This window comes from Camelus ferus, chromosome 23 (assembly GCF_009834535.1).
Source record: "Camelus ferus isolate YT-003-E chromosome 23, BCGSAC_Cfer_1.0, whole genome shotgun sequence".
Lineage (NCBI taxonomy): Eukaryota > Metazoa > Chordata > Mammalia > Artiodactyla > Camelidae > Camelus > Camelus ferus.
Window position 1 is genome coordinate 27,539,117 of NC_045718.1, and position 144,179 is coordinate 27,683,295.

General features: G+C 39.2%; 2 protein-coding genes, 1 long non-coding RNA gene and 2 other non-coding genes across 7 annotated transcripts in view; 3 read left to right on the top strand and 2 right to left on the bottom strand.

Moving 5' to 3' along the window:
* The first annotated feature begins 24,929 nt into the window (after positions 1-24,929).
* EFCAB2 (EF-hand calcium binding domain 2) lies at positions 24,930-96,768 on the top strand. 2 transcript variants are annotated; one of them, XM_032466559.1, is made up of 7 exons: positions 24,930-25,087; positions 39,060-39,144; positions 64,757-64,829; positions 86,047-86,126; positions 86,741-86,783; positions 86,892-86,958; positions 91,676-96,768. In XM_032466559.1, the coding sequence occupies exons 1-7, from the start codon at positions 25,057-25,059 to the stop codon at positions 91,789-91,791; spliced, it is 495 nt and encodes a 164-aa protein (XP_032322450.1). In that variant the 5' UTR covers positions 24,930-25,056; the 3' UTR covers positions 91,792-96,768. The 2 variants fall into 2 exon arrangements, with proteins under 2 accessions (XP_032322450.1, XP_032322451.1); XM_032466560.1 differs by lacking the exon at positions 86,892-86,958 and having other exon boundaries at positions 24,949-25,087.
* LOC116659437 lies at positions 62,226-62,328 on the top strand. The gene has a single exon (XR_004314831.1). It is a non-coding gene; the product is annotated as a U6 spliceosomal RNA (small nuclear RNA).
* LOC116659257 lies at positions 68,893-87,863 on the bottom strand. Its single transcript, XR_004314499.1, has 3 exons — positions 87,853-87,863; positions 83,972-83,976; positions 68,893-69,169 (listed from the first exon to the last, which is right to left on the bottom strand). It is a non-coding gene; the product is annotated as an uncharacterized LOC116659257 (long non-coding RNA).
* LOC116659443 lies at positions 89,710-89,841 on the bottom strand. Its single transcript, XR_004314836.1, has one exon. It is a non-coding gene; the product is annotated as a small nucleolar RNA SNORA18 (small nucleolar RNA).
* Positions 96,769-116,388: 19,620 nt separating the features above from the next.
* Positions 116,389-144,179, top strand: part of KIF26B (kinesin family member 26B) — a 428,353-nt gene continuing 400,562 nt past the window's right edge. For both annotated transcript variants that reach the window (XM_032466561.1, XM_032466562.1), the window contains exons 1-2: positions 116,389-118,114; positions 118,939-119,340. In XM_032466561.1, coding sequence (XP_032322452.1) covers positions 118,052-118,114; positions 118,939-119,340 — 465 coding nt within the window. In that variant the 5' untranslated portion in view covers positions 116,389-118,051. The remainder of the gene's footprint in view (positions 118,115-118,938; positions 119,341-144,179) is intronic.

Consider the following 144,179-nt stretch of genomic DNA (forward strand, 5'->3'; position numbering starts at 1 on the left):
ATCAATTTAGTACTTAATTACATACAAACCTCAATTTTTACCTAACCATTTTACTGTGTATATCTTGCCTCTTTGCTTCAATTGTAGATATTTGAAAGACAGAGATTAGGTCTTATACTTCATTGATATTCTCCCAACAAGCCCCAAGCAATGGAGTGGGCGTTCACTCAATATAATTTAATGAATAAATTACCTTTATAACAATACAGTGTATGTTAGATGGCAATAAGCAAAGAATGGTTAAGAGCACAGGGTCTTTCTTTTATCAGTTTTGTGCCCTAAGGCAAATTATTTACATATTTTATGCCTTAGTTTTCCTATCTATAAAATGGAGATAGACAGTATAGTTTCTATTTCATGTGTGTAGAGCACTTAGCATAGTGCCTGGCACATCAGAAGTGTTTAATATGTTAGCAGCTGGTATTTTTACTATTATTGCTACCTGCCTAGCAAAGGAAGGTTTTATTGATCAACTAGAGCATTTTTTTTCCTACACGTGAAGTCAAATTAAATCAGAGGCTGCTTGGTAGGCATGATTTAGTAGGCTGGGGAGGCTGTGGGGTGTAGTGGAAGAGGAATGGGCCCTGAGTTCCTCTTGGAATTGAATCAGAAATCAAATCTCTCCTCTGACACTGGGTGTAAAACCTTGGCTTTTACGAGCCTCAGTTTATTCATTGGAAAAATGGAATTAATAATAGGTATTATTATAACCCCCTGGGCTGCTGTAGGGTTCTGAAAAGTGAATATAAAGCACCCAGTCCAGAGCTTGACACAAAATAGATCTTAAACAAACCATTCTCTTCATATCATCAAGCCTGTAGCAAATCTCTCTACAGAGATTATGTCTACTAAGCAGAGATGAGACTTTGATGGTTGTTTATTGGCCCCTCTTTTCTAGAAAGATCTAGCCCTCTAGACTAACTGTAATACCTCTGTCCCTCTGAATTCTTGGCATCTAACCATGCCACTTGCTGTTATTTACTCCCAGGAGTACATACTTGGTACATGCTTAGCACTTAATGAATTTATATTGAAAGATTCAGTAACCTACTTCTTATAGATGCATAGAGACCATCCCTCTTCTGTTAACGCATTCCTCCTCGGTTTATCAACCTCTCAGTCTACTGTTGACTGATCTCCTCTATTACATTTTGATGCTTCTTAATGTTGGTGAGAGGATAACCTTCACTCTAGGGCTTCTTTGTTCCACCCAGCAGTTAGATTTTAGATCAGACTGGAGAGACAACATCCCAGGCTGAGTGAATGATGTTTTTGAAGGGATTGTTTTGAAGGGAATAGGGCTTGAGGGAACCCAAAAGTACAACATGGAAAAAAAAATTCAGAGATAAGATAAACAAGGAGGGTGGAGACAGATTACGGAGAGACTTTATGGTCTGAAGAATTTGACTTGACATGTCAGGCAATGGGAAAAGCCAGAGGATTGTTGACGTAAGTTACAATGATTTTTAAATTTAATTTTATACATTAAAGAGTCAAGACTGCTATTAGACATTTTTTTAATTGAAGTATAGTCAGTTACAATGTGTCAGTTTCTGGTACACAGCATAATGTTTCAGTCATACATATATATACATGTATTTGTTTTCATATTCTTTTTCATTATTAAGTTATACTTAAAACAGCAGTCTCCTGTTTCACCTTTCCTAACCCCCTGTTCCCACTCCCCACAGGTAACCATACTGGGTTCCTTTAACTGTTTCTTCTGGTTATTTGAATCTACTTGTTCTCTTTTATGCAGGGAGATTCCCAACTCTTGCACCACTACCTTCCCTACATCTTTCCCATCATAATTTTTGCTAAATCAAAATTTAGCATTTAAATTATTATGACTGTATAAAATATCATTCACTGCTAATGAAATTCTTTCCTGCACAGTGTTTTTCCAAGTGTTAATTATTGCCTTATTGTTTTATCTACTTAATTTTCTGTGTACTTACCACTAACTGAAAACTAAATGCTTCAATAGATATAAGCCGATCAAATACATGAAATAACCTATTGCATTTTTCTCAGCCTGTCATGTGGAACTAAGATCACAGAAGTTAATATTGTGTCATTTTTATCATAGTATTCTCTCGAGGTTTTCTCTTCATCCAATACAGAAAAAAATAACCAAAAGGTGAAATGATTTAATGAACCATCACTAAGGGGTATTGATTAGGGCAAATCCTCAGCTAATTAAGTTGGTAAACAAGCTAGGATGGTGAATATAGGAACCTGTAGAAAGAAGACATGAAAGTTGTGACTGGTGGGGCAGTTCTCCAAATAATGCTAACATTAAATTATGTTCCCCTAATACAGTGGATTCATTTCTACAGTTTACTGTTCTTATTCATCCCTGTATCCCCAGTACATGGGCCACTATTTGATTCCTAATAGGCAATAGATATAGAGTCCTTGGTGATGTCCTTGACACAAAATAACTCGTAAATATTATCTCGGTATATGTGTAACACACATCATCTATTTAGAAACTCTGTTTTCATTCTAGTTTTCTACTGACCTTTGTTATGGAAAGAATTTGTATGCAATTGCTAATTTCCCCCAAATATTTTCATATTTGTTATTTCCATTTGATCCTCAAAGTGGCCAAAGAATTAGACTCATTTTAAAACCTGGCTCTAGTGCTTACTGGCTGTGTGCAAATGATCTGATCTCTTTTCTCATTTTTCTCAAAGAAACTGGGGGTAGTTGTAAGGAATAAATAATATAATCTCCAATACACATGTTAGATATTGTTTTTGAGGTAAAGCATTATTAACCTGTTTGCTGATTAGACAAGCCAGAATAAAGAAGCTAAGTGACTTTATTGTTTGCACAGCGTGTTAGGGCAGACCTGGGCTTAAAGATCAGCTCGGACTGAACCACAGTGCCTCTGTCAGGGAAGAGTTTGACTTGTACTCTTGTTGTCTGCCGCACCCATGCCTAAAGTCATATCTGGTAAATAATAGGTACTATATATGTGATGAGTAAATCAATGTAAACACAAAGTTTAGGCCTGGAAGTGGTCTCCAACAGTTGGCTAAAGGAATTGATTTTTCAAATAAGGAAATTGATGCCCAGATACTCTTAAGTGAGCCTTGGGCATGTTTTGTGTTTGTTTCTTTTCTGTTTCTCTGTGTCTGCTTGGTGCTTTTGAAAAAATTAGTTGCCAACTTAGGCTTGGCCATGTATGAATGGAAAACCCAAATTAGTGGCTTAAATAGGATAGAGGTTTATTTATCTCTCATGTAAAAGAAAAGCTAATGGTAGGGTGGTAACTTCAGAGTCAGCAGAATCCTGGGCACTTATCTTTCCACTCTACCATTCTTAACATAGAGCTTCCATCTTCCATATTGTGTTATGGTAAAAAGTGGCTGCTGGGGCTCCAGCCATTGCATTCTGTCAGAAAAGAGAAAGGTGGCAAGGAAAAAAAGGGCACTTCCCAGCTGAGCTAGCCCAGGAGATTACCTGGCCTTCCCACACAGCTTCCCCTTTTATCTCATTATCCATCCAAAGTTCAAAGGAGAATAGAAAATGTATTTTTTTTGAATGGGAAACTTGTTGCCTGGGTTAAGCAGAATTCTGTTATAAAAGAAAAAGGGGGAAATTACTATTGGGTAGGAATTTCTTTTTGTCAGAGTTGTCAACATTTTAAAAATTAGAAAATGTACATAGAAACTTGGGTTTCTCTTATTTAAAAAATCAGAAGATGGAGCTGAGTTTTGGGCCAAGGAGAAAACCAGTGTGTATTTTGCACTTATGGCACATCTCAATTCAGATGCTAAATTTTCATTAGAAATATTTGATCTATATTCAAATTGCACAAAACTTATGGCCGAAAAAGTACATTCACATACCCAAGTTATCCCAAATATACATATATTGACAATTTTTCTAATAAATGAATTGAGTATCTAGTTTCAAAGTTAAGCTAATTAAAATATAAACGAAGTTAAAAATTCAGTTCCTTGATCACACCTCATTTTAGGTGCTCAATAGCCACGTGTGAGCAGTGACTTCTATGTCAGATGGCACATTCCAGACAGGGTGTGAAGACATAGAAAAAGGACCCAGTGGAGACACTTGGCTCATCAGAGATGCTCATCGGATGGACCCCTTCTGACCAGACCCGTATTGACTCTGTCTTACAAAAGCACTAAACTTACCATTTTGCACATTCCCCACACTTACCAGATCATTTTAATCTCCTGTCCCTTCACCCAAAATGTTTTTCCCTTCTTTTTTGATCTGAAAAATGCCTACCTATCTTTCAAGTCTCCATTCAGAGGCCACCTCTGTGAAATCTACCCCAGGTCCCTCATGTCTAATCAGTTGTGCCATCTTATTCCACGCTTTCATAGATCTGTAATATTTTTAAGGTAGAGAATCGTTTTAATTGTCTTTGAATCCCTAGTAACGTAGGCCTCAAAGGTTCTTAATAAATGTTATTGAATGAAAACGACCTTCAGCTGAGCCTAGACCTTACTTCTCCCACAGCACTTTAGTTGGCTAGCTACATTTTAAAAGGATATGTTCAGCTTTCTTAATTCAATCCTTGCTTTGTCTGTTTGAATATCATTGGACATGTCCTTTCCAAATAGCACAGTTCAAGGATGGCTTCTGACTTTACGCCTCCATACATAAAATCTGCCTGGTGCAGGTTTGTATAAGGCTTTCATCTTTTTCAGACTTAACATCAGTTCACACTGCTGCACTAAACAATACATTTGAAATTAATGTGTGTCTTTTTGATTGTTGCCTTTTATGAGGACAAACCTCAGCATAGAACAGTTTTTGAATGACAATCACAAGAACATCTCAAAATGTACAAGGTGCTCATTCCAGTGTAACCTACTTGAGCAAGGTGCCAGAAAACAGACTGACAGCGTGATGAGACACACCTGCACTTCCCAGGTGACAAGGGATAGATTCCATTAGGTATCATTAACTTGGGCACAATCAACTTCACTGTGATGGAGTGACTGACCTTTAGTGCGGCCAAATCCACACTGCTCACACATTGCCATTCTTTAAATGGTGAGAAACAGAGTGAGCCTTAGATGATCTCAACTGGTAGGGAGGTGGTTTGGCAACATCTGTTAAAATTTTAAGTGTGCATTCCCTTGACTCCCCAAATTCTACTTTTAAGAATTTACTTAATAGAAATATTTACATAAATATATAAACATGTGTGGGAAAAGACTTTTGTATTTGTATTGTTAGTTGTTATTTTGAAAATTTGAAATAGCCCCCACAGCCATTGGTATTAAATTGCTGTGGTTAATAAAATAAGTAGAATATAGCGTATCCATACAATGGAATACAATGCAGCTGTTGCAAAAAAATAAGATCTAGATACACAGATAGATAGATACTTTTTTTTAACATGGAAACTTACCCATGATTTATTGCTGAATTAAGAAAGCAAGTTACAGTACATAATATGTTAAAATAAATGTGCAAAACTTTTAATAGTAGTTATCTTTGGGATATTAAAATGGGGAAAGCGTGGGTTTTCATTTTCACCAACATAAATTTCTTCATTGTTTGAAGTTTATTCAATGTATCAAATTATTTTAAAAGGCGTTTTTAATCATATAAGAATACCAGGAAAGTAAAGAAACAAGAAAATGTCTTAGCAGCAAAAAATCCAAGCTTCATAGAAAACAGTAATTGTGAGCAATGCCTGTAGGAAACAGTGGCAGCTCTAAAGATGTGGTCATCTTACGCTCTCCTCTGAAGTAGAAGCATTTTGTACCCTGCTTTAGTGACATGTCCATACTATTAACTCATTTTCTCAGATTCAGTTTCTAATGCCTTCTCTCTGGTTCATGTTCAAAGTTCCCCAAGACAGATGGCCTGATTAGGTTGGCCAGTCACTCTTCAATCTGGATCACTCCTATTGGCTAGGGTTCTTATACCAGGCCACTTTATGGGTCTGTATTCTCCCTTTATCACTCACTGGCTTTGGCTAGAGCTGTCTCATGGTCAGTGGGGCCAATGTTACAGGGTTATATGACACAAAACAAGGTGGACAAAGAACATCCACATCTTAGAAGAAGAACATGGGCAAGACATACACGTAGCATCACAGGGACCATCCACTATGCTCTCTGGTTTTATACAACTAAAGAGAGGCTAAGCGGAATTAACAGTCATCTAACAGTTGTTGTTCTGCCATTACCCAAATCAGCCAAGAACCCCTTTAAAGACAGTCTTCTCAGTTTGTCTTCATCGTGTTTCCAGGTGGGTCAGTTTGTGTTCCCTGGCCACTAGTTTACACCATGCATGCTTAAAATCAACAGAGTAGATTCCAGAAGCAACCTTCTTGCACTACTTGAAGTCTTCATCTCATTGAAAGATTAATTGATTAATGAAAGGAAAGCAAAAAAAAAATCACTGCTAGTGCTTTTGAAGGCATGACAAAATTCACTGTATTTGTAGGGATGAAAATGTAGCTAAAATTTTTATGTAATGTAGGATACATGTAGTTCTGTATTCTTGAAATATTTCAAAGCCCAGTCTGGACACCTATTTTTAAACCTTAAAAGGCAGGTCATTCAAACCCTCCAGAATAAGGGAAAGAAAGCAAAAGAATAGGTGTACCCCAAAAGAATGTAGAGATGAACACTTCCTTCAACCCCTTTAACTTAAAAGTAGACTCAGCCTTAAAAAGGAAGGAAATCATGTCACATGCCTTAACGTGGATGAACTTTGAGGACATTACACTAAGCGAAATATGCCCAATCTCAAAAAGACAGGTACTATATGACTCCACTTAAAGTAGTCAAATTCATAGGAACATAAAGTAGAATGGTGGTTACCTGGTGCTGGAAGGAGGGGGAAATGGGGAATTATTTCTTAATGGGTATAGTTTCAGTTTTGCAAAATGAAAAATTTCTGGAGATCTGTTTCATAACAACGTGAAAATTCTTAGCACTATTGAACGGTACACTTAAAATGGGTAAGATGGTAAATTTCTTAAAAAAGAAAGATGTAGTCTAGCTCTCTTCCTTCCTTCCTTTCTTTTTTTTCCTTAGCTCTCTTCCTTTCTTAATGCACCTGTGGTTCATTAAGACACACATTCTCCGTGAACAATGTTACTGTCTATTCAAGCAGTGGAGTTATACACAACCATCAATTCATGGTCTTGATCTGAGGTTTTTTGAAGCACAATCTGTTTATAGGTTGGAAGACAGGCTGGTGCCTTTTAAATTTGTTTTCATTCATTATCCATCTAATGTCTTTTTTGGTAACCTAATCTCTGAAGTGACACCACACTCAAAGCGGGGAATTTCACAGGGTGTGAATACCAGGGGCAAGAGATCATTGAGGGCCAGTTTAGAGACTGCATAAACAGACTATTGTTTTAAAGCTTCTGTTCTGTAGTGTCTGTGCTTACCATGTTCTTTACCATAGCTTTTATTATGGACTCTAACTGACCATTTCATGACCGTTTGACAGCTGAGTGTGTCATATAATTTGTTTGGGGGTCACAGAGCAATAACCATAATGAGGTCTTACAGGTTTGAAACTATTAATTGTTCTATCCCACAGGATGTCTTTTTATTACTATTACATGCAAATCATCCTCTTATGTAACATTTATGGAAAATCAAAGGTGTGCTTTATAGTAGTATGTAAATAATGGGTTTTGGAGAAATTGCTTTCTTTTCACTTGTTACCTATAAATTTACTCTTCTTCGTATGTAACAACTAATTTATTTGAATCAGAATTCAAACAAGATGTACCCATTACATTTGGTTGTTACAGCTCCTAATTTTCTTTTCTTCTAGAGTGATCTTCTTCCCTCCTTCCCACCTGATTTTTTTTAATGTCACTGACTTATGGAAGATACTTATGGTTTAGTTGTCCTATATGATGTCGCATATTTTGGATTTGCCTGTTTCCTTCCTCCTGGTGTCACTTAACTCATTCTTTCATCATCTCCTTGATTTCCTGTGAATGAAAGTTAGCTCAAGAAGCTTGATTAGATTCAGGTTCGATTTCTTTGGTGAAGGTTTTAGAGGTTTTTAAGTTTCTACAAAATCCAGCAATGTTGGAGGATTTCAGGAAGCGTCTGGAATCTTTCCTAAAGATTCGCTGTGATAGGGCATAAAAAGTCACCAAATCCAACTATTAGGTCAACCTTTTTTTCCTGCTCCTTGCTAATGTTGGCCAGCATTGGTTATCTATTTTTGTCTCTGTCAATAGCAGGTAACAATCTGAAGGCCTAGCAGACTATAGAATGTGTGCTAACAAGGAGCAGGTGTGTATCCTTCTTTTTTTTGGTTGCAAGCAACAGAGATGAACTCTGACTAACTTATTAAAAGTACTGTATTAAAAGAATATAGGATTGGGGGAGTGGGTATAGCTCATTGGTAGAGTATATGGTTAGCAAGCATGAGATCCAGGGCTCAATCCCCAGTACCTCTATTAAAAAAATAACATGAAATAAAATATGATTAATTTAAAAAAAGATACTGGATGAATTATAGACTCTGTAGGAAGGCTGGAGAACCAGGCTCAGAAAAGGGCCAGAAACCCCAGAAAGTGGGGCAGAAGCACCCAAAACCAAGGTCACATCACAGAAACCTGTTGGATGGGAAGCTGTTGCTCTGCTTCCACCACCAGCATCAGACACCTTGCCATTGCTGCCCCTAGACCTTGCTTGAGGAATGAATTCTAAACCATCCCTTCATCTTTGTGCTACTTGCTCAAGGTTAGGAGTTCCAGGCAAGAGCAACTAATTTGCCATATTGGTTCCTGTGTCTACACCCTTCTCCCCAAGAGTTGCAAGAGGGCATATCTAGACCCTTTGGCATCCACAGTGGGAAACCTTGTCTACCCTTAAGACACATAAAATGGAATATTAATCCTAACAGAAAGCGGGCTTAGAAGCTGTGTAGCCAAAACTTGACAAATATCCACTGCACAGGATGAATTGGACTGATGGTTGGATGTGTTCAAAGGAGACATAAATAGGAATCATTGAGGGGAAGGCAGGTTTTCAAATAAAACTGCAAGATTTAAGGCTAAACACCAGCATCAGATGATCTATTATGGTTCTCAAATACTGTCATGCATCAGAATCACCTAGAGACCTTGTTAACATACAGCACATTGGGGCCCACGTCCAGATTTTCTGATTCTGTAGGTCTGGGATGAGGTACAAGAGTTTTATTTCTGACAGGATCCCAGGTAATGCTGGGTCTTGGGTCCACAGTCTGAGAACCACTAATTTAGGTTCCAGGTCAACAACTCTGTTATGTTCCCATTGAGATATGTGTAAAAGTTATAATCCGTGATTCAAGGTGAGAATGGATAGATGAGATAACTGCTGAGGAGTCTTCAAATGCTGTGAGTCTATGGTCCAGTAACATCCCGTAGATATAATTTCTTTTCCACATATCATTCAAGTTCTCAAAGACAGTGATCATGCTTCCTCAACTAATTTTTCTCTAGGCTAAAATCTCTGATACTATCACTATTCTTCCTGTATCACAGATTTAACTCAGTTCATCACCCTACTTGCTTTCCTAATCACTTTTTCAGATGGCTATTGTTCCCATTAAGAAGAGGGACCTGGGGGAGGGGATAGCTCAGTGGTAGAGTGCCTGCCTAGCATACACAAGGTCCTGGGTTCTAATCCCCAGAACCTCCAGTTAAAAAAAAAAAAAAAGCAAAAAACCGAAGAGGGACCTAGAGTTTGCAACATATTCTGGATATTCTGACTGTCGCACGAGAAATCTATTGCAAGCACAAGAAATCTCCTCCTTTATTTTGTTCCCTGTCTATACATTTCACCAAGTAGCTGTATCATATTACTAGCCTCATTTTGAGGTTCTTCTCCATGAAAAGTACAGACCTTTCTCCTCTCTCTTCCTTCCTTCACTTTCTACTCTTTCTTCCTTTTTCCACACTTCAAGCCTTCATTCCCATACCTTCTCATTGTAAAATTGATCGTAGAATAAGTTTAAGTTTAGGATTTAATATTTAATATTGACCTATCACATTTGCCTATTATGATATCCTGATTTTAAATTTCCTGTTTGATATAATTATTGTGACCTGAAATTTTGCGGCAGCTAAAGATATGATTAGCACATTACATATGTCCTTGTTCACTCATTCATTTATTCAATAGGTATTTATAGGTCCTTCCATACTATAGTGACTACTCTGGTCCCAAGCATTAATAAAATGTTCATCAGAACATGGCCAAGGGTGGAGACCCATTGCAGTACTCCCACGAATACACTGGTTGCTAATCAACACTTGAAGGATATGGTCATTTTATTCATTTTCACTTCACCTAAATCTATTTTCACCTAATTTCCCTGACTATATTTTGTGTACAAATGTGTCTTCAGGCTTCCGGCATATGCTTTGATGAAATGAGATCCACACTGTTCTTTTCCTAGACCAGGAAATTCTGTTTCAAACAACACTGTGGGTCATGTCTTAGTCATCAGAACTAGGTGTCCATCCCAGCTTTGCACTTACTACTTGACCCTGGGCAAATCACTTCAATTCTTGGAGTACCAGTTTCTTCATCTCCAAAGAGGGCAACAAATTCAATCTTTAAAGGTTGTTATGAGAATTAGATAAAATATACTTAAAATGTCCAGCATTTCCTACTTTTTGAACTTGGCATACGAAAGAAATCATAGGAAGACAAGGATTCCCAGTGAGGTGAAATTAGACATTTTCAAACCCTATATAAATTAATAAAAAGCTTTGATTCAGGAATTTGAAAATCAGAGAATTAAACAGTATATATAAACATGATTACCAAATAATTTTAAAATATTTTATTATGATCTCTAACTTCAATGCAATTTAATTAAAATATTCAGTATGGTCACTTTGGTTATTTCCTTCATAATCTGTAGCAGAGTTTACTTTATCATTATTGTACTAATGTATAATAGAAGACTTTCCCAAGGTTCAGGAAAAATAAGCAATTTTTATGTAGATTCATCTGCAGAATAAGGACTTCGTATAGGATTCTGGAAGGAGTATATGCTATGACATCTTTGGGGTTATCTAAAAAAGAAGGTAAAAAGACATTAATAAATAAATAAATATATATATATATATATATGCACTTATGTATTTGCAGGTAGGTTTTTAAAAGTAGAGAGAAACAAAAAAGCTGGTAACTGTCACTAGGGAGAGATAGGCAGATGGAGGACAAGGAGTAAGGGAGACTGCTTTTTCATATAAAGCCTTTGTACTTTTTGAATTTTGTTCCATGTACCTGTGTTACTGATTCAAAAAATAGTTAATCCTTTTTAAGCAATGGGAAAAAATCTTAATTACATTATCCTTTTCATTGAGCTTCTTTTTATAAAATTCCAAAGCTTTGATAACAAAAAAGCCAAACTAAATTCCCTGAAAAGTCCCATTCAAGTCTGATAATATATATGAGTTGAAATAGTTAAATGAACTACATTTAAATAGATTTACTTTATAACAACTCAGTGAACAATACACTGTTTCTGCAAAGATGCCTGATCCATTGCAAAAACTCTACTGAGAATATCGAATTTTTAAACATGGACACTTCTAAAATATAACAAACTCGACTTAGGTGTTAAAATATCAAAATCTATTTTTTCTAAATATTTTGAGTAACTTTATTACTTTTACATATAAAACTTTTTTGTGGTTATATATTTGATTTTTGCTGACAAAACTGTATCATAAGAACAATCAACAATTTACATAAATCCTGACTGCCTATTTAAGGCAAATGAAACAAGAGTTTTCCAAACAAGATTGTACACAAGAGAGACATTTAAAACATTAACCATCTCCAAGGACCACTCAGATCATTTAGTTTAATGAAACAAAATGAGAGTCCTTCAGCTTGTAAAATTTCATGCAAAAATACTTGGCTAGAAAATGTCTGTCTTGAGGTAAATCAATGGAATTTTCATTGCCTCAGCAACTGAGATGTAGCAGACACTGCGACAGAGATCTGTTTTAGATGATTTGGGAAATGCTGGAAAAATGAAAGCCAAAATCCTTGCACTAGAGAAGTAAATAAATACCTGAGGATACAAAAACTGCTTGAGAAAGTCTGTAAGAACCTGCAAAATATCAGAACCTGCCTATCAAAATTATATTCTACAAATAATTCTCGTAAGTATATTACATAGTAGAAGACATGGCTTATCAGTGGACATTCAGTGCAAGATGACTCATAATGCTTTTTTCATGTTGGTCAGATAATCAGAAGAAACTGACTTGTTTCTTTACAAAACAATTTGCTTTTAAACTACGTATGAGATTTCACGCTAAGCAAACATAGGGGAAAGTCTTCCCCTTGATTTACTGGTTGCAATGCTGTTCCCTCCATTGAGAATTTCCTGGCACAGCAGTAGATATTCAGTAAATGTAAGACATCTCGTCTTCTGTCTCATCAACTGCAGCAGCCCAGGTCTCCCAACACCTGTCCCCAAACGAAAGGAACTATATTCAGTTCCCCTAAGAGGACAGTTCAATAGCAGACAGTAGAGAAGACCATACGGAGGGTCTGCATGAGCAGGAATAGGGGAACCAAACCTGTTCTCTCTGTTGGCTTTCAGGGAAAACTCAAAGTCACAAGGTGTGAACTCAAAGCACCCAGAAAAGCTCCAGAGGCCCTGCATCCAGAAAGCTTCTAGCAGGTCCCTCAGAGAACATTTCAGGGAATGTGAAATCTTCACCAGGTGCTGACAACCCACATGCAATTGGATGTAGACATGCGAGCCAACGGCTTCCCCCCAAAGTGTGCATTGTTGCTCTTCATAAGCTCTGTTGAGACCAAGCAGGCAAAGACACACCCCCTCAGAGCTGATATTCTGTTAAACAATAACCAGGACTCACTCATGAGGTTCCAGAAGGTGTCTGAGGACTCCCAGGGGCAAAAGGCTCTAACCAAAATGCCTGGCAGTTGTTCAAATGCTACATCGAGTTACTGCAGCAACTTCCAGCCACTCAAATTGAAACTGTTCAGGTCAAGTAGTTCCAGGATCAGCATAGTGATCCTTACAGTAGCGCGTGTCTTCCAAGTTCTTTGATCTTTTCTCTTCCAGGACATGAAGAAATCCAGAATATTAAAAAATAATGATAAGTACCTTTTACTGGGTTGCTTTGTGCCAGACATTCTATAGGGCCTCGTATCCTACACCAACCCAATACTCCTTCACAACGACTTACAAGGAATTATTATTCCCATTTTGCAAATGAAAGAGCTGAAGCTAAAAGAGGCTAGGTGATTTGTCCAAGTTCATATAGGTAACAAGTGGCAAAGCCAAGATTTGAACTCAGGACTGAATGGCATCAATACCCATGTTCATTCTACTCAGTACACAGCTTGCTTTTTCTTTTTTTAAATCAGGATTGATTGATTGATTGATTTCTATTATTTTTTAATGGAGGTACTGGAGACTGAATGCAGGACCTTGTGCATGCTAGGCATGCGTTCTACCACTGAGCTAAATCCTCCCTCTCATTACACCACTTTATAATTATATTTGGAGTTACAGTATGCTTGCTAAGACAGTCTCTAGCAACACATGATTTTTTTTTATTATTAAATGAGAAAACATATGAAAGCACACAGCCTGTTGCCTGACATACAGTAGGAACTCAGTAATAGTTTATTATTAAAAAATCATTATCTGACGTCTTGGAACATGTGCAGTGGAGTGAGCTAGGCACACAATGGTCTTCTAGAGGCCTTTAGATGGGTCCTAGGGATGACTATTACATATTTAAAAATAGCAACAGTCACATGATTCCATAGGAAGTCAGTTGGCCAAGTTAAAAATAGTTTCTAAACATAGCAAGGGCAGAAATTCAATCTAAGATACCAAGTCATGGAAAGCAGTAACAGCGGTTGCAACAAAAAAAGAAGAACATGCATAAACTGATTATGCATTTGTATAAAATTATCCATCCTCCATTTCAGATTCAGTCTATCCCTTCTCTACAGGAGAAAATACATATCAACATGCATATATACAGCAAATAAACTCAGATGACATATTCTTATTAATTTGTCTGCAATAATTATTTTTTCAATTATTTTTATTTGTCTACAAAACCTGTAAATGTTGTGGCTTCAGTACGTATTAACACATACTAGATTTACTACAATAATGTACATTTTCTTAAAGTCTGTAAGAGAGAGAGACAGTTTGAGATCTTTGAGAGAGGACAGTTAATGTTTAAAATGTTTGGGTGCAGATGCACACATGGCTAGACTGGTAGATAACTAGAAAGCATGAGGGGCAGAAATTATATTCATAACTATTCTCTCTGCACCCAGGAAATTTACAGTGGCAGACTTAGAAAGTTGGGTTAACACTGTCATTCTGTCATTAGAAACCATGGGAGCTGGTATGCCAGATAAAAACTCCTTTCACTGTGCCCAGGACTTGTTTCCCAGCACCACAGCGGCTTTCAGGAGAAGGGATGAAGCTTAGGGCCTCCTTTAATCGCCTATCTTTTAAATGTTGTCTGGAGCACACAATTAGTTGCTAGGGTGCCCCTGCTGTGGGCATGATTATTTAGGGAAGAAGGCATGTAATATGTGTCCGTAAATCATATAATCTTACTCCACGAACATCAAGAAGAGAATGACAGGCAGGTGGGTACTATAACTTGAAGTAATGGCACATCACATCAAGCAAACATTTCTATAAAAATACAAACATAGATACATTTGAGGAATGAATGAATTTTTTGAGTACCATATAAAGGATTAAAAAAAAAACACCTCACAGACATTCTCCCTATAAAATTGATTTATACATTTAGGAATATTAAACTTTTTCCTTTAAAAAAATTTCGAAAGAAGTTTTTTATGAAACATAACACAGAATGGAGAATTATGGACAAAAAAAGAGCAGTTATTAGCACAGGTTTTGGGGTCAGGCTACCTGAGTTCATGTCTCAGTTTGGGCAATACAAAATGTGGGTCTTGAGACAAGGAATCTCACTTCTCTGGGCCACTGTTTTCTAAAATGTCAGGTGGAAATAATCATGGTATATATCTCATAGGATCACTGGGTTAAAGTCCTGTGTGCTAGTTGTGGGCCTAGTACCATGGGATTGAAATACTAGCTATTGTCATTTTGTAAAAGTAACAGAGGCAATGCATATCACTAAGTACCTGAGAAAGGGGGATTACTATAATTGAGACTGATTCTTCCCAAGAGTGAAGGAGAGAAAAAAAACACATTCTACTTTCTGGTAAAGAAACAATAAACATTCATCAATGAGGACCATCCAAACTTAAACAGGAGCTTATAAAATGAACCTTTAAACTCAGGACATTGCATGGAATAGCAGATAATTTTAATGGCAGCTTTGCATACCACAGAAATAATTATTCATGTGAGGCACCTTTTATCTGCTCTCTAAAAGGGCTGAGGTGGTCGAGCACTATATTACAACTTATGCTGGGAAACTGAGGCAAGATCCAAATTCTTTGCCTTCTGACTTCCATGAGTAGGGCATGGGAAATCCAGAAAAATGGACAGATGAAAACTTTTCAAATGACTGATGTTTTAAGTGTATCTTTAGCAGAACAGAATCATGGTTTATGCCTAATTAACTTATTTAAATTTTTGGCTCAGTAATTGTTTCAGGCTTTGGGCAAAGGTCTATGGGTTATGGAGATGAATAAGATGTATTGCTCTTTTTGGCCTTATGGTTCTAGCCAAATGCTTTAGATACTTGAGGTGACAGAAGGAAACCTTATGTCAAAACGAGAGTCAGCTGTCTTCTGTCCTATCAGATAAAAAGCCAGTTCAGTTGGTGCCATGCAGAATGGGGTTGCCTGCTGAGAGAATCATAACAGCATTTTCCTTGAGAAAGAGCTTTGAGTGAATTCAAGTACTAGATACGCTCATGGCTAATATGTGAAGTTACATGCCATATAATATGAAGAAGTTCTTACAGCCTGAAAAACTTTTAGATTTAATCAGGCCTTTATTCAAAAATTGGCTCTGTAGCTTTTGTCTAATTTCCAGAAATATTGAAGGTATTTTGGCATTAGATTTAATTGCTCCGCTCCGTGCTCCCTCACCTCAGGCTTTTCTCTAAAATAGCACTTTTCTTACTGCATTGTCTTCCTCCTGTAAATTCTGAGGTTCATTAGTTGAGCCAAATTATTTAGAATATAGGTTCCAAAATAGAGTTCTGGGACACCCATTTGAAGCAATTTCTCAAATAGATTCGTACATTAATTAATCAGTGTCTCCCAAACTTTATTCAGTTACTCTTCACCTCTGGTTTTTGTTACTTATATTATTAGATACTTAATTTTTTCTTTAATTTGACATAAATTGACTGATTTTAAAAACTAACCTTGTCTTAAGCAGTGATTTTGTGAAATTATCGAGGTACTAGACTTTTTAGTACACATTAAAATAAAAACAGAACAATCTAAATAAAAAATACATGTATATATGTGTATGTGTATGTATATACATATACATACATACATATATATATACACATATATACATATACATACATATATATATACACACATATATACATATACATACATATACATATATATATATATATATATATATATATATATATATGCGCCACCTAAAATAATCCTCTACTCACTTTGGGAACAAGAGATGAATAAATTAATGAAAGAACAGGAAGGTCTTCTTCTAGCTGTACTAACCCAACCCAGAGTTTCACAGATGTTATGAGATCCAGCCAAAGTCACCAACCAAGGAAGTCAGGAGCAGAACCTCAGTCTCTAGTTTAATGTTACAAGTTTAGTGCTTTCCTTATCATGTTTAGTTGCAAACTGTGCCCCCCAACTAGCTGAGCAGCTATTTAAATATGGGAATTCCTACCAAATAAAATAACTTTAGTCTGTATGTAAATGGTGCCAAAGAACTTCTGTTAGTAGCCACCGAGTCCAACTGCTTAAGATCACTAGACTACTTATTTTCTTATTCACCAAAGCAATAGCTGTCTTCACTTATTTACATGTAATAGATTAAAAAGAATAGGATTGCACTAATGCAAGACATTAATAATAGGGGAAACTGTGTAGAGGGGCCTGAAAAGAGGTATATGGAAACTCTACTTTTTGCTTAATTTTCCTGAAAATGTAAAACTGTTCTAAAAAACAAAGTCTATTGATAAAAACACACCAGCAAAGACTGGTATTGAGGTCAGTCTTGATTAAAACTGGGATTATATCTAGCTGAGATCTTTCTCATTCACTTTACTTTCACAGTAGTGTTTTACTATGGAATATGAAGAAGCATTCATTGCCAGGAGAGCTCAAGGTCGGACAGAGATGAGGGTACAACAGACTTAGATGGAAATGTGCCTTTAACATTATCAAGGTAAGTTAGTGATCCTATTTAACATGTTTGGTCTTCAAATTATATTCCTGTTGTTACCAGGTAAGTGATACTTAATGGAAGAGATCATAATTCTTATCTAAAGATTTGAAAGCATATTATCAAGCGGTAATAATATTATACCCATCTTAAAGAAATGGAGGCATTGAAGCCTAATAAATACTCCACAGAAATTCCAGCAGTAGATATTTATAAATAACATTAGAGAAAAATAGACATAAAATTCAGGATTCTAGGGCCATCATGCTGTTCTTTGTTGAAGTGATCATTCTTTTAAAAAAAAAAAAAAGTAAAAAATGAACAGTCTTTTGGACCCTCACATCACTCACATTTTAAAAAGAAGAGCATTAAAAAAACAGATACACTTAAAACCTTATTTCTGTATAGGCACAGTTATGGAGGATCATTCAGGAAGGGTTTTGTGTTTGTGGGCATTAATTTTTAAAGTTTTATTACATTCTTGGTTTTGTATATTTCTTTCTATGAAAAAAATTGTTGTATGATTACAATATATACTCACCTATGAGAAAAGCCATAGTTAGTACTAAATTTCTAGTTAATATTCTGTTTAGCTAAAGGTCTATGAATTCAAAAGTCTTGGGACCCTCTCAAGGCTCTGAAATAAAACAACCTAGTGAACAGACACAGTGAAATTACTTAAATTTGCAATTTCCTACTCTTCATAAATAGGTATCACCTACGACTTATGTTTTATCAGGAAAAAGACATCATTAATCCAATCAAACGACACTTCCATGGTGTCCTGGAGAACTGATAATTGATCATATATTGTAGATACAAACTATTGTTAGGTATGCCGTGGCTATGGTAAGGGTGCAGAATATCATTTGAAGGAGAAAGTAGCTGTGGTGGCTGGGTATTTCAGTTTTGTGGGCCAATAATTTAGTAAGCCTGGGGACAAAAAGATTGGATGACCAAAACCCCCATCAAAATAAACAAACAAACAAATAAATAAATAAATAAAACCCCTAAAAAACCCAAACCCTCAAAATTGCTAATTTAAATTGTATTTCAGCAAATGGAAAGCAGTTATCAGCTATCATGTTTGTGTACTCCCTGCTGTGCCTAACAGACTGTCCTGCACACAGGACATTAAATATTCATGAATATTTTCTGATTTCTGAGTGAATCTTTCTCCCCCAAGAATGGAGAAGGTGGCTAAAATGAACAAGATAGTGCCTCCCGCCTGGGAGTTTGTAGCTGCCCTCCTTTTACTACCTGATGAGAAAGGATTGTGAACATATAGGAAGAAATAAGAGAGACCAGAGAACTAGGTAAACCCTTACAGAGTTAACCAGCTTTCCCTCCACTTAGCTGCCCTGCCCCCAATCCCTGTGTATAATTGACTTTCCCTTCCCATCCAAGCCTTTCCTAAAAATAACTTCCTTTCTAAACTCTCTCTCCTGTCACCACTATTCACTTCCAATCTCACACCTTCCCTTACCTTCTTGAAAACAGAGCTGACTTGAAAAAGAAAAAAAAAAGTATAAAGAAAACCCCAGCAAAATCCAGAAGATTTAAAAATCCTTTTATGTTTGTATTGTCTTGCTTAGTGATGATCTGTCTTGGGGATGGGGTGGTAGTTCCAGGGCAGTTACTAGGTAATGTGGAACTTTATCAAGGAGTTAGCTTCCAATTCACAAGAGTGGGGAGTCTCAACTCATTGCTATACACAGGCATTTTATTAAGTGTAAGTGTCCATAATCACAGGCCAGGCCTACATAGTCAAGGTGAGGAACAGCACTGAGCCACTTTCTGCTCAATTCTAGAGCTACAAACAGTATTGGAATTATCTATAATACAGAATAATAATACAAATTTACCTTTCAGTATCTGAAATTTAAAAATCCACATATACATATATCTACAACTGTCTATTTATTTATCCCGTAGGCTATTTTGTTCGTTTGCTTGGTCCTTTAAGAGTCACATGGACTATCATTAATCTGTGTGAACTCTGGGAAGGAAAATTAACTATAGCAGTGTCAGTATTAGAATGGCAGGCTGAAGGAAGAGCCACACCTTCTTACTATCTCAGAGCAAGTTGAGAAATTTATGAATCAGAGACCACGTGTGTAAGAATTTTCTGTTTCTAGGATATTTGTCATATCCCCATTTGTTAATTTTATTTTCCTATTTCTTTCCCCGTAGGTCAGTAGTGAAACCCTTAAAATTAAACGAATGTCCATATATTGTACTCAAGGGTAGCAAGAAAGGTGGAGCTGAAGAGATTGGGATGCTCTAGCCTCCTTCATAGCTCCCCGTCTTCACCTCATTGGATGGACGATGCTTCCTCCCAGAGGCAGGAGGGCAGTCAAGTCCTTGGGGCTTGATACAGGGAAGATATGAGAAGTCTTGAGTAAGATTCTAAGGCAGAACCTCAGAGAGGCTTCGGGGCTCAGCAGCAGAAAAGTCACTTTTCCTTCAGAGAAGCAATTTTGGGATCTTAACTCTTGTTTTCTTCATCTTGAAAAGAGAACCGTTATCAGTATCCTTCTGATAGGGCTATTTTGATGACTAAATGAGACAGTCCAGGTAAAATGCTCGGCATAGTTCCTGGAACATAGAAAATGCTCCAAATGCTATCACTAGTGGCCCCAGAGTCATTGGATGGTCACAAGGCCAGCAGTCAAGGGAGAAGGAGGGGTGCTTCCATGTCCCACTGCTCAAGCATCTCCTTATCTCTGTGTAACCTCAGATGGGGAAACTGAGATTACACAGGAGAAGTAACATGTCCAAAGTCATACACCTAATGAGCAGTGGGTTGAGGCTCCATCCCAGGTTCATTCACCTCCTACAACTATTTGCTTGATTCTTCTATACAGTACTATCTCCTAATGGAAACATGAAGAAATAAAAGTTAATTTCAAAGATTTATTTTTGAGGCTGGAATTTTAAAAAAGTGATTCCAAAGTCAATTCCCTGTATAATTCTACATTTTTCCTTTATTTTCATACTTAAGGAGGAAGATGTATGAGAGATCATAAATATTTACTGAATCTCTGGGTCAGTTTCCACCCTTCCCCTTTCAGGTCTGATTTTCAATGAATAAAGAACAAAGACCCATCAAAAGTTGCTTAGCAATGAGTGTCCCTGAAAAGTGTTTTTTAGAACAGGAAATGCTTAAGTAATGAATTAAACAGTGACTTCTTGTGTCAATGTGTGTCTTCAGGGAAAGAGAGAGAAACATGTGCTTTTGAGAGAAAGAGGGCCAGGAGTGTTATTTTCCCAAATGCTCTAAGAGTTGTGGTTTCATGTAAGATTTACTTTCAAGCTGCCCCCAATGCTGCATCCCCAGCTTCCTGCCCTGGGTCTCCCTGAAAAGCCCGAAGCAGCTCTGGCATTGGAAATGCTCTTGCCCAGAGCCAAGAATTTAACACAATTCTCCTTCATTACACAGAGGCCTGAAGCCTCAATCTGCAGGAAGGTAGGAAGGAAAGAAAAGAAGGGGGACAGACCCCTGGGACATGGTGGAAGAGTGGGTTTCACCTCCTTGCCCGCCATTCAAAAGCTAGGTCTGTAGTTTAATACTTTGTCCAGACAAGGACAACATGCATGCCATTGTCTGGTTCCTTTAAAGTCCCTATGAGTCTCTGCCAGTTACTTTGGCTGATGTTTTGAAGCAGTTTAAAAAAAAAAAAGTGGAGGAGGAAGGTGACTAATTCTGCCCCGAATTTTTGCCCTAAACATTCTTCTTTAAATATTCAGGTTACTAAACAGAATATAACAATGGTATCTTACATTTATAAAGAAGCATTTTAGCACAGTGGCTCTGGAATCAGAATTAGATTCCTAGCCAGCTCTTACCCACTAGCTTTGAGAATTTAAACAGGTCATTCATGTGAAGATGTAGCTTTTTCATCTGTAAAACCAGGATACTATTAGCTCTTAAGGATTAAAAAACATAATGTATACGAAGTATTTATAGTTATTTTTATTATTATAACTGTAGCCTCACCATACCCTTATTCTTTTGTATTCTGATACGGTTTTCCTTTTGAGATTACAGGGTAAGACTTATGGGTAAGGTTTGGGTTGTAGTGTCTTCCTTGAAGGCTGGACACTCTTGATGTTCATCATCCAAAGATGGAGGTATTTTCCATTAGAAAACTAGAATTAGACCAGAGAATTAACTCCTCATCTCTCATTTTCCTGGGTCTGGAGCCCAAGGAATCTAGAGATGCTTAAGGCCACTCATGCTTGGTGAGATTTAAAAATGGCAAGGTGGAAACCAGAAAGGGGCCACAAACTGGAGATAAAGCTCTATCCTTTAAGCGAGAACACGCCGGGCAGGCAGCACAGTCCAGTCGTAAACAGTGTAAAGCCTGGAGTCAAACCACCTCCTGTTGTGCAGCTGCAGTATTGGAAAAGCAACCTCTCCAAAAGGAAGCTGAATCTCAGGAAAGAAGTTGGGGTTTCACCTCTAAGTGCTCCTTCCTACGTGGAAGTGGGGATTTATTTCACTTGAGTGGATTTTCTTGCGAGTTCTTTAAACCACTCAAAGCTTTTAAGTTACATCTATTGAATCTCACAAAAACTCTAAGACAGGGAGTTAGGACATAGCTATTTCTATTTTTCTAAGTTAACTGAGTTTTAAAGAGATTACGTGTCTTGCCTGGGATCATGAGGTCAGTACATGGCAATGGCTGAGGAAAATCCAGTTTTTGTTTTTTTTTAATTATTCCTAGTCAAAGCAGATTTCAGTGATCTCCATACTAGGAAAGTGAAGGTGCTGTGAAGATCTTTTTTTGACTGTCATTTTGTATTTTTCACACCACTTACCCTTTCCACTTCATCCACATCTTAAGTAACTGAGTCAATTGTATGCAGAAGAAATATTTTCTGTGTCCCTCATGGGCTTAGAACTGATGCTTGTGTGAACAGATTTAACACACTATAAATTCAAACATGCAAAAGGACATAACCTGTACATATCCCACTGGCCCCACTGAGTAATTAATCAAATAAGTGTCATTGTCTGAAACTATGCCCACGCTTTTCTGATTTAGATCAAAGGTTTTATAGTATTCATGAGTGAGATCAAAAATAATTTTCCAACTCTTAAATTTCTGAAAAAACCACTGAGATTCTAAGTGAAAGAATTCTTTAGCATCATCATCATGTTACAAAGTTTAGTAATAATATTACAAACCTACACAATCTATAGTTCATAAACTAAATATATTCTAAGGAAAAAGAAATGGTTCTAGTTAGTTTGCTATTGTTTAAAGTAAGCTAATATGACTTAAAAAGAAAGTGTAATCTAATCAGAGGTCAGATTCCCCAAACCAAAGAAAAGTGGAAAGTCCAGTCAAATATCAGCGTAATGCCTGATACAATAATTACTCATTGGCATCGTGGGTTTTATTTTGTCACCTGGAAAACCTCTTTTCTCATTGTGGAACGTTTTCCAGAATAATTACATACTTTTACGTCTAATCAGCTAATTAGTCAATTGAAAGTACATATTAAGCCCCTAGTGTGTGCCCTAATTTGCGATAGGTACTGTAGGTGTATAAAAGCTGTATGTATTAGGCTCCAGTCTTCAAACCTAATTAGGGGTAGGGGTTAATTAACATACATTCAATATTTTTTTACTCATTCAAATTTAGAGAAAGTGTTGTCTTAAATAATGCTACAGGAGTTCAGAGAAGTAGAGATTAATATGGCTTGAAATAGTCTAAATAATAAAAAGCTTTGCTTCTCAAGTCACTGAGAAGACTAAGTCCTGTCCTAATTTTTTAAAATATACATTTTTTTCAGACATAAAAATTGAAAAAGTGTTCTATGCACTGGGGCTATATGGACAAATAAAGCACTTCCTGTACTCAAGAGCTGACAATTTGGTAGGAGGAAACATGTAAATAAACAAAGTCACTGTAAATCAAGGTGAGAGGCCCTATGAGTATGAGACCACAGAGGAAGAGGTTGACAGGGAACGCTTCAAGAAGTACGTGACCTTCAAGGAGGTCATTGACAACAGGGAGGGGACAAATGTGTGTGGAGGACGGTGAATGTTGGGGCAGAGAGAGAGGAGGGAACACTTCCAAAAAAAGGAAACTGAAAATAGCACATGAAAACAGCATGGTGAGTAGTAAGCCTGAAGACTGAAGCTGGGGTTTCCCACATTTAGTTCAAAGGCCTTCATCATCTATATGAAAAGAGGGGTCCTTAAAAACAAGTAGACCACAATGACTATGAAATTTAAATATGCATGAATGCTAATGATCACTTTCTTCTATTTTGGGGCATTTAGTTAGAACTTCCTGTTCACGATTGTATTCATTTTATATAAGTATTTATCTTCTAATGTGAGCCACTTTGTGATGATTCAATTGTTTATAGTCAATTTAAAAGAGAATGCTGATCACGGTATTACTTAAGTATCTTCTAAAGAAAAAATACTTATTTTAAAAAAGAAGAGTATCAGTCAGTTTCCTTTAGGGTTTACTGAAGAGATTATAGAACCAGAATAAAGACCAAAAAGACTCAGTTAATAAAACCATTAAATACCTTGTATTTTGAACTCCTCTTAATATTTAGTTTATAAATTATTTTTATATACAATCAAGTAAATTAGTACACACATGCCTTTAAAAATCACCTAAGATTCGTTTTAAAATAGATATTTGCTTGAATCACATTAGGCATTTTATTCAAAAATCATTTTTAAAAGAAATATTCTAGAATAGTGGCCTTTCCCCTAAAATGTGACAAAAATTCTTAACATGCCACAGCTTCAGAAAGCGAGATTTAAAACTTTCCCTCAGTAACTGCAGCTGGAGGAAATGTCAAATTTCACATTTTCATGTACGTAAAAATGAGCAAAACATGGGCACGTTTTTGTTGCTATGAAATCCTTCTATTTTGTATCAAAATCGCAACCTTGACAACGCAGTGTTTGCGCCTTTTACACATGTTTTTCTACCGCGACCCCTCGGCTCCAGTAGTAACAGTCTAATGGCTCTGGTTTCCTCCCGCGCCGGCCCGGTTCCCGCCCGCCGCGCAGTCGCCGTCCCTGGGAGCGGGCGGCCAGCACTGGACGGGAGAAAACCGGGGACAGGAGGTGGGGCGGGTCGGGCCCGTCCGCGGCTGCCGCTGGCTGTGGATGCGAAAGGGAGGAGGCGGGACTGCGGGTTGGTTCTGTCACCCTTCGAGAGCCAAGCTCCTCACCCAGCTCTCCAGCTGCGGCTTCAAATCTGCAGTTAAAAAAAAAAAACAAAAAAAAAAACGAGCAACGCCACATCCTACAAATAAAAGGGGAGGGGGAGAGCAGTGTGTCCGTGATGTCCCCAAATGGATCAGAGATTCGGGACTTATTATTATTAAATACTTCCTCCACGCCAGAAAAACGAGAGTCCGGGCCTCGGTTCTGGAGGGAATAGGCTGAAGCCGCGGACGCGGTGCAGGGGTCGCGCTTCCGGTCTCCCGGGCGCCAGAGGGTCGTGGCGGGAAGGGGGAGGGCGCGCGTTCCGAGACCCCCACCCCCACCACGCCCAAGGGTCTTCTTCCGTCGGGACTCGGAGCCACCCATCCTCCAGGCCCGACTCGCCGCGGGGCTGGAGGAGGCTAGGACGCTGCCACCTAGCCTAACGACAGGGATCTCCCCTGCGACGGCCCCGCAACAAGATGGCGGACGAGAGAGACAGGGAAAGCACAGGTAAGAGGCGCCGCGGGACCATGACCCCGGGCCGCCCGGGGAAGCTCCGGGCGGGGTGGGTCACCCTACCGCTGGAGCCCCACCCGCAGGGAGCGGGCAGACTGAGCCGCGGCCCTCCGCCCGCCCTGCAGGGGAGGCCCCCTCCCCGGATCCCGGCGCCGCCTCGCCCCGCCCCGCCCGCCTCCCCCTCCCTGCCTCTCCCGGCCGTCCCTCATCCCTCCCTTCTTCCTCGTCCCTCCTTCCGAGCCTCGAGCCTCGCTTCCAGCGCGTGTTGCGGCCGCGGCGCCGGTAGGGGACGGCAATAATGGCGCCCTTGTTCACGGTCGCGGGGACGCCGCCTCCAAGCCCTCGCCCGGGGTCTCGTTGCCGCGGGCGCCACGCCGGCAGCTGCCCAGGCTGTGGGCCCCCGAGGCGGCCTGGGTGAGGACAGATCCGGCCGTCAGAGTCTGGCGGGCTCCAACCTGGCCGCGCCGAAACCCCGCCCGGCCTGGCCGGCTCTAGTTCACTGCCACCATTTTGCCGCCTTAGTGGGGACGTGGGAGCACGGTCTCGAGGTCACCTCCGCTCCATCCGCGCCTCAGGCGCCGAAGTGCCTGCTCGGGGCGCCACCCGCCTGGTGTCTGGTCTTAAACAACAAAAAACAAAACACAACTTCAATAAAGACGAAAAAGCAAACTCCAGAGGAAATGCGTAGATCCCCGTGCGCCCGCCCGGCCTCCGCGGCGGCCCCGGCGCGCGCGGTCGCTGCGGGCAGGGGCGGGTCTGTGCCGCGAGGCGGCGGGGTCGCCAGACTTGGGGGATTGGTGTGCTTCATGTTGGGAAGCGAAAACCCGGTTATCCCATGTTTATTTGCAAGACCGTTAGGTTGTCTTAGTTTATTGCTTAAAAACCCGATTCTTGCTTACCATCCCGTTAGTTACTCAAAAAATAATAGTCTGTTTATTTTGGTAATTGGCAAACTCTTCACAAAAACATCAAAAAAGCCACGTAACTTTTTTGAGGCAAACATCTTAGAAATGACAATAATACTCTACCTTTGTCCTTTTCTTGAGTGTTTAAAACACCGTATCAACATTTTTCTCAGCGTGGAACAAAATGTAATCAGATTAACAAGTAATACAAATGTAGAAGCCAGCCCTAAGATACTTAGTCACTTGTCATGGTGATCACAGAAAAAAAGCGCAGAAACATGAAACTGTGCCAGAGACCTACTTGCTGATAGCAGTAACACTATTTGATTTTTTTTTTTATGGTACCGTTAGTCTAAAAAGTCAGGGACTTAAGGTGTCCTTATGATTTTATTGTGCTGTTAAAAAATACAAGATACATTCTAAGAAAATGATTACTTTTTAATGTTAGTTTTAAAACATTAAATTTGTATTTGCAAAAAATGGAAGACTCATTAGCAAATAAATTAACAAGTTATTATGGATTTTTAAAAAATTGTATTAGATTGGCCTGAGAAACAAAATGCACTGGATTATGTCGCAAATACAGTTTTCTTCTTTACTTAAAAAAATAGAAATCTTTTCTGGTTTCTCAGTTTTCAAAAATACTTTTCTAAATTAATTCAAAGGAAGAAGCAGTTCTGTCTATAACCATAGAAGAGTGGACTTAAAAGCTGAATGTCATTCATTCAGTTGACATGTGTTTAATGCCTATCATGGAATGCATTCTGATTAGGTTAGAACTTAAGAGGATACAAAGATTGAAAAACCATCATTTATTTCATTCAAGAAAGGTGAGATCAGGAAAGATAATAAGACATCCACAAATGGGAGGGAATAGTCAGCTAGGATAAGCAGCCTGTGTGCCAGCAGCTGTGCCAGGTGTGTTACATCCCCTCCTGGTACCCTGCTGTGGGCAGCAGTCTGGGCATCACTGGGAACTTATAGGAAAGGAAGAATCGCAGTCCTTGCCCCTGACCTACTGAATCAGAGTCTGCATTTAAGCATATCTACAGGTAATATATCCACATGCATATTAAAGTTTGAGAAGCAATGTTATATGGAATATATTTATTTTTTTTAAAGTGGCAGTTTCTATTTAATTTTGGTAGGGGAGAATGAGGCTTATTTATTTATTTGTTTGTTTGTTTGTTTATAATGAAGTTACTGGTGATTGAACCCAGGACCTCGTGCCACTCTACCACTGTGCTATACCCTCTCCCCTGGAATATCATATTTACTCTTTACAGCAGTTTTATGAGTTAACTATATTTGCAGTTTGAAGGGCATGATGAAATAAATGTATGTTGTTTGAAGATAAACTAGAGACTCAATTGGTAATCATCTTTGTATACACATATTCTACTCCTATATTTGATTCTCAGCTCTAAAGTTTCAGAAATAACATCTAACCAGTTAATCAGGTGATTACTCAAGCTTTGGGGATTCATTCAAGCTAACTAAACTCATGAAAAGTGATGTGCAAACCTGAATGATGATTTATTAATTTAAAAATGGGTATGTTGATACATTGACCAGAAAGCTAACCCCCGCAATGTAATATTTTATGTGTATTAAACTTTTGGGGAGGACATACAGTTGCTTGATGATCATGAAATTGTGCAAAAGGATAGTTTTGAAGTATATATCCGTTACCTTATAAACTCTAAGGTATGGATCATTTCTTTATACTCAGTATCTCCCAGAGTGCCCAGCACATGGTAGGAACTCAATAAATATTGTATTCGGGTCATTTGAATTAATTAAAGATGTTTATATTTTAACCATTAAACATTACTTGCTGTTTCCTCAAAAGTCTACACCTAAAAACACATACAACTATTTATAGGGATTTTTTTCTTCCTTTCAGGTAAGCTATACGCTTCTATGTCATCTGGCTCAGCAAACATTTTTTGAGAGCCAAGGTACTTGTTGGTATGTCTTTAGAAAATAACAATCCTTTGTGGAAACATACATATGTTTTAAGTTGTTCATCTTTAATCTTGTTTTTTTTTTAAGTTGTAAAGGAGGATTAAGTTTCTGGGTAGCCATCATATCCAGCTCGTCTTCAACAATTAGGGATAATTTTGATACAAGTGGTGAGAATATTGGTAAGAAAGCTAAACTAGGGGGAGGGTATAGCTCAAAGTGCTAGAGCACGTGCACAAGGTCCTGGGTTCAATCCCCAGTACTTCCTCTAAAACAAACAACCAAACCAACCAACAGACAAACCTAATTACCTCCTTCTCCCCTACCCCACCTCCCTAAAAAAAGAAAGATTAAAAAGAAACATAAACTAAATCTATGACAGGGACTATTTTGCTCTATTTATAAAATTTTTCTGTAAGATTATGTACATTGAAATCATGCTTATTTGTAGCATTTTGGTTCCTTAATATAGTATAATTTATCTTTTTTCTGAGATTAAGAAATGTTATGTTAGCTAAAAAAGAATTTAATTTTTAGAGTCAAATTGATTTATAAAAACTACTTAATTTTTTTTGTTTTACTGAAAGAATGTTTGAAATGGGATAGGAAAAAATTTTTTTTTGAATTCTGTCATTTCTCTGAAAGTTTCCTCAGCCAGAGCATTGTTTTTTTCTTTCTTTGCCTCTGTTTGGTTTTGTTTAGATGGAGAATCAATGAAGTTGTTGATTCTTTGAGTCTTTAAATCTTATTTTAATTTTTCTGTCTCTAAAGAATTTTATATAGGACTGGAAGGATCTTCTACTTGTAACTAAAATCATGTCTAGGAAATAAACTGCTTAGGAATAACATTCTAATTTTTGGCAGGCTAGTGAGCCTTGAAAGGTATGTCAGTTTTTTAAATAAGCCTCAGACTCTCACAAAGTTATCTCCAGGATTTACTATTTTTGTTTACATTAAAATTTTCCCTTTTACTTTGCATGCTTTGATAATAGTGCCTGATAAAGTGATTCCAATTCAGTTTATCAACTCCTAGATGGAAGTTTTACAAGTTTTTTGTTTGCTTGTTTGTTTGTTTCCCTATATTGTGCCATTCTTCTCAAAACCCAACATTTGGAAATCTAACGTGAAAAATAGAAATTACAGGTGAATATTACTTTTTAAAACTGTTGATAGTACAGAGTATAGTATAGAATAGTAGAAAATATGAGCTTTGGAGTAAGATACAACTTCCTCAAGCTCTGTCTGATCTTAGTCAAGATGCTAAACCTAAGGATCTTCAGGTTCCTCAAATGTAAAGTGGGAGTAATTATATCTGTTTCATAATGTTGTAATACAGTGTCTTCTTACTCATTCTTATATCCTCATCACTCACCACAGTGTCTGGCATTAAAGGAATGCTGAATAGGTAAGAAGGAAAATGTTTGGTACATTCTAGGGAATTAGTCGCTGTTGTATATGCATAACATGGAATCCAAGGGTTAAGAAAAACTTAAAGTCTTACCGATTATTGATTACACACCATACATTCATGTGTACTTTGGAGGCCATTTAATGAGTTTTCTCCCTATTTTAGATTGATAAACATCCAGGTGGAGACCAACTGAAGAAGAAAACGAACTCATTGAAACCTAATTTGCTTCCTCAAATTCAGAATTAATAAGTTTGGAGAAAAACTGGACTGAAATTTATCTTTGTACTAATCTATAAAAAATTTTCAAGAAAATTCATAATAAAAAAAATCAAATGGACAATGGGATACCATTTCACCCATTAGGATGGCTACTGTTAAAAACATAATAATATATTGGTAAGGATGTGGAGGAATTGAACCCCTTGTGAACATTTAACTGGGAATGTAAAATGGTGCAGCTGCTATGGAAAATAGTACAGTGGTTCCTCAAAAAATTAGAAATTGCATTACCATATGATCTATCCCACATCTGGGGATATATCCAAAATAATTGAAAGCAGGAGCTCAGACAGGTATTTGTACACCTATGTTCATAGCAGTATTATTCACAACAGCCAAAAGGTGGAAGCAACTCAAGTGTTCATATCAATGGATGAATAGATAAGCAAAATGTGGTATTTACATGAAATTAGATATTATTCAGCCTTAAATAGAGACATTCTGGCATATGCACCACATGGATGAACTTTGAGGACATTCTAAGTAAGCTTATCTAGTCACAAAGAGACAAGTACTGTACGATTTCACTTTTGTGAGGTACTTAGTGGAGTCAGAATCAAGAACAGAAAGTAGAATGGTGGTTGCCAGGGGAAGGAGAAAAGGGAGGTGGTGGTTTAATGGGTATAGTGTTTCAGTTTTGCAAGATAAAAATTCTGGAGATTTGGTTGCACAACAGTCTGAATGTACTTAATACTGAATTATATACTTAAAAATGATTAAGATGGTTAATTTTTTTGTTATGTCTATTTTACTGCACTTTTAAAAATTAATAGACTTAGTTTTTTAGAGCAGTTTCAGGTTCACAGCAGAATTGAGCAGAATATACAGAGAGGTTCGCACGTAGCCCTCCCCACCCATACATATATACTCCCCTATCCTCAACTTCCCTCATCAGTGTGGTATATTTGGTACAGTTAATGAACCAACATGGACACATTATTATCAACCAAAGTTCATAGTTTACATTAGGGTTCAATCTTGATGTTGTACGTTCTATGGGTTTTCACAAATGCATAATGACATGTAGCCACTACTATAGCATCATACAGAATAATTTCATTGCCTGAAAAATCCCTTGTGCTCCATCTATTCATCCCTCCCTCTCTCCTTCTCCCCAAACCCCTGGAAACCATGATCTTTTTATTTTTTTCTCTAGCTGTACCTTTTCCAGAATGTCATTTGGTTGGAATCATACAGTTTGTAGCCTTTTCAGACTGGCTTCTTTCATTTGGTAATATGTCTTTTAAGTTTCTTCCATGTCTTTCATGGCTTGATAGCTCATTTCTTTTTTTTACTGCACATATTATTTTTTAATTTACATATATGTACTGTTCATTGTTTCTAAGAAGGTTTAGAGCTTTTGTTTCTTAAACTTACATAATTATCAAAGGAATAAAGCCAACCACAAAATAAGAATTCAAAAAGATACATACACCCTGCTATTAACAGTAACATTATTTATAATTGCCAAGATACGGAAGCATCCCAAGTGCATATCAATAGTTGAATAGATAATGAAGATGCAGCATATTTGTATGTATAATGGAATACAACTCACTCATGAAGAAGGATATTTTGCCATTTGTGGCCCTTCGTTCACTTTTTTTTTTTCACTTCAAAAACCAGAATTTTATAACTGGCATAAACATTTCCATCACATCAAAAACAACAAAATACCCAGAAATAAACCTAAGCAAGGAGGTTACCTATACTCTGAAAATTGAAATGACACAAAGAAGTGGAAAGATTTCTTGTGCTTTCAGATTGGAAGAATCAACACTATCAGAATGGCTACACCACCCAAAGCAATCCGCAGATCCAATGCCACCCCCGTGAAAATGCCCACGACATTCCTCACAGAACTAGAACAAGCAATTCCAGAATTCACAAGGAACCACAAAAGACCCCGAACAGCCAAAGCAATCTTTTGTAGGTCTTTTTTTTTTTTCTCTTCTTTTTGTTTTCTTTTCTTATGGTTTGATGACTAGAGAAGGTCCTTTAACATTTGTTGTAAAGCTGGTTTGGTGGTGCTGAAATCTTTTAGCTTTTGTTTACTTGTGAAGCTTTAAACTTTTCCATCAAGTCTGAATGAGAGCCTTGCTGGATAGAGTTTTCTTGGTTGTAAGTTTTCCCTTTGCATCACTTTAAATATATTGTGTCACTACCTTCTGGCCTGTAGAGTTTCTGCTGAAAAATCAGCTGATAACCTTATGGGAATTCCCTTGTATGTTATTTGTTGCTTTTCTCTTGCTGACTTTAATATTTTCTCCTTATCCTTAATTTTTGTCAATTTGATTACTGTGTGCCTTGGCGTGTTCCTCTTTGGGTTGATCCTGTGTAGTACTAGTACTCTCTGCACTTCCTGGACTTGTGTGACTTTCTTTTCCCAAGTTAGGGAAGTTTTCAGTTATTTCTTCAAAAATTTTCTTAGGTCCTTTCTCTCTCTCTTCTCTTTCTGGGACCCCATAATGCAAATACTAGTGTGCTTCATGTTCTCTTAAACTATCCTTATTTCTTTTCATTCTTTTTTCTTTTTTCTGTTCTGGAGTAGTGATTTCCAGTTATCTGTCTTCTAGCTCACTGATCATTGTGGTTTTGATTTGCATTTCCCTAATGATTAGTAATGTTGAGCATTTTTTCAGGTACTTATTAGCCATTTGTATAACTTATTTTGAGAAATATCAATTCAAAATTTTTCTTATTTTTTAATTGGGTTAGTTTATTGTTGTTTCGTTGCAGTAGTTCTTTATATGTTCTGGATATGAACCTCTTATCAGATATATGCTTTGCAAGTGTTTTCTCCCGTTCTGTGGATTGTCTTTTCACTCTCTTGATAGTGTCCTTTGATTCACAAAAGTTTTAGTTTTGATGACGTTCAGCTTATGTATTTTTTGGTTGTTACCTATGCTTTTGGTGTCATATCTAAGAAATCATTGCCAAATCCAGTGCCATGAACATTTCCCCCTATGTTTTCCCCTAAAATTTTCATTATATTACATGCAGACTGCTGGTTGCAGTCTGTTTGATGTAACATTATAATGGATATATTCATGGATCCTACCTGATTACATAGAAGGATACTTAATTCAAAAAGAGGATTAGGGTAGCCTTCAAAGTGTGTGTTGCTTTTAAAATGCCTTGAATGTTGAGTAGGAATTAGCCAGGAAAAAGGAGAAGAATCTTCCATACAGAAAGACTGTCAATCACTATGACACTGAGAAAGCATAATAATTGAGAAACTACAAAGATTTCCAAGGTGGAGAATATGTATGGGAAAGTGTTAAGAAATGACATTTTTGAGATTGGTAGGGGCCCAGTCTGTAAAGGGATTTTTGTACCCGGTTAAGGAGACTGATTTTTTTTTTTTTTTTTTTGAAAAACCTTGGGAACCATTGAAGGATTTTAAACCAGAGAGTCATATTAGCAAATTTTTGTTTTAGAAGAATCATCCTAGCAAAATGTGGACTGTGGTTTGAAGAATGGAATAGAAATGGAGGGAACAGAGACTAAAGACAAAAAGACAGGAAGTGACTGTATTAATCCAGGCCAGAGTGATGTCTAAATTTAAGCAGTGGCTGTGGAAATGGAAGGAGGGAGACAGATTTCAAAAGTATTTATTGACCGAATCAAAAGGTGTTGATGAATAAATAGAACTGTGAAGATGGGTTGTTGGAAACTAAATTAGTTGGGATGATAAATTTGGAGGACAGTGATCAAAGAATCAGAAGAAGACAGCAATGAGAAGGAGTAGTAGGTGATATGTCCTAAAGGGATGAAACTTAATGGAGTAGTAGTTTTTAACTTGAAGGTTAAACAAGGAAGCTATTAGACAAGTCCAGAATGTAGGACATTTTGTAAAACAGTGCATATCCTGGTCTCGTCCACAAGCTAATTTCGTAGCGGGATAAGAGGCTAGGGAAGGATGGGGGACTGTTGTAGTTTAAAAGAGACCAAGAAATATGAAAACCGAATGTAGTACATAAAATTTAATTAGGATTGAGGTTAAAAAATAACTATTAAAAGAAAGTATGGTACAATTTGAGAAATTTGCATATTGAATAGATATTAGATGATCTTAGTGAATTTTTGTTAATTTTAAAGGATGTCATAATTACATTTAGATTATGTAGGAGAATGTCCTCATTTTTAGGACATGCATGCTGAAGTATTTAGGGATGAATAATCATGATGACTGCAGTTTACTTAGAGACAGAAGCAGAGGGAAGAAGCAAAAAATAGCAAAACATTAACAGTAGTTTGGTATAGGTGGTAGGTATAGAGTTGTTTACAGTACTAAGCTTTCAACTGCGAACTCAAACTGGGATTTGACATGTGCCCAGCAACTATTTATTTAGCATTTAAATTCTACTAGACATTATAAGTAATCTAGAGTTGATTTAAAGTGTACAGGAGGATGCGTGTAGGTTATATGCAAATACTACACCATTTTATATAGAGTATTTGAGCATCCTTGGATTTAAGTATCCACAAGTCCTGGAACCAATCTCCTCATGGATATTGAGGGACCACTTTTTTCAATTTCTGATCAGATTTTTAAGTATAAGCTTCTCAATTTTTGATAGTTTATTACCAATGAGAAATTTTGTTTATGTAAAAATGTAAAACATTTTCCTCAACCTTTAAAAAATTTAAAAATAGTTGAAGTTATATTAAAACTCATCCTTTTTTATTGAAGTATAGTTGATTTAAAATGTTATGTTAGTTTCAGGTGTACAACATAGTGATTCAATATATTTATAGATTATACTCTGTTTTAAGGTATTATAAAATAATGGCTAAATTTCCCTGTGCTTGTTACTAATTTATATTATACATAGTAGTTTGTATCTTTCAATCCTATTCCCCTATCTCAACTCTCCTTCCTTCCATCTCCCCACTGGTAAGCACTAGTTTGTTCTCTGTATCTGTGAGTCTGTTTCTGTCAAAAACTCATCCTTTAATTGACAAATATAACTTAGAAAATTTTGTGATATAAGTGTTTTTTAACCCAATTGAACTTTCTCATATGAGTTATTTTAAAATAATGGTGAAGATTTAATTTATATAATATGTATGTGTTATTAGAGCCATGCAGCAAGCTTGGCTGCTACTAAAAGGGCATAGCTGCAGAGGAACAGCATTAGCCAATATATGCGAAGGTAAAAATTTGGGGCTGTTTCTTAGAGCCATAAGCCCCCTCAATCCCAGCTGGTCACACGCTGAGTTGCATACTATATTCTTTGGGCACAGAACATGAAACTACTCCAGTAGCTCCATGGGTTCCTTGTCCATGGTGAGCAGTGGTGCATTTGATATCTGACTTCTGAAATAGGAGTCCATGTAGTAGATCACATTTATGGTGACATGGAGCAGTGGGTGCATGATAGCATTTCTTGTGCTTGCCGCCTGTGCAGGCCAAGGAACATGCCATCAGATCCAGATCCTGTAGTGCTTTGAGCCTCCTTTTAGGAGCCCTGGAATAGATGCTTTCAGCTGCCTAACCTGAATCTGGCCACACTGAGAGATGGGAGGATCAGTATTTTTAGATGCTCCTGTAATCTATTTACATCATACGTGTGTCCAGTACATGAGGATGCCTGAGTTAGGGAAGTTCCAAATCTCAACTAAAGCATTATTTATTCCTGATGGATGATAACTGGAAAAAGGAGATTCCATGATCAAGTAAATTTGGAAAAAGCTGCATTAAAGGTAGTAAGTTTCTTTACTGTAGAACATCCCAAAGACTTTAATATACTGATATACATTTATAAATCCCCAAGAGAACATAATATTCAGAGTTCCTAGACATTTTTGATCATTGAAGCCTTTTATTGAGAAGCACCTTGAGCAATGAGTGTGAAACAGAACACATTTTAGAAAATTTAGGAAATATTGTTAAAAGGTTGTTAAAAGTTAGTAACTGTTGTTAATGTAAAAACAGAGCCATAGGAGTGGAAGAATACTGTCTTACATTTATTTGTAACACCTGTTTCAGAACACAGGTCAGCATTATATTTACTGGTGAAAGACTAAAATATTCTAATCTATTAAATAATAATGCTTTTAAAAAGCAAAGATTTTGATTATCATTTTATGCATTAAAGTTGTTCTGGTAGTTCTGCCCAGTGTCTTAAGTTGAAGGAAAAATGAGAATTATACATTTTGGAAACAAGAGACCAAATGTATTATCAGAAAATATAAAATAATCAACTGAAAAGAGATGATAAAAATAAAAAGTTTCTGGAAATATATGTATTTAAGATCAATAGCATATTTTAAGAAATCAATATTTACCTCAACTTCCAGAAATTCTAAGATCTACAAAAAGATTCCTTCACAATAGAATACTAAGGCATAATCTTCTTGGAGAATTGTGTGTGACCTATATGAGGAAAACCATAATATGTAACATTTAATTTAGAGATATAAAAAGGGCTATATATCTGATATAATGTCTTAGATGTGAAAACTATTTTTGAAATGTTAATTCTTTTAGTGTATAGCTTCACTGCAATAGCAGTAAAACTCTTAATGGTGTTTAACTTAGAATTTCTAAATTTTATTTGGATTTCTGAATTTCATTTGAAAGAATACATTGGTGAGAATATTAATAAAAATTGGTGAGAATATTAATAAACATTCCTAAAAAGAAGATCAGTAATAGTGGTAATAAATAAAATAAGATGGTAATAACTTACGACTAGAAATGCAATTCAGAAAGGAATTGATGGGATAGACAATTGATAGAAATAGCCTCCATCACATAAAAGACTATAACACATCATAAAAGAGGAGGAAAGAACTCAAGTGCTTAATAAATTAGGAATTATAGAATAAGATTAGAAATTAACCTTTCACTTTGAATCATGCGAAAATAAGTTTCAGATGGATTAAAGAGTAAATATATTTTTAGATTATAGAAAAAAATAGAATTGAGTATTCACCAAATCTGTACAAAAAGGCTGATACTCTCCCTCCTTTCGTCCTTTCAAAGGATATGTTTCTAAACTTCAAAGGATAAGAAGAAATCTTAACAGATGTGACTACCTAAAAATAAGTGCTAATATACTTTATCAGTTGGGAGTTTGGGATTGGCTGATACAAATGTACAGAATAGATAAACAACAAGGTCCTACTGTATAGCACAGGGAACTATATTCAGTGGCTTGTATAACCTATAATAAAAAAGAATATGAGAAAGAATATGTGTATATATATATATACATTCAGTTATATTCAGTTATATATACATATATCACTGACTCACTATGCCTTACACCAGAAACTAATACATTATAAATTTAAAAAATCAAAAAAAAAAGGAAAAAATAATAAAATAAAATACCTTGTCAAGAAAATAATGTAATTTAAAAATAATCTTAAATTTAAAAAAGCATTTATCAGTTTTGTGCAGTGGCAGTGTTATATCAGTGAGATTTTCCCAAGGTGCTTTTGGGACTAATAAGAACCTTCCCAATACCCAGCACATTTCAGCTGCATTCAACTTATTGTGTGTCAGTGAGACAGTAAGACAAATGCACAAAGATGAGTTAGGCAGGATGGTTCACTGGAGAATTATTGTAACAGTGAAAAATTGGAAACTACCTAAATTAGGAGGTTGGTTTAATAAATTATGGTAAAGTTCTATAGTGGAATATCAAGCAGTCACTAAAAATGATAATATAGTAAACATTTTTTGAGACTGAAAGATATTCACAATTTACTGTTGAGTGAACAACTAGATTAGAGGACAACATTAAGAGTAGTTAACTGCATGGTAGGATTTGAAGTGATTTTTACTTAGTCTAAACTTCTTACATTTTTTTCTTCAGTAATCATGTGTGATTTTGATGATCATAAAGGAGATGGAACAGTTTTCATTTTAGGAAAAGAAATGCAAACAACTGACCAGGAAAATTATTTTCTGTAATTAAGACATAGGGTTAAGTCTTTACGGTTTAAAGAGCTCATACAAATTGTTAAGAAAAAATGGAAGATCCCTGTAGGGATAAGCAGAGACCATGAATAGACAATTCGTAACACGGAAAATAAAGGTGGTAAACAAGCACTAAGAATCACTATTCAGACTCACCTATTAACAAGAAATGTAAATTTAAGTAATGAGATAACATTGTTTATTAAATTAGTAGAAGTTTGCTGCCATGTTATTTATTATAATAAAGAAAAATTAGTAAGATCAATAAATTGTTACATACCTTTGGTACTGTTAAAAATTGAAGGTTATATAGATTATGTTGCAACCTGGAAAAATAGAATATTTGAATGAAGTAGTTAGGAGTTACAATTTTTAAACTATGAGTACTAGCAATTATTTAGGTGGGGTAAAGGATGCAGGAGAGCAGGATCCCTTAAGTGAGAAAGATCTGGGTTCAGTCCGCCTCTGCCACTTAGTCTGTGATCTTGGGCCATTTGCTTAATCTCTCCCAGCTTCGATGTCTTTTTTTCCAAAAATGAGATACCCTTTCTGGTTGTAAGTGTAGGTGAGCACATGCCACAGAACTTGGTACATAGCATTCATCCAGTACATTTTTGTTGAATGAATAGTAGTTATTAAATGCTATATATAAAAGGTTGTGTAGGAAGGAAGGAAAATATAGCAAAATGATTAGTAGTTATGTTAGGGTAAGAGGAATATGAGTGATTAAAAATTTTCCTGCTTTCTACAGTTTCTACCATTATATTTATAATTAATTATCTAAACTGATGCTTAATCTCTCCCTTTCCAGTTTTTCTAGAAAAACTATCTGTTTTTCAAATAGTAAGTACAATATTATCTCACGTAGAATATTGCAATAGCCTCCTAAACTGGTCTCTTTGTATTCTTAACATTATAGCCAAAGTCAATAGAAGCCAGACCATGTCATTTCACTGCTTAGAACCCTCCAGTGGTTCTCATTGAAAGTATAAGACACCATTTTTAAAGTAGCCTTCAGACCCTTTATACAATCTGTCCCCCACCCCCAAACTCACACTCTACCACTGAGCTATACCCTCCCTCCTCTAGAGGAAGTGAAGCATGCTAAGTGATACATTAAGAATATTAGGAAGGCGTGGGGAGGGTATAGCTCAGTGGTAGAGTGTGTGCTTAGCATGCATGAAGTCCTGGGTTCAATCCCCAGTACCTCTGTTAAATCAATCAATCAATCAATCAATCAATCAAATTACCTCCCTGCTATTAAAAAAAAGGGTATTAGGAAGAAACTCTGCATGTTCTTCCTTATTAAGAATTTCTACCTGTAACATACAATATTGTACATCAACTATACTTCAATTTAAAAAAATTATATTGTAAAATAAATAAATTTAAAAAAAGAATTTCTGGTTATTGACATTTTTGTTTTGAATTTTAAATTAAAATAATTTTTATTTTCTTTTTCTTTTGCAGAAATAGCAGTAGCAGAATTGCACAAAAAAATCAAAGAAGCTTTTGAAGTGTTTGACCAAGAGTCAAATAATACAGTGGATGTTAGGTTTGGAAATGTTTTCTTCTAATTCTAAATTGCTGATTCAACTCATAAAGTAGAAAATGGTTCATTTCTCCTCTTTTTACATTCCTTGGATTTATTATGCTATTTAATTTATTTTCCTGTGCCCTGTAAAAGGTCTTTTCTCACTGTTGCTTCAGATCTGTTTCTTATTCTTCGTAATCTGGTGGAAAGAATATATACCACATCGCATATTCTAACCTATAGACTAAATTCTGTGAATGAGATGAGCTCTACTGTAGCTTTAGTGCTAGACACATGGTTGGCACTCAGTAGATATGTGTTGACTGAATGAATAGAATTTGCTTTTAAAATACATAGGTATGCATTATCAAGCCATGAATGGGATATTACAAAAAAGGATGAATAATGTTTAAACAATGATACACTTCCCAAGTAAAATAACAAGAACCAAAACAAAAGAACATAGAAAGATGAGGAAAAGACATAAATACTGGTAGATCTAGAATGGAAGACTGGAGACAAAGAATAGTTTGAGAGAAAAAGAGGCAAAAGGTAGAGGAGATTATTCATGAGTATAATAGAAGTTGTAGAATCAGTGAAACCATTCTTCCAGGAGGCCATGCTGAATGAGGAATATTTGATAGGATCACAATCTCAAGACTTAGAACATAGTACAGAGGCCCAAGAAGCAGTGGGAAGTTATTTTTAAATGGTACTGGCAAGAACTTTTATAAACCAGTGCCACCACTTCCAGACTATTCAAGGGACTAAGTGCTTTAAATTTGAGCTAAACTGAATGAACAATGCGAGATTTCATGTATGGCAAATTCTAACTATAGTCGTCCCTCAATATCCACAAGGGATTGGTTCCAGGACTCGCCCTTCTACTCCCATCCATTTCTCCCCCATACCCTACCCTCTGAGGATTTCAAAATCTACAGATGTTCAAATCCCTTATATAAAATGGCATGATATTTGTATATAATGTACACACCTCCTCTTGTGTACTTTAAATCATCTCTAGATTACTTATAATACCTAATACAGTGTAAATGCTATATAAATAGTTGTAAATATAGTGTAAATGTTATGTACATAGTTGCCTGTGGCATGTGGCAAATTCAAGTTTTGCTTTTGGAACTTTCTGGAATTTTTTTCCCCTAATATTTTAGATCCATGGATGGTTGAATCTTCAAATGCGGAACCCATGGATATACTGTTCATGTATTCCTTAGTCTCTCACACCTGAAGGTACAAGGTGTGATTGCAGGAAAGGAAAGTAATAAGTGCAGTCAGTTTCATTACTTTATGGTAACACCTTACAGAGTTTCTTTTGGTGCCTCGACTATGTTTATGGGCTTTACTGAAGTGGGTGAGGTAGAGAGTGGAGTTAAGTTCCAGCACTGCAACTGTAGTCAGCCTTGTAGGAGCCTTGACGCAGCCATTGTCAAGGAAGCATGAGGGTAACTGCAGGCTGAGCACTGCATAGCTCCGAGTGGCGCTGGTCACACTGCATGCAGTGCGAATGATACTTCATGGAGCAGCTTAGCCTTAGTGTGAGTGTCCCAGCAGGAAAATGATCGGGTGGGATGGTGGTGGTGATAGGGTTTGAGATGCGGTGGGGAGCTTGCAGCTCTTGCCTGCGATTTGAATGACTCAACGTGTGAATGGCACATGCTGTTACTACAGACTTTTCACTGGGGAAGGGGAGAGAGGTATTGTTAAAGAAGTCAGGGAAAGTGGAAGAAAGACCAGGATAGCTTTATGAAAGAGAAGGGGAACAGAGAAGAGAAACCAGCATTTACTCAAGACTTGCTGTCTCATGTCTGCATGTAGTTGGGTGCTAGGGGCTTCATGTACATTACCTCGTTTCCGTCTTTTTACTCGCGTGGTAAAGGTTGGCATCTCCAGGTTTTGGAGACTAGGGGAAGATAAATAGTTTGCTCAAGGTCACGTCAGCGTTTTTCTAGTTCAGAGTCTTTTGCTGTGGTGTATTTTCTCCCTCCCTCTTGCCTCCCCTCCAACCCACCTCTCATGGGCTTCATGGGCTCATCTCCTGCTTTTAGGCTTCCTGAAAGTAGCTGTGAAAAGAAAATCTGCCAAATTCCTTACAGCAGTGATGTCAGGCCTTTTTTAGTAAAAGGGCCAATTCAGGGAAAATAAACATATTTATAGGATGCATCTTTTTCCCATTCAGAATTAAAATAATTGTACTGATGCCCTGAGGAAAACTGTGTGTTCTTACAACTTAATATGTCTACTTTATAAGATAAAGAAAGTTACTCAGAAATTAATGCTGAAATATTAATGCTTAGCATATTTGAGTGGTAGCAACATGGTTGAATGCAGTTTCTAATCTTTATTCCTTCAGCTAATTTGTATAGCACTTTAAAGTTTGTAATGAGTGTTCTCATGCTGCTAGTATCATTACTATCCGTTCTTTATAAATCAGAAATTAAGGACAAAGAAGCAAAATGACTTCCCCAAGATCTAATAATGGACTAGCAGCAGCGTTGGGACTCAAATTAGTTCCTTCTGTTTGGGCAGCTGTGCCGCAGCCCTAGAAGAGGCTGGGAATGCAGTGCTGAGTAAGGTCTGGTCCTGCCTTCCCAGCCTCAGCACGCTATATGTAAAAACGATTCATCTAGCTAGGATTTATTTTGGCATGTGATTAAAAGTGAAAGTCTAAATAGACTTCTAATAAAAATTACTAAACAGCTTATTTTTTTCTTGAATTATTAGGTTTACTTTATGATATACTGCATTTTCTGTAATTGGGTCTAATTTGGGCTATGTATTCTGATCTATTGCTTTACCTTTCAATCTTATACTGGGACAATCCTGTATTAACTGCTATCAATTTATAGTATGCTTTTCTCTTTGTTAGAACTAGTCTCTTTATTAGTCTTCTTTTTGACTATTTTAATTAAGAATTGAAGGCAGTATTCTGTGTAAAGGTTGAGTGGTGTAAAGAAGATCTGAATGAGTGAGAGTTCCAGACAGATCTAAGAGCTCGGTTTGGAAGAGAGAGCTGTTCCTTGAGAGGCTTCCAGGGCATTTGGCTGTTCCTGCCCTAATGTGCCTTATCCCTCAGTGGAGCTATGATGCCATATTCCTTGAAGGGCAGCCGATCACGCCCTCAGAGGTGAGCTTTTGTGGTGGCTACTCCCCACCCCCATCCCCTTACCTCTGCTTTGCATGAATTGGAAGATTTAATTTGAAATTTTATCACATTAGCCGGAGTGAAGGTCTGGTACTGTGACTGCCAGGCAGCCAGTGGGGTTTTCATCACTGTGTAAAACATTATGAAATGGGCCCCTGCTGCTTTCCTCCTGGCTCTGAGGGGCAATCCTGCGGTCTGGAATCAGACTTTCTGGGTTCATTCCTAGCTTTGTGACCATAATTTATATATTCTCTCTATGCCTCAATTTTTACATTTGCTGCATAGGATTGGTGTTAGTAAGTAGTTCTTAAAAATTTTTGGAGACTTGTGTGCATCTCCAGGACCCTTTTAGGGGCCTGTGAAATCAAAACTCTTTTCATAATAAATCTAAGACAGTGTGTGCTATTTTCATTCTCATTTTTCACAAAGTTTTTCAAAAGCTACATAATGTGTGATATTGCAACAGATTGAATGCAAAACCAGATATGAGAATCCAGCAGTCTTCTGTTAAGCCAGACATTAAAGAGATTTGCAAACATGTAAAACAGTGTCATTCTTATAATTAAATTTATTTTTTGTTTTGGAAAATATAGTTATTTTTCATAAAAATTATATTATTTACATAAACATATAGTGGGTTTATTATGTCTAAATAATAAACAACGTTTTAAAATTTGAGGTTCAATTTCTAATATGGTAAATATAGATTAATATAACTCAGATAAACAAAAGTTCTTTATGGGTCTGAATAATTTTTAAGAGTGTAAAAGGGATTCTGAGACCAAAAAGTTTGAGAACCACTATTATCAGTGGACATTTTTAAAGCTCTTAAAACAATATTAACTCAAATTTAAGCTTAGAACAATATTCGTTAGGATTATTATTCTACTTTATATTCTTGAAGTAAGACTTGCTTTTCCTCTATTTAATCTGGATTAGCAATATTATATTGTACTTGTAAGAACTTTTTATTTGTATCTATATGTTCTGTTTGATCTTTTAAGTTCTGAAGCACTTCATTTTCTTTTTCATTTTCCTTGTCAAATAGTTTTTGAAAGTTGCGTCTTGGAAAACATCGAGGCAGGTTTTCAGTATCATTAAGGACATTTTTATTTTGCCACATACAAAATGTAGAACATTTTTACTTACATACATTTTCCTGCTCTTTGTTCAGATTTCAGTCAATAAGAGTGAAAATTATATTTTTGAATAGATAATATATACACATGGGATAAAATTCTAAAGGTACAAAGAATATATAGTGATAGGTAAATCTCTTCAACTGGCTCTCCAGTTCCCTTTCTAAAGGCAAGATTTGTTATAAATTTCTCTAATTCTTCCAGAGATGGTCCATGCAAATACAAGTAAGTGTGTGTGTGTGTGTTTTTATTGTGGTAAGTAAACACTTTAACCACTTTAAAATACATAGTTCAGAAGCACTAGTTACATTTACATTACTGCCGACCATCTCCGGAACTTCATCTTCCCAAACTGAATCTCTGTACCCTTTAAACAATAACTCCCCGATCTCCCCTCTCCCCAGCTCCTGGCAACCACTCTTCTACTTTCTGTCTCTTCTGTATGAGTTTGACTACACTAGGTTCCTCATGTAAGTGGAATCATATAATATTTGTCTTTTTGTGTCTGGCTTATTTCATTTAGTCTAATGTCTTCACAATTCATCCATGTTGCAGCATATGTCAGAATGCTAGTCCTTAAGGCTGAATAATGTTTCACTGTGTGTATATAGCACATTTTGTTTATCCATCCATCTGTCCATGGACATTTGAGTTGTTTCTACCTTTTGCCTGTTTGAATAGTGTTGCCATGAACATTGATGTACCACTGCCTTTTCAAGTCCCTGCTTTTAATTCTTTTGGTTGTATAACCAGAAATAGGATTGAGATCATGTCGTAATTCTATTTTTAATTTTTTGAGAAACCACCGTACTATTTTCCATTGTGGCTGTACCATTTTACATTCTTACCAGCAAAATGCAAGGTTCCAGTTTTCCACAACCTTGCTAACACTTATTTTATTTTTTTTAAATAACTATCCCAGTAGGTATAAAAAGGAATCTTGTGATTTTGATTTGCATTTCTCTAATGATTAGTGATGTTGAGCATATTTTCATATACTTAATGGCCATTTGTACATCTTCTTTGGAGAAATGTCTATTCAAGTCCTTTTCCCATTTTTAAATTGGATTGTTTGGTTGTTATTGTTGTTGTTTTTGATGTTGAATTGCAGGATGTATGTGTACTTTTGCCATAACTGGTGAGATAGCATATGAACCATTATGCACTTTGCTTTTTTTTTTTTACTTATAAATGTATCTTGGTGATTATTCTCTATTAGTATATAAGGAGCTTCCTCATTTCATTGTATGGATAAACCATGATATATTGAATTAACCTCCCATTGGTGGATATTTAGGTTGTCTCTAGGCTTTTGCTATAATAGTCCATGTTGCAGAGAATATTTGAGTATGCATGTCATTTTGCAAAATTGAGTCTTTTTCTCTGGGATACATTCTTGGAAATATGTCAAAGTGCATGAATATTTTTGGTAGGTGTTAACAATATATTCTCTCATGTCATTATGAGTGTTCCTGTTCCCTCACTCCCTCTTAAACCAAGTTTAATTATCAAACTTTAGGACTTTTGGCGAATGTGATATGTGAAAATTAGAAACTCAGAGTTAATTTTCATTTCCCTAATGTTGGACATCTTGTGGTATGTCTAAAGACAATTTGTGTATCCTTTTGTTCAAACTGGCAGTTAATGACTTTTCCCCATTTTTTCCATTGAGTTATTTATCTTTTTGAATCTTAAAGATCTTAGCCTCAGTCTGTGAAATGTATGCCAAATGTTTTCTGACTATTTTTACTTTCTGACATTCTGAAATTTAAAAAAATCAATCAAATGACACAGCTTTTGAGTATGGATTTCACTTTGGAAAGCAAACTAGAGTCATTAGAGTAGCTTTAATAGAGTAAATTTAAATTACCCTGAATAAAGCTAGTTTGGTAACAAAATAACACACACCCTGCAAGGAATGCCTCTGAAATAAGGAAGCTAATTTTGCTATGTAGCTGATAAATTTAATTTGAAAGTAACTCTAATCTTATTCATAAACATACCTAGTTTTTTTGTAATCTCTGTTCTTTCATCTTTGATTCTAACAATGAAAGTACACTAGAAGTCGGTGGAGTCAGTTGCTGGCTCTATCAGTGATTTTTTTTTTTTTTTCTTAATAGGCCACCTCATTTTTCTTATTTATAAAACTTAAATAATAATACCTGTACCACTTAAGCCACAAGAGTATTAAGAGTATCAAATGAAAAAAATGAATGAATTTTGAAAAGTATATAAGGTTAGATCTTTATATATTTTTAAATACTCCATTGTTATCAATTCCTGAACAGACTGATACTCAAGAATTTGGTGAGCTAAGATGGCCCAGGGGTCAATCCTGGTATAAAAGTGCTAGTCTTTCCCTGTTCTTCAGCCACATCCATCTGTGCCATTCCTAAGCTTCAGTGCCTTTGCAGAGTGGCCTTATTATTAGTATTTTAGACTATTCTGTGTTTACTTTATATCTGCCTCATCTATAAGGGACATTTCCTGTTGTTTTCTTAGTCTTTAGGCATACTTTGTGCAGTCCAGCACCCCCAGGTATCCTCCTGCTAATGTGGCAGGTCTCTTTTTCACTGCTTCCGTCTGAACTCAGCGTGAGTCTCTGGGGCACATAACAGCCTATGTTCATCTGTTTTATTGATAAGGAGACCTAAGTTTCTCAAGCAGTTGGCAAGAACCTTGAGTGTATTAGGTCTTGTCTAAAATTCAGTAAGAAGTAGGTAGTAAGAACTTTTTTGTAACGGATTAGAAATAACTCTTCCTAAAGGGCTATATAGTATACTACTATACTAGCAGTATAAACACTCTTCTACTTCTTCACATTTAATGCTGTTTTTAAAGAGAAGTTAATACAACATTTCACACTCCATTTTTATCAGATAGTAAAAAGTGTGAGCATTGTGGAGAAATTGCATAGACAGTCTCCCCAAACGATTATTATCCAAGAAAGCTTGAGGCCACTCAAAGAATTTTTGAGAAACTGGGCCTGCGTTTGTGGAATGGAAAAGTATATTATAAAAGAGGGATGGGATTGTTGGCCCTACAGACCCCTTGATAGGGACTGAATTATAAAACCTAGGGTTTACTCATACAGTGATAGTTCACACATATGAATGAAATAATTGATAGACTAAGACTATGTCTGTAACTTGGATAAATTTCAAAAATAATGCTGAGTTTAAAATATTACATAAGAAAGTAAACATTATGATACCACATATGTAAATTTTAAACACACAGAGTGACACTGTATTTTTTATGAAGACAAAGACATGTGTGGGAATGATAAATATCCTCAGGATAGCAGTTGCATCTCTGAAGATGGAGGAAGAAAGGATGGACAGTGGGATTTAGCTGTTTTTACAATGTTTTATAGTTGGGGAACAAAATCTGAAGCAAATGTTACAAAATACTAACTTCTGTTACATCTTGGTATTAGATATATGGCTGTGTATAATTTTTTTTTTCTGTCCTATTCTCTGAAATAGTTCACAATTACACATAAAAATAAGTATTTTTGAAGACTGGTTTATACTTTTTTATTTTACTATCTCACTTTCAAGTTTCTTTGTAAAAAAAATGGTTGGCTTGTAATGACCTCTTGATGAAACGTGATTAAAGAATCACTTAAAGAAAATTTTAAAAAATTATTCCAAATCCTACCTCCTGAAATAATAATTGTTATTGTCGGATAATTATCATTTTAGGCCTCTTTTTGTCCATGTGTAATAGGATAAATGGATAGGAGGGTGGGAAGTTAATAAGAAAGAAGAAATGAAAGGGAAGGAAGGAAAAAGAAAGAAATTATGGAAGAAAAAAAAATCTAGAATATAATCTCTACAAGGGCAGGGATTTCTGTGTGTTTTATTTACGTCAGTACCTAAAACTATACTTGGCACATAGTAGACAACCAATACATACTTACTAAAGGTATAAAAGAAGAGGACTATACCTATAAAAATAAGATCACAGTAATAATACTTTTAACAAATATAAGTATTAACTTAATTTTAATTGAATGTAACACAAGAAAAAAATTAATTTAAATTGAAGAAATTGTGGGATCTCAAATGTTTGTTGGCCATGAGAGACATTATTTATTTTAAATTCAGAAAAGATAACAAGAAAAAGATTAAGGTTGTAGTCATTGTGCCTGTTTTTTAAACAACTGCCCAATTCAGATGTAATAGTATCAGTCGAATTCCTGCTGTAAAAGATGAGAATGTTAGCACTTTAAAAATTCCTTCCACTTTTTACAACTCTCTCAACCCCGCCCAGTTTATCTTGGGTATATTATTTTTGCACTGACAAGGTAGAATATTCATACTTTGTTGAGTGTTCATGCAGTCTTTTAGTATGTTTTTTCTGTGTTTGAATGAAATTACTGCTAACCACCATTTCCCCCTCCATCCTGGAATTCCTTATTGATTTATTTCTGTTGTCTAGACTCTACTGTCAACTTTTTTTCCAAAAATACTCATGGATATTCTCCCCTGAGTTCTTTTGTCTTTAAAATGTTTGTTTACACTTGAATACTTTGTACTTGAATGATATTTTATAAATGTATATCATTATTTTTAATGGCTACAAGGCATTCCATTGTGTGACTGCACCATAATTTGACATATCTTCTAATTTTGGAAATTTGAGTTATTTGTAATTTGATGTTACCATTGCCTCAGGGCTAGAATTATTCACGTGGAATTGTTCAGAGACTTTATCCCTTTCCTAGAATGCCAAAAAATAAATCCTGTAAGCCCAAGTTCTTTTCTACCTTTTCCTGAAGAGGAAGACTTTTGTTATTGGGAGATAGGGTATCTCAATCTACATAATTAATTCTGGCAGTAGGACAGTGGGGGAGATAAGAAACTGCTATGGTCTGAATGTTTGTGTACCCCCCAATTTTACATATTGAAACCCTAACCCCCAATGTGATGGTATTTGGACGTGGGGCCTTGGGAGGTGATTAGGTCATGAGGGTGGGGCCCTCTTGATTGTGATCAGAGCCCTTATGAAAATGAGACTGGAGAGCTGTCTCATCCCTTCCACCATGTGGGGTTACAGCAAAAAGATGGCTCTCTAGGGGGCAGGTTCTCACCAGACACCAAATCTGCCTGTGCCACGATCTTGAACTTCCTAACCTTCAACTGTGAGAAATAAATATATGTTGTTTTTAAGCACTCAGTTTGTGGTATTTTGTTATAGCAGCCTGAACAAAGACAGAAACTCACTCTGAAATTGGAAGAAAAGCTTGATGAAGATATTAAAGGGGAAACTAAGATTTGAGAGAGAGTACTGGATCTTAAACAGTTACAGGATATGAGGAAAATAATCAGGAAAGGCAATTAAATTTTTTAGAAAATACTTTTGAATAGATGATATATTCACATGGTTAAAAAATTCAAAGACAACAAAATACAGAGAAGAGTCCCTCTAAGCCCTTTCCACCAGCCATTCAAAACCCCTCCAAAATATTAGCAACTAAATTAGTACTAGTTTCTAGGGATCATTCCAGAAATACGCTATGAATGTACAAAGAAATGCATGCATGTTATTTTCCTACCCCTCCCCGCCTTTTTTTAAACTCAAATGATTACATACTTTCATAGTGTAATACTGTTCTCATGGGATGAGATGAAAACTGTGATGAAGTTCATTTTTATGGCTTCTTGGTAGCCTTCAGGAGTTTGGAATGCATGTAGTTCTCCAGGTGATCTTAGGCTAAGTCCATAAATGTGTTGGTTTTAATGTATTGGATGGTATCACAAAGGGTGTGGGGCCCTAGGTATCCCAGTAAACTGTGTCTCAGTCTTTATAGATGGAAGTTGATTAGTAGGATGGCATTGTGACAGAAAAATAACACTGGGGTTCAGGCTACCCTCTTCACTTAATTGCCTGTTTTGATGAAGACCTTTCTATTTGATATCTTTGGAGGTCAAGTTTGCTTGACTCTGGATTGTAGGTACCTTTCTGTTGTACTTATTGTACTGTCTAGATCAGGTCCAAATTTTGCTGTTATGTCTGCAAAAAGTAGGAGCAAGAGGCTCTCTGAGTATTGGTGGTCTCAGGGAGTGTACTTCCTGGGGCCTCTGGGCATATAATTCCTGTGGCCTCTGAGTGTGTACCCGCTGTGGCTTCCAAGTTCGTACTCCTGTAGCCTCAACCTGTTCTCCTTAACATAGGAAATAAAACATTGGATTCATATGAAAACTATCAGCATTATTAAACATGGAAGACTCAGTGCAAATGCATAACAGAATATTTCATGGCAGTATCTTCATTAGTTTTAAAAGTTAAGAGGGGACACTAATCCAAGAAGCATTACCATGTACTCAGATGGCCACAGGCATGTTTGGAAATCTGGCTCCCTCTCTTCAAATCTGCTGGTTGCAATCTTTCAGGTTGCATGGGACCAAATAATCTTTAAGTTTTCTCAGTTAATGCAAGTATATTGTAAGGATGTATTTGGAAATTAGTGATATAAGGAGTAGTTATTTCTAATATAAGGAATAAGCAAAAAACTTGCTGCAGTGACATTCAAGCCTCTTAGCGCACTGAACAGCACTTGTTGCCGTTAAGGGGATACAGGGCTCTGTATTTCAGCCATCACTCTGTGACTCCACTTCAACTCTAGCAGTCTAACATGCTGGTGATTTTACTCTTACATTTCTATTCCCTCTCTTCCAGATTCTTCTTCCTATTGACTTGCTAGTGACTGATTTAACCTCCAGTGTGTGTCCCCTATCCATTTGCTTCTACTTACTTATGGCTTCTGATGACTTATGATTCTGCTTACTGCTTTCCCTCTGTGTTATCCCTCTTCCATCTCATCTGCATCCCTCTATGTCTTCCTTTAAAACTCCCAAGGAAGAGAAAAGTCTGCTTTGGTTATTTGTCAATATTGAGTAGAGAGTGCTCTTCTTGAGCAGAGCTCTTATGATAGAGAAGATAGGCCTCTCTTTTGCAGGCCTATAGAGAGAGATTGTTTTTTGGTTGAGTAGCCATCTCTGGTTAAAGTAGCTACGCTTGGCGAGGCGGATCAATTTGTACAAAGCATAATAATCGATACATTAAGAAACTCTCAGAAGTACTGGATTTGTCAATTACCTTACCGCCTATCTGGTATGGTTACCCCTAAATCCTGATCAGGTTGTATAAGCCTAATATTAGGCCATTCCAACCCAGTTTCTAAGCCAGTTGGAAGGAACCCTGTGATAAACTTACTGGTTTCTTAACAATCCCCATCCCCCTTCCTTGGTAGTGCTCGTGATTCATGTCGTGGTGGTTGACTGGTCGAGGCTGGGTGGTCTAGATGTTTTCCTCTCTTCTCCAGCACACAGCTAACCTGTACTTCCTAGACTGCCTTGCAGATAGAGGGAGGCTGGGAATTATGACTGAGTTTTAGCCAGTGGAGTGTAGATGAAAGTGACATGTGCTTCTAGGCCTGATCCATCAAGACCTCCGTGTGTGATCCTCCAGGCCTTTTTCTCCTTCTAGTTTGATACATGAGGGTGACTTGGATTGCAAGTCACGTATTGAAAATATGGAACCACAAGATGAAAGGAGCTGGGCCCCTGATGATTTTCTTGGAGGAAAGCCACCTAGTGATCAGGAAAACTCATTTTAAATTTAATATAAGACATTAGGTGACAATAGTATTATGCCACTGGATGTTGGAGTTATAACAAGTGACCATTATCCTCACAGATTGTCATTACTGAATTTTCCTCACAGGAACTCAAGGAAGGGTTTGGGGCCCCTAGATATTTTACTAAGCTATGTCCTAGGCTGATGACGTCAAGAAGAGGAGTCATCATTGTTTTGCTGCTCTGATCAAGCATGACATGAAGCACACCTCCCTTTAAGACTTCCTCTGCAAATCACACAGGCTATGGATATCAGATACATTGTTTGAAATTGCCCCAAGTTTAGTTGGAGGGGAGTGAGAAGGGCATTAGGGGTAACTAGTGGCCCCACCTTGTACACAGAGCTAGTAACTTTGTCTTCACCACAGTCAGTTGTAGCAGTGGAATTCAGTGTTCTGTATGTTCTAGATAGAGTGAGTGACAGAAACTTCATCCTTTCATCTATGGAGATAATAAGGCAAGGTGTCTAAATCTGTTCTTCCCCTGGGAGGAGGTGAGAAAGGACTGGTATGGGTTCTATTCAAGTGGCTTGAAAGAGAGAAGATTTGGTTACAGTAGCAGGGTCCCAAGGAGCATGGGAATTCACTGTTTTCATCTGGGAAGGGTTCAGAAACAAGTGTTTAGAGGTGCCACTGTATAATGCAGTAATGAAACCAGTCCAGAAGCCAGGCCGTAAGCACTGTAATTTATACCAGCTTTTGGTTTATTTAAAGGTATGGTGGCCCACCAGCCCCTAACCCATCGTCTTCTTCTGTTTCTTTTTGAATTACTGAGAAGTGACACTCAGATGTCTACTTTTTTCTGAAAACTGCTGAGGCATTTTGTGATAGTTTCCAATCTCCCCCCTGAGAGTCATTTTAAGCTTTCCTTTGCTAACTTAACTCTAAGAATATTTATGTTTTTAACTGAAAGCTTGTATTTCTTGTCTTCTCTAAGTTATAAACTTACTTAAGACAACTTGGTGCCTGCCATATATATTTAATGTTTGGGTTTTGCAATATGTACAACATTGTCTGTATACAGTATCAATAATATTAGCAAAAGGTATATATCTAGCTGTGAGGAGTTATTAGGAAATGAAAGTGTAAAGGAGGGTTGGGACCAGACAGTGAGTGAGTGAGTGCTGCCCGAGGAAGCCTGGATTTGGCTATGTGGGCAATACAAAGCCATAAGCGTAGAGAAGTGGTGAGGCTAGACTTGGGTTTTTAGAAAGGAAACCAGCTGCAGGATGGTGGCTAGGTTGGCATGTGGACTGAAGCAGTGGTTCCTACTGCTGGGTGCACATTAGAATCACCTGGGGAGCTAGAAATCATACCCACACAGAAAATGAGCAAAGACCTGAACAAGGACTTGAAGAACACACTTCAATGGCACAAAGTCTCACAGTAGCAGGTACAGACTAGGGTATGTAGAGCAAGAGGGATTCCCATACTCTGTTCGAGGGGATCTTAATTAGAGCTTGGGAAAAACCCTGGATAACTGTGTCTGTGTGGTGTGGAGCTGCCCACAGGCTCAGATTGTTGGGACCGCAAGCGGAAGAGCAACATAGAGCTGGCAGCGAGAGCTCTCCAACCTAACAGGGCTTAGTACTTTCCTGAGCCCACAGCCCAAAGCCAGGCAGGAAGGAGGATGTCTCCACGGGGCAGGCGGGGATAGCATAGCATAAGTGCTTTAGCCACACCCTCACAAGTAACAATCCCTTTTGATAACTAAGCTTTCCTTGGCATTCACCCTGATGTCGGTATTCTGCTGAGTTTATCCTCTCCCTGAGGCAGTGAACAAGGAATGCTCTAGCCACCTAGGTTGGGGGAAGGGTATAAAGAATTATGGATGCAAAAGTCCCATTATTATTCCAAACTATACCACTACACAGATGTTTTACATGTACAACAAGCAAAAACAGCAACAAAAGTTTCTGCCCAATAAACCCCACCTCCAAATATTCTATCATTGTCCTTTTCTTCATAGCTAAGACTCTTAATAAGGAGTGTGCTTTTTTTTTTTAAACGTAAGGAGTTTGCTTTTATTGATAACCTTCACTTTGTTCATTCTTCAACATGCAATTTGTAATTTGACTACTATCTCCAACCCCATAACCTATCCAGACTGTTTCCTGAGGTCACTAGTTGTCTCTTCCCTTGTTTTCCATGACATCACCTTTTGTTTTCACCCAACATCTCCGACTCTTATCTCTCAGCTCCTTTTTGGGACAACTGTCCCTCTTTGGCTTATTAATAATTACCAGAGTTTCATCTTCATCCCTCTTTTCACTTTGCACCTTTTCCTGGGAAATCTCATTCATACCCAAATTTGGAGCTCAAGCTAGAAAAATTTTAAAGTCTATACACAACTCTTAGGTCAAAGGGGAAATTTGAAGACAATGAAATTGAAAACTCCTAGAAAATAACCGTAATGGAAATGAGATATGAACACAACATTGTAAAATGACTATTACTCAATTAAAAAATGTTAAAAAAAAAATAAAAGCATCAATACAAAAAAAAGAAAGATGAGATATGAAAATGGAAATGACATCAGAATCTGAGATATAATGAAATCAAAACTCATTAAAAGCCTGTATCAAGAAAAATAAAAGCATAAAAATGAATAGAACCTTCAACTCAAAAACCTAGGGGAAAATGGTAAACTGAGAGAAAGCAGAAAGAAGCATTAGAGAAGATAAAAAAAGAATGGGACTGGAAAGCAGGGAAATAGTAGGAACTAATAAATAACATAAAGAGCTGTTTTTTTGTAAAAGGCTAAAAAAGATAAACCTCTGGCAATTTTTTTTTTTTTAAGGAAGGACAAATGCACAAATGACTTGAGGAAAATAACCATCAAAACAGAGGAAATTTTAAAATATAAGAGAGTAGTTTGTACAATTTTATAAGTAAATTTGAAAATCTAGCTGAAGAAAGCAACTTTCTAGTTCAATATAATTTGTCAAAGCTTATCCTAGCCTTGTGTACCTGGATTGGAACACTTAATATTATTGAGATGGCAATACTCCCCAAATTAATCACCACATTCAGTACAATCCCTATCAAAATCCCAGTTGCTCCTTTTTTTTTTTTTTTAAGTAATTGACAGGCTGATCCTAAAATCATGTGGAATTGCAACGGACCAAGAATAGCCAAAAACAATCTTGAAAAAAAAGAACAAAGTTGAACTCAACACTTACTGATTTCAGAATTTACTACAAAGCTATAATAATCAAAACTCTGTGATACTGAAATAATGGCATATGGCTAGACATTGTAGATAAATGGAATAGAGTTGAGAATCTAGAAATAAACCCTTACATTTAGGATCAGCTGATATTCAACAAAGTTGGCAAGTCAATTCAACGGAGAAAGAAAAGTCTTTCCAACAAATGGTGCTGGTACAAGTGATTATCCACATGCAAATGAATGAAGTTGGACTCTACAGCATACCATATACAAAAATTAACTCAAAATAGAGGTAAAAAAAACTAAATGTAAGAGCTAAAAGTATAAAATTTTTGGAAAAAAAACATTGGTGTAAATCTTTGTGACCAAGGATTAGGGCGTCATTTCTTAGATATATGACACCTAAAGCACAAACAACCAAGGGGGAAAAAATTGATAAATTGGACTTCATCAAAATCAAAAGCTTCAATGGACACCATAAAGAAAATAAAAAGACAGCCACAGAATGGGAGAGAATATTTGCAAATCATATATCTGATAAGGGCCCAGCATCCAATATACAGGAAATCTTATAACTCAATAATAAAAATACAAATAACTCATTTAAAAAATGGGAAAGGATTTAAATAGATACTTCTCCAAAGAACACATTTAACAGCTATACACAGGTGAAAATATGCCAAACATCGTTAGTTGTTAGGGAAATGGAAATCATCCCCACAATGAAATACTACTTCAGATCCACCAAGATAATTTTTAAAATGTAAAATAGCAAATGCTGGTGAGGATGTGGAGAAATTAGAACCCTCATACTCTGCTGGTGGGAATCTAAAATGGTACAGCCACTTTAGAAAACAGTTTTGTAGTTCTTCAAAAAGTTAAACATAGAGTTAACATATGACCCAGGAATTTCATTTCTAAGTATATACTCAAGAGAAATGAAAAAAATATGTCCATACAAAAACTTGTATATGAATGTCCAAAGCAGCATTATTCGTAATACCCAAAAAGTAGAAACAGCTCAAATGTCCATCAGCTGATGAATGGATAAACAAATAGAGTATATCCATATATTGGATATTATTCAACCATAAAAAGGGAATGAAGTACTGATTCATGCTACAACATGGAAGAAACTTGAAACCATTATTCTAAGTGAAAGAAGCCAGACAACGAAGGCCATATATGATACTTACATGAAATGTCTGTAATAGGCAGATCCATAGAAACAGATAATAGATTAACGACTTGAAGAGGTAGAGAGGAGAATGCAAAGTGACTGCTAACAGGTATGGGGATACTTTTGGGATGATGAAGATGTTCTAGGATTAGATAGTAGTAATGGCTGCTCGTCATTGTGAATATACTAAAAACCACTAAATTATATACATTAAGAAAAAATCAATTGCCAAAAAGAAAAAGAAAAAAAAAAAACAAATAAAAACCTGATCCCAGTAAAGACAGAAAATCTAAACATACTAATTTCCGTAGAATCAATAGGTAAGTTTTCAAATAACTCTCTCATGAAAAGGCTTCAGTTCAGACAGTTTCATGGGAAAATTCTGTCAAACCTAAAAAAAAAAAAAAAAAAAAAAAAATCCCAATAGGACTTAATCTCTCCTGGAAAATAAGGAAAAAAGGAAAACTTCCAAATTCTCTTTCAGAAGTGAGTATAATGTTGATAAAGATTACATTAAGAAACCCTGCAGAAGAATTTTATTTATGAACATCTATACAAAAATTATAAATAAAATACTAACAACAAAATGCAATAGCACATTAAAGCAAAATGGGATTCATTTCAGGAATGAAACAATAGTTTTATGTTAGGAAATGAATTAATATATTTCATCATATTAGTAGATCTGAGAAGAAATAGCATAGGATCATGTTTATAGACACTTAAGAAGCTTTGACAGAATTCACACATTCATAATTTTAAACATATATTGCAGGAGAGAGAGAAGATATTTATCATAGAAATTAGCTCATGTAATTATGTAGGCCAAGAAGTCCCATGATCTGCCATCTGCAAGCCAGAGAATCAAAAAGTCCATGGTGTAATTCATTCTGAGTCTGAAGGCCTGAGAAATAGGGGAGCTGATGGTGTAAGTCTGAGTCCAAAGGCTCAAGAATCTGGGGGCCAATGGTGTAAATCCTGGTCTGAGTCTGAAGGCCCAAGAATCAGGAGCATGAATGTCCAAGGACAGAAGATGCATGTTTCAGCTCAAGCAAAGAGAACAAATTTGTCCTTCCTCCACTTTTTATTCTCTTCAGTCTCCCAACAGAATGAATGATGTGCACCCAAAACGGCAAGGGCAGTCTTCTTTACCAAGTCTACTAATTCAAGTGCTAGATTCTGGAGACACACTCACAGACACACTCAGAAATAGTTCTACCATCCAACTGGGCATCCCTTAAGCCCAATCAAGTTGACACATAAAATTAACCATCACACTCAATAAAGTAGTCTTGAGAAAATATTTCCTTAACATGAAATATGTGTTGCATATTCAGTTTCTTACTTAAAGAGGAGCACAATCAGCATTTCCGCTAAAGTCAGGAACAAGAAAAGAATATCTGTATTTGTCTTTATTGTTTAGTATTAACTAGAAGCTTTAGCCAACACAATTAGACAAGTAATAACAGAGGCATAAATATTGGGTACAAAATGGTAGAATGTAGAAAAGATAGAAGAAAGGAGAACCATCTCTATTTGCACATATGAAGTCAGAAATATCTAGAAAACAAAAAAATCAATGGAAAAATTATTGCAAAGAAAAAGTTTAATAAGGTTGCAGGAAATAAAGTTAATACACAAAAATCAAAAGCCTTCAATTATACAAATAATGACCAGTTAGGTGATGTAGTGGAAGATAAGACCCACTTACAATAGCAACAAAAAGGCTTACATTTGTAGACATAAATATAACCAAAAAAATACAAATACCACATTAGGAAAACCTGAAAGATACGAAAATAGACTTGAACAAATGGAAAGACATGCCATGTTTTTGAATAGGAAGACTTGAAATCATGAAGACGTCTAGTAATCCTAAATTAACTTGTAAACTTAACACAAACAGTCAAAATATCAACAAATCTTTTCTGGGGCTAGACAAGTGAATTTAATGTTCATATGAAAAAATAAAAATGCTGATTAAGGAGAGTAAGGAGATGAGTTTGACTTTATTTGATACTAAAACATATTACAGGTAAGAGATTAGGAGTTTGGGATTAATAGATACACATATATAAAGCAGATAAACAACAAGGACCTATATATAGCACAGGGAGCTATATTTCAATTTCTTGTAATGGAAAAGAATCTGGAAAAAATACATATGTGTATTATATGTATAACTGAATCTCTTTTGTTGTACATACACATGAAATTAACATTGTAAATCAACTACATTTCAATAAAAAATAAGAATTAAAACCAAAAAATATTATAAATCCTTTACAATTAAATAAAAGAGTATGGCAAAACAGACCAATGAAATAGAACAGAAAATCCAGAAATTGTCCCAAGTGATGTGGAAAGTTAATAAATACATGATATAGATGACATCTCTAGTGAATAGGAAAAGATAAACTCAACAACTGGGTACCCACTTGAAAAAATATAAAATTACATCTGTACTCCAGGTTGTATACCAAGATAAAGTCTATATGCAACAGAAATCTAAGTGTAAAACATAAAATCTTATAAGTATTAAAATACATATGGGTGAATTCATTTATGAACTTGGAATGCAGAAAATGACTCAAAACAAAATCCAGAAGTAAAAGGAGTGACACATTCATCCACATAAATTTTTTCAAGCTAAAAAAATCATTAAAAATCAAAAGATAAATGACAACTGGAGAAAATGTTATATTTTGGCTAATATCCCTAATATGTAAAAGTGGTACCTCTTTAAAAATATCTCATTAACCAGAAATCTCCATTCTTTGCTCATAGGGAAAAAAGGAACTTGGTATGCTATTATTTTAAAATTTAATCTTTTCAGTTTTAAAAAGCATATTATTTTGAAATTAATTTTAGAGTTACAGAAATGCAAAAATAGTATAGAGTGTTCCTGTGTATCCCTCAACCAGCTTCTCCTAATGGTCACATCTTATATAACCATAGTACAATGATCAGAATCAAGAAATTAACATTTATTTAAAACCATGAACTAAACTGTAGATCTGACTGATTTTCACTGGGTTTTCCACTTATCTCCCTTCTCTGTTCCAGGATCTAGTGCAGAATCAATCCTGTGTTACATTTAGTTACAGTATCTTTAAGTCCTCCAATCTGTGTTAGTTCCTCAATCTTTCTGTCTTTCATGACCTTGATACTTGCGAAAAGCCCAGCTCAGTGATTTTGTAGAACGTCCCTCAGTTTGGGTTTGTCAGATGTTTTCTCATGCATAGCTGAGGTAATGCATTTTAGGCGAGAATACCATAGAAGTGATTTGTATTCTTCTCAGAGCATCACATCAGGGGATACTTGATGTTGATATGTCTTGTTGCTGATGTTAACCTTGCTCTCTTGGTTAAGCTAGTGTCTGCCAGGTTTCCCCCATAAAAAGAAATTATTATTTTTCCCTTTGTAATGGGTAAATGTCTTGGGAGATACTTCACTACTGTGCAAACATCCTATTTCTCCTCAAACGTTGCCCACTAATTTTAGCATCCATTGGTTGATCTTACTGGAAACAATGATTTACTGTAGTGTTTGTCAAATGCTGTTTCAGTGTTGTTTCTTAAATAGAGAATTCCAGGACAGTGAGCTTTTTGTTTATTTGTTTGTTTTGTTTGGGCAGTGAGCAGCCATTTGGCCACGTTGAATTTGGAATTACTTAGACTTTTGCAACAATGAAGTATTTTAGTCAATTAATTTAGCAAACATTTATTAAATCCTTGTTATAACCAAAATATCTGTGAGAAATACGAAAAAGGCATAGTGATTCTGGTCTGCATCTAAGTCTTTTTCTCTTTCACTACTTTTCGTCCCAAATTACTCTAACCACCATGATTTGTTCTGAGAAGATGTTATTGCAAGAGTGCTGAGAGACAGAGGCTCAGGAGTCAGAGGATGGGGACTAGCTTCTGGTTCTGCTCCATCCTAGTTATGTTCCAAAGGGTGGGTCAAATGACTTCTCCAAGTTCCAGTTTCCTTATTTTTGAAATGGGGATTATAATATGGATTGATGTGACAATTAAATGGGTGAATTTATAGAAAACTATTCATTCATTATTCAACAAATATTTATGGAGTCCTCAATAGGTGTAAGCTCCTTTTCGGTGTTGGAACACAGCAGTGAAAGGCCTCTGTCCTTATGGAGCTTGTATTTTAGAAGGAACAGACAGGCAATATACAGGTAAACATACACAATTTCAGATGGCAGTAAGTGCTATAAAGTAAATAAAACAGGATGTGGTCATAAAATGTGCTATAAAGAAAATAAAATAGGGTGATGTATTAGAGAATGATGGCTGGTTAGGTGGAATTAAACAGTTTAAGCATTCTGGTTGGGGAAGGTTTCTCTGGAGATAATTTTTGAGTTAAGATCTTTAGGATTAGGGGCCAGCTGTGTCATGAACTGGAGGAGAGCAGCTATAAAGGCGCTATGAAAGGAAGAGGTTTCGTGTGTCAGAGAAGAGCAAAAAGGACTGTGTAGCTGGGAGGAGAGTGGTATAAGGTCAAGTCAGAAAGGTCAGCAGGGGCCAAGTTATGTAGAGCCTTATAGGTCATGCAGAGGAGTTTAGATGATCAGTGCAGTTGGGAGCCCCTGAAGGGTTTTAAGAAGGGGAATTATATGCTATGATTTTCACTTTTGAAGGATTGTTCTGGCTGCTGGGAGGAGAATGGGTTGAGGTGGTTGGTCATAGCAGAAGCAGAATGACTACAGTGAGGACTGTTGCAGTGGTCCAGGCCAGAAGGAACGGTGGGCAGAGAGAAAGGTGGTGGTAGGAGGCATATCATCATAATTATTATTATTGTTTTGGGCCGAATTGCATTCCCCTCGAAGTCCTGGCTCTAATGCCTAGTACCTCAGAATATAATTATTTGAGGCTAAGGTCTTTAAAGAGATGATTAAATTAACACGAGTGCCTCAGGGCCGGCCCTAATCTAATCTGGTTTATGGCCTTAACTAGAAGAGAAAATTTGGACACACAGAGAGACACCAGAGATGCATTCATGCAGAGGAAAGACCATGTGAGGACACAGCAAGAGGGGAGCCATGTGCAAGCCAAGGAGAGGGGCCTCAGAGGAAACTCAACCTGCCAGCACCTTGATCTTGGATTTGTAGCCTCCAGAAAATAAAACCTAGTCTGTGGTGTTTTGTTATGGCAGCCCTAGCAAGCTAGTTCAGTTATGATGATGATGATAATGATGGCGGTGGTGATTTCTTCATAGTATTTATCACTGCCTGAAATTATCTCCTGCGTGTGTGTGTGTGTACTTTCTCCCACCTGATTGTGAGTTCCATGATCAGAGCAGAGACCTCGTCTGTCTAATTCTTGACAGTAACTACACTGCTTAGGGCAGTGCCCGGGCCACAGCAAATGAAAAGTAAAGCTGTCATTAAATTACTTATTTATTATATCTCTCTATGTAATATCCAACATTTTATAGAACCTTTTTCTCTGTGATACACAGGAGATCCAGAGTTCCTCATTTGAAGGCTGCAAACTAGCACATGGGGATATATAAGAAATAATACTGTAACAAGTTAGAACCAAAAGGTTTTCAGAAAGCATATTTTAGCAGTATAAAAGTGATTCTTACTTGATTACAGGGACCTTTGGAAAAAGAGGCTCTCTTTTTTGAATGGAGTAGGTCTGTTGAATAAGATTAGCTATTATTTCAGCTTCATTTCCTGGCTTTTGCAAAAATAAGGTTAGTCTGTGAAAAATGCCTTCCACAAGGGCAGCGTCTTCATTTTGCTTTCTGTTGTACCTGGCACATAGTAGTGTTTAATACATATTTATTAAATAAAATCATTTTCAAATCCTGCTGTGTTCCTTCTTAGAAACTTTTGTACTGCTCTAAACCTTCTCTCATACACAGCCAAGTGTCACCTGTTTCATAGAGGAGGTACAATGTTTTGCCTGTTCTTCCCTCCATTAGAATTACCATTGTCCTGAACTTTGTGATCTTTTTGACCTTAGACTGCCCTTAGACTGAAGACTCACAACCCAGCTCAATGCTACTGGCTCCACCTTGTGTCAGGAACATGATACTGCATCCACTGAATGCCAGCTTACCAAGAACCAGGCTGGTCCTGGCCAAATGTTTTAAGTGGTCCGATGGCTGCATACAAATTAAATGATGATGCCACTATTGGACAACTTTATTGTGACTCATTTGTTATGATATGATTTTGCCTCCATGTCTACTACTCTGTATATGGTGCAGGTACAGAGACAAATTCTTAGTATTAGCCATAATACTCCTTTTGGAGTTACTTTGTAGTCCTAACAACGTAAGGGAAAATCTACTCTGACAAAAGAAATCTCTCTGCAGATTTTAAGGACTTTAAATCAAACAGTTGGTTTTAATTTTCTCTGGAAGTACTACCAAAATTGAGGTGTTGGTAATTTTTTAAAAATCCCATGACATTGATTTAAAAGGAAGAAAGAAATTTCCAAAGGAAGAAAGATTAAAAAAATTTTTTTCACTGAAGTTGTATTCGATTTCTGCTTTGTGTATGTATTATAACACTAAATGAGTTAGTCCTAAGCATGCTGCTTGTATAGGAGATGCACCTGTCTAGAGATGCAGGGCAGAAGTCACTTGACCTGTCTGAATGAAGTCACTGGGGCTCACTGGATCAGTGGTGTGCTGGAGCGAAATCATGGTGACTTGTAGCAGCTCACAAGAGCTGATGGGCAAGTTTTTAGGAAATTTGCAAGCCACTATTAAACCTAATTTATATAAAAATAAATTTTACAAACTTACAAGTAAATTATATCAAAAACAAATATGCTCGCTTGGGCAGCACTTATACTAAAATTGGAATGGTGCAGAGAAATTATGGCCCCCGCACAAGGGTGATACATGAACTCAGGTAACGTTCTATACTTTTTCAGGTGGTTCTGTATAAAATGCAAAATAAATATTTTTATTAATAGTGGAAAAATAACAAAGGTAATAAATACTGAAAACTTACCACTTTCTAAATTATTATGGTTTAGTCTTATTTATGCTCTGGAGATGATTTTTGTCCCCTGTATGGTGAGTGTACCATGTGGTGATGGCGCATTTGTGCATCTCTTCCCAACTCTGCCTTGAGTAACGTTAGATTGGTGCCTTGAAATGGGCTGTGGTGGGGATATTTGCACAGTGGCTCCTCTGAGCGCTTCCTGGGTCACTGTGTCTTCCAGCCAGGACACTCTTCTTAACAGGAGCTCTTCACTTCTTTGGTTTGATTTTACTCTACTTACAAGCTAGTAAGTTAGCCTGTTACTGTCTCATGGATGTTGGCGCAGATGTGAGACTCCTGGGTCAGCAACAAAGGACCTTATTTAAATACGGTTAAAAATTTCTCAGAGTGGCTCAAGGGGGAATTATGTTGCTGACACAACACAATGTAATTCTAATTTTCTCTTTAGGTGTATTTCTTCTCAGTCTGACTCATTGTGGCACCTATTCCCTAGAGAAGTCTTACCCAAAAGGAGTATTACACATACAGTTAAACATTTTCTAGTAACCGTATTTTTAAAAAGTAAAAGATAAACAGGTAAAATTAATTTTAACAATATGTTTTATTTAACCCAATATATCTGAAATATTATGATTTCAACATGTAATCAATTTTAGAATTATTAATGAGATATTTTACACTTTTTTCATACTAAGTTTTTGAAACCTGTGTGTTTTTCACTTACAGCCCATTTCAATCTAGACTAGTCACATTTCCAGTGCTCCATAGCCAGATAGAGGTAGTGGCTGCTATATTGCACAGCACAGGCCTGAAATTTCTCTTTTTTCCCCCATCTCACCACCTCCCTGAAATTTCTAACCTGCAAGGGCTTTCAGTCTCTTCCCCTCCTCCCTTTCTGACCTTCCCTTTGTTTCTGTGAGGTAAGGCAGTCTTTATTCTTGTTCTTCTGAGCCTAGAGTTGAAGCACTTCTCTGATTTGCATAACAGAAGGCCTGGAAGGTTACAGAGGAGAAAAATCTGTGAATACTTGCCAAATCATATTTTTTGTCCCTGCCTCATTAACTCTTTGTTCTAATGTATGCAATAGCCAGTCTAGTTACATTAATGTATTACTACATTGATGTTAGCCAGTTTCATGGGTCATCTTTAGAGGCTTCTTGAAAGTATAATCTCTTAAAATGTTTTTAGTTTCTAGTAACAGCACCATGTTCAGATCCTGCCCCAGTGAGGGATATGGGCATGAAACACAGTGCAGATGTGTGGACACTAAGGTGCTCAGGGAGGTATGAAATAGAACTGACATGAGGACATTACATGTTTAGTGGGCCTTCAGATCAATCAGTGAACATTAAGAATTCTATCTGCCTTAGTTATGGACTTTAGGTTTTCCTCTTAAGTTGATACTCATCCTGCAGCCTCTTTAAGTGAAGAACTTAAGAATCCTTATTTAAAATGATTTCTCAGTAAAATAGGGAGTAAATACAACACCACCAATAATATCTAGAATGGTGTAAAAAAAAGTTAAATGTTCTATTTAAGTGAATATTTGTGAAATTAGCATTCAAAATATTACAAATTTTTAATCATTTTAAGTGGAAATATTTAATTATCTATTACCAATCCTTGTCTTAGTATCCAGAGAGTACTGAATATCATTTATACTTTTTTTAGGTTATTTGTTGAATTGAATTACATTACTAAGTTGCATTACATTACATATTTATTGAGTGGCTACTCGGCCAAGAGCTGTGCTTGGCAGAGATCATATTATTTGACCTTTAGAGTGCTTCCAGCCCAGTTCTAAGTGTTTCAAGGAAGACACTGTGTTTTACCTACCAGGTAGGCTCATGCACACGGAGGTTAACCTGCCCAGTCTAGCAAGTTGGAGGGCTGGGATTTGAACCCTAGCAGTCTGACACTAGAAGTCCGACTTTTAGGTACTCTGCCACTAATGTAGACTCCATAAGCCTATAAGGTGGACTTTACCATCCACATTTTACAGATGTGGAAACTGAAAAACTCAAAAGAGTTAACTAGCACTTAAAATCAGTAAGTGGATGGCATTTCTTTTTCTTACTCCCCCTCATTTCTTTTCCTTTTTTAGAACTTTTTGATTTTGGCCCAGGCAAGTCTTGCACTTGCCAGTCAGTGCAAACACTTCTTTCTTCTCTCTTTGGTTCACTTCTCTGCCTTTTCCTTTCCTCAGAAAGTATCTTCCATCCTCATGAGGCAATACTTATTGAGTGACTTTGTTTGCTATGCTGCACCTGCTCTGAAATAGTTTAGAGAAACATAGCATTTGCCTTTTCAGAGTTTATATTCTAAAACTATTGACTGCTTTTCTCCCCAGAGAGATCGGGACAATTATCAGGTCATTAGGATGCTGCCCTAGTGAAGGAGAGCTACACGATCTGATTGCAGAGGTAAGTAGGGCTAAGAAAGTTTCATTCAGCAGACTCTTTGTTTAGCTCCAGCTTCTTGTAATTAAAAAAGAAATCCTTACCAAAAACAAAAAATGCCTTAAACTACTAAATGTGCTCAGTGAAGACATTAGGACAGCTATGCGAATTAGCCAATCAAAAGGATCTGCAAGGATTAATATCAGATCTTTAAGAAATGGCTGTGACCAAGTAATGTAATGGATCAAGGAAGAACTTCACTTTAGATGTATAATCTTTATAATTAGTTGAAGAAAGGCCGTAGACACGGGACTGACTGACAAATAAGGATTTTTAAGTTCTTCACTTAAGGAGGCTGCAAAATGAGTATCAATTTAAGAGAATGCAGAAAGAGCATTGTGCAGAAAGAATATTGACAGATGAAAAGTAACTGATAAAACAGCTACATAAAATATCAGCAAAGTTATAAAGATATAAACCACACCATCAACTACTTCGACCTAACTGGTATTTGTAGAACACCACATCCAACAACCACAAAATACATGTTCTTTCCAAGTGTACATGGAATGTTCAGTAAGAGATTAAGTGCTGGGCTTTAAAACAAGTCTCAGTAGATTTTTTAAAATTGAAATTATACAGGATATATTCTCTGATAAAAAAAAATGAATTAAATTAGAGATCAGTTGAGAATAAGATCACTAGGAAATCTTCAAATACTTGAAATTAAGAAAATACTTCTAAATAATTCATGAATTGAAGAAGAAATCACAGGGGGAATCAGAAAATATTTTACCCTGAATGTTAATAAAGATACATGTGAAACTGTATGGAATGCAGGTAAAGCAGCATTTAGAGAAAAATTTACTATTTTAAATGTTTATATTAGGAAAGGCAAAAGATCTAAAATTAATTACCTAAATGCTCATATTAAGAAGCTAGAAAAAGAAGAGCAACATAAACCCAATATAAATAGAAGGAAGAAAATTATAAAGAGCAGAAATCAGCAAAATAGAAAATGGACAGTAAAACCAAAATACTAAACCAAAATACTGGTCTAAAACCAAAATACTGGTCTTTTCAAATATAAATGGTAAACTTCTAGCTAAGGAGATCAACACAAATTACCAATATCAAGATTAAAGGAGGGGTTATCATTATCCTTCAGACATTTTAAAAGGATAATAAAGAAACATTATGAACAATACTATGCCAATAAATCTGGCAACTTAGATGAAATGGATAAATTCCCCGAGAGAAGGAAACTACCAAAACTGACCCAGGAAAAACTAGAGAATTTGAGTAGCCCCGTATCAATTACCAAAATTAAATCTATAATTTAAAAATCTCCCACAAAGAAAACTAGAGATTCATATGACTTTGCTGGTTAATTTTCTCAAACATTTATGGAGGAAGTAGTACCAATTCTGTACAAAAATCTTTCTGAAAATATAGGAAAGAACACTTTGCAAATCATTTTTTTTTTATTGAAGTATAGGTGATTTACAATGTTGTGTTAGTTTCTGGTGTACAGCAAAGTGATCTAGAATATATATATATATATTCCTTTTCATTATAGTTTATTACAAGATTTTGAATATTAGTCCCTGTGCTATACAATAGGACCTTGTTGTTTATCTATTTTATATATAGTAGTTTGTATCTGCTAATCCCAAACTTCTAACTTTTTTCTCCCCTACCCCTTTGGTAACCATAAATATGTTTTCAATGTCTGAATCTGTTTCTGTTTTGTAAAGAAGTTTATTTGTATCATTATTTTAGATACCACATGTAAGTGATATCATATGATATTTGTCTTTCTCTGTCTGATTTCATTTAGTGTGATAATCTCTAGGTCCATCCATGGTGCTGCAAATGGCATTATTTCATTCTTTTTTATGGCTGAGTAGTATTCCATTGTGTATATATACCACAATCATCTTTATCCAGTCATCTGTTGATGGACATTTAGGTTGCTTCAATGTCTTAGCTATTGTACATAGTGCTGCTATGAACATTGGGGTGCACATATCTTTTCAAATTGGAGTTTTCTCTGGATATATGTCCAGGAGTGGGATTGCTAGATCATATGGTAACTCTAATTTTTAGGTGTTTTTTTTTTTAACACCTTGATTGTGGTATAATTCCTGTACAGTAAACTATACATATTTCAGATGTACAATTTGATGAATTTGGATAGATGTCTATTTTTAGTTTTTTAAGGAATCTCCATGCTGGTCTCCATAGTGGCTGCACCAGTTTATATTCCCACCAACAATATAGGAGTGTTCCCTTTTCTCCACAGCCTCTCCAGCATTTATTATTTGTAAACTTTTTGATCATGGCCATGGTATGAGGTGATACTTCACTGTAGTTTTAAGTTGCATTTCTCTAGTAATGAGTGATACTGAGCATCTTTTCATGTGCCTAATGTACATCTGTATGTCTTCATTGGAGAAATGTCTGTTTAAGTCTTCTGCCCATTTTTTGATTGGGTTGGTTTTTTTGTTGTTGTTATTGAGTTGTATGAGCTGTTTGTATATTCTGAAAACTAAGCGCTTGTCAGTTGCATCATTTGCAAATATTTTCTCCCATTCCATAGGTTGTCTTTTCATTTTGTTTATAGTTTCCATTGCTGGCAAAAGCTTATAAGTTAAATTACAAGCCTTATAAGTCCCATTTTGTTTATTTTTGCCTTTTTTCTATTGTCTTTCTATTGTAGACTGACCTAGAAGAACATTGCTACAATTCATGTCAGAGAATAGTTTCCCTATGTTCTCTTCTAGATTTATAGTATCCTGTCTTATGTTTAAGCCTTTAAGCCATTTTGAGTTTATTTTTGTGTATGGTGTGAAGGAGTGTTCTAACTTCACTGATCTACGTGCAGCTTTCCAGTTTTCCCAGCACAACTTGCTGAAGAGGCTATCTTTTCTCCATTGTATATTCTTGCCTCCTTTGCTGAAGATCAATTGACCATAGGTGTGTGGATTCCAACTCATTTTTTGAGGCTAGTATTACTCTGATACTGAAATAAGACAATTATATTACAAAGAAAAGAAACTATGGATCTTGTTAACGTAGATGTGGAAAATCCTTAATAAAATTTTACCAAATCCCTTTCAACAATATGTTAAAAAGGATAATATATCATGAGCAAATGGGGTTTATCCCAGGAATTTAAGGTTGGCTTTATATCAATCAATAGTACTTTACTGTATTAACAGAACAAAGGAGATAAACCATATGATCATTTCAATAAATGTAGAAAAAGCATTGAAAAAAGTAAATACTCACTAAAGATTAAAATATCCAACAAACTAAGAATAAAAGGAAACTTCTCAACTTGACTAAGTGTATCTACAAAAAACCTAAGGCTAACATCTTACTCCATGGTGAAAGCTCAGTGCTTTCTACCTGAAATCATGAATGCCTGTGTTTATCACTCCTATTCATCATTGTATTCGAAGTCCTAGCCAGTGCAGTGAGGCAAGAAACAATAATAAAAGATACACTGTCTGGAAAAGAAAAAGTAAAACTCTCTGTATGTTAAACAACATGATTGTTCATGTAGAAAATCGTAAGAAATTTACCAAAAAGCTATTAGAACCAGTACATGAATTTAGCCTGGTCATAGGCTATAAGGTCAACATACAAAATTAATTGTATTTCTATAAACTAGAAATTAACAATTAGAAAAATGAAATTGAGTAAACAGTTCTATATACAGTAGCATAAAAAGTGAACTAATGAATAAATTTAACAAAAGATAAGTGATACATACTTTAAAAATAGCGAACATTGTATAGGGAAATTAAGATCTAAATAAAAGGTAGATATACATGTTTGTGAATTGGAAAGCTCAATATTTTTAAGATGGCACTTTTTCTCAGATTGATCTATAGATTCAATACATTTTCAACCGAATCATAGCAAGCTTTTTTGAAGAAATTTACAAGCTGATTCTAAAATTTGAATGGAAAAGTAAAGGACCTAGAACAAATGAAATAATTTTGACAAGAACGGGCAAAGTTGGCTTTATACCACCTGATTGCAAGATTTACTATGAAGCTGCAATGATCAAGACAGTGTGATATTTGTGTACAGATACATGTATAGATCAATGAAATGGTCTAGAGAATCCAGAAGTAGAACCACACTTACATCTTTGACAAAAGTGCCAAGGTAGTTCAATGAAGAAAGGATAATCATTTCAGTAAATAATGTTGGAGCAAAGGGGCATCTGAATAGAAAGAAAACAAACTTCAACACTCTTACTCCATACACAGAAGTTAACTTGAAATGGGTCATAGAGCTGAAAATGAGAACTAAAACTATAAAACTTCTAGGAGAAAACATAGAGAAGACTAGGACATTCAGTTAGCAAAGATTTCTTAGATCAGACACAAAAAAGTGTGAACCATAAAGGAAAAACAGTGATTAATTTCATCAGAATTAAAAATTTTTGCCCTTCAAGTGACAGAGTAAAAAAACAAAACAAAAAAGTACAAGTCACAGATTGGGGGAAAATATTTAAAAAGTAATTTATTTGATATTGTATCCAGAATATATGAATGTCTGTTTCAACTAATATTAAGAAAGCAATCAACCTAATTTTTAAAATAGCCAAAGATTGAAGTAGACATTTCATAAAAGATAATGTATGAATGGCCAGTAAGCACATAAAAGATAATGAACATCTCTAGTTGTTGGGGACAATGAGATGCCACTACACATCCACATTCTAGGCTAAAATTTGAAAGTATGAACATGTTAAATGCTGGCAAACTTAAACTCTTACACATTGCTGGTAGAAATACAAAATGTTACAATCACTTTGGAAAACAGCTTGTCAGTGTCTTAAATAATATACACTTATTATACAACCTAGCAATCCCAACTGTAATTATTTACCCCAGAAAAATGAAAATACATGTCCACACAAAGACTTACAAACAAATGTTCATGATGGCACTAATCATAGTAGCCAAAAAACTGAAAACAACTTAAACGTCCATCAACTGGGGAATGGATAAATAAAAAGTACTATGGACTACTGCTTTACTCAGCAATAAAAAGGTACAAAATAGTGATACACACACAACAGGGATAAACCTCAACAAGAGTATGTTTAGTGAAGGAAGTCAAGCAAAAGACTGTATTGTGTGATTTCACGTACGTGAAATTGTAGGAAAGGCAAAACTCTGGTGTCAGAATGACTAGTTGTTGCCAGGAGTTAGAGGAGAGAATGCATCTAAGTGCAAAGGAGTTAACTTTATAATCAAAGACATCTTCTGTATCTTGATTGTGGTAGGGGTGGTGATGATCTGATGATAATATTGCCAAAACTAATTCAAACCAACACTTTGAAATGAGTAAACTTTATTGCATGTAAATTATACCTCAGTAACACAGGTAGAAAACATAAGAAAGGAATATTATGAACGACTTTTTGCTACTTCTTCAGTCAGTGGGTTCTGGGTATGAAAAGTAACTGAGGTTTAGGAATTAAGCAGAGGTCATGACTTTTGAGGGGGGTGACCATCCTTAGTCCTCTGTTCCTCCATTCTTGCCTTATTTTGATTTTTTTAAACATTTTTTATTGAGTTATAGTCATTTTACAATGTTGTGTCAAATTCCAGTGTAGAGCACAATTTTTCAGTTATATGGGAACATACATATTTTCATTGTAACATTTTTTTTTTGCTGTCCTATTTTGATTTTAGTTGTTAAACAGAATCCTTATTAGCTACTGGTCTGTTTTGCCCCTAAGCATATCATGTACTCTGTTTATCTCTGTAATTTCTCTTGCCTCCCTCTTTAACCTTACTGGTCATTATATGTGGCCTCTTAGATTCTGTGCTTAAACAGCTCTGCCTGACTCCTATTACTTGGGCATAAGGGTGGTTCCATGGTTATTAATAAGTCCAAATCCTTGTGTGCCTGTTCTAGTCAGCCATGGCACGCAGAGGAGGACCATCACAGAACTCCTTAGTGATGCCACTACCTTTCTCATAGCACATTCTTGATGTCCTTGGTGAGCAGTGCATCCTCTGAGCCTGCCCGTGGGACATAATCCTCTAGTTGGTGTTTTGATTCATAATCTGTCCATTCCAGCCCTCCCCTTTTATCAGTTTGGCTTTTTCACTCCACTCAGTGCTGATTATTAACTTGTTCCAGGTATCTAACAACCACCATAGCAGCAAGTGTGCCCCATCTTCTGTTGTCTTTGCCAAGGTATTTGATTCTGCGTCCTGAGAAAGTACCCAAAGTCAATGATTTTTTGCATATTCTGTCACATAATGCAGCCTCCTTCATCCAGCACTCTGACCAGTCTCAGGGTCCCTCCCCTTGCACCTTCTCGTTCATGCTGGCTAATTCCTTTTGCTGTTTCAGAATAGAGTCTCTTTCCCCCCTTATCAGACCAGCACTTCCCCAGCCAGGTTATTCTAGAATTTAACCCAAGTGTTCAGTTTCCTTGCTAGGCGAGGAGGTGAGGGCAGTTCCTGGGGGGGCACTGTTGCTGTGTTGTCAGGGAGAGTGTTCTGCGGGACAGCACAGGAGCTGTGTCCTGCTAGGTATGGGTGCGTCCAGCCCACAGTGTCCAGAGCATCTGACCAGCCAGTGCCCTCAGGGACCCCACCTGAGTGCCTCCACCCCGTGCTTCAGTGTGCTGGGTTGTTGCACTTAAATACTCGGCTGTGCAGTCAGTCCTGATGTTCATAGCTTCTATCTGAAGGACGTCAAACTATGTCCTACAGACCAGGTCCTCCCCACAGCCTGTTTTTTACTGCCTGTGAGCTAAGGATGGTTTTTACATTTTTAAAGGGTTATAAAAATAAACAAAGAAGAATGTACAATGAAGATTTTATATGCCCTTCAGAGCCTAAAATATTTACTACCTCAGCCTTTATAGAATTTTGTCACGCCAGTTTTACATGTTACCTAAGCGAGTCTGCTCTTTTACTGAAGTTGATAGGGGCTTCTTTGTAAGCTATCAAAGAGGCCCTCTGGCTCCCACATCTGGTGCTGCTTGACAACAGGCCCTCAGTTTCTCATGATTCCTCTTCAGGGCATCAACACCACTTAAAGCCAAATTTGCTGCTTTGGAGGCATTACTTCCCCCCACCCCCCATCTTTCAAATGCTTGAATCATAGCACCTGCAAGGGCATTCCTTTTCACTAGGATTTTCCCAGATCACCTCCAGTTAAATCTTTAGCAGGGGACTGCCAGAGACTATCTGTGTCCCAAATACTGCTTAGCACGAGCATCCTTTTTGCCTCCTTGACAGGGAGTGAACCTGTCTCAGAACTCCATCTTACTACCTGTTGTCTCAGATCACTCCTGACACCACTTGTGATATGCTTTGGGTACTCTGAGAAGCAAACACTAGGCATTAGATGTTGAAGAGATTTATTGGGGAAAACACCTGTGAAGGGAAATCAGTCGGGAGGCTTGGAGAGCCATCAGAATGCAACGCAGGTTTGACCCCTGTCAAAGAGTGAGAGGAAGAAAGGAAGGAAGGAAGGTTGGGTGGGAAAAGCCTTGGACTGCAGCACTTCTAGAAGGAAAGGCAGTGGGGAGGTCTCACTCCAGATCTGCCCATCGGAGGAGCCCCCTTCTTGGAATGGGACTTACTTAGTATCCCTTCCACACTCTGATACTGGCTGGGAGCAGCCCATGAGAAGTGTGGCTTGGCTCGAACACAGTGGTTAGGGTCATCATTCAGTTATGGTTACTGCAGCCGGGGATCGAAGAGGCACATTTTCATAGCTGCCATCACTGTCATCAGAAAAGCTGTAATGTGAACCGTGTTAAATGTCCAGTAGAATGCATCAAAGAGACTTGGCTGCTTCGCGTTTTCTGTCTCTAAGCTCGTCAGGGCCTATGTCTAACTTTGAGGATTATATCAAAGAAGAAAACTACTTAGGGATGAAATGAAGGTCCTCGTCAGGTCCAAGCAGTGGGTCATGGAAGAGTGAGGAGAAACTTTGCCAGTAAGATAGGTCAGTGATAGGTCAGAACTGGGCCAGGCTTATCCTAGAATTCAGTCCTTGGGTAAAAAGATGATACAGTGGCAGGGGAGATCGTGCTAATGTAGTCCTCAACATATCTATCTCTGCAGTCAAACAGCCTTGGTGTAGAACCGGTGACCTCTGTCTGGTGCACAGCTGTCATTCTGGGATCTCTGTGATATTCCTGGGAACCTTTGTTTTCCCTCTTCTGAGTTAGATTTCTTTGTGTCCCAAGTTTTCCTGCTTCCGGTTCCTTTAGGATTTTGGCACATTATTCAGTGGCTTCCTGAAAAAGAGTGCCTTGGAGGTAAAATGTTTGAGACCTTGGATGTCTGAAGTTAACTATGGTAGTCTTTGGCTGGGTAGAGAATTCTACATTCAAGTCTTTAAGAATTTTGAAGATATCTCTCCTTGTTATTTCGCTCTGGGTATGCTACTGAGATAGTGCAGTTCCATTCTGATTTCCATCCTTTGTATGTAAACTCTCCCTCCCCCGCCCCCTGCTCTCTGGAAGTCTGGAGAATCTTCTTTTGTCTTCAGTGTTTGAAATGTCACAGTGATTTACCTTGGTGTGGATCCATTTTCATCAAAGTGTTAGGTACTTAGTGAGACTTTCAGATTGGCAGCTTACATCCTTTGGTTCCAAGAAATTTAATGATTTCTAACTGTCCACTCTTTTTCTTTGCTTTGTCTTTCAAGCACCACTTATTCATTGTATGCCTCCAGACTACTAGTTTTCTTATTTTTCACTCTTCTATTTTCCATCTCTGTTTTTTTGTTTTGGTTCTATTCTCTGGCAGATTTCTTAAACTTTCTCTTACGATGTATTTATCGAGTTTATCATTTATGTTCTGTTTTTAGTTTCTAGCTTGTTTTTGTTCTTTGTTTCTTTCTGAATAGCATCCTGTTCTTGTTTCCTACATCTAAAGATATTAATGATAGTTTGACATTTTCTTATCTTTGCATAATCCTATGTTGAATAAACCTTGAGTGTCAAGCTCATAACAAACACATGTGTGGAGCTTGTCAGCTTTAAACTACATCTTTGGGTAATGTGGGAATCACTAACATCAGAGTCTTTGAGAATTTTCTTTTGTGCGGGTTTGATTCCCCAGGAATGAGTCTTCCCATCTGCCTGGGAGACAGAAGCATCCAACTTCTGGTTTAGACACCTTCTGTTTATTCTCTGCAAAATAGAAATCTCTAGACTCTTGCAGAGATGGGGAGAGACAGTCACCCTATGGGAGAAACTGAGAGGTGATTTAATGCTTTAGTTTTCAAACAGCTTGCCCTAGAGCCCCTAATTTTAGTTCCTTTTCCCTTCACCTCAATTTCCAGAAGTAACTGGTGCTTGAGAATTTCTTACCCACTGCTGGCTTGGGGTTCAGTTTTTTGGGTCTAATAGATCATTGTCACTTATTCATCTGCTTTCCAGCTTCCAAACTTTTATTGTTCTTGAATCCTTTCTTTTTCTCCCTACCTCTCAGTAGGTTTATGATTATTTAAAAAATAATTCCTTTAGTGCAATTTTAATGAGGTTTGAAAGAGAAAGTGAAATTAGATGCATATGTGCAATTTACTTTCTTAACCCATAATTCCACTGGTATTTGATAACCATTCAATAGAAAATAGCAGCAATAATCCAGAGAAAAGTAGCATACATCCAGATCATTAAATAATCTTTTGAAAGAGATCATTATGAAATGTTAGGACTAGAACACTGGACAATTGTAGCATGTATGATATAATACAAACTTTGGATTGTAGTAAGTAAGCACCTTTAAATATTAAGGGTAACTACAAAAAGAATACCCTAACTCTGAGGTTGCCAACTCACTTAGAAGAAAAATCCAAAGTACTTTTACTTTTTATAGCTTAAAAGACCCTAGGTGCCGCATGCTGATGATTTCCTACCATTGCTCTTGCTTACATACTGGTTTCCTTGCTGTTGTGGGTGATGTTAAATATACTTATAGTCATTCTTTGTTCTTGCTCTTACTTCTACTCTGGGATGCTCTATATCCAAGTACACACAGTACTTAGTGACCTTGTGTGTTAGATCTGGGCCAGAGTGAGTCTTCATGTGGCAAGAAAGGATCTTGGAGATGATGTTGGCATTCTAAACTGCCCCGTGTTTCATGTATGTCTGGTGAATCTGTTCCTGAAAGTTTGATACTAGGTAAGATCTCTGATTCTGGTAAGTCTGATTTGAGAATCCATCCCTTTGTGTTTTTTTCAGTAGTATTCAACACAGTCTAAAATTAATCTACTTATCTATCTGTCTCTCCTCTCTAAAACATAAGCTTCTTGAAGGCACAAGGTGTATCTGTTTTGTTCACCATTGCATCCTTAGCACCTAGAATGATCTGACATACTGGTTCAAGAACCTTCTCTACTGTTTCCTATAGGCCTGAGAATATTCTGGTTGTAATTATGTTTTTTACACTTTTCTCTTCTGCCTCTTATACTTAACATAGCTTAACACAATTATTAGACTCTACTTGCAGGACCTAGTACCAGAATAATAGCAAATGTGGAAATTTAGACTTCCAAAGAACTAAAGAGCTACTTGAGTGAAGAGTTTTATAATAGGTCTGATTCATGTGCTCAAAAATTCCAAGGTTACAGTAATAAAAGTTACTAAAAACTATTGTGAGCTGGTACTCATTCATTCAACAAATAGTAATTGAGCATTGGTACTGTGTGTCAGGTACCAAGGTTAGCGGCATAGGAAAACTGAAAAAGTCCCATCTTAATTTGGCTTAAGATAGTTTTGAATACTTTAACAATTGTGAACATCAAAATTTTAAGTACATGGACATTTAAGTATTTGAGATTGTATTTGGTTCTATTCATTTAGCTGAATGGAGAGACTCACCCACAAATAAATGTCCAGTAGTATTTTATATATCTGTGGTCAGTGATTTAATGTTAAATTAATACTGGTGAGAAGACTTTATGATGTCAAAGTGTGATAGATACTCCCCAGTAACCAGTTAAAATAATGTGATGCAATGTGATGATCCTGCTTAGTCATTTTCTACGTTTTTCATCTTGGATGAAAATATCATACCATACCTGACATACCACAAGCCCCCGAGATCCCAAATCACAGTTTCTCATTATTTTTAATTGGTTAAGTATCTTCAGAATTTTTTTCTCTTTGAAACTTTAGAAGTGGCTCTTTAGTTAGTGGAACGGGATCTGCATAATCCACATACTTGTGAAGTGTGGATTTCTGTCCGTCTAGACCTGATCTACACCATTCTCATCAGATGAGCCCCGAGATGTCACATCATTCAGAATCTGACTGTACCAAGCTTCTCAGAGATTGAGAAAGGGTAGGGGTAATTGTTTTTTATTTTGAAGTTCTTGGGGATGTGAAATATTTTTGTCTGTTATTTTTCCTACAAATCCTTGAATTGCGGAAGGTGGGAGAATGGATTAGATCGGCTTTAATTTGTGTTAATGTTCAATGATGGAGTTAAAGAATTGTAGACCTGGAGGTACTTTGGCGATTCATGGCCACCAGCCATTACTTGTGAATGGAAAAAGGTATATTTGAAGGTTGGGGAGAGTTGAGGGGAATGTTTTATACAAAGACTACACTGAAAGTATTGCTTATTTGTAGTTGGAAGAAAAATAGCAAATGGTACTAAAGCAGTGATCAACAGCATGAAAATGACCCAGGGAAATCTGTAATTTAATATTTATAAATAAATATGTTTCATAACTTTATGTAGAACACAACCATGACAATAGACTAATAAGTTTTTATTTCAAAAATTTTATTGTATAAGTAATATTCACATTACAGAAAAATTTTAAATAAACATAAAAAATTCTTTCTGATAATCCATCACTTTTTAAATTTGAATGTTGACCAATGTTTTGTAACCATATCCCTGTATATTTCTGTCCTTTTTAAAAAACATTGAAATGTAGTTGATGTACAATATTATGTTAGTTTCAAGTGTACTACGTAATGATAAGACATTTGCATACATTGTGAAATGGTCACCATGATAGGTCTAATGACCATCTGTCCCTGCACAAAGTTACTACAATATAATTATAATAACCATATTCCATAATATTCCATAAATACCATATTCATTATGCTGTATATTACATCCCCATGGCTTATTTATTTTATAGTTGGACCTAAGGTTCAGAACTCTCACTCCTATGGGAGCACTTCTGCAATATAATTATTCTTGTTTCTGGGTTGCCTACTTGGCGATATGGGACTTGATTATAGTGTGAGTCTGCCTCACCTTCCCGTCTCATTGTGATTCCTTCTTTATGTTTTTAGCTGTAGAAGATCTTTTCTGGGTAGGTTCCAGCCTTTTTCATCAATGGTTGTTCTGCAGATAGTTTTCTATTTCTTCCTGATTCAGTCTTGGGAGATTGTATATTTCTAGGAATTTATCCATTTTTTTTCTAGATGGTCTATTTTATTGATGTGTAATTGGAATCTCTTATGAGCCTTTGTATTTCTGTGTTGTCAGTTGTAACTGCTTTTCATTTCTGATTTTCTTACTTTGGGCCTTCTCTTTTTTTCTTGATGAGTCTGGCGAAAGGTTTATTAATTTAGTGTATCTTTTCAAAGAACCAGTTCCTAGTTTTATTTATCTTTTCTATTTTTTTTTAGTCTCTGTTTCATTTATTTCTGCTCTGATCTTTATGGTTTATTTCCTTCTGCTAACTTTGTGTTTTGTTGTTCTTCTTTTTCTAGTTCCTCTAGGTGTAAGGTTAGATTGAGATTTTTCTTCTTTTCCTGAAAGTAGGCTTGTATTGATGTAAACTTCCCTCTTAGAACTGCTTTTGCCCATAGGTTTTGGATTGTTGTGTTTCCTTCTTCATTTGTCTCCAGGTATTTTTTGGTTTCCTCTGACTTCTTCAAGGAAATTGGTTGTCTAGTAGCATATGTTTAGCTTTCAAATGTTTGTGTTTTTTACAGTTTTTTTCTTGTGGTTGATATCTAGTCTCATATTGTTACGATTGGAAAAGATGCTTGATAGGATTTCAGTCTTCTTAAATTTATTGAGAACTGTTTTGTGGCCTGTCGTGTGATCTGTCTCGGAGAATGTTCCACGTGTGCTTGAAAGGAGTGTGTATTCTGCTGCTTTTGGATGGAGTGCTCTATATATATCAATTAAGTCCATTTGCTCTAATGTTTCATTTAAGGCCAGTGTTTCCTTATTGATTTTCTGTCTACATGATCTGTACATTGATGTAAGTGTGATGTTAGAGTCCCCTACTGTTACTGTGTTACTGTCGATTTCTCCCTTTATGTCCGTTAATATTTGCTTTATGTATTTAAGTGCTCCTATATTGGGTGCATATTTATTTACAGTTTTTACATCTTCTTGTTGGGTTGATCCTATCATTATGTAATGTCTTTCTTTGTCTCTTGTTACAATATCTTCATTTAGCCTAATTCTTTTTGTTTATTTCTATGTATTGGGTAGGTCAGTGTTACTTCCTGATCTTGGAGAAGTAGACTTATGTAGGAGCCAGCAGCACACTCCCCTCTGGTCACCAGAGCTATATGCCCCCTATGTGGACTGCGTTTACCCTTCTGTAGTGGAAGGGCTGACTACTGTGGGCATGCTGATAGGCATGGCTGGTCCCCAGCCCAGGTGGTGCCCTGCCTTGTACAGTGGCTATGGTCCTGGGAGGGTGGGGTAAACTTCCTTTGTGGTTGGCTGCACAGCCTGGTGAAGGGAGGCAACTGCTTTGGGTCCACAGGATGGCAAGACTGGGTCCACCTGCAGCTGTCTGTATGGCCACCTGCAGCTGTCTGTATGGCCTGGGTGGGCAGGGGCTGCTGCCAGCTGACTGGTGGGTAGATAAGCCCCCAGCACTAATATGCTAGGGGGAGGATTCCAGAATGATGCTTGCCAGTGCTGGTGTCATTGTGATGGAAGAAGCTCCCCAAAATGGCTACCACCAGTGTCTTCATCCCTGGGAGATGCAGTTGCCTTCTGCCTCTCTGGGAGTTTCTCCCAAGATTAGCAAGTGGGTCTGACACAGGCTCCTTTTACACTACTGCCTCTCTGCTAGGACTCAGAGCAAGTGAGATTTTGTCTGTGCCCTTTAGGAATTGGAGTCTCTCTTTCCTGCAGCCCTCCAACTCTCCTATACACTTGTCAGATGTTCTGGGGACTTATCTTCCAGTGCAGAACCACTGAGCTGGGGAGCCTGATGTGGGGCTCTGCCCCCTTACTCCCTGGGGAGAACCTCTGCAATTGTGATTATCCTTCTGTTTGTGGGCTGCCTGTCTGGGGGTGTGAGCCCTGACAATACCACATCTCTGCCCCTCCTACCTGTCTTGCTGTGGTTCCTTCTTTTTATCTATAGTTGTAGAAAATCTTTTCTGCTAGTCTTCAGGTCATTTTCATAGTGAGTTGCTTTGTAAGTAGTTGTAATTTTGGTGTGCCTGTGGGAAGATGTGAGCTAAGGGTCTTCCTACTCTGCTATGTTGGCCATGCCCACAATCCATCACCTTAATATAATCATCATTGTGTTTTAGTGCACTTCCTTCTGTATTATTTTCCTGTACATGTTTTTAACATGACAGTAATCTTATGGTTCAATTCAGTATGTATAATTCTGAACTTTGCTTTTTCCCCCCTAATTATACCACAAACATTTTCCATGTTATTACAAAGATTTCATTATTTCAAAAATACATGCTGATTAAAATTGGACAAGAAAATGGTAGGGGAGTGATCTCTCTTGTATCCATCAATCACTCAAACACAACCAGAATATTTTACCTTTTTCAATATTCCATCAAAATAATTTTTCCATACTGTTATCTAATATTTAAAAACTAACATTTTAAGAAGAAGATTCTGTCACACTGCAACATGGATGAACCTTGAATATATTATGCTATGTGAAAATGGTAGTCACAAGAAAGATAAATACTTCATGTGTCCACTTACACGAAGCATCTAAAATAGTCAAACTCTTAGAAATTGAAAGTGTGTTGTTGAAGATACACTGAGAGTTTGAATAAAATTACTTTATAAAATATAAAAATAGTGATAGTTTTTAAATTAACATGTTGTTATAAGTGTGATTTAAAACATATCAGTGGATCTAATAAATGTTATACAATATTCAGATATTTATTGTGCTAACCAAATCTTAACCAAATCTCAACCCAGGATAGACCTTTTCCTCCAGACTTATTGCAACATAGTTTTATGCTATTGCTTTTGGTATAAATGGGAATAAGAGTACCTTAGTGGGGACCATTGCTTCAACACTTACTGCCTCTGTCAAATAGGAGAGGGCTGTACTGGAGTTAGGGAGGAACACTCAGTGCCTAGGCGGAGAGAAACTGAAACTGAAGGGTGTGAAACAATTAGTGCAGCTGGAGCCCCTTACCCGCCACCCCCATCCCAGAGGATAAAGGGGAAGTTAACGGCTTAACAGCCACTGACTCCCCCATCACTTCAAGTTGTAGAAAGTCACAGTTGGAAGGGACTCTTTTTGATTACATGGTTTAGTCACTTGTTGATTCTTAGACTCTCCCATGGTCCAGCCAAAAGGTGATTCATTCTTTTTTTGATACTTCCAGTAGTAAGAAAGGGACTTATAACCCCAAAGAATTATATAGCCTAATTTTTCACAAGCACATCTAGAATGTTTGGAGTAAAACTTTTTCTTAAGTAGGTAGGTCTAAGATTTTTCCTTTGTAAAGATAATATTTTTGGGAAATGCCAGTGAATTTTTTTGTTTTATTCTACCCAAAGTAGAGAAATATTTTTAAAAATTGTATTCATGTTTCAGTTTTGAAACATGATTTATGTCAGTTTGTATGTGTGGTGTTCAATTCTAACTTGAAATATCTCATGGTTTTTATATTTTTTACTACAAGTAGTTTAAAAAATTCATATGTATATCTTGTTTGGTGACCTGGAACTAGATGAAATGTAGGTGCTTTATAAACCATCTTAACTACTGGTATTATCTTGATTTGTGAAGCATGAAATAGTTCAATTTATTGACTGATTGTTATATCACTGGGGAGAAATGAAATATTGCTGTGTTTTATTGCACCCATCCTGTGAGTTCAGCATTAAAATAAATAATGCTTTAATGAGAAAAGAGATGGCCTGATGATTTCACTGTGGGGAGAAAGAACTCTGGGCTGTGATCCCATCAGAACACCTGACCAACTTTGAGGACCAAGACAGGCACTTTACCTCCCTGTGCCCAAATTTCCTCAGATGCAAAACAGATCAAGAAAATTGACTTTGAGGGGAGGGTATAACTCAGTGGTAGAGTGCATGCTTAGCATGGGTTTAATCCCCAGTACCTCCTCTAAAAATAAATAAATCTAATTATATCCACCTACTCCCACAAAATAAAATAATTAAATAATATAATGACAAATAAAATATTTTTTAAAAGGACTGGTTTAAAAAATATTGACTTTTACTGAAATAGAGTAAGAAACAGTATTTGCCTCATGCTTTGAGTCTTAGAGAAATGTTGTTTAAAAAAAAACCCCACAGTATTTACATATATGTTGAGACCACTCCATATTGAGGAAGAGGATGCAGAGAGACTATGGAATGTCTGAAGGCACAGCGCTAGCCTTGTGGAGGGGGGCCTCTTTGTGTGCCAAGGAAGCAGTGCTATTTCTTCAGGTGGCCTACTCCGCTGTAGTTCTTTGGAGAAGGAGAAGCCAGGTATATAAGGTCTTCCAGGCGAACATCTGCTGGCACACTGTTAAGGTGAATTCTCTATAAATGATAATTGACACCTAAGCCAGAGGATCATCCTGCAAAGAGGTTTTATTTCCTTTGCATTCGTAAATGCTGCCAAGGTTGCTTTCTAATTATTACCTTATTTTCGGCACATTAACCTTTCCCTTAGATGAAACAAACTAGGTTATAACTTACTTGGTCTCATTCATGTTTATAGTAACAGGACACATTTGGTTTGTTTGTCTTTGTCTTTTGAAGAGGAGGGAGGCATTTGGTGGCTGTCCCTCTCCCTCTCCTATCGGTGCAAAGAGGCATGAGGGCAATAGGAGAAGTGGAGGCATCACTGCTGCTAATCCACTACCCCGTCCTCTAGGTGGGGGTCCAGGGGCAAGGGATAAGGTCTTAGATAGCCTAGTAATTTAATACACTCTCGCCACATTCCATGTGGCATTTTACAGCTATGAGACATGATCAGACTTCTGCAAAAACAGGTCCATATGGTGGAGAAAGGAGGATGTGTCAAGAATTTTAGCACCAGAGATGGATTTTTTTAGGACGAAGTGTCATTGCATGATATAGAGCCAGAAGTATGCATACTATTGATAACAATAATAATTATAATAATTCAAGGTTCACAAACACCTTTATGTTAGATCTCATGTAACCTTCACAACAACCATGTAAGGTAGTTATTACTGTCCTCCCCATATTACAAATGTGGATGCTGGGAGATGAGTTTTAATCAGAGTATTTTAAACTATCCTTGGTCTAACATGGTGAATATATTTTCCTATGGGAAGACAACATCCTTTTTTCTTTTTTAAAGAACCTAACTAGTACAGAAGTCAAATGGATTTTTTCAGTATGACTTTGCTCCAAGTGAAGAAATGGCAATGCTAGTCTTTTCAAACATGTCTGCTATAATTTAGGGAATGTTTCTTGAATTTATTTCACTATAAGTTCGTTAATTGCATTTTCTCCTGGAGAAAGTAGGTCTGGCTACATCATATTCTGTCAACTCTGTAAAATAAGTTCTGAATTTTGAATATCTGCTTTCCTAATCTCCCATTGATAAGTGTAGGGACTTATGCTTCATGATAGTGATTCAAAGTATTTGGATTAAAATGTACCATACATATTTAGACTATATACACATGCATATATATACATATACGTGTGTGTGTGTGTGTGTGTGTGTGTGTGTGTATAAAATAGTTTGCTAGAGCTGTTATAACAAAGTACAATAAACAGTGCTTAAACAGCAGAAATTTATTGTCTCATAGTTCTGGAGGTCAGAAGTACAGAATCAAGGTATTGGCAGGGTTGGTTCCTTTTGTTAGCTATGAGGGAAGGATCTGTTCCATGCCTTTGTCCTTGGCTCGTAGATGACTTGTCTTTATGTTCACACAGCGTTCTCCCTGAGTGCGTGTCTGTGTGTCCAAATATCTCCTTTTCATAAAGACACCAGTCATATTGGATTAGGGCCCACTCTGATGACCTCATTTTAACTTGATTACCTTGGTAAATACTTTCTCTCCCATTAAGTCACATTTTGAGGTACTAGGGGTTAGGACTCCAACATATGAATTTTGGGGGAATGCAACTCAACTGATATCTCTCTCTATACCTATATATGTATATGTGTGTGTATATATATACACATATATAATATACTATAAAGTATGGTTTTAATGTTGGATTTATTTCTATTAAGTCTTAAAGGAGTTTTAATATGTGATGTAAAGATTCATTAAGCCATCATTGCATAACATTTCTAGAAAGTAGTGTTTTTGTCCTATCTTACTTACGGCCTCATAAAGCTAACTAGTTTGTCCTGCACCAGAAATAATAGAACCATCTCATATCCTCCACTCCCGCCACCCATTTCCAGATTGCCAGAAGTGGTATTCTACCCTCTGCCTATTGTTTCTCTTTTATGATAGAGCGATATACCATATTTTCAAAATACCTTTTATAAAAATCAATGGAATCCAAATAAAGCATGGAGTTTAGTGAGTACTACTGTATCAGTATTGGTTCATTAGTTGTGACAATGAGCCAACTATAGTTGTACCACAGTCATGTAAGGGTTAACAATTAGAGGAAACTGGAGGAAGTGGGGTATATAGGAACTCTACTAGCTTTGTAACTTTTCTGTAAATCTAAAACTATTCTAAAATAGATTTATTTAAATAATATACAATTTTAAATAATCTAGTGTCTGGTATATATTATACAGTTCACTAATGGTGTATTTAGAAATATCATATTATATTGTTTTTATGCCATTGCTTATACATCTTTTAATACTAAAGAATGCATTAGATGTGGCCTCTAGAGGACAGTGTTGGGTCATAGATTTTCACGACCCGCCCAAGTTAAAGATGGACTTAGATATTTTTCTTCTTACTTTTTAACCACAAGCCCTCTGTTTGTTCATTATCCCTCTTTTTAAAAAAAAAAAAGTTAAGGAAAATGTATGTCTATTCTTCTGTCCTGATTCATTGGCGATCTGCTTTAACTCACTGCTTTTGTGCAGTTTTGGCACTACACAGATCTGTCAGATCTGTCAGATCTGCCAGAATGATCTGCAGAGTTTTCACCTATGTTCAGAGTACCAGAGGCTTGTGGAAGTTGTGTGTGTGTTGGGGGGGGGGAGTGAAGGGGTAGGAATTTTGAGGCACATATGTATGTGTGTTTGTGAATTCTCACATGATGGGGAGAGTGCTGTAGGGTTAAACTCCCTTTGAAAAAACGAAAAACAGTTTGTAGATTGAAGAGGATGCTCATAAAATAAGAGGAGTTTTGATTTCCAAGGTCAAAACTGTTTGCTCTGCAGTAGTTTGTTGGGGGTGGCAGGAAGGGGAATCAAACCATTGCTCTGGCTTCTGGAGCAGGTTTCTGGACTAATCAGAATAGAAACTCAACCTTTTAATTTAAAAATTATCCTTCTGAAGGCAGTCTTATGAGATTGACATTTTATTTTTAAGAGGCTCCTGGAGTTGGGAGTTACAGAGTGCTACTCAAGCACATCAGAGCCATATGAACATTAATTTGCAAAATGCTTGTCTTGGATTTAAAGGCAGCTGAAAACCATTGTTCATGTATTGATGGGCTCAGAAATTCTGAAACGCATCATTCTGTCATTATGTGGATGACATTTTTTGCTGACAGTAGAGTCCAAGGGCTCCACTCATACTGGGTGAGAACCTAGTATAAACATTAAAAAATAGTTGTCATTTGATGACAGTGTGTTCCACTTAGCAGCAACCTATAGATTTCTTACCTTTTGCTCAAAGAATAAATCTTTTAAAATCTCCACTGTTGAATTGGGATATGTGAGCCTCTTAATAGGATTTTTGAAAGGGAGTGGAAAATTTACAGCTCCTCATAAATAGCCTGACATGAAAGTTAAAATCAATAGCGTATTGTTCAGCCATCCCATCAAAGGTGAACCTTACAGGCATGAGTCTTTCTTACTCTCATCTAACAGTGCTAGGGACCAAAGATTCTTTCTGAGGTGTAGTCTTCTCTTAATTAGTGGTGGTATAACAATGTTCCACAGACCACCTAGTTACTTAATAAATATTACAATGATTTGATATGTATTTTGGTCCTCAAGCTAATGATTGGTCCCCTAACCTGGTTTCTTATCCAGTGCTCCTTATCTCAGGGAAAAGCATCACTGCATTGCATTTGTGCAAGTCAGAATCCGGAGAGTTGTCCTTGACTCCTCTTTTTTTCTTATCCTTGCCCATAATAGATGCAGCAACCAAGTGTGACTGGTTTTACTTCTTAAATATTTCCTGTAACCATCCACTTCTCTCTCCATGACCACCCCTCCAATCCAAGCCTTTATCTTACCTGCTTAGACTACTGTGGAAGTCGCCTCACCCACAACCAGTGTGATCTTTCAGACACACATCTATGAGACCTTCAGTGATTTCCCATTGGTCTTAGGATAACAACCAAAGTCACTTTCATGGATGATAATGCCCTGCACGGCCTGGTCCCTGTTTCTCTCTCCAGCCTCATCTGAAAACATTCTCCTCTTTGCTCTCTATTCTCCAGCATCCTGGCCTCTAAGACCCTCCAGCAGGCTCTCAGAGCACGCATTTTCATCTTATTGGGAGTGTCTTCACTGCTGTCTTTGTCTAATTGCCTTCTACTCATCCTTTAGAAATCAACTCGAGTGTGATTTCCTCAAGAATGCCTTTCCTGATGATCTGGCGTAGAAGTTTCCTTTATTCTGTGCTCTAGTAGACCCCTGCTCCTTTACTTTAGTGTGCTTACATAAACTTAGAATTAGGCATTCAGCTTTGTTGTTTTTTGAATTACTATATGAATCCACTACCAGAATATAAACTCTATGAGCAGGGACCATGCCCAATTATGCTCGTTATCAAATGCCCAGCACTTGGCACAGTGCTTGGAAAAAGTAGTTGCTCAATACATTTGTTGAATGAATAAGTGGCTGTTATCTGTTGAATGTTTAGGTAGAGGAAGAAGAACCCACTGGATACATTCGGTATGAAAAATTTCTTCCAGTGATGACTGAAGTTCTACTGGAAAGAAGGTAAGAATGTAAATGCAATTGTTAAGGTAAAGTAATGATTAGAATCACATTAATTTCAAAATACTTGTCTTTTTCACTTTGTATGTTATATGCAGCCAATGTTTATCTTTGGATAACTTCCTTCTAATTTTTCTCTACACTTCTGAACTGCTGGTTGGTATGTTCTCAGAAATATCAACCACTTCAATATTAATCTAATAAGCAAAGTGTAATTAAAGGGCAAATAAGCTACAAAAAGCATAAATCAACATTCTTATCATTTTCTGTTTTGAATTATCGATGATAAATAAGAATTAACTCTAATTATTTTTCTAGAGAAAGTGTAGCATTAGCTTACCATAATTGGTTTACTGTAGAAATTTTATTTCCAAATAAACTGATTTCCAGAATGATGAAAAAAGCTAATAGATAACATCAAGCATGCCAGTGATTTTTAACTGAGTATTCCCTGTGGGTGGGGAGTGCTTTTAACTTTATTATCTAGAAAACCAAAAATATTTCAGTGAGGGAAGTATCATTATCCTAGAATGTTAGCAGCTTTTAAAAAATGTGATCATTTGTTATGTAGACTGAGCTAAGTACTGTGAGATTTAATCCTTTTATTGCATAATTAGATACAGACCAATTCCAGAAGATATCCTTCTTCGAGCTTTTGAGGTATGTAAGCTCCAGATTTTACATATATTTATATTTATATGAAAAATTCATTAAGTAGATTTTATTCACTAAATAAAAATATAATTTCTATCTTTCCTTTCCCCCTAGGTATTAGATCCAGCTAAACGTGGGTTTCTTTCTAAGGAAGAACTGATCAAGTATATGACTGAAGAAGGTGACAGTGATTTACTACTTATAGCAGTGACTTTTTAAAGTGATTAATAATTTAAAAACAGTTATGCAGAAATTCTAGGGGATACTTTAAAATCCATCATTCCAGTTAAAAGGAGTCATTTACTATTATTATTTTGGTTTTGGGGTGGTTTCTGTTTCATGGGGGGAAAAGTGGACAAACAGTAGGTTAAGGGGAGATGGATTATTGCCTTATAGGATTTTGTAAAGTATAATGATACTTCTGTAAATTGAAGTCATTCTATTCCCTTATGGGGTGTTTCCAGAGTGAAAGGTATGCCACCTGGAAAACATGAGCTATCAATTACTATAAGTCAGTGTGTGTTACTAGATTGAAGATTCAGGAGTCTATCAAAATTCCTTCTTTGAAGAACTTTTCAGTTGGTGAAGTTAGGGATAATACAGCCTCAAATGAATATGAATTCACATAAAATGTTTCAGTTTTTTATGCTAATGGTACCATTTGCTTTGTACTTGAACTGTGTACACACACACACACACACACACACAAATTATACGTAGTACCTGTACACCTATATATGCCAACATATTTCCTTTAGGTATTCTCTTTTCCTAGGCTGATGTGCAAATTTGTTTTTCCTGAATGTCAGTAGCCCAATGGACATTCCCTTGAAACCATTCTCATATTGATCACCTCCCCTCTTCCCATATAAAGTTAGAGTTCTGTCTCTGTTCAGTTCAGTAGTTCACAGATGAATCCTGAATGATTCAGAGTTGCTAATCACTTGAGACAGAATCAGAAGTGCAAGTAATTTTGAGTAGGGAAGACTAAGACAGCATTTCCATGTGCCGCTAGTTTGACCATTTTGACTTGATCCATCATTAGGTGAGAATACAGGAAGTGAGAGTAAGGAACTCATGACGTTGTTAAAATTATCTTAGGGATTAACTTTGATGAGAATATTATGACTTTTAAAGCATTGGCTTCTTAATCCTAAGGATTAATTTAAGGGAGGTAAATCCTAGATTATATTAGGCGATATGAATTTAGTTAAAAAGGCCAAAATAGTTCAATGTCGTTAGTATGATGCACCTACTGTGTGCAGGTGAGGGATACTAAGAGCAGTGAGAGGTAATGATACTAAAATCTGCTCCCTTTCTCAAAAATATTATAATCTTACTGGAGGAAATAGAACTAACTTATAAGACAATTCAAAATAGAAGACAGTAGAAAAAAGCTTGTATCAGGAGATCCGTGTGGGCTGGACCAGCCTGGAAAGCTTGGTCTGGGAAGACAGAATAGATTTCTTAAGATAGTGGAGTTGATGGGTGAGTTTTTGAGAACAGGAGTAAAATCCTACGCATTATGGCACCTCCACACATAGTAAGTCTCAGCGAATGTTTGTTGAATTAATGAATGAGTCAGTAGATGAATGTAGAATGGGTGAAGGGGCTGAAGAGAGGGAGACAGAGACTGACAAAAAGTACGAACAACAACGGGGAGGGAGGAGTGAGCATGATGTTTCGGGAGCCTGTGAGGAGAGAGAGCCCAGAGGGTCTTGTTGGCAAACAGTAGAAAATGAACGTAGGCAGATTTACTGGGACTAGGTTGTGGAGGCCTGGGCTCAGGGGTTTAGAACTCATCCTGTGGGCAGTGGAGAAGCATTGTAGGGTTTTGAGCAGATGAGTCACATGGTGTAAGAGGGATTGTGGGAGCTTAGTCTGGTGCTGGTGGGTTTGTTAGATGAGCAAGAAAGAGATTGGACTGGGGAGACTAATCAGGAGACTATTTCAGCATTTTGAAGGTACCCTAATAAGGGCTTTATCTGGCAGTGACAATGGGAATAGAAAGAAGAGATTGAGATAATAGGACTGTCTACAGTGGATCCACAGGTCATGAAGAATAACAGAGTGCAAGGGGGCAAAGGTGCGAGCTGAGTCAAATGTAGGAAGGCTTTGGCCTGGATGATGGGTATTGTGGAAATGCCACTACTGAACTAGGGAATCAGAAACAGGCTAGAGGATACAGAGACCAATGCAGCTTTCCACAATATCCACAGAATATTAATCAGTTTGAGAGTGTGTGTTCTATGATGAACGTAATAAATCACACTGAATCAAGTTCCTGCAAGATAGAAGTCCACATGTGTCCAGGTGTGTGTATTGTGTCAGATAGTATTTGGCAGCAGGGAAGATCTCAAAAATTTTTTGAAACAAGCACATGTTGCTGCCTGTGTGCCAGGCAATGTTTTAAGTGCTATTTAAATAATAACATTTTTGTTTATGTGTAAAGGGGTTTTTAATTATGTGTAACATAGGCAAAATTAAAGTCAGTAAATTTTTAAGGAATTTCACGTGTTCTGCTTCCTTCCACTGTCCATCCCCTTAGTTCTCCAATATTTTAGTCATAATCTTCAAGATATCCCTTTCAAAAAGATTTTTTGCTCAATCCACATTTGACATGTCAGTCAGTCCACAATTCTTTTAGTTGGGCTTCTTTGATCTCCAGTGGAATATGAACATACTTCAGAAATTCCTCACCTGTAAACTTTGGGGTCAAATTTCCTCAAGCAGCTTACTTTAGGACTGTAGTTAGGATCAGAGGAGATGGATCTGCCTGGTTCTGAATTTTAGACACCCTCTAAACATGCATCAAGTTCAAATCATATTTACTCCTAAGCTGTCATACCCTAGAACAGTCCTGATTGTTGGAATATGCCAATACCTAAGATCAAAAGTTTGACTGTTAGGTTTTTCATAGTTTAGTTTGCAGCTCTGTCTTGTAGTTCTTTCCCACAGATCTAACGTGTAGTTCTGAGAGTAAAGGAAACCACATACTTACTCTGTGAGGCATGCCAATGATGTGTAGGTCTACAGAAAAAGCCCCATCAGGATAGACCTCAGCCAAATAATAACACTTTTAATCCTCATAACAAGCCTATAAGATAGGTAGTATTAGTATCATCTCCATTTTACAGACAGGAAAACTGAGACACAGAGAGGTTAAGTGACTTGCCGGCATCTTAAAGCTAATGAGACGCTTTAGTGTTTGAACCCAGGCATTCTGCCGCCCAAGCTTGTGCTTTTAATCATTAAGCTGTTTTCCTCCCCTTCTTAATCAAATACTGCATATCTTTTCCTTACCCGAGAAAGCCATGACCACCGTCTGTATTTCACTGTGAACAGGGCCTTGTTCCAAGCAGCAGAGTCGTTGGTGAGTTCATGGACTTTGAGATGGACTTGATGGCGTTCAGGTCCCCATTCCACCACTCACTGACTGGGGCTGCCTGCCTTTTTTCTTTGGGTGCTGGTGTCCTCAAGTGTAAGTAGGGATACAGTTCTTACCTCTCATGAGGTGGTTGGGAGAGTAACCTTCATTAATACATAGAAGTACTTAGATCAGTGCCTGGCACACAGTAGCTCTCAAAACATGTTTGTAGTTAGTATTCCTTTCCCCCTCCCCGCAATAGCTCAGTGTTTGTTTGTTTGTTTAAGTAAATTTTTTTCCTTTTTGGGGGAGGGTAATTAGCTTTATTTACTTATTATTAATTTTTTTTAATGGAGATACTGAGGATTGAACCCAGGACCTCAATAAATGCTAAGCACACACTCTACCACTGAGCTGTAGCTCCACCTCACTCTTGTTAGCATTCTTATAAGGACTTATGTGATGCTCATCAAAGTTCATTGGCAGTGGATTTAGTATTTAAAAACCAGGTATAAGAAAGATTGAGAATTTGTCTTTTTAGGCGTTTTAGGTATTCTCTTTTAGGATGTAAGCATGATTTCAAAAGATCTCAGCACATTCCCCCCGATGCAGTCATCAGTGTCATCAAAATCCCCACTTGAATAATTTTTGTGTTATTAACTGAATTCTACCTTAGAAAGCATTGTTTGTAGTGGCAGGAAACTTACGTTCAAAAGGTATGTAATCCTCAGGCCTTGGTAATTTACCTGTTTGAATTAAGGCTCTGTAGGGGTAAGATGGCAATGTGAGTATTTCTGTATTTTGTTTAATATCAGGACAAAGTTCTGTCTTAAATAGATGACAGCCTTTCCAGTGTTCTTCCTGAGTTTGCTTTTCATCTTGAAACCAATATCCAAGATGGCCTTCAGCTGTTATCTGAGTCCGACTAAAGCCCACAGATTTTCTATCCAACTTTTGGTTTCATTTGACAGCAATACTGGGCCAAACTATAACAAGGAGGACTGTTTTGAAATGGCTGATGAGTGGTATCTGTCACTGGGCGCAGCTGGATACTAAATTGGCCTACCCTGGTTGGAAGATAGTGTTACAGTTATCTGCTCTTCAGCATTTCTGCATAGCAACCATTTAATCCTCTCTTCATACCCTTACTAAATATAGTGATTAGACCCCCTATAAAACTGTGAGTTCAGGTTAATCCTCTGGCAATTTTAATAGTTTAAGTAAATAAACAACCTTATTTAATGATGTTTTCATGTCTTCCTTCTGTTTTGGCTGAAAAGATCGATTCTGTGGGTTGCTTGAACTATGATATCGCAAGGTAAAATAACTCCACAATTTGCCAGGGGTACAACAGCTGCTCTTTGACCCTCTGGACTGCCATAATGTGCTGGCTTTATGGCCCCAGGGAGAGTCACTAGCGACACAGTGAGGGATGGCGGGATTCCATGGCAATTAAGTCGGCTAGTGTAAAGAGAAAGAAAAAAAGATCGGAAGATTGTAAATGATGAGTTTCCTTTCTTGTTCCTCCTAGGTGAGCCCTTTTCTCAGGAGGAAATGGAAGAGATGTTGTCTGCTGCAATTGATCCAGAATCGAATACAATTCATTACAAGGACTATATAGCAATGATGGTGATAGATGAAAATTAAGCACTAAAGACTTCATTTCTAATTGAAAGGATAATTTTGAAAATTGCTTGGCCTTGTTAATTTCACATTTTATCTTATAATTCCTATATATGCTAATTAATGCCTTGTGACAACTACTTCAAGATATTTTGTTTTTTAAAGATAATCATAACAATTTAAAACAAATTTATTTAGTGTGTCTAGCCTTATGGAATGACAAATTGCTAATTATTTTAAAACTGTTCTTAAAACATTTTAACATTATCCATGAACTGTCGTTAACATTCTCCAATAAAACCCAGATTACTTTCAAATTAATTAAGCTGACAAATTGAAGAATAATTAGAATGACCCAAGGTTTGGCATATAAAGATCTTGGGAGGGGGCAGAATGACCACAAATTGCAAATGAGTAGCAATGTGAGTAGCTTCTTTTAAAAACAACAACAAACACTTCAGCAATCAGAATGTGGAAGGAGAGCTATTGAAATGGTATTAATAATTCATTTTTTATGAGTGCCAATTACAAATCCCATTTGAGGTGACAGTAACTTAGTGTAAAAAATGTAAATTTGCTGATCTAGCATATTACCATTTATGGAAAGGAGCTAAAGGAGTTGAGATCATTGAATCTAGAGAAAAGACTGACTGAAAATTGATAATATAAGGAAGTGGCACTTCTCTTCTGTCTTTAGAATTCTTATGTATTCAGAATACCTGCTATGAGAATATTGTCTTGAATACTGACTAAGAATATTGAGAAATTTTATGGTGTGCAGGAGATACAGCTGGAAAAGCAAAGGGGAAAATAAGGTAAAGGAAAGTGAATAATCTTCCATTGGATTGAGGAACGGGGGACAGTTACTTGCAGGAAGAGAAGGGCAGATTCAGGGCTGGAGGGAGACACCAGGTTGAGGGAATTGTTTTTGGAAGGTGGGACCCATGCAGGCACATTGATATTCAAAGGGCTGAGAGCCCCAGAGAAGAAGCTGAAGACCCTGAGGGGGTGTGGGGCAGGGAGCAGGTTCCAGAGCAAAAGAGGGATCGCTTTTGGTGGGTAGGAACAGTGACTCAACTGCATGGTCCCTCCCTAGTGGCCTCCAGTTCCTTTCTGAGTGAGGAGGAAGGTGGTAGGTTACAGAGCTTGAGGAGAATGGTAAAATTTGGAGATATCTCTTGTGGGAAATGGGAGAAAGAGCCCATTAAAGATTTTCAAGAAATCCTGGAGGATTTTATTCAGTAACTCAGGCTCAGGAGCGAAAATGATGGATTGTTGTGTTGATTCCTGGTTAAGTCATGTGGGTGAGATGGAAGCAAACAAAGGTCAAGGGAGTGAAGGGATTCACAGGAAAGCAGTCGTAGGATGGTCTGTGGAGTCGGGTATTAGAGAGAGATGTAGGTAGAATGGGCTCACAGGTGGAGAGAAGGGGGCAGGGCCTCAGGGCCTCCAAAAGGGCAAACAGCTTGTGTGGGACAACGAGAGACAATTGGCTTTCCTGCCACTCCTGCGTAGTAACATGTTTTGCTTGAAATTTGACTTCACGTGTTAGAGAGTTCTTTTAGTCTCCTAAAAGGTTATTATTATAATAAATAATAATAGCTACATCGAGGGACTGTTCACTCTGCAGGCACTGATCTAAGTGCTTTACATATAGTCACTCATTTAATCCCCACAACCACCCAATGACATGGGTAATATTACGTTGCCCCATTTCACCGAGATGGTAACAAAGAAATTACACAGCTACAAGGGGTTGTATTCATCAGTTTTTGCTAGGTTATGTTGTGATAACAAACAACACCAAATCTCAGCTGTTTATTACAGTGAGTTCTTTTTTGTTCATGTTTTATGTCATCTTAGGTCAGCTGGGTCTCTGCTTCACGGGTTTCCTTCATTCAGCTCATCTTCATAAGTAGAGTGACCATATGTCCCATTTTACCTGGGAGAGTCTCAGCCTGCACTTGTCCTAGTGTAATTATTAATAGCTCTCCCTCTTAGGAATGTCCCAGTTTAGATGATTAATATGTGGTCATCCCATTTGAAAAATGGTGAATAAAAATGATGGTAAGGAATCATTACTTATAGAAGGTTTTATGAAAAATAACCACAGAAGTGTAGTAATGGAAGGTGCTTCTTCTGTCACTGTTCCTGAGATTACGGCAGAGTGAAATCCCAGCAGAGAACTGATGTGTCACTCACTTAGCCATGCATGTGAGACTCACCACCCGGAGATGAGTATGAGCCACATGCCTTTAGGGCAGGGCAGAGAAGTCTGAGGCAGGGGTGTGGTGACCCCCGAGCTTTAGTAGATGGGCTGTTTATGATAGTGACACGCAGCAGCCAGGAAGGAGGGTGTCAAACATGCAACACCCTTTAAGGTGGAAGCATCCCCGGGGGCATATCATTCGGCGGCTGCGGCCAGCACCGACATGTAGCCGGAGTGTGTGCCGGTGCCTGATGCCCACACCCAGGCACGGACTTGTCTACAGCACACAGGACAGCCCTGAGTTGTCTTCTCTCAGCCCGTCACCCTGAGTGACCCTGGTCATGCCAGAGAAATACGGCTGCTCAGTGAGCCCCAGTGACATCAGTGACATCATCAATGGTAAGATCAGTCTCTCTTGGAGGAGAGGCTCCCATCACAGAAGGATGCCACAGGATTGGGTACCCCCAAGTCTCACCTTCTGGAATTCTTTCAAAAGTCCTGACTGATGTCAAACTTCCCACTCAAGGTAATTCTAACTCTTCAGTAGTCATAAGAGTTAGCTTTATGGAATATGATTAATTTTTTCTTTAGCACAAGTTTGTCTGTTTTTAAAAGTCCACAAGAAAGGACAAAAGTCTTCCCACAGATATCTCATTTTATCTCTTAGTTGCAGAATAAATGTAGCCTATTTGCAAAAGGAATATTTTTCTTTATACTCAAACCATTTCAATCCATATTGTACTTGTCTCACTCATCTTAGCCCTCAACATCCAATTTAAATCACAATGACTTTTTCCTGGCAAGAAGAGTGCTCTGTCTCTTGGGCAGAAAGTTTGCTTGTCCTTATGACTCTGGGCTTCTGCAGAGCCTGCCTGACCCCCCCAGCTCCGCCAAGCCCCGCAGAAAGAACTCCGTTCTCGCCCCTCTGGGCTGGGGAAGCTGCGTGACTTAGGTCCCACCATGCAGGCCCGGGAGTCTGGAGATGCTTGTGCTCCAGCCCTGCTTTGCCTGTGACTCAGCACCAGGCCCTTCCCGCTATGCACTTCTGCCTGGAAAATGAGGAGCCCAACTCAGGTTCTTCCCCCACCTTCCAAAAGCAGTGCCCGTTTAGTCCCCTCTGCACATACCAAGTGTCCAGTGGTGAGAGATGAAGAAGAATGTTCGCGGTGGCAGGCTGGCTGGGATTTCCACCAGGCGGATTATTTTCGATGGAGTGGGGTGTTTAGAACTTCTTCTCCTTGCTTCTTGCTTTCCTTCCCTTCCTTTTTCTAACTGCTTCCAGATAAGAAAGTACCTTGTTTATATGGCCAGTTCCTTATAGAAGATCAGTGTCACTGTACCGCCCCTTCCAGGCAGGTTAAATAAGCAGAGAGGTTCATGGTCACAGCTGCCTCATGTCATGCTGGGCATGACTGTCTCCTGGGCTGCGCGTTTCTGAAGGTGCAGGTTGCCAGTCACCCGCTTAGAAGCACGTGGGAGGGGGTGCTTGTTAGCAATTCAGACTCCTGGGTCTCATTCCAGACCTCCAAAGCAGACTCTCTGGAGGTGGGGCCCAGGAACCCACATTTTAACGGACATTCTCAGGGGAGTCTTACGAACGCTACAGTGTAAGAACCTCTCTCTGGAGCAGTGATGCACTGTGAAAGTGGGGGATTAGGAACTGCGCTAAGTCTCTGTGTCTTATTTATAAAGTGGCAAGAACACTTACCTTACAGGGCTGGTGTGTAAATGAGATAATGAAGGTGAAATTATTTAAAGTTTATAAAGTGTGACAGAAATTATTATTTATAGGAAACCAGCAAGGGATGGAGGGAGGAAGGGAAGGAGAAGAGGAGAAAGGGAGGGGGAGAGAGAGAAAGGGGGAGGGGGAGAGGGAGAGAGACAGAGAGGGAGAGAGACGGAGAGGAAGGGACAGATAGACTGACTGGCTGCCTGGGTATAGACAATCAGTGAGAAAGTAGGGAGATGATTTAATCTATGGAGTGAGGATGGTGAGCCCTCTGAGATACTGGTGGAGAAATACCAGATTTACTATCACAATGTTATTAATTATAAGCTGTTATGTTTCCTTCTAGAATGTGAAATTAGGAGGTTGTAGGAATGGTTTTTCTTTTTTAAAAAGTTGTGGTAAAAGCCAGGCAGTGTAAAATGTTATCATCTTAACCATTTTCAAGTGCACAGCTCAGCAGTATTAAGTATATTCACATTGTTGTAAAATAGATCTCCAGAACTTCCTCATCTTGCAAATCTGAAATGCTATGCCATCAACCAACTCTCCTTTTTCCCTCCCTCCAGCTTTAGACAACCACCATTTTACTTTGTTTCTATGAGTTTGACTACTCTGAGTACCTTCTGTCAGTGGAATCATACAGTATTTGTCCTGTGACTGGTTTATTTCACTTAGCATAATGTCTTCAAGGTTCATCCATGCTGTAGCATGTCAGGATTTCCACCCATTTTAGGGCTGAATAATATTCCCTTATTTGTACACACCACATTGTGTTTATCTATTAACTGATCGGTGGACACTTGAGTTGCTTTCACCTCTTGCCTATTGTGAATACTACTGCTGTGACTATGAACGTGCAAGTATCCTTTTGAAACCCTACTTCCAATTCTTTTGGCTGTGTACTCGTGAGATTGCTGCATCTTTCTTCTTTTTAAAAAAATTGCTATCAGTCGTAGTGCTTTTAGAGCACCATGAATTATTCACCTCACCTACTGGAGAAAACTCTTATTCATTTGAGGAAATGGTGTTTTATTTTTCTGAAATAAATTTACAAAGTTGAAAACTTGGGGCCAACTCTAGTTCTTTGGAGAAAGAGATAAGGTAAAATAGCACATTCCAAAATTTAGGGCATGGTTTTATATGAGTGGCTGTACAAAGTGCCACGTATCTCTTGGTACTTCCCTGGAAGTCTTTAGCTACTCAGTAAGAAGGGGGTGTGGGTAGGGAAGAGGACTCTTAAGCCCAAAGCTGGGGGCAATTCAAATTTAGAGACAGGGAGGAGGAGAAAGATCAGAGAAAGAGACACAGAGGAAACGTGAAACCAGGACGACCCCACATCCTGTGCCTCCCGCCCCCCCCCCCCAGGACAACTGAGGGCCTCTGTTTAGACTGTCACCCAGTTCTTTCTTTTCAGTGGTCCTCCAGATTCCCTGAGACAATCTGGACTCATCTAGATGAGAAAATACTTCAAGTATTTTAGGTCCAACTCGATGACAGCTCCAATTTTACTTGCTTGTCAAGTCTAAAACATCCTCTTTCGCGGCATTCTAAGTGAACTATCATGACCCTCGTGATTTCGAAATTTAAAGTCTCTCGATAGTCAGTCCGGATCACCGTTCTTGTCTGAGTGGAAGTGGGTGGGGGCAGGGCCTGACTGGCATTGTTTTCGACTGTATTAGCAATTAAAGGGGCTAGAGGAGCCAGCGTGGTGGCTGCTAAAAGTAAGCCACTAACAAAAATTGTGTCTAAAGGTACATGGAAGGAGATTTGGGGTTCTTAATTTTATTATAATTCAGGAAGGAATGAAATGGATAACATGTGACTTTTGGGTGTGAAATAGAACCATCACACTCTTGTGCTGAAACATCACTTCGTTTTTCTAAAGCAAGTCTGGCTGCAAGTCCCTTCTGGCCAATCATTAGGAAGAGCCCTCAGTTTCCCTAGTGTTGCACAAGATTCTGGGTGCTTACATGGTACTTCTAAAACCTAACGGTCTTTACCGAGAACATGACAATCGTTGACCATCAAAACTGGCTTCAATCACTGTTACCACCACCTATCACCATTGGACAAGACCTGCCACCTTCTCAGGCCACTGAGTGGAAAACAGAATGACCCTTGTGAGGAAATTGAGACATCTGAGCACATTTTCTAAAAGTAGGGCTTTTTCAATGGGTTAAGGGACTATACTGACAGGACGGTTAAGACTATAGTGAAGCTGTGCAGAGAATCAGCTGTGTGAAAGCCAAACCAGAGAGAAGGAAAGTTCTCTTCCCTCCCACTTGCCAACCAGCCAACAGCAGATCCCCCAGCCACACTCCCCCTTCCCTGACAGGGGTCGCAGGTCAGACTCCCCCGCCTCCCCTTCCCAGGCCCAGAGACCCCACCTGTGCTTTCTGGGCAAGTCTGAGGCTGGTTGGTTTGTGTAAAGGCTTTGAAAACAAAGCCATTTGATTCTGCCCTGTTTGCGAAGGAAGCTCAGTTCTCTGGGACTCAGAGAGTACTTTGCCCTCTGGAGGGAGGGTCTGGCAAGAAGGAGAGGAGGAATTGCTTTTTTTTTTCCTTTCTTAACAGCAGTAATAACAACAACGAAGGCGACGACAAAATGGTAAGTCTATAAATTACCCTGCCAGGCAGAGAGGAACCTCCCATTTTCAAGCTACAATATGCAAGTTTTTGTAAAGAGTTTTATCGCAGAGGGTTAGCGGGCCAAGGTGCCACGAACCCCACGTCGGACCTCCGGATCTCCCTTCCACGACAGCCATCCACTCGGGGCCCATCCTGCCTCCACCTGCAGGTATCGCCTCCCCCTCATTATTCTGAAACAGATGCAAGACATCATTTCATTACATCCATAATTTTTCAGCATGTATATTTAAAAGATGAGGATTTTTTTTAAAAAGCACAACCACAATACTATTATCACCCTTAAAGAATAATAATTGCTTAATATTATCAAATATCTAGTCAGTGTTCAAGTGATATTTTCTCATAAATGTAATGAGTGGCTTTTAGAAAAAACTGTTGGTCTGAATTAGAAGTCCAACGAGATTGATTATATTTGTGATTGGTTGATATGTTTGTAAAGTTTCCGTTGTAATTTTCACCTCCACCTTACTTTTTCCTTGATATTTAATTACTGAAGAAATCAAGTTGTTTGTCTTATAGAGTTTCCTACAGCCTGGATTTTGCTGGTTGCACCTCTTGGTACATGTGTAGTTGAACATGTTCCTCTGACCTCTCCAATTGGTAAATTGGTAAATTGGCTGTTGGATTGAGGCTTGATCAAATTCAGCTTTGATGGGGGGAGGGACCAGCAAGATGACTTTATAGGTGTTATGTCCTTCTACATGGTTGTCTGTCTATGACGTCAATACTGTTATTGGTGAATGCCAAGTTTATTAGTACATTAAGAGCTGCAAAATGGTGATAATTTAATTCTGTCATTCCTTCTTCATTTATCAGTTGAAAATCTTCTTTAAAGAAAAATGTTCCTCATCTTCTATTTGGTCACCCAGTGGTACAGTCCTCTAAGAAGGGCAGGATAGATGTTTGAATATTTTCCTTTATTTACCAATTTTCAAAGTAATGATTTGGCTTCCTAGCATTCTCTAAAAGTGACCAATTAGTTTTTGTTTGTTTGCTTTTTACTATCATTATAAACTTATGACTATTTGTATGTTTTAATCCATTGTGATGATTATTCTTACTGATGCTCACAGTATCCTATTTTTGGTTACCGGAAGCCTCTCAGGTTGGCTTCTGAGTGCTTCCTAGGTATATGGTATAACGATGTTTTAAGTTTGTCTTGTGCAGTATTTAGTTTTTAATGACATGCTGTCACCCTTTGTTGGCCTGAAATCAGGGCCAGCAGTGGACCTTTCCTAATGATGTGTTATTAGGCAGTAAGCAGGGGAAGAAAGGTTTGGTTTCTGTTAGAGATTTTCAGGTCCCATTACCTGCTTTCCCACCACAGCTCTGCACAATCGTGCACAGACACAGAGCTCACTGGCTAAACAGGGATCAGAGAAATCTCTCCAACAGTTTATGAGCAGCCTGACAGTTCTTAATTCTAGAAGTTAGATTGCAGAATGCAGCTGGAACCTGAGGCCAAAGGGTGGGCCTATTTCTCAAATCAAGACAGGATTTGTCTATGGGGAAAGCAGCACATGCAGAACCTCTCAATCCATTGTTATGATCAGTGCGGTGAGTGACTTTTAAACCCCAGTGGCAGAAGGACTTACCAGCTACCTTAATTTCCTGTTTGTTGGTAGAACAGAAAATACAGGAGAGGCAGGCCCGGTACAGACTTTTCTAAAAAGTGGTAACAGCAAAGCTCACCACGTCTGGGTCTGTAACCAATCAGATTAGTCTTCCTCATGAGGGAAGGACCACGTGAGCAGTTGGAGAGAGCCAGGACTGTGCACTCCAGTCCTCTACTGACGTGACGCAGAGGAGGATCCCAGGTAGGAGGGTGAGACCAGACTGAGGAGGTCTGTGAACCACTACTTGGCTCAGAACTCCCTGGTACCAGGGGCTAGACCCATTGAAGAAAAAGTGGAGAGAGGAAGAGTGGCTGCTGGAGGCTGGCAGAAGGGTGACTGCAAAAGAAGTCGCATTCTTGGTCTAAAATCCATAAAAATGGTCCAAGGAGAGAGGGTAGGTTGGAGGATAGGACAGAATAAAAGGGGGTGGGGGGGGCAATAGACTGAATATACAGAACCAGAGACAATGACCAATTGGCTCAAACTGCCTTTCTGGGGACACTGGAAATAAGAGATGGTGCTTGCTTGGATGCAGGAGGTGGAGACATGAGAGAAGATCCTGTGGATGGAGCACAGCTAAGCTTAAGTTGCTCAGGCACTACCTTTGCAAGGGACTGATCATCAGTTTAGGTGGTTAAAAAAGGACTTTTTAATTAAGAAATTTCCACACAAAAAGAATAGGATATACAAATCTATGCATGTTTATGTGTGACTGAAACATTATGTGTACACCAGAAATTGACACATTGTAAACTGACTATACTTCAATAAAAAAGAATGCAAATGAAATAAAATCATAAAATGACATTCTAACCCTAAAAAAAGAGAAAAGGATAAATAGACCCCCATGTATCCATTACCCATTAACAGACGGCCAGTCTTGCTGTATCTGTTCCCCCTCCACAGATAGTTCTCCTCACCTCCACTCTCACCCCTGCAGGATTATTTCAAAACAAATTCCAGGAATCACATCATTTCATCTCTCAAGGCTTTGATATTACCTTTAACTGATAAGGATCTCTTTTTTTCCACACAACTGTGAAACCATTATCATAACAAAACATTGAACGATGATTCTTTAATGTCATCTGATACACAGTCATTCTTCACGTTTCTGCAGTTGTCTCATCAGTGTCTTTTCACTAGAATCCAAACAGGGTCCACACACTGCATTTGGTTGATGTCTGTTAATCTTTAAGACTCCCATCTGCTTTCATTCTTGCCATTTATTTGTTGAAGACCCTAGCTGTTGGCTCTGTATTGTTTCTATTTTCCACATTTTGGATTTGTCCCATCGCATGTCTGTGACATTGTTTACTTGTCGCTGTATTTTTTTTATAGAACCACTGTTATATCTAGAGACTTGGTCAAGTTCAAGGCCTTTTGTTTTCATTTTTGCTTTTTTGTAAATCAGCTTCATTGGATGTGGTGTATTTTTATTGCCTCCCCTCAGGAGGCACCTAATGTCTGAATTATTTCTCTTGGCATCACTTGCTTGGGCTCAGTTGCTATCAATGTGACCCATCCAATGTAAGGTTCCCCATTAACCGTTTCCTAATACTTGCTTATAAACATTACTTAGTAGGAGCTGTGAGATGGTGATTTTTTAAAATTCAATTTCTTTTGTGTTTATATACTGGAATTCCTGTATTAAAGATAATTTTCCTTCAAGGACTATTTGGTTTCTTTGAAATGCCATTTGTACAAGCAAGGGTACAGCAGTTCACTTTGTTGTTTTAATTTTTCAAAAGAAATATTTCTTAATTTCTTTTAAAAACATACATTTTATTTTTATCACGGTGTGTTACAGATGGGGCTTGAAATTGCCTGTGTCCTTATCAGCAGTGTAGCCCCCATTTGGCACATATGCCAGCCAAGGCTGAACTGGGGAACATTCTTCTTACTTTATTATTTTCTGGCATTTACAGTGTTTGTATTAGCACTTACACTGCTATTTCTGTCACAGTGAATCTATCTTTTCTTTAATGTGGGTGGAAGTGAAGTGTTTGGACTTAATGTGATCTAATAAAGCTAATGCAGATTGATAAAACAGGTTTCAAACATCGTAGGATTATAGGGAAAAAGATGATTTAGAATAATTATATAAATTATAATAGCACAGCAAGAATTCATAATAATTCTGAATATAATTCTTCCCTAAATAAACATATTAAATAATCAACTAATAGATGCACATATTTTGTATATTTTGATACTTAACATATTTACAGTATATGCTACAATAATATATATTTAAAAATAAAGAAACCACTCATACAACTCAGATTTGCAACCTGTTGTTACTATGTTTCTTCCATTTTAAATTTGGTCATTCAACAACAAAAAATGGTTACCACTGAATTTGGAGTTGTAAGCCAGGTAGAAATTTGAGTTAATTCCTGCAATAATCAGGATTAACCATACTTTGAAAATTCTCTTAATCTAGGAATTTAGAATTCATGTGATATAGGAAATAGAACTATTTACAAATAGCTGTAATGTAACTCCAAAGAAAGATGCATTTCTAATTCCTTGATGGACATTATCCAGATTGTTATATTGTTATCCAAATATGTGGCTAACATCCAGGGCTTGGGGTCCTGAGAGCACTGAAGCACTCGTGAGGGTAAGTAGGCGGGTGTCAGCACTGTCTGCAGAGAGAAGTGGAAACCATGGACCTAAGAGGGAGACACAGTCTATACCGGTTGAAAACCATGCTGGGGGAAAGGTGATCAGGGAGTTATTTCAAGTGCATATGCAAACCCTGAAACCTCCAGGGCGCCATGCAGGGAGGGTCAGCACAGGGCGATTTGTTGGCTGGAGGTGCTTGCATGTGGAGCCAAGAGTCAAGATGTGGAAAAGAAATGTGTGTGCGTTCAGGTTACAGGCTTTACAGTGCCAAGTGGGCGTGAGGCTGCTGGCAGGCCCGGGCATTCTGAGACTGCGCACCGCATCCTGACAGTCGCTGACCTCCTTCAACCAGCACGAAGTCAAAGGCTGCTCCATATCTTTGTGACTCTTCTTCAGGTTCCCACCTAACCCCTGGGCCTTCCGTTCTGATCAGAGGACCTGGCCTCTTATTTCACAGACAACGTACAGCTTTAGGCCTCACGTTCTCCAGTCTCCCTTGTCAAAGACCAAATGGCACCTTTAAGATCCGTTACCAGAAGGTGCTGCTGCCAGGCACTGGCCTAGCCGGGGTTGTCCCGGGGAGTGTCCGCCCCTTGGGTTTGGTACCAGCACCCGCCTCCACACTGCCCTCTCCTGGTGCTCGGGCGCCTTGGTTCTCAGGCCTTCTGAATTCTCTCTGCCCCTCCCGCAGCCCCTAGGCTCAGAGCTCCTAAAGCAGCCCCCTAATCCAGGACACTCCTTCGCCAACCACGCCAGCCTGGATTCTCTGTACGTGCAGTCGTGCAGCGTGCATTCCTCTTAATCTTTAAACTTGCCTTTATTTTCACCCATCCTTCCCTCCTAACCTGCACTCTCGGGAGTCCCCACGCCCTCCCTTTTCAGAGCCGACCTCCTCTGATGTGGTTGTTCCCACTCCTGGCTGCCTCACTGCTGACCTTCCTCCATCAGATATTCTGTTTGTCCTTTCATCTTTATCTTCATCTGTGTGTTTATTTCTCTCAGACTGTAATCCTTTCCAGGTCTGCCCCATCTTCTAAAAAGCACCTTCCCTCCCCTTAGACGTGTCCGCTGTATCCATGGTCCCTCGCTCCATCTCTTCACCACTCAGCAATTTGAAAGGGAGTCCTATACTCTGAGCTCACACCTGCACCTCCCTCTGCCTCTCAGGCGCCTTCATTACTCTACTCAGGCTGCTGACGGGATCACCACCCACATACCAGTTGCCAATGCCAGTAACCTCAGCAACCTCACTCCAGGCCTTAACCTATGGGAATTCACAGCAGCATTTGATGAATTCAAAGACATACTCTTTCCAGATTCTCTCTTTTCATTTTGATTACTGCTTCTTATCTCTAGCTGGTTCCTCTTTTTATTCCCATCCTTGCATAGTAGTGTCCCCAAGATTCTAGCCTTAGCTTTTCTTCCTTTAATCCTCTCTCCACGTGGCCTCATTCATTCCTGTGATCCTATCTGCCACTTATAAGCCAAGAACTTCCTCAAGATGCAAACGTTTGCTTCTGAATGTCCTGCAGGTCCCTCATATGCAGCAACACCTACTTCTGCTCTTCCTCAGTTACCTTGTCTGCCCAACCTAGACCACATGCATCAGTCACTGAGGACCTGCCTCATTGACTCTGGGGCCCGCCCCTTCCACCCCACTCCTATGATACAGTATGGTTCCAGCCCTCATCATCTCCTTCCTAGATGACTGCAGTGGTCTCCTAACTCTCTTTAGCTCACCCAGTCCAATCCATTCTTCATCTGCTTCAAGAAGAATCTTTCTAAGTAGGTAAGGTCATGGCACACATCTTAGTATAAGTTCTAGCAAAAGTGGCACTGAGACAAGGATTCTGATCCTTAATTTATTTGGGAGGGGATCCCAGAAAATGATACCATGGGAGTAGGGAAGTGAGATGGGGAAGTGAAGCCAGCTAGTAAGGAGTGTGCTGTCAAGCCAGTTACCAATGTGAGTGACTGGTGCTGAGTCCTCCTGGGGAACCAGTGGAGTCCATGTGGAATATATGCCTCGGATTTATCCCACTTGAGAGGTGAGAGATCTGAGGTACTTATACGCCAGCTCTTATTAGGCATTGGTTGGGATGGGGATGGAGTGTCAGTTCTGTAGCAATTCATGTCCCTCTTGCAGTGCTAGGAGGCAGGGAGCCTGTGAAGCCCTCAGACATGGAAATCAGACCAGCTATTAAAATGGTAAGGTCCAAGGGGCTATGGGAAGGGACAGATAATGTCTCATCACCCTCTTGCTTAAGCCCGCCACAGGTCCCCACCACCCTCTAGCCCCTCTCCCCGCAAACCTTCCCCTCCATGCACACGGGCTTTTCCGGAAGAGCACAAGTGCTCACGTGCCTCCATGCCTTTGTATCTGTTATGCTTTCTCCCCATCGTCCTTCTCTTTAGGTTAACTGATAACACTGTTAACGTGTATTGAGTATGTGCCACAAGCAGGTTGTTTATTTATGTTAGTTTACTTAATGTAACCCTTATAATAACCTTATAAATCGACCTTTTAAAAATTACTTTTTCCATTTTACAAGTAAGGAAATTGAGGATCAGAGAAGTTAACTAATATGTTTCTGGCACAAAGCTAGCTGTGGCAGGGCCATGTTTTGACATCCAAGTCCATCTGCTCCAAAGTCTGTGTTGTGGGTTAACCACTATGATGAACTGCCTCATGCTTCTGGGCTCAGCTCAGCGGTGACCTGTCCTTATTCCTTCTAATTCAACTAGACGTTCTCTCCTGGTCTTCCTGTAGCGTGCCATACCTTTTTGATGTATGCCTTTTTGTAGCAGGTATAGTTTTGTAGCACAATTATTTATTTATTCATCTGACTTTACTTTTAAACTGTGAGCCCCTCATGTTTCATCTTAAAAGCTTTGCCCATTGCCTAACTTGGACTAAAGCCTTCATTAACTTTTGAAATTAAAATTAAGTTGGATTAATATTGGACTTTTAATATCATGCACACAAACACTGAGGAATGAGACTTCTTAAATAAGACAGAGGTCAGTTTTGACCTTTCTGGACATATTTTGCTGGGAAGGAAATAAGTAGGCCCAGTGACTCTAATGGTGCATGGTTTGTGTTTCCCCCAAGGGACAGAAGCAAGACCCTTACTCCCATAGAGGGAGAGTCTATCTGTTGCTTCTTCTCAGTTTATGCACAGAAGACTAAAACACTAAAAAAAATTCATCACAAGCTCTAAAGTCTCTGTGATTTGGGGCATGTTTTAAAAAAATTCTGGTAGAAAACACACAACATAAAATTTACCATCTTAACCATATGTAATTGTACAGTTCAATCGTGTTAAGTCTGTTCACACTGTTGTGTGAAACAAATCTTCAGAACTTTTTCTTCTTGCAAATATGAAATGATATGTATCTTTTAAACAACTCTCCTTCCAGCCTGCCCCCAGCCCCTGGTAACCACCATTCTTCTTTTGTTCCTATAAATTTGGCTACTCTGGGTAACTCAAGTAAGTGGAATCATACACTATTTGTCTTTTCATGACTGGCTTATTTCACTTAGCGTAATGCCGTTGAGTTCCATCCATGCTGTCGCACATGTCAGAATTTCCTTCCTTTTTCAGGCTGAGTAATACTCCATTGTATGCACATATTACATTTTGTTTATCCATTCATCTTGGTTGTTTCCACCCTTGTCTATTGTGAATAGTGCTGCTATGAACATGGGTCTTCAAATGTTTCTTCAAGAGCCTGTTTTTTTTTTTCTTTTTTCAGTTTTATTAGGTAGAATTGTTACAATTTGACTGCACATATACAATATATTGCATGTAAATACATATACACAATAATATACCACACAAATTTTAAAAATTACGATGGACGTTTGGTTGCTTCCATGTCTTGGCTATCGTATATAGTGCTGCTATGAACACTGGGGTGTGTGTATCTTTTCAAATTAGAGTTCCCTCTAGATATATACCCAGAAGTGGGATTGCTGGATCATATGGTAAGTCTATTTTTAGCTTTTTGAAGAATCTCCATACTGTCATGTTCTTTTTCATTACAGGTTACTACTACAAGCCATTGAAACACTTTGTACGCTCATTTCAGTCTATTCGCCAGTGTGCATCTGAGAGATGAGGTTGGCTACGATTTGCTGTGTAAAAGCTTTACTAAAGTAAATATCTATCACCTCTTTCGGGATCTCTTTGTCAATCAAACGAATGAAACTCTCCAAAGGCAATCTTGTGTGGTAGCCTTGGCCTCTGCTCTGTAAGACCTGGATATTTATTGCTTGTCATTCTTCTGAACTGCTGCAGGAATCTTTTCCTTGCTTTAGTATATGTTTACAGTTCTGGGCAGATGGTGAAGCTGGTCATATAAGAGACTCATGGAACCAAGGCTGCATAGTGTTTCTTCATAGCCCCTCCACTCGGAACACTTGAGTCCTCCGGTTCTCCTTATTGCTCCTTTAATTGCTGTGGCTCCGCCCTCATTGCCAGGGGCTTGAAAAAGCTCACTGGCAGGACCCAGTGCACAGGTGGCATTTACCAGTGATGGGTTATTCCTGGCACTCTGGGCGGCCCTGTGACTGACATGTCACCCTGCTGCCTGCTGTTCCACGAAGAGTCTGCTTAGCCAGTTACTCATACGACCCAGCGTTCCCTGCCCACATCACTGTTATTCTCCTGGGGCTTGGTTTCCTCATCCTTATTGTGGGAGTGAGGAGGTTGCCTCTCGCACAGGTGGCTGCAAGGAATTATAAACCAGTAAAATGATTGCTTAGCATATGGCTGAACGTCAGGGCAACAGAAGTGCTCAATTCCATTTATTTAATAGTAATTGGTGGCCATGTGAACGTTGCTGTGGAAACCATAACTTGAATTCTCTGACACTTATCTGTGTTGCTTTTAAATGAGGCTTTAAATTTAAATCCTGTGGTGTTTTTTTAACTATTAGAAAAGTAACAAGAAGGATCACAGTGTGATCTCAACTGCCACTTTTTTTAGTAATTAAAAAAAATTTTTTTAGTTTAAGTATATAGTCAGTTTACAGTGTTGTGTCAATTTCTGGTGTACAACATAATACTTCAGTCATACATGAACATGCATATATTCGTTTTCATATTCTTTTTCACCGTAAGTTACTGCAGGATATTGAATATTGTGCCCTGTGCTATACAGTATAAACTTATTGTTTATCTATTTTATATATAGTAGTTAGTATCTGCAAATCTCAAACTCTTAATTTATCCCTTCCCACCTCCTTTCCCCCCCTGGTAACCATAAGTTTGTTTTCTATGTCTATGAGTCTGTTTCTGTTTTGTAAATAAGTTCATTTGTGTCTTTTTTTTTGTTTGTTTAGTTTCCACATATAGGTGATATCATATGGTCTTCTTCTTTCTCTTTCTTCAATCACCACTTTTGAAATAAGAAACAGTATAAGCTGCCACTGCTTCTGTATCAAGGAGCATCTCACTTAATTCCTCTTTTTTTTTTTTCAAGTTCATGTCTCCATCCATCCATCCACTGCATTTCCAGCTCATGAGTTTAATAAGCCAAATGTGAGTAGGTCTGAACAATTGATGTTCCAGCAGGTATAGAAGTGAGAGGACGTCTTTGGTGATGGAGATGTGTGACAGCAGATCTTGTGCAGCTGGTGAGATCAGGGGAGGCGACAGAGGGAGAGGTTGCAGTGAAAGTGGAGGCTTCAGCAGTTTAGAGGAGCGGAGCTTGAGGAGGCTGGTGCCCGGTGCTCAGGCAGCACACTGCTGGGAGATGACCATCTAGGGTGTGGGCAACAGCAGCTCTGGGCAGAAAAACTGGTCTTGATTCTAAGCTGTCAGTGGAGGAACTCCTGGAATCCCACATCTGCAAGTTCCTCTCTCCCTCAAGCAGGGCCCTCACTTGGCTCCCTGTCATCCACCGTGGGCTTTGAAGCTCTTCCCTGAGCTGTTTGTGCCTCTCTGCGCATCACCCCGTGTGGTCCACTGTGGCTCTCATTTCATGCCTGCCCCCAGCCACTGCTGCCCCTGCTGATGCTCGCTGACCCCTCCTCCCAGCCACAGGGACCTTGCTCTGGCAGTTCCTGACAGAGATCCTAACTCATAACTTCTTTTCTGAGCACATATTTTAAGCTCAGTTTTTTCTATGACTCTTCTGTTCCCACTGGCAGTCAGCCAGTGCTTCTTGATGCTCTTGCCAGTGGCGGGGTTCATTCCAGTCGGTGTGAGGATAGACCCTTGGGGATTCCAGCCGGACCTGCCTGAATTCCTGAAGCGGGCACGCAGGTTACCTTGCTCTCTGGGAGTTTCGCTTCAGAGGGAAAAGGCAATTGGATTATTGTGGCTATGTCTTTTCTAAATCACACACATCATCCTCCTCCCTTGTCCTTGTTGAAAACGCTGTTTGAGCTCACATGCTTGAAAATCACCCTTGACTCTTCAAGTTTCCTCCTACATTTGTTTCCTCTCCAAGCCTAGCTGACTGAGTGCTGACAATTCTGAAACTGATCCCTCATTTCCATCCCGTCTTTCACTGCTTCCATTAATTTTTTAAAAACTGCTTTAGTGAGATATATTTTACGTATAATAAAATTCACCCTACACAAGAGCACTTTTTTGGGGAAATTTACCAAGTAGTGCAGCCATCACCATAAATCAGTTTCAGGACATTTTCATCACTCCAATAAGATCCCTCATGCCCACAGGTAATCCCTGTCCCTACGCCCAGCCCCAGGCCACCACTAACCTGCTTCCTGTCTATGGATTTGCCTTTCATATAAATGAAATCATACAATATGTGGTTTCTCACGTCTGGTTTCCTTCATTTCGCCTAATGTTTTTGAGGCTCACCTACACTGTAGCATCACACTTCCTTCCCTTTCCTTGCTCAATAATCCATTCTATGGATATACCACATTTTATCTCTCTGTTGCTGATGGACATTTAGGTGGTTTCCACTTTTTGGCTATTTTGTATAATGCTGCTATGAACTTTCGTGTGCAAGTCTTTGTGTGGGCACATGTTTTTATTTCTCTTGGGGAGATACTTAGGAGTGGAATTGATGGGTAGGACAGTAATTTTATACTTAACTTTTTGAGATATTGCCAAACAGTTTTCCAAAGTGGCCACATGATTTCACATTCCCACCAGCAGTGCGTGAGGCTTCCCGTTTCTCCACCTCCTCAACAAGAGCTGTTATTGTCTGCCTTTGTGATTACCGTCATTCCAGTGAGTATGAAGTGGTATCTCATTGTGGTTTTTAATTTTCATTTCCATTATGACTAATGATGTTGAGTATTGTTTCATGTGCTTTATTAGTTGTTTGTATAGCTGCTTTGATGAAACTCTGTCCACGTCCTTTGTCTTTAGATTAGGTTTGTTTGTTTTCAAATCATTGAATTCTAAGACCTCTGATCACCTTTTCCCTCCTAACTGGTATGCCTGCTTCTGTGTACTAACTACTGCTTCAACCTTTTTCACAAAGTACTGCCAGTACTACAAAAGTACTTAGTTACAAAGTACTGACATTATGTGTGGCCTTGGTGCTATTCCTCACTTAAAACCCCTCAGTGTTCTCCGAATTGCCTGAAGTTCAAACTCCAAACTTGACAAACTATTACAAGACCTGGTTTCACCCCTCCATACTCTCACAGACACTCTGAGTTCTGGAAAAATGGCTTACCTGTGACCTGTCCCCGTCTTCTGGGTGTGTGTCTTGTCTGATGTTTTCCCTACCCTTTCCTCATCTCTGATCCATCCTGCAAGGCCCAGTCGAAGTCACTTTCCCCAGGGTCCCTCGCTGACCCCTCCAGTGAGAGTTTCCTACCTTTGACCTCCCTGTCTCTTCGTTTCCTTTGTCTTGCTGACCTGCTTACCTGACCTGCCTCTAAACTGAGTGTTGTTTTAGAAATTTTAAGCGATAATGTTTGCGTGCACCCCAGACGTCATGACATTCTGCTCTGGTTCTCTTCCAAGTTCACCAGAGCAGTCATCAACTAGGTATGTAGCGGTTTTGTTTTACTTTATGTCCTGGACTTTCATGGCCTTTTTATGTCTCACCCGTCACCAACATGTGCTGCACCTCTGATCCTGAGACCGAGTTTGGCTCCTGGTTGGGGACCAAAGAAGGGTTTGTGTTTCTTTGCTGGCATTCTCCTTGGCTGTGCCATGTCTTTGGGCACGTAACCTCACCTCTAAAAGGCTCTGGAGTTCCTTTCTTATATTCCTAACTCCAAATTTAGTAAGTTGTAAAGATAAATGACATATGAGTAGTTTTTTCTTTTTTTGGTAAAGTGCTTTGAACTGCTATTTTGTTGTAAAATATTTATTTTTAATCAGCAATATTATCTACCCATCTCCCTCTTCAGCTATGGTGTTTTTTGTTTGTTTTTGTATCTCGGCTTTGACTAAGCACGCAGGTGCATGTGTGTGTGTGCGTGTGCGTGCATGTGTGTGTGTGGGGGGACACTCATGGCTGTGGATGTTTGTGGGGCACCCACATCCTTCATCCTCTAGGTCCTTGTGACCCACTTTCTAAAAATTGGAACTTGCTTCAACTTCCTTTTTTATTTTAGTAACCTTTTCCTTAGTAATAATAATGTTAAATTTGTCTCAGAAAACATAGAATTGGAAACTCCCAGAGAGCTGTTATGGTTTTAATATTTTGATATTAGATTCTAGTCTTTTTTTTCTATTGCATATGTAATTTTCTTTTGGTTTCATTGAATTATCACACTGGACATACTTAAAATCTTTTAATACTTAACGCTAATATATCATCAACATCTTTCCATTGTTTCCATAAAAGTATTCCTTTATGATAACATTTTTTTGTCTTGTTAAATGCCATTATATATTTAGACTTTTTTAACAACATGAAAATCAGTTAGTAAAAATTGACTAAAGAGTTGATGTTTATAACCTGGTGGATTATATTCCTAAGACTTTTATGCAGATGTTTATTTGTGATGGCACAGTCCATGGTCCTCACATCTGGTACCCAGTGTCAGTGGGCTGAGCACTAATCTGATTTTCCTCTTTGTTTTTAATAATTGATCTTTTCCCCCTTAATCACAAAGCAAAAAACAAACAAAAATGTAACTCTAGCCACACAAATTTGGTTCACACCCTTTCTCTTTCTATACCTTTACCTTGTGAACTGTCTGAACTTTGGACTGGAATGAAACTTGGAATTTAGCATGAAAGGAATTTGTGAGCATAAAATGATGAGTGATTGAAATGATCATCCAAGAGTGGAAAGCCTTCCTTAGCTTGCAGGATAACAGCCCTTCTCTTACACTACAGTAGTGGCCAAGTGCACAAATTAAAGCTATCAGCTTGCTGATAACTCTTTGGCAGCCCACACATGATCATATGGTCCCCAGAACACCAGTCGATCATATGCAAATATTGTTTGCATATTCATCAAGATACCACATGGCCAGTGTGAGCGGCGTTGATTCTTTTTCAAGGAGAAACCCAGGCGCCTCTGGCACATGCACTCCACTGGCTCCGTTGGCATGTTGGTACCTGAACTGATATGGAAATTCGTCAAAGAAAAATACTAAAGAAGAGTGGAATCATTATAGTCTGCCCTCTGCTTAGCAATTAGAAGCTGCCAGCCTGATTTTGTTTTTTTATTTCTGACTTATAGTTTTAGACTTTCAAAAACACAGTGACTTAATATATTTTAGCTATAAAACTTATGAGCCACTCACCTCTGAGGTATAAATAATGAGAGGACTAAATTGCATTTTCTGAAAATATAAAAGTCCTATTAAACATTCCCAAAGAAATTACATCTGTTTAGTAAATAAGCAATAAGGAATATGGAATAAGAATTTTATTCTTAGCCAGGTAATGGACCTTAACTATTTTGTTTTTGCACTTTGTATTTATGCACATAGTAGGGAGATATTACTTTTCACCCAGGGGTATCAAAGGAATAAGTAAATTGCTGTTTATAAATGCTCTGGGATTTTGGAAGCCAGTATGTAATTTTTTTCATTCATAAAATGAGTGATTTTTAGCCTAAATCTTGAAGGAATGCTGTTAACATCCTCACATATGAAGATGTGAGAAATATACAAGTACAGCTTATTTTAACGGGCTTCACATTTTTTACAAATTGGTTTGTAACCCTGCGTTGTCAGATGATGCATTTTTTTTTAGCAATAAAGTATTTTTTAAATTAAGGTACTTTTAAAAAGACATAATGCTATTGCACACTTCATAGACTACAGTATAGTGTAAACCTAACTTTTACGTGTACTGAGAAACCAAAACATTCATGTGAGTCACTTTATTGTGCTATTTGCTTTATTGAAGTGGTCTGGAACTGAACTGCCACATGCCTGTATAGATACAGATACAGAGATTTCTATCTATCTATTTATCAGTGAGGGGTTGGGTTACATCATTAGCAAATTTCAGTTAGATAGAAAATAAAATTATAGTTAGTTTCTTTAAATATTAACTCTTTAGGCTGCTAACTCACAGAATAAAAGTACAAGAATTCTAAAAACCTAAAGTTGATTAGAAAAAGCCACCATTAAGCTGAAATTAGGGAGTGCTTTAAATACAAGTGAATTTCCAAAAGACAACAATTCCAAGCTGGATAACTACAACATCAAAGCACCGATTTGAAGGCACTGGAGAGTGGCCAAGAGCAGGCAGAGACTGGAGGGAATTCACGGATTCCATCCTTGAAAGTAGGGTTACATGGTTTTGTTTTGTTTTGTTTTTTCCCAGTCTGCTGGGCACGGTGGCTATAACTCGGGGTGAAAGCCAGTCTTATTGGCTTGAGGCATTACATGGTGGAGTTCAGGGCTGTAACTGGAAACGGAGGAAAAAGATCCTGGGAAGGAGAGAGCCAAAGTGAGGCAGCCCTAAAATCCACGTTAAATTTCTCTCAAATCCTTGGCTGGTATTTTTGGATATTGCATACATGGAAGAGCTACAAGAAGTCCAAGAGTAAGAGCATCTAGAAGTTGAAAGAGTTGATTAGAGATTTCAGCTGCTGTCACTGAGGGGGAGCATAACTTGGAGTTTAAGTCTCAACTTAGGTGGGCTTGGCAAACACTTCAGGCTTTTCACTGAAACCTCAGAAAGGCCTTATTTTAGGGGTAAAGAATAAGTCCCAAGACTAAGGGATTTTTCTTACATCTAAGGGCAAAACCTAAATAGAGCTGTTCTAACAAAGCATAAAACCAAGCCTCTGCAAGTTTGAGGTGACCCATCACTAACTTAACTGCCTGCTAGAACAAAACCAATACTCTTCAAAGGGAGAGAATAGAATCTAGTGTCCCTATTGAGGTAACATCCACACTATTCAGCATATGGTTTAAATTGACTGGATATGAAAAGAAACAGAAAGATGTGATTCAGAGTCAAGAGAAAAATCAGTTAATAGAAAGTGACCCCCCCAAATGAACCAGACATTGGAATTAGCAGACAAGAAATCTAAAGCTGCCATTACAACTATGTTCAGATTTAAAAGAAAAAGAAGCAGAGAAATGGAGAAAATAGGATTCTATCACACACACACACACACACACACAGTATCTGAAATGAAGAATTCACTGGACAGGTTTGACAGAGATTGGAGATAGCAGAAGTAAGGGTCAGTGAACTTAATAAAGGATCAATAGAAATTATCCAATCTGTAGAATAAAAGAGGTAAAATACTGAAATAATTAACAGGGCCTCAGTAACTTATGAGACATTTCAATTAGTGTAATAATATACATATAATTGGAGTCCCAGAGGGAAGGGAAAGAGAGAATCGGGCAGAAAAAATACTGAATAAACAGCAGATGAAATTTCCCCAAACTTGGTGAAAAGCTTACAGATCAAGTTATAGGTGCTAGAAATTCAGCAAACCCTAAGCAGGATAAATACAGAGAAAACCATATCCAGGAGAATCACAGCCAAACTGCTGAAAACCACTGGTAAAGAGAAAATCTTTAAAGCATCCAGTGAAAAAGGATACATTACATACAGGGGAATTCTCATAAGAATTCATGCTGGCCTCTAACCAGAAACAAGGAAGGCCTGAAGGCAATGAATGACATCTTCAAAGGGCTGAAAGAAAACTGTCAACCAAGAATTCTACACCCAGTTAAACTATTCTTCAAACACAAAAGTGAAACAAAGACATTTTCAGATAAGCAGAAGCTGAGAGAATGTGTTGCCAGGAGACCCTCAGTACAAGAAATGCTAAAAGGAAGTTTTTTAGTTTTTTCCCAGTCTGAAGGGAAATGACCAAGTTGGAAAGTTGGGTCTATAGGAAAAAAAAGTCCCCAAAATGGTAAAATTGGGTAAATGTAAAAACCACATATTTATTTTTAAAAATTTATTATTTAGTTTTTAAATTGAAGCACTGTCAGTTACAATCTGTCAGTTTCTGGTGTACAGCCAGAAATTGACCCAGTAAAAAAATAAATAAATAAAATTTAAAATGTTTCAGTTTCATTAAAAGAAAATAAATTGTTTGAAGTAAAACTGATAAGATTATATTGTGGGTTTTATAATGTATGTAGATATAAAATAGATCAAAATAGTAGCACAAAGGAGGGAGGTAAAATGGAATTACGCTGCTGCAAGTTTCTTATATTTTAAGTAAAGTGGCACAAAGTTAACTCTAAGTAGCCCACGATAAGTTAAAGATGCATATTATAACCATTAGAGCTAAAAGACCAACAGAGGGATGAAAGTGGAATACTAAAAAGTGTTCAATTAACAAAAAGAAGACAGGAGAGACAGGAAAGAAAAACAGCACACACAGGAAACAGGTACTAGCAACAACATGAAGCTTCAAAACTTTACATTAAGCGAAAAAAGTCAAACACAAGAGAATACATACTGCATGCGTTTTATCAATAAAAAGTTCAGGATCAGGCAAAACTAATCCATGGTGATAGAAATCAGAACTGTCCTTGTGTATAAGAGGTGGGAAAAGGCAGGAAAGAACTTTCTGGAGTGATGGAAATTTATACGTTGATTGAGGTGGTGGCTTACCAGGGAGTGTGTATTTATCAAAATTCATAGAATTGTACACTTAAAATCTGTTCATTTCATGGTATGTAAATTTTACCTGTATTTTTAAGTCTCAAATCAAACTCTCTTGCTGGGCCTCCGGTTGTAAACTTTGATCAACAGAGGGCGCTCCGAGCTCACCAAACGCGCTTTGGAGCCCCAGCTACTTTGGGATGCAAATCAGACCACCTCACGTCCCCTCTGTCTCCGAGGTGAATCTCGCAGCTCCCCAGTACTCTCCTTTGACACTTCACCTTCCCAACCCGCAGCTTCACCCGCTCGCCCATTTTACCTGGCCACATGCTGCTTTTCGACCGATAAGCAGCGTGTAGCTAATGGCTATGTTATTTTCCGCCGCACCTCCGCGGACTACAGATGTGGATGGAAGCTGGCGGGTGCTGGCCGGAGGTGTACCTGTCCCTTAAGGTCTTCTCTTGATATGATCACTTTAAAATGGGAAGTAGGAACATAATGGTAACTTCCACACTGTTTTCGACATCTACATTCTGACCTTCTTACCTCGCTTTGGTGGCTGTGAAGTATTCCCACGCAAGGGCTGCGGCGGGAAGGGGAGGGGGGACGGTGGAAGGACGGCAGCGCGAGGGAGACACGGAAGGAATTTTCTCTAAGGAAGGCAGGGTGTGGGGAGCCTTGCCCCAGGGTTCCAGCACCCCAGGATCTTGTCTTCCTGCTCCCTCCATAGCTCAGAGGGAAGCTAGAGACTGGAAAGCCCCAAGCGTCCTCTGCGCCCTCACCTACCCTCAGGCCCTGTCTCTGTCGGGCGCGGAGATGCCATTACACCTCACGTGATCCCCGCACGGGGCCGGTCCTTCAAGAGGCTTCTCGCGGGGTGTTAATTAAAGGTCACAACAAAACAGACCTGCCGGCTCACCAGAAGAAATGTCCTCCCGGGAGATGAAAAATGACACCCGGGAGCAACTACGTGTGGAGCCCGGCATATGCCGGCTTCCTGCGCTCTAGGCACTGCGCCGGGGGCGGAGGGGGACCAGAGAGGGCGATTACCCGGTACTCCAGGGACTCAGTGGGCCCCGCGCGCTGTAAGAGCAGGAAGGGGGTTGGCGAGGGGACCCCTGGCCAAGGTGAGGCCAAGGCCAGCTTACACACACCCCCTTCCAGGTCCGCGCCGTCCGCGCTGAGCGTGTGCAGCGCGACCAGTTCCTCAGTTTCCCCGCCCGGCGGCGGCCCGTTTGCTCCCCAGGCTCGCGCGTCCTAGCCCGGGGCGGCTAGGCACAGCGCACACAGGGGCGGGGGCTCGCGACGGGCGAAGGCCCTGTTCTCCCGCTGCGCTTGGGAGGGTGGCCCCCCGGCTGGCCGCGCTTGGGAGGGTGGCCCCCCGGCTGGCCGCGCTTGGTAGGGCAATTCCAGAAAAGGTTTGCAGGGCAGGTCTAGGAGAACAAAGGGCGGGGGGAGGACCCGGCATATTTGTGGACTTGTTTGTGACTCAATCCCTCTTACACGGCGTTTCAAAGGCAGTACTGCAAGCCTTGCCAGGAAGAGAAAGAACTTGGGGGCGGGGAGGCTCGGACGCATTTCTGTCCCGCCGTGCTCGCTCGGCGCTGCCCCCCGCTCCAGGCTCGCGCAGTGCTGTTTCATTAGAGCCTTGGACCCCGGCCACTCACCAGCAACTTCCCCGCAACCAGCGAGATTTACGACCCCTTCCCCCGGCCCTCGGCCTCGCACTGTCAGGCAGGAGCGCCTCAACATAAAATGGATCCCGGCCGGCGCGGCGGCGGCAGCCAGGCGGCGGGCTTCCCGGCGGGGCCGCAGTTCCCGAGGCTCCGCGCTGCGCCCCGGCGCACACGCGCGCCCTGACCGCGGACGGCAGCCGGACCACACCGCCGCCCCTCTCTGCCCTCGCGCAACTGTCAGGCAAAGCGGGCCGGCGGATATTGGCTCCTCGACACGCGGAGGCTCCTCCCCGATCTGGATCTTTATATTTTGGGAGAATTTCTTTGAACTCAGTTACCAAGCTCCGCGAAGGAGACAAGTTCCCACAGCCGGCTCGCCGGCGGGGGCGAGGCGTGGGCTCGCCCACCTCCTCTGCAGCTGCCGTGTGCCCCGATTGTACTCTTCTTTTCCCTCGTGGAGGAAAACGGACTCACTAGGCTGAGGAAAATGCCAATTATCTGGATGTGACCGTGAAAAGAGAACGTGTGACTGGAGGAGGCAGAAGAGAAGGAAAAGCATTATTTGAAGAGAAGAATAAACCAGGCACTCCAACCCTTTCTGCAAATTAGCGCTATTACTTCTGGGGTCCATCTCTTTTATTACCCCCCACCCCCATTAAGAAACCTTGACTTGAGGGCCAAGAGACAGCCCCCTACAACTGGGCACCCTTCTGGGTTGGAAGACCTTTTGGATATAGCGTTGGTGGAACATTTTATACACTCTCCTCTGGAAAAGCCACCATGAATTCTGTAGCTGGGAATAAAGAGAGGCTTGCGGTCTCCACCAGGGGCAAGAAATACGGGGTAAGTTGTGACGGGTACAATGCGGAGACGCGTTACGAGAATCATCCTGGCCGGGGTCCCCCTTTCTGGGTAACGTGCAGCCAGGGCAGGGCAGCCCCGAGCTCTCCTCAGGCTGCAGAGGCGCCTCCACGGGGCCAGCCTGGCGAGCGCGCGCGGAGGCGGGTCTGCCTGCGGGGACGCTCGCACACTCGCCTTGCCCTCAGAATTTTTTTGCAGCCCTCTCGTTCCTTCCCTTCCCCGCACTCTAACTTCTGAAGCATTCCTGCACTTCCAAGCAGAGTTAAGCCGAATGGGTGGGTTTTCCATGAATTCTCTGCCGTTCTTAAGGATCGTTTTCCTGAAGCCGGGAGAAGGTAAATGAAAGGAGTTACCTTCAGGATCCGGAGGGCTGTACCCTGAATGAATAAAAATCCAGAAATCACAGCCCCCGCCCCCAACCCTGCGATAGCGTTTTCCAGGATCTTAAATCTGGGCTCCTGCTGGGATGGGTGCCGGGTTCAAAAGCGCGGGGAGCTGAATCTTTGGGCTCCCCTGAAGAAACCATTGGAAACCCCTGAGCGAGTGAGTCCCTCTCCTCTTGACCAGAGGAGTTCGCCAGCGCCTGGGAACCCGCGCAGTGGGCACCCGGGAGGCGGGGATTCACTTAAAGACAATTAACTAGACTGATGGAGGCAGATTTGGCCACAGGGCTTGGAGCAGTCCCGAACGCGCGCCCCTTGGCGCTCGGCCGGGCCCTCGGTGGTACGCACATCTCCGGGCAGCCGGACCGGGGCGCCGGTGCCGGCCGCCCTGCGTTCCCTGACACTCGCGTGTCTCTCTCGCAGGTGAATGAAGTCTGCTCGCCCACCAAGCCCGCGGCACCCTTCTCCCCGGAGAGCTGGTATCGGAAAGCGTACGAGGAGTCGCGCGCCGGAAACCGGCCCACCCCTGAGGGCGCGGGTTCGGCCCTCGGCTCATCGGGGACCCCGTCCCCAGGCTCGGGCACCTCGTCGCCGAGCTCCTTCACGGGCTCCCCGGGCCCCGCCTCCCCGGGCATTGGCACCAGCTCGCCGGGCTCCCTGGGCGGTTCGCCAGGCTTCGGCACGGGCTCCCCGGGCTCGGGCAGCGGCGGCGGCTCCTCCCCCGGCTCGGACCGCGGCGTCTGGTGCGAGAATTGCAACGCCCGCCTGGTGGAGCTGAAGAGGCAGGCTCTGAAGCTGCTCCTCCCGGGGCCCTTCCCGGGCAAGGTGAGCGCCGCCGCGGCTGGGGGTTGGGAAACCCGTGGCGCCGCGAGCAGCTCCGCTCGGCAGGGGGCGCGGCCCGGCCGGGTTAGCCCCGGGCCCTGGGGGCGACCCCGCGCCCTTCCTCCGCCAGGCAGTCCCTGGGCCTTAGATAGTGCGTCCATGGTTCCAGGCCTCGCGGTCCACTGGGACGGCCACAGGTTATTCGTTCTGCCCTCCTCCACTCCTTAGAGCGTCCTTTCTGTACCCCCTGAACCCGCCGGCTGTCCTGCTGGACCCGCGCGCTGTTGCCTCCTCCTCCGCCCCACCAGACTCTTTCCGTGGGACCACAGACCTTTGCCGCGTGGCAGGCTGGGGACTCGCTGACACCAGCTACTGGGATTCTTTCGGCCCCTATCCCACCCCATCCCCGCCCTCCCGCTGGGGCGGCTCGCTAGATTTTTCTCCCCATCCCCATCCGTGATCCGTTACAAAAATGTCGGTGGGAGTAGTAAAAGCAGGATGATGTTTACGGAGTGGGTTTTGCCATTGCCTATTTGTGGTCCTTCCTTCCCAGGACTAGCAAGCCAGAAACGCATATTCAAAGTCAGCATTTCCCCCACCCTCTGTGTGTCTGTCTGAGGGCGATTAAGGGGTGAACATCTCCTCGGAGCGGGCCTACCTCCTGGCCGGCTCCAGCACGGAGCACGTTGGTTCCTCCTCCCTAGCAACCCTGACGGCGTTGTGTGTGTCCAGAGCCCCCCAGAGTGTAACACAATGCGGTTGTATTTGCACTGTTGGGCTAAGTGCTATCAAATGGTAATATTTACTCTTTCACTTCAAAGAGTTTTAATCAGTGGTTAGAGAGAAATATCAAGAAAACAGCGTGAATTGCTGTGAAGAATTCTGACAGTTTGTTCAATGGCATTTGCTGATTTATATTTCTATGACTTTTTAAATGACATGTGATTTTGAGTCCAGGAGTTTAGGAATAACTCCTTCTGCTTGCCATTTCTGCTTACCCAAATACACACACACTGATGTTTTCACATGCAAGGGTTATATTAAACAAATACCCACAGAAGTTGTAGAATTTTAAATGTGGGAAACTACCACCAAGAGAATTGGTTTTATGAATCCTGAATTTATCTCAAGAATAATTAACTTGTGGATTGTTGTCAGTATGCCATTTTTGTAGTTGGATAATAAATCTGTCAGGACACCCCAAGAATAAATCTCAGGGACTCTAAAAGCTATTTCACTCTTGCATGCTATATCCTCCGATTTAATAAATACTTCACTCACAGATTTATTTACTCTTTCGATCATTTATCAGTATTCTTTGATTTTCTGCTGCCTTCAAGGCAGTGTGTTAGGCACAGGAATGAATAACAGGTCCTTGTCCACATGGAGCTTATATTTTAACAGAGGACATAGACATTAACCACAAAATGCACAGTTCATAATTTATCTCCATTTGTGGTGAGCACTACAAAGGAAGAGCATGGGGTGCTGTAAGACTGTATAATCAGACTGGACCATCTGATAAATTTTGAATAACCTTGGTTCTTAAAGATATAACATCTGATTTTTGGCAATCCTAAATTGCAGCTTACCAACTTATTCTAGGACATTCTTGAGTACCTGTTCTTACAATAGCTTCTTTGTGTTGTTAAATTCTCCTTGTGTGCAAAGGTAAATGAAAATATATTCTTTTCACAAAAATGGAGGGAGGGAGGGACATCTAGAGGAAGAAGAAGCAAATGTTAAAACCTAAATGCATCCATCATGTGTTGTGGAATCATATGACAAGGCAGATTTTTGGCTTTGTTGAAGCAGCCTGGAAAATTCATTCACAGTGTTGTAGGAGGCAGCTTGATATAATTGCTAATTTTATTTATGTGATGAAAAAAAGTGATACTGGGAAGCTGATGACATTGTCAAAGTGATGGCTCCAAAAGAAACTGTTGGATCTGCGGAACCTCAATGCTCTATACCACCTTCCAGTGATCCAGGCACATCTAGAAAAGAGCTGTCAGTCTTGGGGACAGTCACATTGGGTCACTTTAAGTGCACACATGAAGTTGCCTGGAGTTTGAGATGTGATGTAGTGCAGTGAAATGTGACATTTGGTGCAGGGAGATCACACGACTCAGCCAGAAACAAGGGTGACTTGAATGACTTCATTGTTATTAATGAGGTAGGGGCCAAAAATCCTCTACCTGTCTCTGGGAATAATAATTTTAGGGTTTTTTCTTTTTTTTTTTTAAGCATTAGTACCCTCAGATTAGATAATATTTCCATTATACCTTTAAAGTTTGCAACATTTTAACCAAACAAATGTGTTCTCTAAAGCACCATGGATGGAGGCCCATGTAACTTTAACACAAGGCCTTTCTTCTTCCCAGAGCCAGATTTATGAGCAAACTGTGGACCTCTGGAGCCCTCAGGCACAGAAGGAGTTAAGTTTCATTAAAACAAGAGATGTCATTGTGACTTCAACATGTAGTTCACGCTGAAAAATTAGAGTCTAGAAGATAAAGACATGTTTTGGAGAGATAATTAGCAAAAAAAATCATCTTTGTAATTCACTTAAGATGCTTAACTGTTATTTGAGGGCTCTTTTCTTACATAGAGTATTACATTTTATGAAATAGTATTAAAATTCTCCTAGATAGGCCTTTAAAAGTCAAAGGCAGAATAGCACATTCAGGAACCTTGTTACTTAGGATGGATTTGGTCTAGGTTCTTTCTCCACCACTGATTTATTTTGTGACATTGAGTAAATCAGTTTTCCTCTATTTTTAACTTTCCCAGTGATACACTAAGGAAAAAAAGAGTCAGACTGTTAGAATGTCATAAATAAATATTACTTGCGATAAGCTTTGCAAAGTGCTTCCATTCCCTAAAGATATGAAGGTTGAGAACTATTAACCAGACAAGATTCTGTTAGATTTATGTTTTACAGAATTTAGGGTTTTTTGTACAAAACATGATCCACTTTCAGTTTCTGATTTTGTCAGTATATTTCCCCAAAATATTGCCATATGAATTCTCACACTGTGCCCATTAGTATGTAGCCGGCCCTGTTGAATGCCACCAGTTTGGTCTCAGAGACAGGTGGTTAAGGAGGGGAGGTGGTGTGCTGATGAGCCCACGCAGAGTGTCAGGCTGGTCCCAGGAGATGGACAGTGGCTCTGGTGACCTGAGGAGTGCCCATCCTATGCCGAGCACTCTCAGTACTAGTCATGTGTCCACTGAGGCTTCATGACAGAAGGCAACATGACTTGGAGGTTTCTAGCTCAGATGGCTGGCTGGGTGGGATAGTGTTCACTGAGGCAGGAAATGCAAGGAGATAACAGACTTAGTGGGGAGCTCAGAGAGGCAGAAGATAATGGGTTTGATTGTCCATGCGTTGAGTTCGAGGTTTCTGGAAAGAGAGAGTAGAGGCAGATTTAGGAAGAAGACAGACTCTGGAATGTAGAGCGGGGGCGATTGTGAACTCACCTAACTCTTAATGGTGTTCTGGATCCATCCTTTCAAATAGCAACTCACCTGAGTGAGTCAAGATTTGTGCCTAATGGCAGATTGTAAACCATTCGGATTGACTTTTATTACCTCAGTCTGTAAAAAAGGACTTTTTTGGTTTTGTATCATTTCTTTCCTAGGTCTGGTAAGTGGAAATTGTCAGATAAAACAAAAGAGTGTGCATTTGTAAAGTGCTGGGATTTTAAGTGAAATCAGTCCTTTTACCCATTGTAGTGTTCCAGTGCGTAAATATAAAAACATTTCATATCCATTGGCAAGAGTACCATTCCTGTTTTATACACAGTCAAGGCACCAAGCCAGAAATAGAGGCCAAGGAACGAATCTCCCATTTTTGGACTATCCTAGATCATTCCGATATCTGTGACAGAACTTTTGAATTGACAGTCTCAGCCCCACGAAATATCAGCTCGAAGGAATTCCCTGGAGTAAGCAGAAATGTTCCAGGTTGGCAGAAGGTTATCAGACATCTGTTCATTTCCATATCAATGAAAAGAAATCTTCTTTTATGGAAAAACAGTCCCGAACTACATTCCGAGCTGAATTTTCCCTGATCACATATTCTGGGTCCATTTATGCCCCAGAAATATCAGGAAGATTAGCTGGACATACTGAGAAGAGTGGCAGGAATCACAGAGATGAAAGAAAGGAATTTGTCAGAGGGGTTTAAAGACACCAAACGTAGACTTTAAATAGACTGGGCCCAAGAAAGTCTAGACTTGAGAATATATATATAGTTTTTTTCCCCACTTCCAAAATGGAGGTATGAAAAAATAGCTCTATTTAAAAGGTCCTCTAGAAGCCTTTATAAATAGACATTGCATTTTAAGTACTTATTAATTATAAGAAAATTCTATCTGAAATCTTCTATGCAAACACAGCTATTTTCAGAAAGCTTCAATTGAATCTTTGACATTTTGGAAATATTTTAGATAAAGGATCAACTTATAGATAATATCAGTAATGAAAAAGTCCTGTGACATTTATCATTAAAACTTTCTGAAACATTTTAGGGATTATAAAAACACTCTACCAGTAGAGACATGTGAGCAGTAATCTCTTCTTTAAGGCTTAGCAAGCTGTGGGATAATGGCATTTCATTCTACCAGACTTTTAATTGTGAACCAACATGGTCAGTTTTTATAGTGATTTAATTCACTTTGTAAGAATCCCTGGCCTGTAGTAATTTCTTCCACACTCACTGCAGATAGATAGGATTATTGCATTAGAAATGTGATGTTTTTAATGGCTGAGGCTGCTAATTTGTCAGCATTTGGAAGAGTTAAGGCAATAAAATTTAGGCAACTTAAGTTGCTCTTTGGCATTATATCACAGATCGAACCATTCATCAGCTAATAAAATAATAGTGATGGTGATAATAATGATGATTATAAATGGCTAGCAATTATCGACCTTAGTATGTGCTAAGCACTGTACTAAGACACATAGACACACACACACACACACACACACGCATAAAATCTCCCAGGAAAATGAAGATGAACTTGCTTTTTTTTCTTTACCCTGGAATTCCAGGTGATTGATGTGGTCCAGGTCTCAAAAGGAAGCATGAATAAAGATGCAAGGACAGAGAAATCGAAGAATGCTCCCCCTACAAGCCACTCAGGGTATTACACTATCAGCATGACTGCCTGAGTGGGAGACCCCTTTTTGATGGATTAGGCTATGATTATTTTTCCTGGCAACTTCACTTTCAGGGTGGGGCATAGTGGGAAAAATATGTGGAGGGAAAAATATGTCAAGATCCTAAGCTGAGTAATTTTCTTGGTGGGAATGTATTGGAGAAAAAAAGGAACTTACTTGTCTTTATATTCATGGGGTTGAGACTCCTGTGGTTGGAGGAGAGCTCTGCCACTGGACCCTCAGGGCCATGTCTGCCCGGCTGCCAGGCTCTGCCATTCCGTCCAGGCAGACGCTGCAGATCGGCTGATGTCTGTGAGGGTTCACGGTCTCTTTTCAGGAATGCAAAACTAATTTCCTTTTTACCACTACCTTGACTCACAGACTGATCATAAGACTCTTTCCTTTCCTTTTTTTTTTTTTTTCCCTTTATTTTTAAAAAATCTTCTATGTGGTCTTACTGTGGCAAAGAAGCACTGTTTAGAATGGGCTCCCACTGATCTTTCATACTTATATGCACCAATCAGAAATACCTTAAAGGATATTTGTGTAACTGCAAAAGGACTAGGAATACATCTATTCTTAAGAAATATTTATCAAAATCGCAAATCAGTTTGTACCCACTATCCAGTTTACCATTGCCTTTGGGGGTGCACTAGAACCCATGGAAGAAAACTGGACTTTGAATTATGGTTAGATAGGTTGTCTGTTCACCTTTTCCAGGTTTTAAAGGAATTCTCCTGTGTTTTCTTTGAATATTTATAATGTTTCCTTTTTAACAGTTAGATCTCTGATCCATTGGGGGATTATTCTGGTGTATAATGAAAAGTATAGATCAGTTTTATCCTTTTCTAAATGTCTATCCAGTCATCTCCAAACCTTTTATTAAAACACCCAGAGAAAATTCTAATTTGAAAAGATACATGTACCCCAATGTTCATAGCAGTGCTATTTACAATAGCCAAGACATGGAAGCAACCTAAATGTCCATTGACAGATGAGTGGATAAAGAAAATGTGGCATATATATACAATGGGATATTACTCAGCCACAACAAGGAATGAAATAATGTCACTGGCAGCAACATGGATGGACCTAGAGATTATCATACTAAGTGAAATAAGTCAGTCAGAGAAAGACAAATATCATATGATAACACATATGGAATCTAAAGAAGTGACATTAATGAAGCTATTTGCAAAACAGAAAGAGACTCATAGACATAGAAAACAAACATGGTTACCAGGGGGACAGAGGGGAGGGAGGGATAAATTGGGAGTTTGGGATTAGCAGATACAAACTACTATAAACAATAGATAAAGACAAGTTCCTACTGTATAGAACAGGGAAATATACTCAGTGGCTTCTAGTAATCTGCAATGAAAAAGAATATGAAAAGGAGTATGTATTTATTTGCATTTATAACTGAATCACTATGTTGAACACCAGAAGCTAATATAACATTGTAAATCAACTATATTTCAATTAAAAATGGGAGAAAAATGAAATAAATAAACAGCAACAACAAACATCCATCTTTCTCCCATTGATTTGAAATAACCATTATAATGGACCAAATTTTCAGTTGTACTTGGGTTTATTTCTGGACCTTCTGTTATGTTCCACTTACCTGTCTTTTCATGTACCAATTCCACACTATTTTAATTATAGAAGCTTTGTAGCATGTTTTAGTATTTGGTAGGGTTGGCCCTCTCTTTCCCAAATAGTACCTTTGTTTTCTAGTAGTTTCCTGATTATTCTTTCTGACCGTTTGCCCATATTAACTTTAGAATCAACTTGCCCAAGTCCATAAATTTTTTTTAAATTGGGACCATGTTAAATTTATATATCAACCTGGGGAATACTTAGCATCTTTATGATGCTGAATCTCTCCCAAGAACATGGGACATCTTTCCATTTGAACAGATCTCCTTTTCAGCAATTTTAAAGGTTTTTTCCTCATATGGGCTCTGCATATTTTTGGTTAAATTTATTTTTAGGTATTATATCTTTGTTGCTATTATTAATGAGCTCTTCACTTCCATTATCTCTTCTAATGAATAATTGTTAATATATAAGGAGGCTATTAGATTACTCTTACATACTATTACCTTATTAAATTCTCTTAATGTATTCATTAGTTTTAAAATTGGTACTCTTGGATTGTCAAAAGGATTTATCTTCTACAAATACAGGTATCTTCACTCTTTTCCTTTGCTATTTTTATTCCTCTACTAGTTTTCTCTTATTTGTTACATTGATTTATGCCTCCAATACAATATGGTAATGTATGGTGGGCATGTGTATAGTTTTTCTCGTTAAGTAAGATGTTAGCTTTTGGACTGAGGTCTATAATATTTTTTAAAAGTTAAGGAAGTATCCATCAATTCCTATCTTAGTGTTTTTAATCAGGAAGGTGTTTGTCACGTGTCTTTTCAGTATTTAGGGAGATGATCATATGATTTTTCTCCTTAGATTAATATTGTGAATTATTATCATTGATTTCCTAATAATGAACCATCCTTGCATTCCCATAATAAACCCTGTTTGGTCACAATATATTTTTTGAACTATGCTGTTGGGTTCCATTTGCTAATATGTTAGTTATTATTTTTGTTGTCATATTCATATGCCATAAGCATTTTTGGTTCCCACTCATGTACCAGCTACAGTACTATGCCACGTTATAACCAAGATATGAAAAAGACTAAAAATTCCTGCCCTGGAGCAATTCCCAGTCTAGTATTAGAGACAGACAAGGCGCCAAAGAGAGTCCAGTGTATTAAATGCTGGACCATGGGGTGGTACAGGCCACTAGGAAGCACAGAGAGGTGAGGCTTGAGCTGGCTTTGGAAAAACGAGTAGGAGTTCAGCACGTAAACATGGTAAAGCATTAACATTCCAGGCAGAAGGAATAGTGAGCATAAGGCACAAAGAGGTTATGCGTGCTCTACCCTTGGGAACTGCAGTGGGGCATTGCCACCATAGTGCAGTGTGTGCATGGGTGAGTGACAGGCTGGGAAGTTAGCAGGGAGAGCATGAAGGGCCTTGCAGGCTAAAGAATCTGAATATTATCCTGTAGGCCATGGGCAACCACTGAAGGGCTTTCTGGAAGGGAGTGAAGTGATCAGATACTCATTTAAGATAGATTTCTCTGAGGGTGAGAGAGAAGATGGATTGGAAGAGTGGGATCACAGAGCTTAGTGGCCTTAGTGAAGGATGATGCAGACCTGAGGCAGTAGCTGTGGGACTTGGACCTGACAGATCTTGTACCTAGAAAACCCATGACAGGTGGCAGCTGAGAAATGGGGCAGGAGGGAGAGGAGGAAGACGAGGCGTTCTTTCAGGTTTCTGGCTAGGGCAAGTGTGTGGCTCGTGTTGCCATTAATTGAGATGGAGAATATAGGCAGAGAGAGGGCTCCAGTGGGGTCCAGTTGGGGCTCGAGAGTGGATTCAGAGCTGGAGCCATGGATCTGGGAAGTATCATCATGAAGAAGGTGGTGGAATCCACAGATGGGGTGAGCTCTCCATGGAGGCTTTGTAGAGTGAGACAGATAACTGAGTGTGGAGCTGTGGGACCCACTGACATGGAAGGGACAGGCAGCCTGAGAAGCCAGGAAGACAAATCAAGGAGAGGCCAGAAAAGGGGGAGGAAAATAGGAGAAAATGGTCTCATGGAAATGGTGGAGGAGTGTGTTTCAGAAGGTAGAGGTGATATAAGGTCAGATATCTGGAGAGATCAAGGAGGTAAGGACTGAGGTTTCCACTGAATCGGTAAATAGGCGGTCACTGAGGATCTTTGTTAGAAGTTTCTGGCACCCTGGAGAAAGGCAGGCAATGACAATGTGTCCAGGAGTGATGGTGAGGTGGGGACATCTGAGACAGCTCAAAGCTGTTGAGGACACCTAGAGGTTAAGAGAGATTCATTTCCTGAGGCTCTTGTGACCTTAAAAAAGAAGACCTGGGGTCAACAAACGTGGGTGCAAAACCAGCCGCATCACTAAGTGTGTGACGTTGGGCATGGCTTACCCTTTCAGAACCTGCCCATTCTCACCTGTACAACAGGGCGGTGTTGGAGCCCTGCCCGGGTTGTTGTGAGGAACAGGTGAAACTGGGAGATGATTCCCAACATTTACTTTATATTTTATTCCAGTGACTCTCCACAGGAAGTTGAATTTTATGAAAAGATTCCCCATTCATTTCCTTCTCTCTCTCTCTCTCTCTTCCCTGCTTTCCTTCTTTCTTTTTCTCTCTGTCTCTGTCTTTCTTTTTTCCTTTTGCCAGAGGTTTAACACCAACAAGGAAACGCAGTTGTCAGAGAAAGTGGAACCATTCAGCTCATCTCCTTCCCCGTTTCCTCACCTCCAAGTAAACAGAGCATCTCATCCTTACTTATTTGTAGGGTGGCTGCACGGAACGTTTAGAAGAGTTCGGTTGAGGAAAATAGCTACTCCTTTCAGTTGAACCACCATGAATATGGATGGCGATTCTCTGTCCCAGATGGAAAAGCCTCCTTTAAGCCCGCCCCTCTCAGAGGCCCCCCGGGGAGCCCTGCCGACGCCGCGCTTGGCATTTCAGCTCTGGGGAGTGAAGGAGACCAGACGTCCCCCCAGCGACTGCGCATGCGGTGTGCAGATCTGCGCGGCACCAGGAGTTTGGGCTTATCTGCCTCCCAATCCAGTTTTATCTTTCTCAGACAGTTTTCTTTGCAGTTATACGTGGCTGATCCTATCGCAACGATTCCAACCAGACCCGGTGGAGGAGTCTGGAAAGAAAGATACCCTCCCCCACCAAACAGTACTTCCTGCGCGGCTCTCGGAGTCCGCGCTGACCTGGGTCGAGAGCCTTCTTGGAAACTCTTCTGTAGAAAGAGACGATATTCTAATGCTGCTCTGGAGCGGAACATTTCAGAAGGCTCGGGGTAGAGTAAATTATTTTGATAAGTCAGCAGAATTATATCTAAATATATCTTAAATGTTCTAGACTATGTTACAACCGAACGGCTATTTTTTTTTTCAGCTTTTCTGCTTAATGGCATTTAAGCTCAAAAATCATCGTTGATCACAAAAAGTCCTTGTTAAAAGTTTTAGTTCTCCACATAGCACGGTTTTAAAATCTTTGATAGTTCTTACACACAAAATGTCTTTACTTTTAAAGCACGTACTGCAAATAATAAATTTAAATCTACTTTGCCACTATGGGGGTGATAAACGTAAACGTTTAATAATTTCTTATCTAATCTAAGTGCTGTCTGGGATTTGTAATTGCTAACTCAGGATTTTCCCCTCAGATAACATAGGAATTTATAGGGCTTGAGATTTTTCTGTGAAGTAATTCCATCTTTTAATTAGCAGTGATGAACAGCTATACTTTCCCATGAAAATCTATCATCTTATTTATAGTGGTTGCTTTCTTTAGAGTTGTAATCACTACTTCTGTACTCCCTGCTCCATCTAACTGGTGGTTTCATGCAGCAATAGGAGACTTGCTTATTAACTGATTAGAAACCACCACCAACAACAACCCAAAGCTATTGCGCTATCAAACCAAAGACTTATACAGAAAATAAACTGTCGAATTCAGGCAAATGACTAGTAACTGTCTTTGTTTAAGAAAAATCATCACCTGCCCGGTTCAGCTGTGTGTCTTTTGGTTCTGAGCCAAGAGGCCGAAGGAGCGGCCTTGAGTATCTTCCCTGTGGTCCCGCAGCTGTGAACTGTAGCATCACTTGTTTCTGCCAAGCCAGGCTGTGTGGTGCTGGGGGCTGGGGCATGAGGTGGGGAAGGATAGAAAGGTGAGGAATTAGATGGGACAAGAAGGAGGAAGGATGAGAGAGGGTGAGAGAAACAAAATAAAAGTGCAGGTGTGGGGGAGGGTATAGCTCAGTGGTAGAGAGCATGCCTAGCATGCATGAGGTCCTGGATTCAATCCCCAGCACCTACATTAAACAAACAAACAAACAAACAAACAAACAAATAAAAACTTAATTACCTCAACCCTCTCCTCCCTCCAAAAAAATAAATAAAACTAGACTGCTTTTAAAAAGTCATTAAAAAAATAAGAGCATAGGTGGCTGGTAGGCACTGGAGATGTTCAGGTGCAGTCATGCCTCTGGCACTAATTAGCACTGTGGCCTTGGGCAAAGTCACTAGCCAGCTTGTGCTTTATTCCTCTTTTGTAAACCAAGAGAGTAGAGCTGGTGGTCTCCTAACTCCTTCCAAGCCTGCGAGTCTCTGAAGCTGGAGAGAAGCTCCAAGACTTCATGGAGCCCAGTCCTGTTCCCCAAATTCTAGAGGGATGTGCTTGACAAAGTCCTCAATGGATTTCTGGCTGAACCAACCTGAAGCTGTTCTGTGGGTTATCGTATTTGTGGAAATCCCACCTCCACCAGCCAAGGTGTGTCCCTTTTGTTTGTCCACTCAGGCGAATGTCCTTGCTGGCTCTGCCATGGCCTTTGGAATTTGGATCATAAATTGACTGACAAGATTCTTCCTGCTTCTTAAATGAAGCTGTTTATTGCCTTCTTTATTTGTAAACAGAAATAAACTTGGGCAAACAAAAACAATTGATTTTATAAGAGCAGTTTGGTAAGAAGGGATGTTTGAGAAAAAGTATTGCCTTAGATATAAAGAATGCTTATAGTTAGTCTTCCACTAAAAAGTCTGCCATATTGGTTAGGATTTAGAAATTATTTATGGGGATTTCATCTTGGGTAGCAATGTAGAAACACCAGAATTCCAAACATTCATCATTCTTAAAAAAATTCTACATCTCAATTTTTTTGAAAGCCTTTTGGCCGCCTTTGATTTCTCTCTCTCTCTCTCTCTTTTTTTTTTTTCCTTCTCCTTCAAATGTCTGGCCAAGGCCATAATTATTTGGACCAGTACTAACAAAGCCCACGCCCATGACTTGGGTGTAATAATCCTGTTGTTCGGATGCTGTGGTCTGCAGAGGAGATGGCAAGTAGCTGAAGCGGAGTCAGCAAGGTCCACTCAGGTCTTACTACTTTTATTTCTCGTCTTTAGCACTAGCCCAGGTTGCCTCTTTAAACTGTCTAGTTCCTGTGAAATGTTTCCCTAACTCTTCTTCCAAGTACAATAATTTATATTTGTAGTGTAGTCTCAAAACAACTCAGGGAGCGCAGATATTAAAAGCAGAACTTCATTTGGCCTTTCTCAGCCCAGAGCACATTAGGACTGAGGCGGGATGCAGTGGGTGCAGGCACAGAGCAGACAACCAGCAGAAACGCCCCTTGTTGCTTCTTTTCTTGCACTGGGTTCTCTGCATGCGCCCTAAGGGAGCACTAACAGCGTCCTGCAGCCTGGCACACCCTCTGTGTGTCTTCCTTGATTATGTTCTCAGATACCGTATCCTTTATTTCTCCCCGTGTTCTTTCCCCCCAAATTTATTCACGTAATTGTGAAATTTCTAGGGAGGAGTCTTACTAATGGGCTGTGTGTGCATGCTTGTGTGTGCACGTGTGTGTGCGTGTGCACACTTGGCAGGAGCCCTCCAGGAAGCCTACAAGTTGATGACACGGTAGACATCCTGTCTCAGGTTTCAGACATTGTTAGGCTGAAGCTTTTATGGGAGGTCAAGGCAGCTAATAAAGTGGGGTGTGCAATTAAAGGGGCATTCAGCACAGAAGGATGGCTAACTGTCTAGCCGGCTGGGAGTGGAGGGAGGGTTGACAGCTGCAAGTCTGCTAATGATGGCTTTACGAGCATTTTTTGCAGCCAGGGTGGTAAATGTAATACAAGGGCATGGTTTTAATGTGCCTCATCAGCTCTCTGCTTCCTGTGTGAGGCATCCACTCTGGGAAGGAAGTTGCTGGTTGTGGGCATTTTTGTGGTGGTAGTTTGTACTAATTTACTTTTTTTTTTTTTATGGGGGACTCGTTATTAGTGATTCTCCATAATGTCCCTTGATGGTGGTCGGGAAGGAGATTTCGGCGATGGCCAGGTGTAGAAGGCTTGCCCTGGGCTCCTGACTCTCCAGCAGGTTCTAATAGGATTTATTTATGTGGTTCTTTTGCCCAGTGGAGCTCCTTGGCTCTGAACCCTGGGAGCACAGTCATCGTATCTTACTAATTTTACCCAGGAGACTGTAATTATTATTTTTAATTCTTATTTTTCATTGGAGTGTAGTCAATTTATAGTGTTAGTTTCACGTGTACAGCGAAGCGATTGACAGTAATTATTTTTTGAATACACAAATTTCCCCCAAATTTCTGGCCTTTTGAAAAGAAATTCTCCCTTCCACTGCTGTGTCATGAAAACATCACTGGGGATGAGGGAAGATGACAGAGGAGGGGGGCTGGTGGTGTATGAGGGGTGGGAGGTGATGCCTTGGTTAGTCCTGGGCAGTGGCGGGATGCTGGGAACTCCACAGGGTCAAAGAGTACAAACATCTCCTTCACCTGAGTGGGTCTTGTTCTGGGTATCTATGGGTTGGCTAGTTTGGAGGGCCTTGAATTTCTTGTTAGTTGGTAAATCCTTGATTTTGCTCAGCTTAATGCGGTTGCATTCCCTTCTAGTCTAGCAGAATAAGAGAAGGTGGGAATGCTCACTGGACGCTTAGATTGAGGTCCCAGCTATTCAGGGAGGAAACTTATTAGCACTGTCAGAACTAAACTGAAAGGGCAGCTTGCGGCCACTTCCCCAGACACTGGCCCCTCAGATTTAATATCTCCCTTCATCTGATAATTGATATGGCTCAGCTGATGCTGCACTGCCTCCACTGCTTGGTGAGATGGTGACTTGTGATCACATCCAGGATGGAGGAGGGTCTGGAATAATAAAGGAATCCTCTCCCATTAAAGGCTTGAAACTGCCTCCGTTTGAAGTGAGAGGGGAAATGCAGTAGGCTGGTTTTGACTCATTCAATGCAGAGTAACAAGGAAGCAGGGTGGGTTTTTCCATTAGACATTAACGGGGTCATGCTAGTTTTGGAAAGAAAGGGAATTGTGTTCACTGCTCCATTTAAGAGCACCCATTAGTATCTTTTTAGTAGGATCATGTGCTTTCTAAACCCTCTTTGTAATTCTCACATAGGGCCAAATTCAACATAATAGGTCAATTTAAATGAATGCCATTAATTTTCAACATTGCACATCACCTTTACTCCTGGAAACTTCAGAATATCCTTTTTAATCATTAGCATTTTATAATCATAGGACAAGAGCATAGATGGAACCTTAGAGGTTATGTGGCATTGCATTACTTTTGTAACTAAAAGCATGGTTCTAGGTGCCAGACCATCTGGGTTTGAATCTTTGTCATTTATCAGCTCTTGAACTTGAAGGACTTACTGCTTTTTGCCTCAGTTTCCTCACTTACATAATGGTGTTAATAGTTGCTTCATAGAGAACTGAGTAGTCATTTTTCCAAAGAGGACATGCAGATGATCAACAAGCAGATGAAAAGATACTCAACATCACTAATCATTAGGAAATGCAAGTCAAAGCAATGACCTCACACCTGTCAGAATGACTGTCATCAAAAAGAACACAAATAATAAATGTTGGTGAGGAAGTTGAGGAAAGGGAACCCTTGTACAGTCTTAATGGGAATTGGTGCAGCCACTGTGGAAAACTGTGGCGGTTTCTCAGAAAACTAAAAACAGAGTTACCATATGACCTAGCAATTCCACTCCTAGATATATGTTAAAAAACACTAATTTGAAAAGATACATGCATCCCAATGTTCATAGCAGCATTATTTACAATAGCTACGATATGGAAGCAACCTAAGTGTCCATCAACAGATGAATAGATAAGATGTGGTATATATATATACAATGGCATACTACTCAGTCATAGAAAAGAATGACATTTTGCCATTTGCAGCAACATGGATGGGGTTAGAGGGCATTATGCTAAATGAAATAAGTCAGACAGAGAAAGATAAATACTATATTGTATCACTTACATGTAGAATCTAAAAAATATAACAAACTAGTGAATATGACAGAAAAAAAGCAGACTTCCAGATACAGAGAACAAACTAATGGTTACCAGTAGGGCGAGGGAAGGGGGGAAGGGCAAGATAGGGGTAGAGGATTAAAAGGTACAAACTATTAGGTATAAAATAAGCTACAGTATATATTATACAACATGCGGAATATAGCCAATACTTTATAATAACTATAAATGGAATATAACCTTTTAAGATTATGAATCGTTATATTATACATCTGTAACATATAATATTGTACAGCAACTATACTTCAATTAAAAATGCATTTAAAAAATAAAAAAATAAACTTAACCATCAGAAAAATAATTGCTTCATAGGCATGTTTTGTCTGGCATATAGTAGGCACTCATTAAATGTTTATATCCAAACTGCCATCTTACAGAAAAGTAAAACTTACATATCTAGATGGTGATCTCTTGATTCCAGAATCCATTCCACATAATTAATATTCAGTTTATTCATTTTTCATTCTCTCATCATCCCTCTCTCTGTCCATCTATCTATTCATCTGCCTGTCCAACATTTCTTTGGCCTTTACCATATAGGTATGTGGTCCTGGACTTGGTGCTGAAGATAGAAAGATGGTTAAGACACAGTCCTGCCCTTGGGTCCCTCACAGTCTGGTGGGTGGGGTGGGTGCAGAAGCGAAGTGCTGAGTGTGGAGTTGGGGGCACATGGCAGAGCAGCCTCCACTGCTCCAGGCCACTGTACTAGATGTTACCACTTCCTTTTCACAGCACCCCTTAAAGAAATGTCATGGCAGGATGTGGAGTGGGATGAGATGGTTTCCTAGAAGAGATAACAGCTGAGTTGAGGCTAATACAATGAGTAGGAATTGGTGAACAAAGGTTGAGGAAGGTGAGGCATTCCAAGGAATCTCATAAAGGAAGAAGAAGCCTTGAGGGTCTGCCCGACCCCTGAGAAATGCAGTATTGCCAGATATAAGGTGTCCAAAGAGGGAAGCCAACCACATTGCCTTCATAAAGGGTTCAATGACAATGTTAGATTTCTATACCAGTTTTAACAAATGATACTATGTAATACATCCAGATAGCAATATAACACCCACATTCATAACAGCATTATTTATAAGAGCAACCCAAGTGTCCATCAATGGACGAGTGGATATACAAAATATAGTATATGCACACAATGGAATATTATTCAGCCTTAAAAAGGAAGGACATTCTGACACATACTACAACATGGATGAACCTTGAGGACATTACGCTAAGTGGAAATAAGCCAGTTACAAAAGGACAAATGCTGGAATATCCCACTTTTATGAGATACCTAAAGTTGTCAAGTTTATCGAGACAGAATAGTGGTTGCCAGGGGCTGAGGGAAGAGAGCATGGAGAGTTCTTGCTTAATGAGTAAGGAGTTTCAGTTTGGGAAGATGAAAGAAAGTTCTGAAGATGGATGGTGGTGATGATTGCACACCTATGAGAATGTACTTAATGCTACCAAACTGTATACCTAAAAATGCTTATAATGATAAATACTGTGTATTTTACCACACACACACACAGAGCACACACTGTGTCACAAGAGATGTGTTTGAGGGACGAGATTTCCCTGTGAGCTGCCTGATCAGGGAATACTGCATCCAGTAAGGGCTCCCGAAGGGTAAAAGTGGTAACATTGGTCATCTAACCACCTGATGCTTCTAAGCACATTATGCGCAGTATCACATTGAACCCTCACAACCACACTGGGACTGGGGAACGGTTACTGCCCCCACTTTATAGGTGAGAAACCTCAATGAGGTTAGGCGTCTGGAACAGTGTCCTTACCTCCTCCTCACCCCCTGGGCTGTGCTGCCTTCCTGTGAACCCCATTACAGTCCCTCGGGGGAGAGGGGAAGATAGTGCAGAAATGGGTCAGATGAGTGGCTGTGAAGGGATGCAGGAATGCCCTCCTACACTTCTCTTTTCTCTTCCACTTACCTTCTCAGCAGAGGACTGGCCGCGGCGGCCAGGAGCCCGTCAGCTCCTCCCCCAGCGCTTGCTGTGGGAGGGCATGTGTTGTGGGTGGGACCCACATGACTCGGTTCTGCGGGAACTAGTGCAGAGCAATTGTTTTATTTGTGCCTGTAATCATTTGAAAAGTCTTATACCAGTGGTTATCATCACTGGATAAACATATGAAGTTGGCAAATAAATCTTTGTGGACACCACTTGAAATGGTTCCCTGCAGAACAGTTATTAATGCATTACTATCATTGCATTGCGCATTTTGCAGGAAAATCCAAAAGTAAATGACTTATTAGCTCTTGGGTACTTGACAGCAGCATGTTCAATGGCAACGTCACTTTCCCAAATTTGCCGACACATTTTGTGTGTATTGCTTTTTTGGCATTAGGCCAAATGGACCCTTTGAAAGATCAAGTAAGTTAATAAAACCTTATATTTATATAGCTGCTTTCTTGAAGTTACTGTAGTGGGCCTTTGCAACTTTTCCCTTCTTTCTTGCAGCCTCCTTTTAAGGAGTGTCATACTAGCTATAGGGTAGTCTGTCTTAAATTGATTTAATAGGTGAAAGAAAGAGAGGCCAACAAACTTTTTTCCCCTTCCACTCAGCACCTATGTGTACAGCATCTGCTTTGTGCCAGTCACTGTTCTAGGCCCTGGACTCTGGATCAGTGTCACCAGCGAGCTCTGGTCAGAGCCTGAGTCCTTCCAGCCCTTTTCTGGAGCAGTGCTGCTTTGAGCTTGTGGGATTTTAGGGGTTATTGAAATACCTGGTTTTTTTTTTTTTTTCTTTTTTTTTTTTTACAGGTGTCTGATACTTTGCAGGTTGAGGAAAGGGAGTTTTATGATAGCATAACATACCTGACGACTGCCCACAGATGAGGAGCCACAGCCATCAGACCGTAAAGTTCCTAAACTTTTCTTGCAAAGGATCCCCCAAGCCATTCTCATGGACTTAGGCTAATTGGGCCTTTCTTTTGGGGGCCCATTGCACATTCCTTGTTGCCTTTCCCACAAGGATGAAAAGCTAGAACAGTGCCTTTTGTCTTAAGCAAGGCCGTAGATGGTACAGTAACTGCTTTCAGATGCTGCTGATGTGGCCCACATTCAGTATTGTGACCCAGAGGTGAAAGGCTACATACTCCATTACAACTCAGGGCCAATCAGCCTCCAGACTGCAGCGCATTTCAGCAGAGAAAGGAAGCAGGATAGGGTGACATACATAGGTAAATCCAGGAATGGAGCTTCAGTTTCTAGCGATGTTTTTGTAAAAGGCATAACCTATGTTAACGTTAAAAATGTCAATGATGTAATCCTACATCCCTGGAATATAGGCTGCATATGGCTAAAATCTATGTGCATATTATATGTGAACCTATAGAGTGTTTATATATGTGAATTACAAAGTTCCTGGGTTCTGATTCTTTTTTTTTTTTTTTTTCCTTTTCTCTGCTACAATTTTGAGAAGGGATGAAATCCTAGTTAACATTGTTTAGCTCCACCAAAAAATGAGTGCTTGCCCGAAATAATCTTAGAAGGTTGAGACTCATTTCCTTTCCAGGTCTCAGAACCTAGTGTTGGGCCTCATTCACTTTGGGTGGTTGGTGGGTCTTCTGTGCTGGGAACATGATGATGTTGGATGACTCAGCTGAGGTGACGACATGAACACAGAGGCCTGGAACAGGGAACTTGGAAGAGGGAACTAAATTGGAGGCAGGGCTGCCCTTTTATTTTGAGGTCTTAGGTGGCTCCCTCTACAAATGCCAACCAAGGGCAAGTTTCCATTGGCTGAAATCCTTTGAGATGCTGTCAAGTAATGATTTGAAAAAAAAAAAGTAACAAGAATTAAAAGGTATACTTTTGTGGCAAAGTGTAGAAAGTCAGAGTCCAGCCATGATTTAAGAATAACAAGGAGGTCACAATCCAAGTTTGGAGGTCTCTTTCACTGTATTAGTGTTTCCTCAAAAGCCTCTTTTTGTTTGCTCTGGTTCTGATTGTTTTCTCTTCCTGTCTGCAGTTAAAACGGAGAGCCGTAAGCATGGAAACATGATTTTATTTCAAGCGGTGAAATTTTATTCTGAGAAATTCCACCTCACTGTTTATTCCCTGTGAGACATTGGCATTGGTTTTCAAAAAATATTTGTTTGGGAAGAAATAGTTTCAGCTCTGTTAGGTCATATCAGAATTACTAGTAAGCAGAATGGCATAGTCTATGGAAAGGGACCAGAGAAGTTCAGGAAAGATGCATCCTGTGGGCCAATCATAGGATTTTGTTTCTTTCTCTTTCTGCATCCCAGCTGGCATCCAGGGTCCTTCTCCCCTGCTTTTCTTGTGTGTTTGCTGGAGTTGGTCCTCTCTCCAGGAGCCAAAAATCCCTGGGCCTGGCATGGTCTGCACCCACCCCTGTTCATTCCCTTGAGTAAGCTGCACACTCAATGTGGGGCTGGCAGTTGAAGCAGCGAGACAGGAGGAAAGGGGACAGGGCACGACCTTTAAAAGAATGACATAACAATTGAAGATTCAACTTCCAGTAGACCTTGAGGCCCAAGATGATGGGAGATCTGACTTCTAGTAGACCTTGAGCTTCATTATATGCTCACTGTAATATATTAGCATGGTAAATGGCACTCCCACAGGCTCCATGACAGTTCTGAGATTGACCTTAAAAGGTCAAAAAGTGGTCAGTGGCCCAATTCCTGGGAATCCCCACCACTTCCCCTAAAGTAGTTGGAAGAATCCTCCCACTTGTTAGCATATGATTTTACTGGGCCCCTAAAACCCGACCATCCTCACATCTCGTGGCCAATCTCATTTTCCTAGACAACCCCATGCTCTGAGGCCGCCGCCTCTTGCCTCTCGAGGTAGCCTGCCTTCTGCCTATGGAGTGGGTTATCCCAAACCTCTGACTCTCTCTCGCTCTGTAAGACAGCCTACACTCTGTCTATGGAGTGTGCATCTCTCTGCATAAATCTACTTTTACTCAACTATGGCTCGCCTTGAATTCTTCTCGCTCTTGAATGTTTTCCTGCATGAAGCCAAGGACCCTCACTTGGTGGGGCACTTCCCAGGGACTCGCCTGAGACCTGGGACACGGCCATCCTCCCACGCCCCATTTTCCTGATCAGAAGGTGCAGAAGTTCCTGACGGGTGTTGTATAATGAGTCATATGTTGGCTACCCCCGCCAAGACACCAGATGAACGTGGGCGTCTGGTCCAGCTCTTTCATGCTCTTTCCTGCTCAGTATAAGGGCTTCAGGGACACCTGGTGTGTCAAATCCTCCTACTAACTGTGCCTTCAGCCACAGTGGAAGGAGTATGGCTGACAGGGTGGGCCAGTAGGTGATGGGTCTCTGAATTCCAGATGATTCTTCCTGTGACTTCTGTAGGTCATGAAGTGTTTAACACTCTTCGGTACTTTTGTGAATAGGTGGTTTGCAGAGAGCTCTGCATGGACACACAGGAGTGTGGCCATTTCCTCTATTTTTAAAAGAAATATAACTGTCTTTATAGAGTCCCTAAGTCCCTCTAAGGAAACACTACCTTAAGAGTGGTTCTAAGTAACCCTAGTTAGGGCTTTTTGGGGGGGAAGAGGACTGTGGAGTGTCAAACTTGTGAAGAACCTGGGCTGTTGTGGGTGCATTTTAACATGACAATGCAAATGGCTGACACTGATGATTGGTCCTGGGGGCAGCTGGGAGAGCCAGGCGGCCTCCTGGCATCCTCCTGGCCCTTGTGTGAACGCCATCTCTGTGGCGCCATCATTCTCCTCACCTCCTATGGCATGAAGGGTAGGATTCAGGGCCGTTTGGTTTTGATTTGCTTGCCTATGTGTGTGTGTGTGTGTGTGTGTGTGTGTGTGTGTGTGTGTTTGCCCCCTGCCTCCTGGTGATGGGTGATGGCGGCGGCTGGGCCTGTTTCTGATTAGCACAGAGACCCTTCAAAAGAGAAAAGCGCTCTACAGAACCTCCGGAACCCGCAAGTTTAATGACCAGTGCTCTTAGCTGCAAAGAGGAAAGACTCGCTGTGGGGGATTAGCTTTTTGCCTCGAGAGAAGGCAGAGGGGTTACATGAAGAGCAGGGTAGGGATGGGCCAGGGGCGGCTTCCACTTGGGAAGGGGAGCCTGCACATGGAGGCGGTGGGGCAGCAGGGAGCTCTGTCTCCGGCGGGAGATGGAGGAGCCTGGCATTTGCTGGAGTTTCTGGGCAGAGGCTATCTTATCCATTTGGGGGGGGGGTCCCATATGGAGGTCGAATCTCACCACTTCTGCACTGTTCCAGGAGGGAGGCCTGTGCACCAGCATGCTTTCTTAAGCCTCTGATTCAAATGATTCTAAGAACATTCAGGAAATATCTAGAGAGCCTACCATGTGCTGGGCATTGCATTAGGAGCTGGAACTTTCAGGTACAGCCAGATACTAAGTCTGACCCTGGAGTTGTTTTCCTGGGTTTGGGGCTGCATTTTAAAATAAGAAGAGCAATGTCCTTACAGCTTTGGTTTCTGTCCAAGTGCTTTTTTCTCAGTCCTTTCAGGGAGCAGAGTTTTGGGCTGTCCCTGTAGTCAGCAATCTCCTGGTATTCTTTATTCTAAATTGTTTCTTTTTTGATTGTGATAAAATGTATGTGACATAAAATTTACCATCTCAACCATGTTTAAGGGTACAGTTCCATGACATGTGTTCACGTGTTGTGCAACCGTCACCACCATCCCTCCCCAGAACATTCTCATCTTCCCAAAGTGAAACTCTGAACCCAGGAAACAACTCCCTGCTCTGAGTTATTTTAACATAAAATAGCGTTTGGAACACTCCGGAGAATGCTGTAAGGAGACAGACCCAAGACTTCATTAAGACTATCATCCACCTGTTCATTCCTGGAACATCTGTTAAGCTCCATATGTGTGCTCTGCACCATGTGTCACGTGCTACAAATTCAGAAACAAATGAGACCCAGACTTGGGTCTCCAGAGGTTTACCGACTCAACACATAGGGGAGACAAGAGTGTACCCAAGTGCCCAGCCTGTTAGGAAGGCTGTGGGGCAAGTGTGGACGGTGGAGGGGACAGCCAAGGCGGTGTCAGGAGGACCACGGTGGACCCCTGATCCGAGCCTCCATGGACAGGCAAGTGTTGGCCTTGACGACAGGGCAGGGAGGGCATTGGGAGAGCAGCAGTGTGGAAGCAGTGGGCGGGAAGCACGTGGAGCCTCCTGTGTGCGGGCGTGGGGGCGCGGCGGAGATGAGGGTGAGCACAGGGTGCGGGTCCTCCTGGGTCTGGCTGAGGAGCGGACTGCACTTTAAGTGAGAGCTCAGATCTGTGCTCTAGGATTATCTCTAGCTGCATTAAGTAGAAGAATTGGAGGGGTGCAAGACCTCAGCGAACGCGGCAAGAGACTATGGTGAGACTTTAAAGGAATATCTTGCCTTTGAGACATTTGTTTTCCCTGGCACTTTTGTTTTTCTTTGAAATATTTTGAGGATGTCAGACCCTCCCCGTTTCTAAGAGTGGGAGGGACTCGTGTCTCCTGAGTTTGAATATTCAACTTTAGATGCTGGAGGTTGTAGAGAGCAGTGGCTAAGAGAGGGGATTTGCAGGCATTTTAAAAAACGTACAGATCTGCTCCTGCAGTCCCGGCGCTGTGTTCCTTTTTCTGCCCGAGGTTAGGTGTGCCGTTCCTGGGCCAGTGGTCACCATGGAAATGGTAGGAAAGGGAAATAGAAAGAACCCACCCGCAGAACTGGTCACACACTTGCTCATAGCCATACCAGCACTTGGGGACCTCTGGAGTCAAGGAGCAGATTCTTTTCTCTATTGTGGGGAAGGGGGTGTAGGGGGGAGCCTGCCCTCCCCTCCCCCAGCCCAGCCTGTCAGACGCGGAGAGGCTGAGCCGCCGAAATCATTGTGCCTCGGCTCTCAGCCATCTTTCTACATTAAAGTTTCTTCTCTTTATCCCTTTCACACGCAAATTCAAATCCTTTTTTCCTTTTAAATCACTTTTGTGCTGTTTAACCTCTTTACCCTGATTTCCCCCCTCCGGTCTCGCTCCTTTTAGAGTCGTTTCCCGCTAATGGATCACCTGGATAAGATTGCCCCTGGCTTTGTGAGAGTAGCAATTAGCGCTCACCCGGAGAAGGCGGCGCTCGGTTGCTCGGCGGCCTTGGTGTGGAGGATGGATTGGGCCTGACTGCTTTCATCTGAAAGTAGGTTATCGATTAGCACGGATGCCAATTTACGGCGCGGCTCAGCCAACCCCTCTTGATCTCATTATGGTGTAAATTTTCAAGATTGTATCACATTAGCTCAGGAGAATTCAGGAGAGGAAAAATGCACGAGTTAAAAAAAAAAGGCCACAAGAAGATGAATATTTCCTTTATTACATTATAATCCAGATAAAAATGAACATGACTTCACCTGGTGATGTGGGGGTGTGTGTGTGGAGGTGAGTTGGTTATAGGGTGACAGCCCGCAACAGGTTTTAAAGTACTTGACGTTTTGATCTCTTCTTTTGATTCCCTTTAGAATTGATTTTTCTTGGAAATTATGATTTTAGGGAAGAGACAAGACTTTTAGGTACATTCGCTATGGCAAGATTCTCCTGGTCTCAGCTTGAGACACTGAGAGGGCAGAGGAGGGGGTGCCCGCCATCGTGGGCCGCCGGCTCATGCTGCTTGTGTAGGCCAGACAGTTTGTGTGTAAGGCCAGGCTGTTGGACAAGGAGGGACGTGAGATTGTTCTTTTTTGGTTTTCTAAGAGCTTTATTAAGAAACTGTTTACATGCCAGAAAATCCACCTGTTTTAAATGTACAAATCAAGTGGGTTTTAGTATGTTTCCAGAATTTTGTAGCCATCAAATTTAGAATATTTCTGAGACTCCGGAAGGAAATATTGTATCCATTGTCAGTCACTCCCCATTTTCATCCTTCCAGGCACAGGAAACTGCTAATCTACTTTCTGGGCATTTCATATACATGGAATCATACAGTATATGGTATTTTGTGACTTACAGTGTTGTCAAGGTTCACCAGGTTGTAGCATGGATCAGAACGTCATACCTTTTTATTGCCAGATAGTATTCCTTTGTGTAGATAAGCACGTGTTATATATCCAGTCATCAATTGTTGGACATGTGGGTCATTTCCAGCTTTTCGCTGCCATGAAAAACATTGTTATGAATATTTGTGTATCAGCCTTTGTGTGGACAAAGGTTTTCTTTTCTCATGGGTCGATACCTAGGAGTGGAATTGCGGGTTCTTACGACAACTCTATGTTTAACATTTTGAGAAACTTCCAAGTTGTTTTCCAAAGTGGCTGTACCACTTACATTTCCACCAGCAACGGGTAAGGATTCCTGTCTGCATTCTCACCAGTAGTTGTTATTGTCTGACTTTTTGATTCTAGTGGGCGTAAAGAGGTATCGCGTGGTGGTTTTGATTTGCATTTCACTTATGACTAATCAAGTTGAGCATCTTTTCATGTGTTTATTGACCACTCAATATGTTTTCTTTGAAGAAATGTCTAATCAAATCCTTTGTCCGTTTTTAATTGGGCTTTTCGTTGTTGTTATTACTGAGTTGTAAGTGTCCTTATGCATTCTGGATATAATTCCATGATCAGAAAGGTAACTGGCCAATATTTCTCCTTTCTTTTCCCTTTCTTGATGATGTCATTTGAGGCACAAACGTTTTATTTTTGATGAAATTCCACGTGTCAGCTTTTCTTTCATTGCTGTGCTTTT

Excerpts from the sequence above, each read along its gene's own strand:
- EFCAB2 (XM_032466559.1), top strand. The coding sequence starts at position 25,057 with ATGGCGGACGAGAGAGACAGGGAAAGCACAG. Across the intron at positions 25,088-39,059 it reads GAGAGACAGGGAAAGCACAG|AAATAGCAGTAGCAGAATTG; the intron begins GTAAGAGGCGCC and ends TTTCTTTTGCAG. Across the intron at positions 64,830-86,046 it reads TACACGATCTGATTGCAGAG|GTAGAGGAAGAAGAACCCAC; the intron begins GTAAGTAGGGCT and ends TTGAATGTTTAG.